At 43.9% G+C, this 144,179-nt stretch overlaps 3 long non-coding RNA genes across 7 annotated transcripts; all 3 read right to left on the bottom strand.

The window, feature by feature from the left end:
* Nucleotides 1–64,466: 64,466 nt before the first annotated feature.
* On the bottom strand, nt 64,467–94,109 carry LOC131402654 (uncharacterized). Its single transcript, XR_009218868.1, has 3 exons — nt 93,816–94,109; nt 92,144–92,467; nt 64,467–65,914 (listed from the first exon to the last, which is right to left on the bottom strand). It is a non-coding gene; the product is annotated as an uncharacterized LOC131402654 (long non-coding RNA).
* Nucleotides 94,110–96,220: 2,111 nt separating this feature from the next.
* On the bottom strand, nt 96,221–98,386 carry LOC131402659 (uncharacterized). Of its 2 annotated transcripts, XR_009218873.1 has the most exons (5): nt 98,348–98,386; nt 97,757–97,977; nt 96,702–96,823; nt 96,534–96,600; nt 96,221–96,374 (listed from the first exon to the last, which is right to left on the bottom strand). It is a non-coding gene; the product is annotated as an uncharacterized LOC131402659 (long non-coding RNA). The 2 variants fall into 2 exon arrangements; XR_009218874.1 differs by lacking the exon at nt 96,534–96,600.
* Nucleotides 98,387–100,934: 2,548 nt separating this feature from the next.
* LOC131402658 (uncharacterized) lies at nt 100,935–107,889 on the bottom strand. Of its 4 annotated transcripts, none has more exons than XR_009218872.1 (6): nt 107,456–107,889; nt 106,691–106,901; nt 105,780–106,547; nt 105,360–105,499; nt 103,991–104,094; nt 100,935–100,954 (listed from the first exon to the last, which is right to left on the bottom strand). It is a non-coding gene; the product is annotated as an uncharacterized LOC131402658 (long non-coding RNA). The 4 variants fall into 4 exon arrangements; XR_009218870.1 differs by having other exon boundaries at nt 105,360–105,866; nt 106,452–106,547; XR_009218869.1 differs by having other exon boundaries at nt 105,360–106,547.
* Between the last annotated feature and the right edge of the window lie 36,290 nt (nt 107,890–144,179).

Below are 144,179 nucleotides of genomic sequence, written 5' to 3'. Positions count from 1 at the left end.
CTCAAATTACAGAGAATTTTTGGGATAGGGATAAAGATTTGTGAGGCAGAAGAAAAAGGGAAGTAGTTGAAACTCAAGATGATCTTTAGATCTTCTGCAGCTATTTTTCTCTGTTTTTCTGCTTTTCATGTTGTTGATGACATTTAATTTTTGCCTACCAGTTTAAAGCATGATGTTAAAAGTTACAGAGAATGTCACTCACCTTTTGTATCTTTTGTGATACAATGCATTGATTCCATATTTAATTCTTCTATCTAAAGATTTTCTTTTGAAGAGTATTAACTGGTGCAGAAAAGGAAAGGGTAGTGGAGTATTGTGATGATGATTCTGATGGAAAGCTCCTGATTGGGTTCCTCTCATTCCTGGGCAGATTTTATACTTTGACTTTTAGTGTCTTCGTTTAGGAATATTTCTCATAATGGAGTTGAGAACATATTCATCACAATATTTGAAAGGCCTATTAAAAGATTGAAATTTCTAGGCCCCTTCCAGACCTACCATATTATAATATTATACGATATTGTAATACCTCAAACTAATATTTAAGAATCTGTGGCTTGATAATTGTGATTCTATTGAAGATAAGTATTGATGTAACCACCTTTGAAGCAGTTCTCAAACTTTAGTGTGTATATCAGTCACTTGAATGCTTGTTAAAAATACAGATTCGGCAGGTCTAGGAAAAGGTCAAGAGATTTGCATTTTTAATAAACACTCCATAGCTATGATCACCTGATTGCACTTGGAGAAATAATATCAAGTATTTGGCTATCTGAGGGTTTCCAGGATAGGTTTAGAACAGAGTTTCTTAACCTGAGATCCAAATACCCCAAGAAGCCCATGGATAAAATTTAGAGGGTCCGTGAAATTGGATGGGAAGAATAATACATCTTTATTTTCAGTAACTTCCAACTAAAACTTAGCAATTTAAAATTATAAATGTAGGCAACAAACCACAATAATAAGAGCAGTTCCTCTAACCTTATCACTAACAGAAAACACGGATATTTTTATATCACATTAGAGTTGTTGCAAATATCTTGAAATGTTGTTTACAACCATCACAACTTTGAAATTATGGTAGTTATTAGACTGCTATTGGATCTCATCTAATTTAATAAAGAAGCATACATATAATTCTGACTAAATTTTTAAAAACATTATGATAACTGTGCCTTAATAAAATTGGTTTCTTTCATAATCCTACATACTTTTTAATGTATTTAAAAAGCATTATGAGAAGAGGTCTGTGGCTTCACTGAAGTGTTAAAAATATCCATGACACGCAAAAGGTTAAGAACCTTAGTGTGGCGAAGAAGAGTCCGCATATTGAGACATCAGAGAGGTGTATTTCTTAATTCCATGAACAATAACAATGCACGAATACTTACACACCGAAAGAGGTTCTTGTCCCAGCCCCCACTCCTCATTCTTGACTAACTTTTCACTCTTTAGTATTTCTTTCCATGGACTATACATCCCCCTGATTTGTTTACTGCTCCTCAGTGGTTGAATGGCTCTGTTTTCCATAAGGATAACAGATTTAATCACAGATCTCAAGCCCATTATGAACATTAATTAATGTCTGACATCTCTTAATGAGGTAGGTAAAAACTATCATCATTTCACAGATGGAAAAATCAGGTCTAGGCAAGTTTGGTAACTTGTTCTTAGGCCACCCAAGAGATTGTGGCTCATTTCTAGAATCAATGCTTATTCTCCTCACATGCAAACTTTTTTGATTCACCATACACCAATCTGTTGGAAAAACAACCTGTTTTGCAAAACATTTCGTTGATGATAGATGTAGAAATAATCTTTCTTAGGGTAGAAACATCTGATGGTATCAATATTCATACTACTTCGGTACCAATAATTTATTTTCTGTTTTGTTCTCTGAAGAAGAATAGATGTCCTGGTTGGAGAGAAAAAGCCCCAAGCCAAAATAAACCATTAAAAACCACTATCCATTTTGAAATAAAGCAATTAGCTTCTTCTTTTATTTAGAAACTTTACCCGGTTAGAGAGTTGGAGAAAAACAAAATGAACATTGGTTGTCAAAATGCATTGATTTAACTTTGCCCCTAAGATACCACACACAGTCAGTGAGTAAGGACTTTTGTCTTTTTTTTTTGGTCAGTTTGTTTCTTATGGATTCATGTTGCTTTGATCAATGTTGTTTGTGTGTCTGATCTTAATCTAAGTTTTTTGTTGTTTGACTAGTCCATCTGGTTAGACAGGATAGTGCAAAAAATTTGAAAATACTTTGGGAGTTGTCTTTTTAAATGATATTTGTTTTTATCTATTGCTTTGCTAAATTCCTACTGGCCTGGCAAAGAAGGGAAACAGAGGGAACACACAAGCAAAAATGAAGGGCACAAATGAATGAATAAATAATTGAGAGAGAAGGGATAGCTTCTCCTTAGAGAAAAATTCCAACTAATATATATAGAGGAATGAGGAAAATTGAAAGTCTTCATTAGCCTCTTTTTTTTGTGGTGCCTCGGAGGTAGTCGGCTGCTTCAGGATGAAGCTGAACATCTCTCCCGGTCACTGGCTGCCAGAAACTCATGGAAGTGGACGATGAATGCCAACTTTGTACATTTTGTGAGAAGCGTATGACCACAGAAGTTGCTGCTGACGCTCTGGGTGAAGAGTGGAAGGGTTATGTGGTCCGAATCAGTGGTGGGAATGACAAGCAGGGTTTCCCCATCAAGCAGGGTGTCTTGACCCATGGCCGTGTCTGCCTGCTATTGAGTGAGGGGCATTCCTGTTACAGACGGAGGAGGACTGGAGAAAGAAAGCACAAATCTGTTGGGGGTTGCATTGTGGTTGCCAATCTGAGTGTTCTCAACTTGTTCATTGTGAAAAAAGGGGAGAAGGATATTTCTGGACTCGCTGATACTACTGTGACTCGTCGTGTGGGGCTCAAAAGAGCTAGCAGAATCTGCAAACTTTTCAATCTCTCTAAAGAGGATGATGTCCGCTAGAATGTTGTGAGAAAGCCCCTAGACAAAGAAGGTAAGAACCTAGGACCAAAGCACCCAAGATTCAGCATCTTGTTCCTCCACGTGTCCTGCAACACAAACGGCGGCCTATTGCTCTGAAGAAACAGTGTACTAAGAAAAACAAGGAAGAGGCTGCAGAATATGCTGAACTTTTGGCCAAGAGAGTGAAGGAGGCCAAAGAAAAACACCAGGAACAGATTGCCAAGAGACAGGGGCTGTCCCGAGAGCTTCTACCTCTAAGTCTGAGTCCAGTCAAAAATGAAATTTTCTAAGAGTAACAAATAAGATCAGATATCCAAAAAAAAAAAAAAAGAAGAAGAAGAAAGAAAATCTTCATTAGACAAACACCATAGTGATAATTATCAGAGGCAAAATATATTGAAGGATGCTAAAATTAGTGGGTAAAAGTTTGAGGAGAAGCAGGATATTTGTATAGTCTCAGTATTTCCCCTAAGATATTTATTAATGACAAGGGAAGGGGAATAATTACATGGAGAAACTTGGCAGAGACCACCATGTCTCCTGACTTTATGCTCTGAGAAGGGCACAATGCCATTTCTGTGGTGTTCTTGCCAAAAATGCATAACCTTCATCTAAACATGAGAAAGCATCAGACAAACCCAAATCGAGGGATATGCGACAAAATAACTCCACCAGTATCTCTGCCAAAGTGTCAAGGTCACGAAAGAGAGAGAAAGACCAAGGAACTATTTCAGATTGAAGGAGACTAAGGAGACTTGACAACTAAATGCAATGTGGGATCCTGGATTACATCCTGCATCAGAAAATGGACCTTAGTGGAAAAATGTTTCAAGTCTGTAGTTTAGTCACTAGTATTGTACCAATAATAATTTCCTGATTTTGATAACTGTACTGTGGTATGTAAAATGTTAACATTAGAGGATGCTGGATGAAAGGTATATGGAAACTACTATTTTTGCAACTTTTCTGTAATTCTGAAATTATTTCAAATTTGAAAAGTCAAGAGGGCATTTATAGCAGTTCCCTAAATAACTCTGCATAGGTGGTGGGAAAAGAAGATTTCGATGGCCTTGAAATATCTGGATAATATATCTTTCCAACTCAGTCCAATAACTCTTTACCTGGGCATATACAGTTTGAGAACTTTACCTCTTTTAAACGCATAGAAGATCATAGCCTTTTTCTATATGAAATACTCTATTTTTTCCTCATATGACATAGGCACTCAAAAAATATTTGTATAAAATGGAAATAATGATTGCTGTCCTGCTTTTCCCTGCTGAACTTACAGTGTGGTTATAAAGTGTAAAAAAGATAAAGGAAGTGGAAAGTATTTTGCAAGTTGTAAGCATTGTACTGGTGTAAGGTGTTATTTTGATTATTGATGGAAAATTGTCTAAGGTATTTTTGTAATTTAGATATACATCGAATCAGTTTCTCCTCTTACTTTCTCTTTACTCTAATCACATTTCCACATGTTTACCAGGCTTAAAATTTCAAAATTGCCCTTGAAAATAAGGACTGAAGGAGAGGGGATGGGTGTCAGTTACCAAAACTCTGGCTAGTCATCTTAAAACATGCCCTTCACCTTTGTCCTTCACTTTTATTCTCTTCTATGCCGTAAGAAATTATAGACAAAAAAAGGAAAAAATTTAGAGCAGGGTAGGGCCCTAGAGTAATCTAACTCAGTTCTCTTAAACATACCTGATTATAAGAATCACATAGTGAGGTCATTTCGAATATGAATTCCTGGAACCCTGCAATCAAAATCTATGGGAGGGAGCCTCAAATCTATATTTCAAAAATGAGTTTCGGCTGGTTATTATTGACAAGCAAATTTAAAAGCACTGTCATTTTATAGATAAAGAAATCGAGACAAAATGACCAAATTTATTTAAAAAATAGCATACACTATCTGGTAGATATTAATTTCTGGGATATAGTCTAGAACAGGAAACAATTTTGTAAACAACTCTAGTACGTACTTCACTAGGGGACCAAACAAAGCTGAATGCAACTAATCCTTCCTTGGGAGGAAGAGGATCAGGAAAGCCACCAGAGACTTTTGTAATACTGCACCTGCTGGGTAGACAGCAGAGGGTGAATATTCCAAGAAGAAAGGACAATATGCAGAGATACATACATGTGCATGGCATTCTCAGGGACTGGGAGTGGTCCAGTGGCCTGGACTGTGGTGTGCGGTGGTGTGGTGGTGAAGCTCAAAGAAGAAAGGCAGGCTGGGGTCAGAATTTGAAAGCCGGGAAGACCTTGCTAAAAGGTTTGTTCTTACATATCACCAGAAGCACAGGCAACAAAAGCAAAAATAGATAAGTGAGACTGCATCAAACTGAAAAGTTTCTGTGCAGCAAAGGAAACCATCAACAGAATGAAGAGGCAACCTACAGAATGGGAGAAAATATTTGCAAACCAGTTATCCAATAAAGGGTTAATATCTAAAATATATAAGAAACTCATAAAACTCAATAGCCGAAAAACTAACAACCAATTAAAAAGTGGGCTAAAAACTTGAATAGACATTTCTTCAAAGAAGACATACAGGGGTCTGCCCGGTGGCGCAGCGGTTAAGTGTGCGTGCTCCGCTTCGGCAGCCCGAGGGTTTCCAGGTTTGGATCCTGGTAGCACACCGACGCACAGCTTGTCAAGCCATGCTGTGGTGGTGTCCCATACAAAGTAGAGGAAGATGGACACAGATGTTATCCCAGGGCCAATCTTCCTCGGCAAAAAGAGGAGGGTTGGCATCCGATGTTAGGGTGCCATCCGATCAGGGCTGATCTTCCTCACACAAAAAAAAGACATACAAATGGCCAACAGGTATACGAAAAATGCTCAACATCACTAATTATCAGGGAGATGCAAATCAAAACCACAATGAGATATGACCTCACACCTGTTAGGATGTCCATTGTCAAAAAAACAGAAAATAACAAGTGTTGGTAAGGATGTTGAAAAATTGGAACACTTGTGCACTGTTGATGGTAATTAAAATGGTGCAGCCACTACAGAAAACAGTATGAGGTTCCTCAAAAAATTGAAAATAGAACTACCATATGATCCAGCCATCCTACTTTTGGATATTTATTTAAAAGAATTGAAAACAGAATCTCAAAGATATTTTGCGTTCCCATGTTCATTGCAGCATTATTTATAATAAGCAAGAGGTGGAAACAACTTACATGTTCATTAACAGATGAATGAATAAAGAGAATGCGGTACATACATACAATGGAATATTATTCAGCCTTAAAAAAGAAGAGAATGCTATCATATGCTACGATATGGATGAACCTTGAGGACATTATGCTAAGTGAAATAAGTCAGTCACAGAAGGACAAATACTGCTTGATTCCACTTATATAAGGTATCTAAAGTAGTCAAACTCATATAAACAGAAAGTAAAATGGTGGTTGCCAAGGGCTGATGGGGGGTGGGCTGGAAGTGGGGAGTTGCTGTTCAATCCTGTATTTTCTATTTCCATTTAAATCATAACAATTAGCTAGTTTCTTGAAGTTGAATTCTCAGAATAATCTTGGACCTCTCCCTCAAGATTTTCCTTTTCTTCCTTTGTGCCTTCCTTCTTTCTCTCCTTGTTTCCTTCCTTTCCATAGTTATTTGCCAGGCGCTATATTAGTCATTGATAGTACTAGTGAAAAAGCAGATGCACCCCCATTCCTCACGGAGCTTATAATGTAGTGGGGAATACAGATAATAAACATAATAAATGAATAAAATAATTACAGTTTGTGAGAGGTGCCATAAAGAAAATGTATAGGGTGATATGATAGAAATTTGCTAAGGTAAAGGAGCTGGAGGAGCCTAATTCAGGTAGGCCTCCTGAAACTGAGTCTTGAAGGATGAGAAAGCCAATGTCAAATGCTGCCAAAACATGAGCAATTATAAACATGAAAACTTTTTGTTCTGAAACAATCACTGTTAAGAGAAGGAAAAGATAAACCTACAGACTGAGAGAAAATATTTAGAAGTCTCATTTCTGACAAAAGACTTCATATTCATTGCATGTTCATTGCAGCATTATTTGCAGTGGCCAAGACATGGAAACAACCTAAGTGTCCACTGATGGATGAATGGATAAAGAAAATGTGGTGTATATATACACTGAAATATTATTCAGCCATAAAAAGGAATGAAATCTTGCCATTTATGACAACATGGATGGACCTTGAGGGCATTATGCTAAGTGAAATAAGTCAGACAGAGAAAGACAAATACTGTAGGATTTCACTTACGTGTGGGATCTAAAACAAACAAACAAAAAAACAAGCTCATGCCTACAGAGAACAGATTGCTGGTTGCCAAAGTTGAGGGGTGGGGGGGTGGGCAAAGTGAGTGAAGGAGATCAAAAGGTACAAATTTCCAGTTATAAAATAAATAAGTAGTGGGGATGTAATGTACAGCATAATAACTATAGTTAATACTGTACCGCATAGTTGAAAGTTGCTAAGAGAGTAAATCTTCAAAGTTCTCATCACAAGAAAAAATTTTGTAGCTATGCATGGTGACAGATGTTAACTAGACTTATTGTGGTGATCATTTCCCAATATATACAAATAGCAAATCATTATTTTATACACCTGAAACTAATATAATGTTATATATCAATTATACCTCAATAAAATAAGACTTTTATTCAGAATGTAAAGAATTCACAAAATTCAACAAGAAATAACTCAAAAGACAGAAACATAAGTTTTGAACTGACACTTTACTCAAAAAGACATATTGATGGTAAATAATCATATGAAAAGATGCCAATACTCATGATGGAAACACAAAGTAAAATCACAATGAAACACCACTATACGTCTATTAGAAGGTAAAAAAAAAAAATCCTGACACTACCAAGTGTTGACAAAGATGTGGAACAACTGGAATCCTCATGCTTTGCTGATAAGACTATAAAACAGTATGGCCACTTTGAAAAACTGTTTAATAGTTTTTTTAACAAAAAAATTTAAACATATACAGTGCTTATATGTTTACTTATTCTTATATGGGAGTAGCAGTCTTACTTCCAAATATTTACCCAAGAGAACTAAAAACTTATGTGCACACAAAAATCTGTACACGCATGTTTATTTCAGCTTTATTTTTAATTGTTAAAACTTGGAAACAACTCCAATGAGAATAAATGAATCAACAGTTTGTGGTATATCTATACACTGGAATACTACTTAGCAACACAAGGGAGAAAGTAACCCTGATGGATTCATGCAACAACATGTGTGAATCTCAAAGGTATTTTGTTAAGTGAAAGAAGCTAGAACCCAAAGGCATCATATTGTATGACTCCATTTATATGACATTCTGGGAAAGGCGAAACTATTGAGATAGAAGACAAATCTGAGGTTGCCAGGAGTGGGGTGTGGGGAGGGGTTGATCACAAAGAGGCAGCAAGCAGGAATTTTTGGGGTGATGAAACTTTTTGGATCATGACTGTGATGGTATACACAGTTCTATGCATTTGTCAAAATCCATAGAAATATACATCACAAAGAGTGAATTATGTAAATTTAAAACATGTAAAGTGTTATTATTGATTTCTAGTTTAATTCCATTGTGGTCTGAAAGCAGGCATTGTATGATTTCTATTTTTTTAAATTTGTTGAGGTGTTTTATGTCTCAGGATGTGGTCTATCTTGGTGAATGCTCCATGCAAGCTTGAGAAGAAAGTGTGATCTGCTATCATTGGATGAAGTGCTCTATAGATGTCAATTATATCTAGTTGATTGATGATGCTGTTGAGTTCAACTGTGTCCTTACTGATTTTCTGCCTGCTAGATCTGTCCATTTCTGAGAGAGGGGTGTTGAAGTCGCCAACTATTATAGTGGATTTGTCTATTTCTGCTTATAGTTCTATCAGTTTTTGCCTCACATAGTTTGACACTCTGTTGTTAGGCACATGCACGTTCAGAATTGTTATGTTTTCTTTGAGAATTGACCCCTTTATCATTATATAATGCTTTTATTTATCTCTGATAACTTTCCTTACTTTAAAGTCTGCTCTGTCTGAGATTACTATAGCTACTGTTGCTTTGTTTTGATTATTGTTAGCATGGTATATTTCTCTCTACCCATTTACTTTTAATCTATATGTGTCTTTGTATTGAAAGTGGGTTTCTGGTAGACAACCTATAGTTAGGTCGTGTTTTTTGATCCCTTCTGACGTTCTCTGTTTTTTAATTGGTACATTTAGATCATTACATTTAAAGTGTTTTTTGATATAGCTGACATATATTTGCTATATTCATTACTGTTTTCTATTTGTTTCTCTTGTGTGTTGTTTTTTTTTGTTTGTGAGGAGGACTAGCCCTGAGCTAACATCCGATGCCAATTCTCCTCTTTTTTCTTGAGGAAGACTGGCCCTGGGCTAACACCCGTGCCCATCCTCGTCTACTTTATATGGGACGCTGCCACAGCATGGCTTAGCAAGCGGTGCGTTGGTGCGCGCCCGGGATCCGAACCTGCGAACCCCAAGCTGCCGCAGCAGAGCACGCACAATTAACTGCTGCGCCACTGGGCCGGCCCCTGTTTCTTTTGTTTTTTGTTCCTGTTTTTGTCTTCCACTCTTTTTCTGCCTTTTCTGGTTTTAATTGAGCATTTTGTATGATTCCATTTTCTCTCCTTTCTTAGCATATCAGTTACAGTTTTTTAAAACTTTTTTAGTGGTTACCCTAGAGTGCAATATATATTTACAGCTAATCCAAGTCCATTTTCAAATAACACTATACTACTTCCTGGGTAGCATAAGTATTTTATAATAACAAAATAATCCTAATTCCTTACTCCCATCCCTTGTATCATTGCTGTTGTTCATTTCACTTATATGTAAGCACACATAAGCATACATATTCGTAAGCGTACATAATCAAATACATTGTTATTTTAAACAAACTGTTATCTGTTAGATAGATTAAGAATAAGAAAAATAAGAGTTTTTGGTTTACTTTCACTTATTCCTTCTTCAACTCTCATCCTTTCTTTATGTAGATCTGAATTTCTGACCTATATTATTTTCCTTCTCTCTAAAGAACCTCTTTTAACATTTCTTGCAGAGCAGGTCTATTGGCAACATAGTCCCTCAATTTTTGTTTGCCTGAGAAAGTCTTTATTTCTCCTTCACTTTTGAAGAATAATTTCATAGAGTATAGAATTCTAGGTTGGTGGGTTTTTTTCTCTGAACACTTTAAATATTTTACTCAACTTTCTACTTGCTTGCATGGTTTCTGAGAAGTTAGATGTAATTCTCATCTTTGTTCCTCTATAGGTAAGATGTTTTTATATTCTGGCTACTTTCAGGATTTTTTCTTTATTTTTGGTTATAATTTGAAGATATACCTAAGTGTAATTTTTGGGGGCTTTTATCTTGCTCAGTATTCTTTGAGCTTCCTGGATCTGTGGTTTGGTGTCTGACATTAATTTGGGAAAATTCTTGGTCATTATCTTTTCAAATATTTCTTCTGTTCCTTTCTCTCTTTTTTCTCCTTCTGGTAATCCCATTACACATGTGTTACATCTTTTGTAGTTGTCCCACAGTCCTTGGATATTCTGTTCTTTTTTTTTTTTCAGTCTTTGTTCTTTTTGCTCTACAGTTTTCAAGGATTCTATTGATATATCCTCTAGCTCAGAGATTCTTTCCTCAGCCATGTCTGGCCTACTAATAAGCTCCTCAAAGCCATTCTTCGTTTCTGTTACAGTGATTTTTATTGCTAGCATTTCTTTCTGAATCTTTCTTAGGGTTTCCATCTCTCTGCTTACATTACCCATCTGTTCTTGCATGCTGTTTACTTTATCCATTAGAGCTCTTAGCATATTAATCACAGTTGTTTTAAATTCCCAGTCTGATGATTCCAACATCCTTGCCATGTTTGATTTTGATACTTACTCTGTCTCTTCAAATTATGTTTTTTGTGTTTTGGTATATGCCTGGTAAATTTTCTTGATAGCTGTATGTGATGCACTGGGTAAAAGGAACTGCTGTAAATAGGCCTTTAGTGATGTGGCAGTGAGGTGTTGGGGAGGGGAAGCATTCTATAGTCCTAAGATTAGGTCTCAGTTTTTCAGTGAGCCTATGCCTCTGCACTGTGAACTTCATGACTGTTTCTCAGGTTTTTTTTTTGCCCCGTTAGGTAAGACAGGATGGCTAGAGTGGGCTGGAGTTGGGCATTTCCCCTCCCCCCAGGTCAGTTAGGCTCTGATAATACTCCAGTAGGTTAAGCTCTTGTTAAGCAGTTTTCCCTGAGGGTGGGCCTTGTTAAGAAGAACAGAGTGCTCTGGAGTATTTCAGAATGGCTCCTTTTCCCCTCCTGCCAGGAGCACAAGGGGATTTTTCTCAGATATTTACTGTGGGAACCTAGTCAAGTTCCTGGAGGTAATCTCACAATGTTCTGGGGGCCCCTCTATGGCTGGATCACCCCAGAGTTCTTCACTTTCAGAGTTGTCCACACTGAGCCTTCACCAATCTGTCCATTACAGTTCAGGTTTTCCTACCCTGGCGCTGGTTCTGGAGGTGGTTTCTGCGCGAGTCTCTGCTCTGGTGAGCTGCGGCTCTCTGTATTTGCCTGTCCATCTCTCCACTCTTGGGGGAGCAGTTTACCCTGTGTCCTCCCCTGTCTTATGGATCCAAGAATAGTTGTTTGTTGATTTTTCAGTCTGTTCAGCTTTTTGCTTGTTATCAGGATGGAGCGGTAACTTCCAAGCTCCTTACGAGCAGAACTGGAAACTGAAAGTGAAAACATATAAATTTTTTAAAAATCAAGCAAGATAAGGGTCAGGAAAAAACTTGTGGATTTTTAAAGTTGTGTGTGTCATCAGTGACTGAGCAGTTTTGATGAAGTGGAGCTCATTGAATCCAAATTGCTTTATGTTTAAGAGGAAGTGAGGTGAGTAAATGGAAACATGTAGTGTAGACAACTCTTTCAAGATGTTTGGCTATAAAGTGGAAAGGGAAATAGCTGGATGAGAATGTGAGTCCATAAAAGTTTTAAATTTTTTATGTGAGACCGATTAGGACTAAAACTAACAAAAATGTACTGACTTCTACTGGGAAAATTATAGAATTTAATAAAAGATATAAAATGGCCAAATAAGTAGATATATCATGTTCACTGACGGGATAACTTAATGTTATGAAAAATTTCTGTGTTCCCTGAATTAATTTATAAATCCAAACAATCTCAATAAAAATGCTAATAGAATTTTTGTGTGTGTGGATTTTGCCCAATGGATTCCAAAATTCATTAGGACTAGCAAATATATAAGAATGCCAACATATGGGGCCGGCCCAGTGGCATAGTGGTTAAGTTCTTGCACTCTGCTTCAACGACCTGGGGTTCGAGGATTCGGATCCTGGGCGCAGACCTACACACTGCTCATCGAGCCATGCCGTGGCAGCATCCCATACACAAAATAGAGGAACGTTGGCACAGATGTTAGCTCAGGGACAATCTTCCTCAAGAAAAAAGAGGAAGATTGGCAATAGATGATAGCTCAGGGCCAATCTTCCAAAAAAAAAAAAAAAAAGAATGCCAAAACAATCTTTGAATATATTAGGAATTGCCTTATCAATTTTCAAGACACATTATAAAGCTGTATTAATAGGAACAGTTTGGTACTGGTGCAGGAATAGATATTCGAAATTGAGATATGAGTGGGGTCCCTCTGAGGAAGAATGCTATAACCCTGCCAACATAGTATACTGTAAATCTTCCTCTTTGCCCTTCTGAAAGTGACCTGGGACCCTTTACCAAGGTATCTGTGCATGGGAAGAGGGAAATAGCCAGATTTTTTTGGAATGACTAAGATAGAATTGGAGTTGATGTTAATTCCTGGGGATCCCAAATGCTTTTTGGTCCAATAGTCAGAGTGGAGATTGATAGAGATTAGATGATAAATAGTTCTTTGGTCTGATTCCTTCTCACAGTGGGCCCAGTGGGTCCACACATACAACTCAATAGGAATTCTCTTTGTATCTAAATTTTACCTGAATTTATAGTTCTCAAGAACACATTTGCAAACTAGCAGACTCTTCACACTGGCTCCCTGCCTGTAGAACAATGGCTTATATAATAGGAAAGACCAACTGGAAACCACTGGAATTTCCCTGCTCAACCAAAATAATAAATCAAAAGCAATATTGCATCCCTGAGGAAGTCTGTGGAGAGTAATGGCACCATGCAAGTCTTGAGAGATGCAAGTGTGTTGACTTGGCCTGTATGCATGGTAGTGGGGTTTTGGAGAGTGGTAGCAGATTTTCATACACTTAATCAGGTGGTGATCCTAAATGCTGCTGCTTTTACAGATGTAGTCTCCTTACTGGAGCAAAACAGCACAGTCTCTAAAAACTGGTGTGCAACTATTGTTCTGGCAAATGCTTTATTCTCTCTACATAAACCAAGAAGTAATTTGCTTCCACATGATCGGGTCAACAAAACATTCACTGTTGCTTTCAGCTCTAGCCCTCTCTGTCATAATCGAGGCTAAATAATCCATGAAATCATGCTAATAGATTTGTTGGGCAGGAAGTAGCAAATACCCTGGAAGCTTTAGTAAGATATATGAGTGGGAGATAAACCCCATGAAGACTTGGTGGGTTTGTAGGGCTCTAGGGTTCTGGGGCATACTGAGATCCCTCCTTCAATGTGAAAGTTAAGTTGATGTATCTTCCACCTATTAACATTAAAAAAGATCCAATGCTTTGTAGGCCTCTTTGGGTTCTGGAGCCAATATGTGTCTCATTTGAGTGATTTACTTCGCATATTTACTGAGTTTCAAATGGGGCTCAGAGCAAAAGAAGTCTCTGAAGCTGGTCCAGTGTACAGTATAAGCTATTCTACCATTTAGGCCATATGAATCAGCAGGTCTTTGGCATTTAGGGCTGTTTTCGGGATCTTCTGGCAGCCCTCCACAAGAGAATGACAATGCATGCACCTAGGATTTTAAAGCAAAACCATGCAGATATCCATTTTCCTTTTGAGAAATGGCACCTTTCTTGCTACTTGGTGCTGGTTGGGACTAAATACGTAATTATGGGACAGTCTGAGATGACTGTTATGAACTGGGTATTATCTGATCCATAAAGCTCTAGAGTTGGGCGTGAACAGCAGCACTTCATCATAAAGTGACATGAAACAAGCAGGAAAAGGACTTCCAAGGGCATGGGCCAGGATCCCAGGAGGATTCCAGTCTAGGCGAAGGGTGAACAGGGAGCCCTAGAGGCGGCCTGATGGGGATGTCCTGTCGGCCCTTAGTCCATCTGCACCTGGTCTTCCTCTGTCCTTGTCTGTTCCACATGCAAAGTTTTACCTTTTTACATTTTTTCCTCATTTAGTGTTGATGCGAATCCAGACACTGATTAGAAAACGGCAAGTTCCAATATCTGATCCAAGAAACCTCAACAAGAGAAGCAAAAAACATTCCTTCTTCCTGGAAAGCTGTAGAAAGACAGCCGCTGTCCTGGGGAAGGACATGGTCCTGGTAAGTGCTATTTGAAAGACTCCCACATTTCAGTGGTTATTGCTCTGCCTGGGAAAGTCCTTCCAACCTCTACATCCAGGGAGATCTGAGGGGCTGTCTCTGCTCCTGGCCCAGGTGAACCACACTGAAATGCACCTGTCCTCTGAGGAAGGGGGACTTGAGGGTTTCATTCAGTAGCCAGGGAGGAGGCTGGCCCTCCTCCCTTCTCCCACATACAATAAGCTGTGACCATACACAAGTTCTTAATTCAAGGAGGAAAGTGAGATTCTGTGTCTCATTTACATGAGCATAAGAAGTGAAAGAACCACACCACAACACCCAGGCTGTGACAGAAACAGTATATAATGTAAGAGTCAAATCTACCATTTACTATTAAAGAAATAATATCACTCATCCACAATGGGTTAACAGTGGCTGGCGTGATGTCAGGGAGAGGGAGGGGGTGGTGCCCTCCCTCTGGGGCTTTAGGGGACACCAGGGAAAGTCTTAGGATGTCCTCATTCACTCAGGGTGGGAAGACCTGGTCCGGTGCACCCCGAGGGCGCCAGTGTCCCTGCTGGTCAGGAGGAGCTGCACTTGTGGTCTCCAGAGTGTGATGGCTCCTCGCCAAGGGCACAGTGGCTGAAGAGAAGAAACAGACTATTTTGGGGATCCTTCCTGAGATTCATGGCACAACTCCCTGTCCCCCTGCACTCTGATCCAAACCCTGTACCGAGTGCTCAGTCCATCAACAGCACCTCGTTTGTCCCTGATGCAGGAGGCATCATTTAGCATCACCCATTTCAGAGGATGCAACCGAGTCCCAGAGAGGAGAGGGGAGCGGCCTGTCCCAGGCCTGCTCAGCAGTGGAGCTGGGATCGAGGCCCATGCTTAGCCCGAAGCTGTACTGAGCCCCTGGATTCAGTCGCTCCTGGTCCCAACACTCACTCGGCCCTGAACTGGAGGATGTCCGGTTCCTCTTTCTCCTGAAGAGCCGCATTTTGCTCGCCTTCTGGTGTGCGGGCTCCAGCTGGCAGGAGACCCAGTAGCTACAGGACAGAGTGGCCTGTGAGCTACCAGGAGCCACACCTCAGGTGCCCCTCCCAGAGCCTGCCAGCAGCTGAGTCCTGGTGCCCCATGGGTCACCACGCTACGAGTTCTGTGGCTGATCAGCGAGCCAGGCCACAGGCTCTGGAGCTGGCCATCAGAGAGAGTCTGCCCTGCCCTCACCCAACTCCTGTCCCCCTCACCTGTCATGGAAGCTGATGGGCTCCATGGCCTGGAACCAGGCCCCAAATCGCTCGTCGGGCTCCAGGTCATACTGATTTGCAGCCTGCTGGAGCAGCTGGATCCTCCGGATGAGTGTGAATTTCTGGGAGGAAGGACAGGATGCAGACAGGGCTTGGGTGGGGAACGCTGTCAGGGACTTGTGCGGAGTGAGGATCTGGTCTGGGGTCTGTGCTCACTCGGGAACCCTCCTTCCTTCCCACTCCATTCAGGACTTGCCTGTCCTCACAGTTGGCTTGAATTAGTTCCTCATCCAGGAAGGTGTCCTTGATGCCAGCCCCTCCCGCACCCGCCAACGTGATGGGATGCCCAGCTTTGTGGATCTGACTCTCCCAATAAATGTAAGACCCAAGGGATGAGGCCAGAGAAAGTCTTGCCAGGGGAAGTCTGTGATTTCCACTTCCCCACCCTCCCCTTAGCTGCTCATGTCACACCATTTCTGAAAGTTGACCCGATTTCCCTGGAAGGGAGACAGCCAATGTCCATCAGAAACAGCCCCCTAAGCCCAGAACCAACCCCCATCCCAGCCCTTCTCAGGCTGCAGGAATGTCAGGGCCCAGCAGAGGGCAGACCTTCCACAAAGAGAACTTGACACTGGGCCAGGCTCTGGGCTCCAGAGCAGGAGGGACAGGGGAGCTGAGGCCAGAGACCTTATGTAGCACACCCTCTCTGATGACAGACGGGGAGACTGAGGCCTCAGGGAGGAAGGGACAGCTGGAACACAGAAGTGCTTCCTCACTTGCAGGGGCTGATGGCACTCCCCCAGGGGCAGGGCCCAAGGGGGAGGCTGACTCCATCTCAGACACAGCCTCCTGCAGCTCTGCAGGCAGGCAGCTATGAGCTTCACCAGCCCAGGTAGACTGGTGGGGGGCTTATGCGGAGCGTCTATTCACGCATTGCTAAGATGGGCCTGACTCCCCAGCTCCAGGGGTGGCCATGGGGCTCTCATGAGAGGAGGTTTGCCAGATACTGAGAGCTCAGGTCCCAGTGCAGGGCTCTCGCCTCCCAAACCTCAGGATCCTGCTCTCTGGCCCCACCTCCGGGCTCACTCACTTTCAGATCATCCTCCATCCCAATGTCCAGCAGCTTCAGGTGATAGAGGAACGTGCCCAGGAAGGGGACGACACCCTGTGAAATCAGGGTGGGAGTGGTGAGATGAGTCCCACCTCTCAGGTGCCCCCATGGACCCTCCCCCAAATCCCTTCACCCCAGCCTCCTGCCCACCACAGACTCCCACAGAGAACAGCCTAGGACCCTCAGCGGCCTCCCCCCAGTTGCCCCCTCCAGGACCACCGAACTTCCCCAGTCACCTCCCAGGGGCGGCTTTTGGCAAATCCCAGGGTATGTGGTCCCTGCCACTCCCCTCCCTAACACATCCTGGGCCCAGCCCTTCCAGGCCTCCTCCTGGTCACTTCCAGGGCAGGCATTTCAGGCTCTTGGGCTCCAGGAGCTGGGCTGGAGGAGGAGGGACCCCTCTCTTAGGGAGGCCTCCAGCCGTGAGGAGAGTGACCCCTCCTCTGACACCTGGACCCTCCCCCTTAGGCCACCTCACCTGCTGCTGCTGTCTCTCCTGGGCTCCCTGGGGGTCCATCTCCAGGGTGGCCCTCACAGATGTTACTTCCTGCAGGGTCAAGGACAGGCTCAGGGAGGCCATGTTCCCTTCCCCATGTCTCCCAGGCCCCTGATCTTGGACCCTGGACAGCTGGTATCTATGGCTGCTCCCATTCCAGGGTGCCCTGATGCTAGATCACTCCCAGCTCCAACACTCCCTCCTCTGTGCCCTCAGGCCTGCCCAGGCCCCTAAGCCTCTCTCCTTATCAGGAAAGTGTGAGGAGGACTCCCCATGCCTCCCAGGGTCCCCTGAGGACTCAGTGTCATCTGACTGTCACCAGTGCTGTCCCCTTCCCCCTCAAGGAGGAGGAGCACAAAGCTCCTGCACATTCCTCTCCCCCTTGTACCTCATCACCTCTGTGAGGCCTGCACCACAGATCATCTCCCTCCATTTCCCAGATGAGTGGACCGAGGCCCACAGAGGGGCAGTGACTTGCTCAGGGGACCACAGAGGAGACCGCTCCCCCTCACAGCCAGAGGCCCTGGCCCCTGGCCTTCACTCCTCCTCCAGACACACCTCGGACCAAGGTCCTGTCCTCTGGACTCTCGGGGTGTGTTGAGGCCCTCAGTCAACCTAAGCCATGGATGGAGAGGCACAAGGTGTCTCGGGGTCCCATGCAAATGGCTTCTGTGTTTTCCAGCCCCCTGGGATTCTCTGACACCAGGCTGGACCTGAGGCCATGCCAAAGGCCTCAGCTCCCTAGGATCCCCTCAGGATGGTTCCTGCACAGAATTCCTCCTTCATTCACTCAGGAAGGGGACCCCCTTGTGCCACATCGGAGTGACAGTGTAGGGGCTGACCACGGCACTGTGTAATGGTACGTTTGCATCCTTTTTCACTTGGAAACTTCTAATGTCCCTTCTCCTTTCTCAGCTCTCATGTTTGAAGTCTGTGGTCTGAGCCTTTGCACAATCCTTTGGCCCCTCCTGCCAGGGCCTCGATGGAGGCCATTAAGAATCTGTCAGGAAGGTCCGTTAAGAATCTGTAGGTTCCCCGATAATTCTCATTGCCATCTGGGGCGTATCCTTGTCGACAAGGCACTGGGGGTGACTCACTGGTTTGTCAGCAGTGACCACTATCGGGCTAGAGTGCACAGTCCCAGAGAGCACACAGTTCTGTCCCAGATCCACCATTTGGCCCAAGGCTGGGCAGCCCCTATGTCCACAAGGCCTGTGTGACCTCACAGTGCCCATCCCTGGGACAGGCAGAGTGCCCTCCCCTGCGAGGTGCAGTGAAGATAGAAGGAGCAGCAGGGGCCTGGCTTCCTGAGGACAGACTGGGCTGCTTTAGGAAGAAAGGAACCCCCACCCACTCCATCCACCCGCCAGCCTGGAGGATGATGAGGGCCAGCTGATGGGTCCGCATGGAAGCCAGACACCTGCTCATTCTGCCAGCTCCTCACCTCTTGGAACAGTCCAGGCGACACCACTGTATCCCGTGACCAAGGCCTCCTGCCCCAAACAGTCCCCACCTGCCCCTGCAGCTCACACCCCCCGCTTCCTGTCCAGCTGGACAAGACAGACCGTTATTTCTCGGGGAACCTTAAGTGAAAAACTTACCAAAGCACATCCTGCCTGGTCCCTCCCCACCTCACCTCCCGTCCTTCCAGATCTCCAGCCTCCACTCACCTCCTTGAGCAGCTTCCTGCTCTCCCGCTGGCATGTTTGGAAGATATTTCTAACTATTTTACAGTTCTTCCTGAGGAGGGAAAAAAGGAAAGAAACACTGTGGAGTGGTTTGAGGGTAAATCCCTTTTGTTTGAAAACCCAGAAGATCCAGACAGCCTGGATGAGCATTTTCACTGTGTCCTCTGAGCCCTGAGGTGTCTGGGACTGGGGAGGGGGCTCTCCTGTTGTCACCTGGGGCCTCCATTCTCTTATTTTCTCAGCAGATGTGTTTCAAACAGTCTTAATTTCACATGGACAGAGAGTTCTGTTGCTGCAAACACTTGAAAATCTTCAATTTGGTTCAAGCCATGATCTGTCACTTAGGGAAACTGATTCCTGAGGCAGAACCACTGGCCTAAGTTTTCAGAAAGACTTGAAGCCTGCCAAACAGGTCAGACCCTATCCCCAGGGTTTGCTGCCTCCCAGGAGGTCCCAACTGACTGAAGGGCAATGCCAGCCCTGTGGGGGGTGTCTGGTCCACCCAGGTGGTGCTCGCATGGAGAGAGGCCTACCCACCTGGACACCTGTCTCCACGTCTCTTTTAAACGTTGAATGGAGGGGCCCTCCAGAGCCCAGAAGATCGTATGGAGAGAGGAAAGGTTCCTCAGGCCTTGGCATTCCTGGGGAAGGGAAGAGAATGAGCTGTGAGGGGGAGCTGGAGCCCTGCTTCCTCTGGCTTCTGTCACCTCATTGACGTCTCCTGTCCTGGATGAGACAGCGGCTCAGGGAACCCGGAAAAGGCATAGCTGGAACCTGATGAGGAATACTTCCAGGGAGGAGGATTTGAGCTCAAGCCAAGAAAGGAGCCCAGGAAGGGGTGAGCTTCCTACCACTGGGACCAGGAGTCAGGTCATCGAGGCCTGGCAGGAGGGGCCTAAGGTTTTTGCAAAGGCTCAGACCACGGACTTCAAACGTGAGAGCTGATAAAGGAGAAGGGGCAGTTCCCCCGACTCCAGAGAGGGGCTCCCAGGGCTCCCACATCTTACCTTGGCCACCTGGATCCAGAGCTCCACCACCCTGGCCCTGTCCTGGGCCGTCATGCTCGGGTCCCCAATGCAGGTGGTGATGATACATTCGACCACTCTGTTAAAGTGGGTCATGGTGGCATGGATGGTCGGTGCCAGGTGCTCAATGCCCCTGTTGTCACCCTGGGACCAGATGGAGTCCAGGAAGTCGTGGGGCCTCACTGTCTTGAAGAGCTCCTGGGGAGGACAGGGAGTGTCACCCAGCCCTGTCACAGCCCAGGTCAGCTTCCGCAGCCCCCAGTCCCAGGCCGGGTCAGTGGTGAGAGCTGGAGCTCAGGAAGCTGAGAATGCGGCCTGAGGCTTGTGGGAGTCCCTGGGTCTTGCCTGTGTCCCCTGAGGGCACCCAGCACAGGATGACCCAGGAACCGATACTGTGGCGCAGGGAAGTGGCATTTGCTTGCCGCCCAGTCTCACTTCCTCCAAGCACCAGAACTTGGCTCCTGCTTGACCATCTCTAGGGGCATCTTCCACCCATTCTGACCATCCTGGGGTCTGACTCCTCTTTCAGATGCACATTCCCCCAAGGCAGCAACAACCAGGGGCTTTGTTTGTCTGCCTTGTAGTCATGTACACATGAGGTGCCTAATTAGTGCTGAGGCTGTTGAGGCCTCCTGGGCAAATGAGTGAACTACCCAAGGATGAGACAGCGCTTCAGTGTGCTCCGCTCCCCCACCAAAGCGCAGACTCTGCCCAACTTCCTCTCTGTTCCACCTCATCCACCTGCACAGCCACTCTGCACGGCAGCTGCTCTCAAAGTCCATCCCTACTGTCCACATGAGGACATCAAAGGCTTGGGAGTTAAGAAGGCTGCTCAGGTCACATGAGAGTGAGTGGGGAAGCAAGAGGTTGGACCGAGATCATGGGATTCTGGATAAGGAAATGGCAGGTCTGGGGCAGCTGATGGCACAGGGAAGGCCGGCCCCACCTGCCCTGAGAGCCCCGCTGCTCACCACATCCATCAGTGTCAACTGCTCTGCCACCAGCCGGGGAGGGAACTCCAAGAAGTCAGGCTTCTCCTCCCTCAGCAGGTTCTTGGTGGTCACGTCCCAGGAGCAGGCGGGCTCTGGGACTGGATCTGGCTCTGCTGTTATCTCTCCAGGTGGAGGGAGGATTCTCCCTGGAGCCAGTGGTCCAGCTGGCTCCAGCTCAGGAGCTGGCACTGGGGCTGGAGCTGAGGTTGGTGGTGGCTCTGACCCTGGAGGGACTGATGGAGGTGACACTGGCTCCAGCTCTAGCACAGGTGGTGGAACTAGAGCTGGAGCTGGATCTAGCCATGGAGCTGGCCCTTGCTCTGGCTCTGGAGCTGGAGGGAGCTCTGGAGATGGTACTGCAGCAGGAGAAAGAAACAGTTTCACTCAAGTAGCTGACTTCCCCTGTGCCTGTCAAAGCCAGGAAAGACCCCACTGCCTTGAAGTGAACCAAGCCTCTGAATACTCTGCAACTTGTCTTCCCAGACTGCCGTCGCCTCACCTTCCAGCTCTGCCTCAATGGGCCGTGGATACTCCAGCTGGACCTGGAGAAGGTAGGCGTGGCCCTGAAGCCCCGAGCCAGGCAAGCTGAGATGCAGAGAGGCCAGCTTCATGCTGAAGCAGGGATAGTGCAGGAGCTCCCAGAAATCCTGCCCTGGGTCCAGGCAGGTTTCCACCAGAGAAGCGATGGCACTGGGGGAGGCAATTGGGCAACAGAGTCAGAGGCCTGGGCTTTCCCTCCATGCTTCTCACCCAAGGCACCCTGGCTTGGGACTGGGCCCTATGCCTGCCCCTCTCCATCCAGGTGAGAGCCTGGGTCTCTCCCTGACCCCTGTGAGGCTGTCCTGGCAGTGGCAGGCCTGCTTATCCAGCAGGTTGACACAGAGTCTGTTGTGACTCTCTTCCCACTGACACTCTTCTCCTGAAGGTCTGGGACACAGCCCACCCCGGCCCTCCATGCACTTGTGCAACTGGATTGAGCACTGAGACAGATTTGTGACCAGGTTGCTCACACACCTCCTGTTCTGGGCCTGGAGGCGGTGGTCAGAAGAGGTAGATGTGGAGAAGGGGAGGCAGATTCAAATGGGTCTGTGGTGGGAATGGGTTTCTAGGGGAGAACTCAGCCCAGCCACCCCTCTGGTTTCCAGGGGTCCTGGCACCCATCCATAGCTCTTTGACTCCTGTCCTCCTGGACTGGAAGCCACCGGGACTCTGCCTTCCCATGGGAATCAAAAGATGCGTGAGATGCGGCTCTGATAGGCTCCCCTCAGCCACAGCCTCCATCTCTCCCCCCATAGCTTGTTCTTTAGAGACAGGAGGCCGTCCTTCTGCACCCAAAGACCACTCACTTTTTTAGGTGGTCCTGCGCTCTGCCCTCCTGGCTAGAATAAGAGGAGATGCCTCCAGATGTAAAGGAGGCTATGAGGGCATCCCTTGGGATGGACGGTGGATGACAAGACCTGCCAATGATGTCGAATGTCAATGTCTGACTCTCAGACGGAAATTGAGGCCACGCATTGTGTCTCCTTCATTCACTGAGTTTACTGTCTCCAAATGTCCTGCATGCAGTAGGTGCTTAATCTACATGGTTGAATGAATGTAGTCCACCCAGAACCATCCCAGACACCTGAGTGGGCCTAGGGCCTCTCTGCTGCCCCAGAGATCCTTGACTGGCTACCCCAAGGAAAAGGACCAGGACCAGCTGGATGGACTCTCCAACTCCTTGACAGGGTGGTTTCCATGTGCTTTTCCAAATTCAGAAAGGCCGCATCTCAGAGATGGGTGAGGCAGAGCACTTTTCACGGGGAAGAGAGAAATAAACACCATGAACAACCACAGCACGTCCACAGCCCTCTATGCAGAGCCAGGCACCAGGTAAGCACCCGCCATGGCTGATCCCATTAGTTCCTACAAGATCCCCATGAAATTTATCCTCTCCCAACCTACTTTTCAGAGGAGCAAACTGAGGCTCAGAGAGATTTGGTGACACTCCCAGGACACGCAGCTGGCAGGGGGCAGAGTCACCACTGTGCTGAGGAGGGAGTGGCCACTCACCTAGTAAACAGCTGGTCCAGGACCTGGTGGGATGGGTCTAAGGCCGAGTAGTTGACCATGAAGGTGGTGAAGCTAGAGATGTTCCTCCTCAGGAAAGCTGGTGCGATGGACTCTGTCAGCTTCTCCATCATGCCTGTCTGGAGGGCCCGCATCCTGCAGGCCTCATTTAAATTCACGGTGGACTCATCCTCACACTGAGGGAGAGGAGGAGGTACATACACTCAATGACATCATGGTGAACCACTGGAAGGATTGAGGTGACTTTCTACCCTCCTGTGTAGCTGGTGGGAAGGAGTGGAGGTCCAGATTCCTTTGGGAGTGGGACTGTGGAGCACTCTAATGAGAAAACCATGGGGGGTTCCAGGGGAGACTCAGATTTGAGTCTGCATTCTAGTAGTGCCTTGGTCATCTCAGAGTCCTGGGTATGAAGACGCCTATGCACCCACACTCACCTCAGACCAGCCCTCTTCATTGATGGACTGGTGCACCTGTGTCCTCTCCAGGGAGATGGCGAACTGGAAACCATCTACCAGCTCCTCAAACATCACTTGGGTGCCGCTCTGCAGTGACAGTGCCCAGAAGTCAGGCCAGGAGGCATCAGGGGCCTGCCTGGACTTTGCCACAGAGGGAAACCCCACCACAGTTCAGGCACAGAGGGGCATCTGCATAGTCTCCATCAGGGAAGGAATGTGATGACACCTCGATGGCCTGGGATTCACATGTGGGTAGAAGAGCTTGGTCCCCAGCACTCACCATCCTCTCCTGCAGCCAAATCTTCAGTATGAACATGACACACCACCAGATCTCCACCATTTAGCTACCTGCTCCTGCTCAGGGTGGTTCCTCCTCATACTACCTTCTCTAACCCCACCTCCCACATACATACACACACACACACACACACACACACACACAATGAGGGTCAAGGGGTGTGGGGCTGTCCATTTGGGATCACAGTTGTGGCCTGACCTAGAGTGGCCTGCCCTGGGCTACGCTGTTACCTGATGGTTCCTCCTGACAAAAGGCCACAGACATTCGAGGTGAGGGCTGAGCCAATGTCTAAAGCGACTTAACATGCTCTCATTCTTGGCTTTCCGGGGGCCAGAGCCTCGGAAAGTCACGGGACAACACGAGAACATCCTGCTGTGTCGAGTGTCTCCACTCAAATGAACTGGACAGGAGGCTGTGGTTACAGTGTGGGTGCCTGGTAACCAGAGTTCTAAGTTCTGTTGGGGGCTGTCACCAAGGAAGTGAGGTCACTTCTTCAAGGTTCTATTACTTGGCCCCTTCCTTCAATCAGACCCACCCAAAGACCCCGCTAGGCTGTTGGCTACTCTCCCTCCTTGCCCATGTCATCTGCATCACTGTACACAAATATCCATCACCACCCTCCCCACAGCTCCTTGGGAGCGGAACCAGTGGCCAACTTTGAGGAGACAGAGCTGAAGTCACACCTCTTTTATCCTACCAGTTCTGTGTCCTGGAAAAGCCACTGTGCCTCTCAAGATCTCCCCAGTCTCCCAACCTGCACAATGGGGATGGTGCTACAAACAGCTTTCTAGGAACATCGTCAGGTGTATATGAGGTAATACCTACAACACCTGTGGATTGGTGTCACATGTGTCTAATGCTGAACCTCCCATCTATGTCAGTTCCATCTGTGCAGCCTCCACAAACCCCCACTCCATACTTCTTGTCACACATCATTGGCCTGACTTTGGTCTGGTCACTCTTATCTGCAAGAGCAGTTAGGAATTTTATCTTTTAGTTTGTTGAATTGCCACCCAAAATAAAACTGATTCTCTGTTCTGAATATTAAGGGAGAAGGTGAACAGTGGAAACTACCCGTGCTCTCGCCCTACACTAACCTTCAAGTTGAAGGGGAGGAGATGAACTTTTCAGATGAATCAAGCATGTATTTACCTACCACAGGCTCTCTTTTCTTGTTGTTTATTCATCCACAGAGAACAAGAAGTCTTGCTTCCAAACCAGAATGTATGAGACGTCCACTGCCCTCTGTTCCCAGCAGAGTGACCAGAACCAATTTGTTGGCTTTTCTTTGCCTGGCCCTTGTAAGTAAATCTGAGAACATTCTTTGTATGTCCTTCATAGAGTGGGTCTGGGAGGGTCTGAGGTTGTAGAGAATTGTAGGCAAATAGCAGGCTCCTGAAAAACTGAGTCAAATTTGAATCTCTGTAATTTGAAGAAGGAAAGTGACATCAGCATCATCGTGGAATAAGACACCTCCTGTTTTTCTACTCCTGCACTAACAATGCTTTGGCATCCATCCATAGACAAAAGTGCCTTTGTGGGAGAAGTGGGATCCAGCACCATATGGCAAGGGACACAGAGGGAGTCTCACCCCCCCATGCATCTGGTAATAGGGACAGACCTCGGTCCCAGCTCTGGACCCTGCAGTGGCCCGTGAACCAGCTCAAGCTCCTTTCAGCTGCTGCATGGAAACCCCTGAAAACACTGTCTTAGATCATGACACACAGAGGAGAGGGCCTTTGTGGAAGTCCAGGTTTCAAGAAGAGAAGTTCCAGCCCTCTGTTGGAGCACAAAATTATGAGTGTGGATGGGTTGAAGAGTTTGGGGGCATTGGCAGCTAGGTACTCTTAGAGGGCTTTAAAGATGTGGATCCTGTAACTGCACTGAGCACTCCATCAAGAAGTCTCCCACGACTTGTGGGGTATGCCTCACCCATGCATCTCCCCAGCTGGCCCTTAGGCACCCCCAGTGCTCTGCGTGCCTCACATACACACGCCTCCACCCTAGGGCTTCTTCCTTGTGTATGCTCCCAACTGTAGTGGTTGGGATTGGCTTAGATTGCCAAATCTAAGCCAATTTGGCAAAAGTGAGCCCAAGAAACAGAACACAGGCAAGACAACCTATCGAAAATTCAGACGACTTAGTACCAGATGAAGGAAGACAGGAGGGTGGAGAAGGGTGGAAGCAATGGAGTGGACCACAGAGGGAACCTGCCGTCATGCATCCCCTTCCCCTTTTGTGGGGACTCCAAAGGTCAAAGGAGAGCTCCAGGACAATCCCTCTCATCTCGCTTTCTTTCCTCAGGGTTCACACCCCCAACTTCCGTCCCCATTACACCCACTTCTTTTTCATAATAACAAAGCAAGTAATAATTTTGGCAACAGCCAACATTTTTTAATGCTAGACATTGTACCAAGTGCCTTACACGTGCTTATTCATTTAGTCTTCGCCAAAGCAGTACATTGTGATGTAGGTAATGTTGCAGAAGAGGAAGCTCAGGCACGAAATGACTAGCCCTCCTGCCCTAAGTGGCACAGCTCCCGCAAGGCAGAAACAAAAGCTTCAACTAGTGCCAGCTCAAGACTGTATAGACAGTATACACTGAAGGCAGTACAGACAGAAGGGTCTTAGGGGTGAATACTGGAGGACAGGGTCCGAGGAACTTACACAAATCTGATTGCATAGCAATTTCAATAAAATTGAGATTATTTCAACTGCCTTTGTGAAAGGATAGAGCAGAGAGGGGAGGCTGAGGGGCATGTGGGGATGTGTAGAGCATCCCTAAACCCTCCCTGACACCATTGGGTCGACACAAATGTCTGACTCTTATTCTCACTTTCTCGAGCACTCTACTACCCTGCCTCACACTGTGGTCACAAACAAGGGAGGGGTCTTTACACTGAGGAAGCACGTGGAGGCCCACTCGAGGAGATTTCTATAAGACTGTCCTGTAAATGATGAGTCAAAGGGTCTGGCTCATTTTGAGAATTTTAGTACCTAGTTTAGTTGGCACAACTGGATGGGAAACAGATGCTGGGATAACGCATTTGGTTAAATTTAATTTCAGTATTGGATTTAGTATGACTTTCTTCTGCAAATGCTCCAAATGATTACATCATATCTAAATATACCTAACTCCTAGATATGTAGGTTACCAAAAATACATGACGTTGTTTACCCCCAAACATTAATAATTGACAGACACCAAGATAAGGCAGCAATTTGGAATATTTCTTAAAATTTCCATTTATTATAAATTGAACTTTATACTTATAAATGTGGAAACTGACATTTGTAAACTATCACAGTACAATAGACTCTATTTAGATGGAGTTTGAACAGTTTTTTAAAAAACTGCTCTGATCAGCCAAGTGATTTCTGATGGATCTCTGGTGTTTGTGTTAGATTTTGCAACAATCACCATCTTAAATCATCTCTGATATATATTTGTTGGTTTATGGCAGTGAATTAAAATACATGTTTTAAGGAAGGTGTATCTTTTTCTTTTTCATCTTTTTAAAGAGTTTTTGTGATGTATGTTGAGAAAATAGTACTTGCTAAATTGTCACTGAATGATGGATTAGTAATGTGTTAGTGCTGCAAAATGAGAGCGAGGGACCACACTCCATGCATGGCGTGGCCAAGCAGAGCATGTCCCTGAGGCTCCGCTGTGCTACAGACGAAGTGAACGTGCAGAGTCATAACTTGAAACCATGGTGGGAACTTGCACCTGGTCCATGCCTCTGTCTCTTTCTCTCTCCCATCTTCCTCTTTTTCTGTCAGCTCTTCTTGATATTAAAAAAAATCAGATCTTTATCCTCAAGTGGTTCTACCATGTTCTGGAGGCAAATATGGGATAGTTCATTTTTTTTTTTTTTTGGAGTTAATTTCTTTTTTCTTTTTGAGGAAGACTGGCCTTGCACTAATATCTGTTGACAATCTTCTTCTTTTTCTTTTTTCTCCCTAAAGCTCCAGTACATAGTTGTGTATCATAGTTGTAGAGTTGTAGCTCTTCTATATGAGACGCTGCCTCTGCATGGCTTGAGGAGTGGTGAATTGGTCCACGCCCAGGATCCGAACCGCAAACCCCAGGCCTCCGAAGCAGAACATGCGAACTTAACCGCTACACGACCGAGGGGGCCCCGGGATAGGTCTTACCTTGGGCAGTATTTAAACCTCTTATCTTTTCTATCAGAGAAGCATTAGTCTAGACAATACCTGGAGAGCCTCAACAGCTATTAAAAGCAGAGAATTAGCTTCCGTGATTCTTTATTTTCCTTCCGATAGTCTATAGGATCGTCCACAGAACCACTAAAATATTACTTGATGAGATGTAGTATTCCTTTTCACGGACCATGGAGACAAACCTTCTGAAAGAGAAACACGGTCTCAGTGTTTGGTTCATATTATTTGTCGTACAACACGCTTGCACCATGGTATTGAGATGTGTGTCTCCATCCCACGTCGTATGTGTTGACTTTTCTCTTAATCCAAGGTGGGGTTGGCTTATGGCTCCTTGAATTTGACATCTATTGCTGAGATGTGCTTTGCTCATTGTGCAGGAAAATGTGTCTCCCTGGGTTTCACCCTCTGCTCCCTTCCTGGACTGAACATCCAGCTCTTGTGTTAGTTTGACACTTTGCAGAGCCTTTATCAATTATAGTTTATAGGACCGGTATATTCTGCAGAACACGGCAAGTATCTCATAATAACAAAGCGAGTCGAGCTGGGCCACACCACAGCTGTGGGAACACATTCTCCCTGGCTGACTACCAGCAACTCAACCTGCCACCTGCTTTTCAAAGGTTCCATTCCAGGTGATGTGCATCTGGAGGGGTCGGTATCTTGTGAGTTCATTGATTCAGTGGTTCTGCGAGCCTGTGCGGCTAAACGCTGTCTGGCAGTGGTTTCCAGGGAGAACGGCACAGCAGTACTAGAGAGCGTGTTGGAGAGCAGAACTAGAGCCTTCCACACCTGATGCAAGGCTGAGGAGACCTGAGCACATGGGGGTTTCAGAGACAAAAGCACAAGGACTTAAAAGTGGTGTGCTTCTATTTAAGTCTCTGCGGAGATGATTTCGCTTCTAAATGCTCAGAAATACACATTAGGATCTACAGGGAAAATATTCAGGATGAGACATAATCTTCAAGAGCTCCCATTCAGCTGGGTAAATTTTCTCAGATGAAAAATTATTTAATTCCTACCAGAGACCTAACTTAAGAAATTTATTTCACACAGCGCATGAGTGAGCCATCACTCTCAATCTGTACCTTTCCTTCCAGACAAACCAAGCATCTTTTGTAAAGAGTGTTTCTGTGAAAATGTGCCCATGCAACACCTCGCTGGTAGGCAAGAACCTCTGGAAGGCACGAAGGTGGTTTCTGCTCCATCTGTGCAGCACCTGGCTGCCTTGAGGGGTAATTATTGACCAGCAGATGGGAAGGCGATGGTTTTGAAGTGCAAAGACCACTGTAAGTAGAAACTAAGAGATCCTAGAAATAGATTTTAGTATTTCCTGACTCCAATTGTTCTGGGAACAGTGCCAAATATTTGGCCCCTTCTCACAAATTTTAAAAAAGGAAAAAGATTCCAGAAGGAAAGCTTCCCACCAGGATAGTCCAGATCAGTGCTCAGCTTCTGTCCCTGGCGCCTGAAATGGCTCCTGACACATAGTCGGGCCAGGGTACCAGAGACTGGGGAAGGGATAACTGGGTGGATACATGGTGAATGAGGAAGACTTAGTGAAAGTAAGGAAAATGCAGACACATTGCTTCTCAAACCGCCAGCTCCTGCACCTCTGCCGCATGGAGAGTCCCACGTAGGGTGACCCACTGTCCCGGTCTGTCAGGGACTGAGAATTTCTGGAGCAGGGGACTTTGAGTGATAACAGCAGGGCAGTCCAGGGAAGGCTGGTCACCGCAAGGGAGGAGAGAATGCTTTCTCTTCGCCTCTCGGTAGTAGACTGAAAGGCAGCAAAACCTTTGCTTCTAATATTTATGCTAAAGAAATTGGAATTAAGGGCCCCTGGTCAAATTTCGCCCTTTGGGTTCTTAGGAAAACACTGCTTTTTTTTCTGCATTTTCCAACTCACTTGACTGAGTTATTGATGACTGCTAGAACTCAGCAGAGCCACTGAGTAAAATCACTTCTTTCCCTTTCCTTACTGTATTATTATTCATCATGCTCTTTATTCTGCACATTTCACTTGTTCTAAAGTCTGCTTTGTCTGGAATTAATATAGCTATTCCAGCTTCTTTTACATTAGTTTTAGTGTGGCCTATCTCTCTCCATCCCTTTAGTTTTAATTTACCTGTGTTTTTATATTTAAAGAGGGTTTCTTGTAGTTGAGTCTTTTGTTATTATTACTATTCATTCTGACAGTGTTTGTCTCCCAATTCGTGTATTTAGACCATTGATGTTTACAATGATTATTGATATGTTGAATTAATATCTACTATATTTATAACTCTTTTCTAGTCATTACATTTGTTCTTTGTTTCTTTTTCTTTCTTTTTCTGCCTTCTCTGGTTTTATTATTATTTTTTTTCTGTGAGGAAGATCAGCCCTGAGCTAACATCCATGCCAATCTTCCTCTTTTTTTTTCCACTGAGGAAGACTGGCCCTGAGCTAACATCCATGCTGATCTTCCTCCACTTTACATGGGACCCTGCCACAGCATGGCCTGACAAGCGGTGGTGCGTCAGTGCATGCCTGGGATCCGAACCTGGGCCGCCAGCAGCAGAGCGTGGGCACTTAACCGCTACGCCACAGGGCCGGCCCCTGCCTGCTCTAGTTTTAATTGAGCAGTTTATATGATTTCATTTTCTTTCCTTTCTTAGCATACCAATTATACTTCTCTAAAAAACATTTCTCATGCTTGTCCTAAAGTGTGCAGTATACATTTACAGCTAACCCAATTCCACGTCTCAGCATCACTGTACCGCTATACCAAGTACCACTTCACGAGTAGTGCAGAGAATTCCTTACTCCTCCCTCCCATCCCTGGTAACATTGCTTTCATGCATTTTGCTCATCCATGCTATAATCACCCCACCAATTGTTACTAATATTACTTGGGACAAACTGTTATATATTAGATAAAGAATATAAAATATTTATTTTACTGTCACTTACTGCTTCTCCGATGTTCTTCCTCTCTTTATGGAGATCTGAATTCTGACCTATATCATTTTCCTTCTCTCTGAAGAATTTTTTTTTAACATTTCTTGCAGAGCAGGTATACTGGCGATGAATTCCCTCAGTTTTTCTTCTTCTGAGAAAGTCTTTATTTCTCCTTCACTTTTGAAAGATAATTCCCTAGGAACTGAATTCTGGGTTGGTGGGTTTTTTTCTTTAAACATTTTACATATTACACTCCCCTTTCTTCTTGTTTGCATGGTTCTGAGGAAAAGCCCGATGTTATTTTCATCCATCCTTGCTCCTGTATACATTAGATGGGTTTTTTCTTCAGCTCTTTCAAGATTTCCTCTTCATCTTTGGTTTTCTGCACTTTGAATATGATGTGCCAAGGTGTAGAGATTTTAGTATTTATCTTGTTTGGTGTTCTCTGAACTTTCTGGATTTGTGCTTTGGTTTCTGTCATTAAATCTGGAAAATTCCCAGCTATAATTACTTCAAATATTCTGGTCTATTCTCTCCTTCTGTTATTCCCATTATACGTGTGTCACCCTTTTGTAATTGTCCTACACTACTTGCATAACCTGTTTTGGGTTTTTTTTTAGTTTCAATCTTTTTTCTCTTTGCTTTGCATTCTGGGATGTTCCACTGACACACCTTCAAGTTCACTGCCTCTTTCTTTGGCTGTTCCCAGTCTACCAAATCAAAGGCGCTCACCATTCCTCTCACGGGGTTTCTGATTTCTAGCTTTCATCTCAATCATTTCTTAGAGTTTCCCTCCCTCTGCTGACATCACTTACCTGTGTTTGCATGCTGCCTAGTTTTTCCAGTAGAGCCCTTGACATATCAATCATTGTTATTTTAAATTCCCTGTCTGATAATTCCAAAATCTGTGTTAAACCTAAGTCTGGTTCTGATGCTGGCTTGACCTTTTCATGCTGTGTTTCTCTTGCCATTTATCATGCCTTGAGATTTTTTGTTGAAAGCTGGACATGCTGTATTAGGAAATAGGAACTGAGGTAAATAGGCCTTTAGTGTGAGTTTTTATGTTGATATGGTGAGGAGCTGGGCCGTGTTTAATGCTTGCTGTAGCTGTGCTGTCAGTGGCTCCAGTGTGCTCCAGTGTCCTTGCTGTTGTCTCCAGGTTCTCCAATAACTCCATAGATCAAGTCTGTACAGTGTAGCTCTTCCAGCTGTAATCCACTGTCATTAACTGCACCCTGTATATGTGGTAACTTAATCATCTATAATCTGATGAGTAAATCTCTTTCCATTAGTGGACTTGTGTCCTTGAACTGTGACCTTCACAAGCATCTCAGCTTTTTCTTCACCCCCTTGGGCGAGACAGGAAGATAAGAGGGGGCTGCTGTTGGGTAATTTCTTTCCCCTCAAGTTGGGTAAGGTTCTGGTAAGTCTTTGTCCCGCAAGAGTTGCCTTTTTTTCTACATTCTTCTCTGCATCTAGTAAAGTTGCCAAGGCAGCAAACCTTTACCAGGTACTTTGGCTGATGTATTCCCCATGAGATACCCAAGAGGAACCATCATGCAGAACCACATGTGTGAGGAGGGACCATCATGGAGACACATACATGTAAGGAGGGATTGTCATACAGACACCACACACGTGAGGAGGGACCATCATAGATATCCACATGTGTGAGGGGGGACTGTCATACAGACACACACGTGTGAGGAGGGACCATCATGGAGACACATACATGTGAGGAGGGATTGTCTTACAGACACCACACACATGTGAGGAGGGGCCATTAGAGATATCTACGCATGTGAGGAGGGACTGTCATACAGACACACATATGTGTGAGGAGGGACCATCATAGAGATCCACACATGTGAGGGGGGATTGTTATACAGACACACACATGTGAGGAGGGACCATCAGAGAGACACACACACGTGAGGAGGGACCATCATACAAACACACACACACACGTGAGGAGGGACCATCATAGAGATCCACACGTGTGAGAGGGGACTGTGATACAGACACACATGTGTGAGGAGGGAGCATCATAGAGATACACACATGTGAGGAGGGACCCTCATACACATCTATATGTGTGTGACTATGTGCCACGGCTCCTCCAGGCTGGAAATGCATAGAAAGGGTCTCACTGAACCTGACACAACACATGTGTGTGAATTCAGGAGGAGCAGTCAAGATACGTTCTCAAAAACCACAAAAATGTTCAGAAAAGCATAGACATGTGGCCGTGATAAGATACTGGTAGAGATTGTGACTAGATGAATTCAGGCCCGGCTACGTGGTCTTCAGTTTCTTGGCTTCCTCAGATGCAATGCGGTACGCTCACTCCATCGGGCATTTTTACAGGTTGTTAATGGCAGAGGCTTTGCCCAGAGTCTGCACAGCCCCCTCCTCCTCTCCTTCAAGCCTCTGCTCAATTGTCACTTTCTCAATGAGACCAGGCCCCTCCCCAGCCCCAGGCCTGCCAGTCCTTCCTCCACCCGCCCGATGTGCTGGAGAAGCCCTCATTTGCTCCGTCCGTCCATGGTGCACCAGGACCCCAGGCGGGATGCCAGCTGCAGGAGGACGGGTCTGCAAGATTTTGCTCCAACGCATCTTAGGGTCTTCGCCTGACGCTGCTGACGCTCAACTGTTGCTATTAAAGAGCAACTAAATTTTAAATGTATTTAAAAGATTTTCAAGGACAATTTTAAAGATGAGAACCAATCTCCTTACATGCAGACTTTGGTACTTTATGAGTCCATCGCAGGTGGAGTTGTACATGCGCAGGTTTGTGGACACAGCCGCTGTAACTATATGCACATAGTCACATGTTAGTCAATCAATGCTCATTCCATAGCAATATTTATTTACTTCAATTTTTTCTGTCCTCATAGTTCCCTGTTTTATCTGTGGTTTAATAACCTATAAATGTGGAAAAGCAGAACTTAAAACTTGCAGAAGAAAATACCTTATTACCTCTATATTCAAGAATATTTTAAAATATGTTACAAAGAGTAGAACTCATGGGGAAAAAAATTTGACCACATCAAAGCTAAGAATGTGAGAATGACAAAGACACCATAGGCGCAGTGAGAAGATAAAAGACAGGACCACCTCTGAGATGTAATTTGAATACTACTGCCCTAATGTCAAGTGAAAACCACAGGGCACCCCACTGTGCATTTACCTTCACAAAGACCCCACACAAAGGGCAGGAGGGAGAGGGATGTGGGTAGCAGAGATGTTCCAGGATAGAGCTGTTGCTGAGGTGGACGCCGGGACAGCTCATCCGTTCCTGCTTAAACAGTACCCTCACCGAGCTTCCCCACGTCGTGGTCTATAATGACCCCAGGAAGCAACAGTGGTGCAGAAGGCCTGTGATCCCGCACCGTCCCCACCTGAGAGAGTCACCTCTTTTGAGAATTCCTTGGTCAAAAAACACACCAATGGGGCCGGCCCGGTGGCGCAAGCGGTTAAGTGCGCGCGCTCCGCTGCGGCGGCCCGGGGTTCGCTGGTTCGGATCCCGGGCGCGCACCGACGCACTGCTTGGTAAGCCATGCTGTGGCGGTGTCCCATATAAAGTGGAGGAAGATAGGCACAGATGTTAGCCCAGGGCCGTCTTCCTCAGCAAAAAAAGAGGAGAATTGGCGGATGTTAGCTCAGGGCTGATCTCCTCACAAAAAAAAAAAAAAAAAAAAAAACACCAATAACAATTCCAGTTCCCTAATAAACGCCAATCCAGATTTTGTCCCTCAAAATCCTGGCTGTTTCAGTCTTGAAGAAGTGTGACTGCCACCCCCACCCAACATGGAAGGTCCTTCTTTTTCATGAGGTGGGCTTTTGGGAAAGGCTAGGAAGAGGTGGGGGAGATTGTGTGTTCTCTGTCTCTGTGTCTCTCTCTCTGTCTCTGTCTCTCTCCCTCTCTCTCTGTATTTATATATCTCTGTCTGTCTCTCACTCTCTCTCTCTCTATATATATGTCTCTCTCTCTCACTTTCTCTTTTTTCCAAACCCAGCACATACACTTCTCTCCCTTGCAATCACCACAGTTGTCCTGATTTCTTCCTTCTCTCCCTGAAATGCCCCCTTTCTAAACTTTGCACATGTTGACCTTCACGCTGCTGCATTTGAATGGATCATCTGCAAGTTTTTAAAATCCATGAACACAGAGTAGATGAAAGATGGAGTGATTCGGGAGCAGGGACTCTGATGAACCCATCAGATTGACTCTTAGCTGTAGGCAAAGGAATCTTTCTTTTTTTTTTTAACAATCAATCAAGAGTGAATTTAAACAGAAAGTTTACCGAAGATGCTCATTATCTCCCTTCCTCAAAACACCCCTCCTGCCATCCAATTATTGCATATCTTTCTTTGCACCCTCCTGAGCTGATTGTGTAATCCATGCCGTGGGCCCACAGTGGGCAATTCACTTTTCCTCCCCTCTGGGGAGAGTGGTGATCACTGTTTCTTGGCATGGACCATGTGATCCTTCACATGGGCACAAACAAGAGCTGGAAATGCACCATAAGCGAGTCTCTTTTATATCAAATCCAAACATTCCTGCTAAGGCTGGGATTCGACTGCCATCTTGATGACAGGGGCTTGTCACTAATGCTGTGCCAGTCCACAGGCCAGGGACTCCCGAGGCCCTGGGAAGGGCTTGCAATTGCCCATTAGTTCTGTTGAAAATTTCAGAGACTCTCAGGCCCCGGAAGAAATGTTAACAGACACCTATCCAAGCCCCTTCATTTGCTAGAAGCAGCTGGTCAGTAGGCGGGAGGGGATTTGCAAATGTGTGCACCATATCTTGGAGGCGCTAGAGGCAGACGCCTGTTCTTCCCCCCAGTTCAAAGTTGATAAGAAATTTAACTTTCCTCTCATAAACACCATCTCATCATAATCACCCCTCTACTTGAATCACACAAGTTTTAGAGCTCAAGCGGGAAACATTTTAAATCTAACCCCCTCATTTTTCAATTGGGGGAACTGAGGCCTAAAGCTTTTAAAAGGCCTGCCCAAGGAGCCGCATCAGATCACTGCTTGAGCTGAAGCCCAGCCCTGGGCACGCTCACCTCTCTGAGCCGGGGTCTGCTTTGCAGTGTTGAAAAACCAGATGGCACAGAATCATGGTAGGTGACGCAGTGAGGAGGGGAGTGCTGCCCCTCCCTTCTCCACTGATGCTGTGACAGTGTCACGGCTGGTGTGACAGCTGGTGGTGTTCCCAGCAGACACAGTGAAGACAGAGGTAAGGAAGCCGATTGACAGATTTGAAACCAAAGCACGTCATTTTTGAAAGTTAGCATGATAACAATAGCTGCCTTTTTATTGAGTGTTAACTGTGCTAAAGCTGGCTAGGTTACCTATTTATCTCACTGAGGACTTTAAACAATCCCAAATTTGGGAGTTTTATCCCCCCTTTAGAGATGAGGCCTCTGAGATGTAAGACGCACAGGTCGGGTGCAGCAATCCTACACTCTCAGCCCCTGCATTGAAGGGGTGCCCTAAGGAAACCCCATACACTAGGGGGGTGGCCCTCAGGAGGGAGGCGGGGGCCAGTCACAGGGTGTGAAGCAGCGATCTCACAAATACGGAGATTTTCTCAGGAGCCTAGAGGCGCGCTCCTGCTCGAAGGAGCTGTGCAAGGGAGCAGCTTCCATCTATATTCTAATTTACAAACTATCACAGACCAATACTTGGGAAAAAGACAAGAAAAATGAATTACAAGAAAAATGAAAGATAACAAAAATAAAGATATTACAAAATATTCGCCTAATGTTTTAATCTCTGTATGTAGCCGACGGTCAGATGGCGGCACGAGCTCCCGGAGGCTGGTCCCGGCGTCCCGGCGGCTCCCGCGGGCGGAGCACAGACCCCGCGCGGCCCGCGCCGACCGCCAGCAGCGAGGGAGGCGTGTCGGAACACAGCGCCCTCTGCCTCACACAGCCCCGCTGTGGGAATTAGACAGAGAGCAGATACGGCTACTCTGAGAATCAGAAAGTAAAAGCAACACCTTAAACACGCTCTGCTCATCGCCCCTCAGTGCTGGAAGAGGATTCCCGGTTGAGCCGGGCTTTTGTTCAAGACAGCAGAGGAGCGTGTCAGCTCTCCCCCGCGGCGGCGTCCCTGTCCGTCTCCTCTCTCTCCTGACACGTGACGGGGATGTTTTCCCTCCAACAGAGGGCGCTCTGCTCTGCGCCGCTCTGCAGGCAGCCGGGGCGGCGCTGCGATCACAGGTCACAGGAAGCGGCCGACACCGCTCCCTCTGCGCGGGCGCCTGTGAGCGGACGGGAAGGGTCCTTTCGAAACGCCGGCCGCGTGCGTGAAGCCCACGCACACGACGTGGGGAGGGCCGCCGTCGAGGGTCCTCACGTCTGTCCTCGCGGAACACGGCGCGGGGCTGACGGCCGCGCGCGAGCCGCGAGCTTCGTCCTCGCGGAGGGAAGCGGAGAACTGCGGCGGCGGCGCTGCCGTGACCACGCTGAGAACACAACCCCTCTCGGGGGTCCCGGCTGAATCCTCGGGGGGCAGTTCATCACCCGCCACGACCCCTGACAGAGCCCATCAGATGCTCCGCGAAAGCTTTAACTGTCTGCGGTTTCGGGAACAATTTCTGTGTCCTTCCCGGGGTCTTGGTGCTCGACTGAAGAGCTGGGTTTCACGTTTTTGGTTTGCTAAGACAGCTGGGTTAAGAAAGCATCTATCCTTTGGTATGGCCCCTACGCCTGAATTTTAAAAGGCCGCTGTAGGTGAGAATCTTTAAAAACTAAGACACACCCAGCTATCGAGTATCATTGCATTCTGGTGAGAGCAGCGTAGCTCAGGAAGAGGCCTCTCAACGTCTCTAAAATTTAAAAAGTACACACATCATTTTTAAAAATCCAACGTTGATTAATTCCTGACACTCTAACATTGCTCCCACATGCGAGATTTGACTTATGGCAAGAGAGAGCCAGTTTGCACCAACGGTTTTTCTCTCGGGTCTGGCTGACTCCATTTCCAGGAGTGGTCCAGTCGCCTCCAGGCTGGTACCCAGGCTTCCACAGCAGGGATATGAGAACAAAACTCTGCTCTCAAAGAGGTCAGACTCCTCAGGGGAAAAGAGGTGCTTCTGAATAAGGCAATACTTGTCGGGAAAAGCAAATGCTTACCTGACATAAAGACACAGTGAGAGTGGGCGGTGAGTCCTGGACCCAGTGTCTGCGGCCACCAATGTCACAATTGTCATGTCACACTGCCAATCCTCAGGAGGCCCTACAGATAAGCCCCGATAAAGGAAGGTCCGGAAAATAAAGACAAATAGCAAGGACATTCATAAGAAGGAAATGGTCTTGACTATTTTTGCCCTTTTCCTGTGTGGGGGCTGGAAAGCTCATGACCCCCATCACGTCCTGCTGGACTGGCAGAGAGCAGTGCTGCCCACCTGCGGAATGCAGCCTTGTGCTCGGAGAGACGTGGAGATGGGAGTGCACATGCGCGTCCTTTCCCACGCAGTTTCTAGGAAGGCTGTGAGAGTCCGCAGGGATTCACAAATTCTCTTAAAGTAGTGAATGTTTCAAGATGCCCCAAGTCCTGAGCGTTGGGTTTGCATCATCTCACCGACAGGTGTAGCCAGTTCTTAGAGAAACAGTGGCCCTTGTGGCTTCTACACTGAATGGAAGACGCTGTTTTGAAGGATTTAAATAAACGAGCATTTCTTCGGATATTATATTCACACCTATATGCATATGTTTGCATATATTTACAGGTGTATGTATTTTATGTACATATATTCAAATTTATTTAGAAGTACATATATATTTACATCATCCTTATTCCTTATGGTTTTGTTTATTAAAAAATATACTTTCTCCATCTTAAGAGCGTTTGTCATTGTGTGGATCTCCCAATCCAATGTGGTCTACCTGGCAACTTTGTGATGAACTGAATGTGAAAATTCGAGAGAACCCCTTGAGAAAACAGTGCTTTTTAAACATTGCTCTACTTTCAGTTTTTTAATGCTGCACATTTTTCAAATGCACAAGCATTTCAGTAGCACAAGGAAAGTCTCTAAATATAAATGAGAAAACCTGAGAAACCATCCATTTTTTTGCTCACTTTCCTTTAAATTCTAAAAATACACACTCAGAAACATGAAAATTGATATTTGAGGTAACTGGACCAACTAATTGTGATTCTTTACTAATTCAAGTGACGACAACTTTAAGCAATCTTTCTTATTTATTAAAAATTATATCATACAAGTTCCTCTGACTTCATTTTGGAAAGGTTTATGAAGACACAAATTACAGAAAGAGGAGAGGTAGAGCCAAGAGCTCTGTTTCCGAAATCCTGGGACCTGGCCTTGTCACAGTGATCAGGGGATGAGCGAGGTGTGGGCACCGCACAGCACACAGCCCCAGGCCATCCTTCCCGTCAGCCACGCCTGGGCAGGGAGGGCAAGGAAGATGCTTCCAAGGAGCCCCCCAGGTGGAGCCACACTGGGGCACAGACAGTGGGGCTCCCCGAGACCACAGGTGGTCCTGAGAGGGATGTCAGGCACAGCTCCTGGGTGCGGACAGGTGAGGCACCTGGAGACACATGAGGCCCTGGAGGGTCCACGTATCTGACCCAAGGTCCAGCCCCAGGCCCTGGTCACGGGGTTCTGCAGACTGTTCTTGCTCAAAGGAAGACACTGGCTCAGCTTGCACTGTGCCCCTTCAGCTCACCTACATGTCTGCGCTCACCCGGGACGGGACGCCCGCTGCTCCGCGGCCGCGCTCACCCGGGACGGGACTCATCTGCTGCTCCCGCTCATACTGAAACCGCGGGGGTGTACAGGATGCTGACTGAAGCCCTGTTTCTGGACACGGCCTTAGTCGTCTATTCTCGAGTCCTGCACTGTCCCTGGAGCCTCCTCTGATGATGGAGGAGCCGTGGGCTGTCCTTTCATGAGACCCCCGCAACAGAATCTCGATGACTTACTGACCCTCCTTCCTGAGCTAGGGAGCCCGGGGCGGGGGGAACCCGCGGGATTTACGCTCTCCTTGACAACTTTCTGCCTTTCTCCTTGCCCCCAGCCTGATCGTCCCACCCTAGCCGGGAGCAGGAGTGGGGGAGCACGGTGCGCTGGGCAAGCTCACACCTCAGTGGAGGAGCACGGGGCCATCTCGCTCGCGGAGATGTAGCAGGTGTGGGGTTGAAGGGACAGGCCCGACGTGTGCTAGGAATGGGGTAAACGGAACCAGCAGAGCTCTCCCCACATCCGGAACGGTTAGAAAATGCTCCCCACGCATATTTGTGAAACTAATCCGCCCAAAGTGTGGCACACATCAGTGGCAAAGGCAAGTGTTAGGCCGACGAGAAGTGTTAATGATGTTAACACCCAGTGGCTCTGCACACGGCCCGGGTTGTGTCACCGTGGCCGAGGACGTCCCTTGGGACACAGACAAGTCTCCACCTCAGCTTGCTCACTCTCCGTCGTGACCCGACAATCATTGAGCCTTCTAAAGTCCAGCTCCTCCTCCGGGAGATGGCGATAGAAGCCGTCTCTTCCTTTGAGAGCTGTCGCGAAGACTGAGTAAGAAAATACACGGGACGCACGTGCTGTGCTTTCTGGCGAGCAGTGAGCACTCAGGAAATGCTCTCAGCCCCGCTGTGAGCTGTGCTTCTCCTGCAGGGCCAGGCCCTTCCGCTCCTGGGCCTCCCATTGCAGCAGGTGAGGCGCATGGCAGCACACTGTCCGGCTATGATGCTGGGCTGTTAGCCAGGGGAAGCAGACCTATCTGTTCCTAATCTCATTGGTGTGCACATTACAGTATACACCATGTGTGATGGTTAATTTTATGTGTCAGCTTGACTAGGCCACAGAACCCACTTATTTGGTCAAACATCAGTCTAGATGTTTTTCTCAATGTATTTTTTAGATGTGATTAACATTGGAATTGGTAGACTTTGAGTAAAGCAGACCCTCCATAATGTGGGTGGGCCTCATCCAATCAGTTGAAGACCTTAAGAGAAAACAACTGAGGTTCCCCAAGAAGAAGGAATTCTGCCTCCTGACAGCCTTTGGACTCGAGCTGCAGCATCAACTCTTCTTGGGTCTTGGATTGCCAGCACCATGATGGTGTGAGCCCACTCCTTAAATTCAATCTCTCTGTCTCTCCCTCCCTCCTACTGGTTCTGTTTCTCTGGAGAACTGACTAATACACCATATAAGTTAGTTTTGACCATATTACAATCTTCCGTTTTCTGCTACCATGCCATGCATGGGCCATTCAGTTGTTGCCTCAATGAGTATTTATCGAGAACCTCTTATTAGATGTCTACCTGCCAGATGCCAATGCTCCTTACAGGTCAGGGAAGATTAGCAGCGCAGTACACAGACCTCAGGCACACGAAAGCAGTCAAGAGTAACTGTTATCATTATATGAAACACGACGTGTAACACCCACCCCTCACAGTACAAATCATTAATTATTTTTCAGTGGATGGAACAATAGTATATAACTTCATTGGAATCTTGATTCTTTATCCAAATTGTGACAATACCTTAATTTTTTCAGTTCACCTGCTCTGGTAACAAGCTTCCTGACACACGTGATCGATTTCCGGTTTACGTTCTCCACGTGTTGCAGCTACTTAGGAAACTAGAGAAATCTGACAGTTTGCTCTAGATTTTGTCATCTCTCACTCACGCTCGGCACTGGAAGGAGCCCAGGCCTCCTCTCCCGTGTCTTGAGCTGCCATGGGGCATCCTCCTGACTCATCTGACAGGATGACGCCTCAGAAATTCACTCCAGAGTTTCCCAGTCTCCCTCTGGTCCAGCGATCCAGATCAGGGCCTGGAGGGTAAGCAGAAAAATAGAAATTAAGTGGTGCTTGGCATCATATCTTACACCTTGGCTTCTGGAGGCGAAGTTCCCACACAAAATAGTAGTCATTGCGTGAAAGTCTTAACACCGGCTGTTTGAACTGACACTTTCACGGAGTCATTTCAGACAATGCAAAAAGAAACCAACAAACACGCTTCCCTGTTGTTCCATTACTTGTCATGATGTCAATCAGCTTTCTAAATAAAACCCTCTGATCCCTAATTGGTGATGCCAAACTTTATTACAGGTGGCACCAGTGTGCCCGAGTGCTCTCATTCCTTGAGACCAGTAGCCAGTTGGTGACATTTTTCTTCCATTTAGTTAAATAGCACCACCCTTTACAGAAAGTCCGTATTGGGAGGCGTCTTAGGTCTTATCAGCAATTTCACAGGGCCACGGGTCATGATGATAGATATTTCCGTCATCACCACTGCATCCTCCTAAGAAAGGAATCTGAGGTGCACGCGAAACTCTGAATACTCTGGATCCATTCGCAATGATTTGCCATTCTACGGACATGTCAGAAGAAAGTGCAGAAATGTTGAGCTCAGAAACCACCTCCCCATGTTTGCACTCACTGTGCCTGGTTATGGCAGGTAATGAATTAATGTTCCTTGGATGAATGAATGAATGAGTGAATGAGTGAATAAATTGTTTCAGAGGTATAGATTGCCTTTAAATAGCTAGCAATGCACATTCAAATTATTTTTTAGGTAAGACTTTCTTTCCAAAATTTAAAAATTATATATGTACATAGATACATACAAATATATATTTACATATACAATACAAATATATATTCACACCCTGTAGGTAGCACAATCGGGAAATCAGTAATTCAGCTTCTATAACTGGAGGACAAAACTCCCCACTTCCCCACCATGTCTATGACAGGCATGTTAGTTGGCATCCTGAGAATGCAGTTGTGTATGTTGTTGCTTTAGTACATAAATTCTGAGAGAAGAGAAAGAGAGTCTATTCTATTCTGTACATTGTCCCTCACACTGTTTAAAGCATTCATGAAGAAAAGCAATGACGAATACCCCTGCCAAGTCATTCTTTAGGAAAATCCCTTGTTGCTGATCATGAAATCTTGAAATAATACCCACATAAGTGTTTCCATTCCAGAATAATGGGAGTCGGAAAAATTAACATCCTTTTCCACTAAGTTGGATTTGAATGTAATGTAATTTGTGATCACCAAGGAAGAAAACAAGACAAAGGTAATTAATTATATTATGTACGTGGAGAAAAAGTTTGAGGAGAAGTATTTACGATGATTTTCATGTGTATTGAAATATCAGAAGTAAACGAGAGCTGTTTGTGCTGACAGCTGTTTCACGTTAAATTAATTCCAACTCAGAATATTAAATTTTAAATCCTCTATAAAAGAACGTTATACACAAGAAGGTTATATACTCTGCATTATTCCATAGAGCATAATGGGACTGGAATTTGACCTAAGGCCCCCTGTGTCTGTAGACAGTCTGCTCAGCCACCCACGAGCGACACTAGCGTATCAGGCCGTCCCGTGGGGTCAGGGACAATGTATTCAATTTTTGCCAACATCCATCACTGTGTCAGATTCTGTGCCGTATTCTCTGTTGTGCTTGGGAAAGGAAGGTATTAGGGAATATTGACTACAGATATAGATGTGGCTGTGGGGTGAGGGGAGATGAGCAGTGATGATGACTGTGAATCTCTGGGCTCCTGAATAAAACACTGACTCTAGGTTATTTCACCCAGTGGTAGGTGAAGGCTTGGAATTAGGCTAACAGGCGTGATGGTGTGGATGTTTTTAAACTCCTTATCAATTAGAAGATAAATGTGATTTAACTTTATGGGATCCTGGGCTCTGGAACAATTCATTTTCCCTAATGATGACTGGACTGATTCATTTCCCATATTTGTTAATATCTAAATTTATATTCCTCTTCTGGATAAAGTTCACCTAAAAACCTCCTAAAGATTATACAATTAAGGCCAAGTAAGAACTAAAGCTGAGAGATTTAGAGAGAAATCTGTATTAAGGTCCCTTGAGAGAACCAATGCAAGTTAAAAATTAAGCAAATCGCCCAAGAGAAAGGTGTCGGATGGAAATATCATACTGTTCTTTTCATTTCAGATCACATTTTTAAATCCAAATTAGAATACATATCACCCAAAATTAATTGAAATAAACATATTGTGGCAGCAAATTAAATGCTGGTCCTTCATTATTTACATTTTTGACATATTACTCATGTAGGCTAGGTAGAGTGAAGGGTAATTTCAAGTTCCTGCCTGCCTCCGTCTGCCTTTCTCATTAGGAAAGGAAGCCCTGGGGAGGCCAGATGGTTGGGTCTGATTTCATCTCTCTGCTGTGCTTATCTAAGAGTGAGCTCTCTTGGACATCACGATACAGTCCACTCTTGTAATTTCACAGCTCCTTTGTGGATGTCACCATTACTATAATTTAGGGTTATGAAAACAGAACTTGTGCATCAAAGGTGGTTCCTCACACAGGGCCTTCCCAATTTGCATGAGAGAGTGGTCTCCTTAGTGTGGGGCTGGGGTAGAAATGCCTGTGTAGCTGACCCCACATGGAATGCCGGCTTCCCTTCAGTCCATGGGTCTTACAGTTAAATTTTAAGTAAAACATGTAGAGCATTTTACGGTGAAATTCAAGAACCAATGGAACCATGGGTTCTTGGCGACTGAATGGAAGTTGGGCGAGGACAAGTGGAGGACAGAAGCAAGCTGACTCCCAGATTTACATCCGAGCACAGAGGCGGATGCTGAAGACCCGCTGAGCTGGGAAATGATGGAGAAGGAACACAGCTGTTTAACAGTTTTGGGCTTGTTCTTTTTGAAGTCCTGCATCTCATCCAAAGGGAGCAGTATTGAGACCTTTGCAAATGAGTCTGGAACTCAGTAGAGAGTCTTGAGCTGAAGTTATGCAGGAGTTATCTGCATATGGACGGCCACTAAAGCAGTGAGATTCTCAGGGAGATGTGGACGGTGGAGGAGGAGGCCAAACACAGACCTCCTAGAGGATGGCAACATTTGATGGGCGGGCAGAGGAAACACATACATACACACAACACTCACATCCGCCAAGAAGCCTGGAAAAGAACAGGTAGAGAAGGAGGAAATCTCGGAGAGAACAGTAACTCCAACACCAAGAAGAAGATCCAGGTCGACTCCCAGACACTGCCCTGAGGTCCAGATGCTGACGCCGGAAAGACCCAGCGAACAGAGTTTCCAGAGCAACAGTGGCAGAAATAGTGATGCAGATTTGAGTGAGGGGTGAGAGGAGCTGAGAGGAGAGTAGATGACTCTTTCAAGCATTTGGGTTGTGAAAAGGATGGGGCAAAAGTAGTGTGAGAGGAATACAAAATAGAGGGAAGTTTTCTGTTTTCACAAAGATGGGGCTAGAAACGATTTTATGGGGTGATAAGTAGATATCAATAGAGATGGAGGAGCTGAACATGCGGGGAGAGGACACGAGCAATAGCCTCCAAGGACACGAGGGACTCGTCCTTCTGCACCTTTCCTCACGTGCCCTCACGCACAGGCATTCATCCAGTCGGCCAGCACTGACTGAGGGGCAGACACTGTTCTCAGGGAGGGCTCAGTAAAGCAGATCCACCTCACTTCACGCCTTCACGGAGCTGAACTACTGGGGGGGCGGGATTAGACGCACACAGAGGAGTAAACACGTCTCTCACTGGAGCCAGGAGGAGGGTCGGAAGGACAGATGGTTTGTTCCACTTGGCAGCGTGGAATCGTTAAAAATGGGGAAAGAGTAATGAATGTTTAGAGCACATACCAGCCGACTGAAGCAGATAAGACTCATGATTATATCACCTCTCGGGGAAAAGAGGGAACAGAGCAAGGACGGGTGACAGGTCTTGCAAGCAGCATCGGGGCTGGAGGGTCCCACCTGAAACAGTAGCATCATTTCTGACCAAGCTTCTCGTGCTTTTGAGCGTCCAGACCCTTCTCTTCAGGACCCAGCTGTCTTGTCTTGTGTGAGACATCAGGGGCAGTGCCAGAAGGACGAGGGCAGCCTCTCCATGTGTGTTTGTGGTCTGTCTGCAGAGCTGCCCTCTGGTAAGACCGTTTGACCTCCTGGCCAATGCAGAAGAGACGACTGAAGTTCCTGCACAGGCTCAGCTCTGTCTGTTTTCTCTTTGGTCTAGAAATAAGAAGCCCAAATTCAACACCCAGACACAGAAAGCCATGGAATTGGAAATGGCTTTTGTGGCAGAGTCTTGACCAGCCCCACATAGACTGAGGGGACATAAATGCTCCAATCCTGTCCTCGGCAACAGCCAGGGCATTTGGTTTTTTTCCCTCTGAGAAAATGGCCCCATGTAGATAAGAAAGGGAAGTTGATTTAGTGTCAATGTCAGGAGAAAGCAAAGGGCACAGGCAGAGCATCAGAAACGCTTTGGGAGTTCTCCTGGACAAGCTCCTGCCCTGTTCATGTTCAGCAGGACTGTGCTTTCCTTTCATTTTTCTGTTTCTAGAAGCCACAGAACAGTCGGTTACGGGGATGACATCCCCACAGTCATTTAGGATGCTCTTCTCGTGAAGAAACACTCAACCTGCACTTGGTGGGGATTAAGGTTATTTTAGAATGAAGATGATAGTGTTGCTTAGATTATAAAGAGATAATATTCAAAATCTAATTTAATTTTAATGGAAATTGTATAGTATAAATTATATTGGACAGTGCTATGAATCCATATGAGGCTACAAAGTTGTATCCTTAAATATTCAAGTATGTTTATCACAGCATATTTATCATTAATCTTAACTTTTAGAAAGCTTATTCTGCAATGGAATTTTGGAGGAAAATAGAGGATGGAAAGAAAAAGGAGAGTGAAATGTTCACTCAGAATTTCTAATTAGGTTTTGGAAGATGGTGGCAGAGCGGAACTCTCACGGTTCACTAACTTCACAGCCTTAGGAAAGTCACCAATGTTCCTGAACACCTGATGCTTCGTAAGAAAGAGGAAAACCAAACAGTGTCATAAATCACTTACTTCGTAAGTGGTCTTAGAAATTAGAAATCATGTGTAAAATCATCTAAGTCACTGCCCAGCACAGGGAGGGGTCCAGGACACGACATTGCTATAGTTATTGTTATACATTCTTCCTGAGAGTCATAGGTTGGAAGTGAGAAGGATTACCAGGACGCTAGGTAAGCGACTTAAGATGTACAAAAGGTCTGTGCACAGGGGATCTGTGCAGAGAGGAACCCGGTGGTAACAGTGAGCAGTGAGGCTGGCTGCGAAGGCGCTGTCTGATCAGCTTACATCATGTGGAAAAGGTGTTTGCACTTGACCCGCAGCCCTGTAATCTCCTCTGTTGTCCTGCGGGCCCCAGCACCTAATGATCCTGAGCACCAACTCTTCACCTCGGGCAGCAGGAGCTCTCATCTGATGAAAGGCCCCGTACCAGCCTCCTGTGCCCGCTGTTAGGAGTATTCTGTAGCTCTTAACAATGTGAATCTTTGACAGAGATCAGCAAACAGTAGTTACGCAAATCCTCTTAATGCACATTAGAGAAGCATTTCAAAAACCAAATAAACTGCACTAATCAGAAATCTCGTGTCAAAACCACGTGCAAGAAGCCTTCCAGAATACAAAATCTCGTAAAAATATCAGGAGCATCTTAAGAAACAAAACAGAATATAGATCTGGTTATTCCTCCAACTATAGCTAGAACACCATAATCTATTTTAAATGAAAATCTAAAAATAGAGGTTATTTCTCTCTGGGAATTCCACTCATTTACAATTAATCAAAGCAAAGCAAAAATGGTCAGATCATTATCCTCATTATCCTCTTTACAGCATGTATGCAGAATCAAATGCAAGCCCATGGGGGAATCTGTAAATATGATATTGGTTAGAAAGCTCTTGCCAAAATGCCCTACTTGAGAAACATGGCAGACTTACTTCCATTTGCCTAAACTCATTTGTAAATAATTAGAATAAAATAGCATTTTTCTTCTTAAAGCTCAGGGCCTAAAGTCTTAGATAAAAGTTCGCTGCCAGCTAATGTGGGGAAAAGGTTTCGGATGTTGACATCACACTTCCTTGGTGCTGGTTTGCGGGCACCTGGAGGCTGGAGGCTGCAGGTTGGAGACTGAGGCTGAAGGCTGGAGGCTGAGGCTAGGGGCTAGAGGCTGAGACTGGAGGCTGAGATTGCATGCTCAAGGCTGGAGGCAAGAGGCTGGGTACCGGATGTTGGAGGCTGAGGCCGAGTCTGGAGACTGAAGGCTGAGTCTGGAGGCTGAGGCTGGAGGCAGAGGGATGGAGGCTGAAGGTAGCATTGTGGCTCTGGAAAACACGAACACTGTGGAATATATTGTCCTGAGCCTCCACTTTCCTGATTGTAAAGGAGGACAACAGGCAGGAAAACCATCAGACACCTTTCAGGGGAGGCTGGCCGGGATGTAAATTAGGCCCTATAAATCTGGCAACATGTGGAGGAGTGAGGGCAAGCCTGATCCTGAGCAGATGAGTTGGTGGACACCATGCAAGGGGACTTGGCCCCTTTGCCTAGAGTCGCGCCCCCCCCCATGATATCTCAAGTTAAACCCAGCTGAGCTCTACTGAGTGCCCACAGGTGCTCCGTGCTGTGGGGCTGGGGCTCCTGGCTGAGCCTGAGATGGAACAAGGTGACACTGAATGTCACATGAGGTGGTTATGTTGAAAACAAGCTGTGGGATTCTAGAAATGCAGATGATGGAAAAGAACATTCTGCTCTGAGAAAGTGTCAGAAAGGTCGAGAGAAGGGATGGCATTTAAACAGGCTCTTAAAAAGTGCAGATATTTGCCAGGGGTCAGGTTGCTCCCTAGGCCTGGGAGTGCAGAGGAGCATTCCTGGCAGATGACACAGCACGAGAGGAGAGTGGGCTCTGTGTGCTGGGTGCACAGGAAACTACTCGGGGTGATTAGAACAAAGAGGGACCACGAGCAGCTCCGGAAGTGAAAGTGGAAACACGATCTGGTGGTCCATTTGGGGGGTCTGTGTGCTAAAGACTCTGACTTCTTTCTCCCTGTGAGTAATGGAAAGATGTCAGCATCTTTTAACCTGAGACTTGGCAGGAAGAGCCCCTTTCCTGGTCTCATTCACTAATCACTGGAGGCTGAGCCAGAACACACAGCCCTGCACCCTCTCTCGAGGACGCCCCTGAAAACATCCCTGAAGAAATGGAAGTAAAATGATCACCCATAAACAAAATGATCAGAAATAGTAAAATGATCACAAGCTGATGAGAAAATAAACGTCCACAACTTTCTACCAGTGCATCAGAAACACCCAGTTAAAATGTGGAAAAACTCTCTGGGGTTAACAACACAGATGAAATCCAGGAAAGAGGGGTCATCACACTAAACAGTGATAACAAACAGGCTGGTTAATTGGGAAGAAAGATTGCTACCCCATGACCCTCATCCAACTAACTAATTAGAAATGAATTTAAAAGATTCATCTAAAAAAGAAGTTAATAATGGAGTAATAGCACAACAGAAAAATGTAAGTGAATATTCTCAAGCTATGGAGTGTGGACCCTTGAGGTTACCTGAGACCCTTACGGGGGGATCCTAGAGAGCAAGCTATTTTCCTAATAACACTGAAACATATGTTATGGGTTGAATTGTGTCCCCGCAAGATTCATATCTTGAAGTCCTAATCCCCCGTACATCAGAATGTGCCCTTATTGAAACAGGGTCCTTGCAGATGTAAGGAATAAAGATGAAATCACTAGGGTGGCTCTAGTTGAATATGACCGGTGTCCTTCTAGAAGGGGGAGGTTTGGACACGGGCACACACACGGGGAGAACGCCACGTGAAGAAGAAAGCAGAGCTGGAGAGATCCAAGCCAAGGAATGTCAGAGACGCCACAAACCGCCAGAAGCAGGAGGGAGGACTGGGCAGATCTCCCTCATGGCCCCAGAAGGCACTGACCCTGCCCACACCTTGATCTCGGACTTCTGGCCTCCAGAACTCGAGGAGCCAATTTTCTGTTTTTTGAGCCGCCCGGGGTGGTGCTCTGTTAAAGCCGCCCTAGAAATGCCCACAATGGACTGCTCCTTGTCGCTCTGTTCTCTCACGAGTGTCCCGTGGAGTTGACCAGACGTCATGTGACACACGAGAACAGCATCTCTCTGAGACTAAGGGAATGCGCCCTTGTATATTCCTTGTGTTGTCTAGAATATTTTAGGTTTAGACTATAAATATGTACGCTTTCAAAAGTATACTCAGTTTTTTTTTCTCCTTCTACAGATGTGTTTGGACCCAGCGCCATCAAAGAAAATCTTTTGTGTAAATGCTTCACGACAAACAAAAGTGGTGCTGAAACACCCAAAGCGTTACGTAACTGTTGTGAATCTCATCATTTGTCCTGGAACTACAGTGCTGGGAATCCTACAGGCACCTGAGGATAAATCAGGATGATGGCCCCAAGCTTGCGGGTAGCCACTGCATTATTCCATCAGGAACTGGCAGCTGGACACAACGCCAGTCTGACTTCAGAATGTCTCTGATCAAGCAGTGAAACTATTAATTTTACCAAATCTCGACCTTTGAGTGTGCATCTTTTTAATATTTTCTTTGTCAAAATGGGAAGCAGGCAGGAAGTGCTTCTGTTGCATCCAGAAATATGAGGATAGTCTTGAAGAAAAGCATATGTGCCATCGGTGGAGTTGTCAGGAAGACCAGCTGCATCCTTGTCATGGGATCCCGCGCTTACTGGAGAGAGTGACTGACGGTCAGACTCTGATCCGTCAGTCTGGGGAACTGGGCAGACATCTCAGCAGTGAGCAGATGAACCTGTTCTTGCAAGGACCGCAACTGCCAGTTTTTGTTGCCATGATACAATCTGAGCGTCCATGTGAAAATAAGAATTTTGGAGATCTCGTATCTGCCGCTGTGAGCCCGCCAGCTGCCAGTCCACAGGAGTTTTCTGTTAGCAGTGGTGACGTTGACAAAAGTGATGCTTATGTATTGTTTAATGAAAAGCGTCAGCATTTGGAACACCTGTATATAACTCAAAGAAACCGACACTTTCCAAATGACAATGCATGATGCTATATAAAATGATGCAGAGGTGGGCCGGCCCCGTGGCTTAGCGGTTGGGTGTGCGCGCTCCGCTACTGGCAGCCCGGGTTCAGATCGCGGGCATGCAGCAACGCACCGCTTCTCCAGCCATGCTGAGGCCGCGTCCCACATACAGCAACTAGAAGGATGTGCAACTATGACACACAACTATCTACTGGGGCTTTGGGGGAAAGAAAAAGAGGAGGATTGGCAATAGATGTTAGCTCAGAGCCAGTGTTCCTCAGCAAAAAGAGGAGGATTAGCACGGATGTTAGCTCAGGGCTGATCTTCCTCACAAAAAAATAAATAAATAAAATGATGCAGAGGCAAAAGATCCATTTACAGGGTGCGATGGGTCAATGGATGCTGACGTCAAACAACACAAGGCTTCCACACATGTGGTATCAGAGTCCACATCGCAACTCCCCTTTAAGAAGCTACCACCGTGGCATAGTGTCAAAGAACTGCCACACTTCTCTGGAGAGGCTGTGAAAAGCCCTCTCTTTTCTAACTATGTATCTGACAACACTGGATCTGCTTTGTATACTGCAACCAAAACATCATATCAACACAGATTCAACCCGGGAGTAGCTAGCTGCCTTCCCTTAGGCCACACGTTAGATTTTCAAAAACGTAAAGTAACACCAACTCTTGTCAGTAAAAATTGTTTGGCTTGAAAATTATATTTATTTTTTTATTAAATGTTATTTATGCTAACATTTGATCAGTTTATTATTGTATATTTTTTAATTTTTTATTGAGGTAACGTTGGTTTATAACATTATATAAATTTCAGATGTACATCATATTTTGGTTTCTGCATAGAGTATATCATGTTCTCCACCCAAAGACTAGTTACCATCCATCACCATACACATGTACCCTGTCACCCGTTTCATGCTCCTCCCTCTCCTCTTCCCCGTTTTTACTGAATTAATAAAAATATTTTAAAATCTCTTCAGTTTTAATTTCTAATAGGGTTAATATCAATAGATGTAACCGACTTTATCAACTCATTTCATTTTCCTGCGACAGAGTAATTTATTCATATCTTCTTTTTCCCTCAACTTTTAAAAAGTACACCTTGAAAAGACCACAAAAATAAAAAATAAAAAGAAATATAGGCCTAGCCCTGGAGTTAATATTTTCAACCCCAGGATAAATTTTATTTTGTATTTAAATTAAACATACAAACTTAATATCAAATGATGTATCTTGAACCAAATTTCTGTATAAGTGAATTTCCCTGGGCTCCTGATATGGTGATCCGCTATTTTGCAACTTGACCACCACACGTGAGCAGGACGGTCCCAGGCCTGTCAAGGCCGGGTCAAAGCAGATGTCACTGCTGTATACTTTCACACCCAGGACGGGCATGGCTAATCAATGATGATTTTCCCCAAAATGAATTCCCATTCCCTGGAAGATTTGTTTTGTTTTTCTTTAGTTGAAATATTTTGTCACAACAACTGTTCTCATCCTGAAGAAATTATTCAAATTCTGTGTTCCATTTCAATTTTTAATAAAGTAAACTGAACAAAAGTTGACCACTGAAGAAACAAAACACATAGTTGTAAGATTAATAGATTCTTCTCATTCCTACTTCCCTCTCCTGGGACCCAAAATCAATCCCCGAACCCCAAAAGACAGACAAACCAACAAATAGCGTCTTTTTCTCTTAAGCTTCTCTCTCGCTCTTTCCCTCTGTCCCTCTCTCTCTCTCTCTCTCTCTCTCTCTCTCCACCCTCCTCGGTCTCTCTCTCTCTATTTCTCTCTCTCTGTCTATGACTCTGTCTCTCTCTTTCCCTAAACCCCCACCCATCTCCTCTCATTGTAAGAGAGTGTATTTATCTTCAACCAAAATTCCCAGACAACTTTACTCAGTTCTAAGAAACCCAGATATGGAAAACTTTCTCTTTCTTTCAGATGTAGAAAAGCAACTTTTATGAGATTTTCGGCTCCTTGGTACACCATTTCAAATTCTTGGCTTTTGTTCGTGGAAATTATAGGAAATATTTTCCCACATGTTGTAAATTATCATCAAAGATCTCAGTCAAATTTTATTTTTATCTTCATAATCAAACTAGAAAAAAAAAAAGAAATCCACAACCCCCTGTCAATCATAAAGCATTGCAGGTAAAATATTCCTTGGGGGCCTGGCCCATGCACCATCTAACCATGTTGGAAAAACCAGATCTGTCTTCTAGCCTACGTTTTACTCTCCATAATTTCCTGTCATGAAATTAACACAGCCCTTTCAATCCCCTTGGTGAAAAAATGTGTTTTTCCTGGCTAAGGGTCTGATTTAGAATGGCCGTAGGAAAGCCACCTTTGTCGTAGCCTTTCCTGGTCGGTAAGATTCTCAGTTAGTTCTCTAGCTGCCCCCAATTTTACATATGACAGAAACGTCAGCTCTTGACAGCATTTGCAATGGCCATTTTGTAAACCTTTACCGATAGTCAATTAAACAGCACAATTACTCTTTGCAGGCAGGCGTTTACGTCCTGAGGATGTTTTCTGTATGTTGCTTTGTTCTTTGATAGATTGCTGATTAGGTTTTAGTACATATGTTGTGATTAGTAAGAATGTAACAATATCGTAAACAAAGAAATTGGCATTTATTACAAATTCAGATCCCCAATGTGGGGTCCCTTCAGAGTAGAGAAATCCCTATGTCGGCAGTATGGACCCAGCCTTCCTTTTAAAACGAGGGGCTCTTCCTCTGAAGAGCGTTCCCTGCTGTTTACCCACCCACAGATCTGCCTAGAATATTGACAACCTAGTGCTTCCCGACCAGTGCCAGAAGTGGTCCTTTCATGAACCAGGTTCCCCCAAATGAAGGCCAGATGCTTTACAGGTGACTTGAGAGAATGCCACAATTCCCCGATTCCCATAAATAATAGGAGAGCTGTCAAGAAGAATAAGCAAAGATAGATCATTTTAAAGTCCCTCAAAATTTTTGCTTTTTTAACTCTTCGTCATCTAAAAAGCCTTATTTTCTTTGTACTGAAATAAAAGAAATGGTGGTAATGGATGACAATTTTTGGTAACTTTTTTTGTAGTGGAATAAATATGGCTTTAATCTTGGCATTAAGAATATACTAAGACCCCTTGTGGAGCACTGCTGTGGGGCAGACAGAATGTATTGGGAGGAACATGGGGATCTCTTGGTGCAGTGACCACCCAACTGGGTAAGGCCGCAATCTCTGTTTCCTGGTCTCCCCGACTGGGTCTGTTTCTCTGCAGAACCCTGACCAATACACAACCCTAGCCCCAGAAGCCATTGATCTGCTCTCTCTACACACTTGATTTTTCTCTAAATTTCCTGTAAATGATATCTTATGATCTGTAGTCTTTTGTGTCTGCCTTCTTGTTTCTGAATAGTGTTTTTGTGATTCATCCAGGTTGTTGAATACATCAGTAGTTTGTTCTTTCTTAATTGGTGAATAAAATCCCACAGCATGGCTACACCACCACAATTTGTTTATTCATTTATCTCTTGATGGACATTTAGGTTGTTTCTATTTTGGGCTATTATAAATAACGGAGCTGTGAACATTCAGGCGCAAGTCTTTGTGTGGACATATGCTTTTATTTATCTGGGGATATCTTCATAAGATTGAGTTGCTGGATCATATAGTAAATAGATGCTTATCTTTTTAAGAAACTGCCAAACTCTTTTCCAAAATGGCTGTACCATTTTACATCCCCACCAACAATGTATGACGGTCCTAGTTTCTTCGCCAACACTTGGTAATGTTACACTTTTGGGTTACAGCCGTTCCACGAGTGTGTGGTGGTATCTCATGTGGTTGGTGTTTGTTTTCAATGGATAGATTTGCTAGGTATAGAATTCTTGGCTGACAGATTTTTTTCTTTCAGCACTTATGCTGTCATTTCATTATCTTCTGGCTTCACAGTATTGGTCAAAAAGTCTGCTGCCGTTCTTTCATTTGTGTGCCCATATGTGATGGGCTACTTTTAAGATACTCTCTTTATCACCGGATTTCAGCAATTTGTTTGTTAATATGCCTTAGTAGACATTCTTTGTGTGTCTGTGTATTTGTGTATGTATTGTTTCTTCTGCTTAGGATTTATTGAGTTTCCTGGATCTGCTGATTTAGAGTTTTCGTCAAATTTAGAAATGTATTTGACCACTATTTTCTCAAATATTCTTGTCTCACTCTTTCGGAAATTCCAACTATAAGTGTCTTATACCCCTTGATATTATTCTACAGGTTGCTGAGACTATGAGTTTTTTCCCAGCTATTTTTCTCTGTTGCATCATTTGAGATATATTCTACTGCTATTTCTGTAAATTCACTAATCTGTTTTAGGAAAACATATGGTCAAACTCATTTGTATAGGGTTGGAGAATAGATAAAATTTTGCAGCTAAGTTCAGGACACCATAATAGTATTTAACTACAAAAGGTGTAGCAAAACATGCTCTTGGGCTGGCTGCCTGTTTTTTTTTTTTTTAATAAAAATTTATTGGAACACAGCCACACTCACTCATTTATGTGTTGTCTATGAATTCTTGTGAGCTACAGTGACAGAGCTGAGGAGCTGCAACAGAGGCCACATGTCCTGCAAAGCCTAAAATAATTGTCAACTGACTCTTTACAGAAAAAGTTGTAAGAACCATGATCCAGGGAATTCTGTAGGGGACATGCTGCAGTAGACAAGGATATGATACTTAGGGCGTTGTCTGCTTTTTCTCACACATAACACCATTCTTTCCCATTTTAATGTAAAATTTACCTTAAAACAGCTTGATGATATTTAATATGATATTTATTGGAATACATAAACTCGCATGTGATTTGTTTCCTTCACTGAATTGCAGTCATGAACAGTCATTGCCTAGTTTGACTCTGGTTCTCTGCTCCTCTATGAAAGAGACAGGCTTAAGTGTCCTTGTGAATTGCAGCTTTTAAGTGTTAAAAAGCCTCAAAATATACACACAATGCCCCACGTGCTTGAAGTTCAAGTGGCAATTTAGCCTCTTGGCTAAGACTGTCACCTTTGCAGGTTTACAGCTGCTGCAGAGTTCACATGCCTGGTAGGAGCTCTCCCTGAGCTGTGGTTGCCTCTACATGTGGCAGCCAGAGGCACAGCCCTCTCGAAGGGAAAGAGTGGAGCCTGGATTCTAGGACTGGCATTTGCCTCGCTTGAGCTGTTCTTAGAATGGGAAGCATTTAAACGCCTGCGTGAAACTTATTAGAAAGAGGTTATTACGTTGGTGACTGCCATTGAGCTCTCTGAAAGTTCCCTGGCAAACTCTTTGCGTAACAGGAAATCTGTTTTCTGCTATGATTTCAAATTGGAGGTGTGAGAGAGGAGTAGGAGACAAAGGAATTCCATAGCACAGAAGCTTATTAAAAGAACTGTTATTTCTCAACTAGAAGAAACACTTCCTTCATGCACATGCATGCATGCAAATGAATAACTAAAACTGACATGCTGCCCATTGTCTTTAGTATATTCTCTGGGAATTCAATCTGTTTTCTGTCGCTTTTCTAACACATAAAATGTCAGAACAGTGTTAAGCTTTATTAATGATGATGATAATAGCTAGCAACTTTTTCTATCTCTTGAAGTAATTTACATGTGTCATAGGAGGTAATCTTCACTGCTTTCCTGGGAGGTACGTGCTATCATTATTCCTATTTACAGACATGGAAATCAAAGCTTGGAGATGTTAAATGGATCCAGTCTATGATAGCATGTGCAGTATACCATTCTGTTGAATGAATATACAACTGTTTTCCTATGTCTGTGCACATATATTGAGAGCGGTAGGAGAGAATGTGTAGAAAAGATGATTTCTATGGAATTCCATAAATTATATCAAATAGATGACTTTATTTAGAATGCTGTTTCTCAAATATTTCATTTTTTCTTCTACAGCTTAATTTTTCAAAAAAATCTATCCTAAAAGGCAGAAATGTCATAATCACACTGTACATCCTTGGATTATGTCCATTGTGCCCTTACTCACAACACATGCATTTGTTTATTTAAACTTCCTGGGCTTCCCGTTCAGGGAATAGAGGTATGACAGGTGCTGCGGGAAATCCACCTGGTTTCCTTTGCAGAGATAGTGAGCATCGCTTCTCTCTCTTTACATGAGAAGAGTAGCTGTTCCGTTGCCTTGACTGCCACTTTGTGTAGTCTTGACCCAGACCATGTCCGGCCAGTGATGGTTGTCAGTACTCACACACTGAGAAACGGCCTCCCTGGCCTAGTGTGTTGACAGCCACATCAGCCTGCCATCAGCCTGGAACCCAATTTCCGCAGGCTGGGCAAGGATTTCAGGCTGTATATGATGGGGTGCTGAGACGTGGGCTTCTCTATCCCCTGAAAAGACCACTGGAATCTTACCAACTTCTGGGAAAATGATCCCATTTTTTTCAGATATGTAAGGATGCAATTTCATGCATGACAGTTCAATAAAGCATATTTAATATATTCATTTCTTCAAATTTAAACCAGATACCTGGCTTGAGTGAAATTTCCAATTAATTTCTATCCCTCCAAGCCTCTGACATTTGTAACTGTTCACGTTAACCCAAACCACTCACTCACTCACCTTAGTAAAAGCATATTTTGGGATTTTATGTGCTGGGATTGGACATCAAAGAATTGCTTTTATTATAGAGCTTTTACTAGCCAAGTCTGAATTCAGAACAGACCTTGCTCAGCAGCAAATGGATCTAGTGAGTAGTTATGCTTAGTAATAAAACAGGTGAGCTGTGATCCATAAGATTCTAAATTGAAATCTTCCCCCCACTTGGATCTTCTAGGAAGAATCCTTGAACATTTTGTAAATGAAATTTATCTTTCCTTCCCTCAGATTACTTTCACTTTCATTTTCTCTCTCAGAAGTGACCTTTCTGTAATCACACCAGCGTCAGAACTGCCCAATGAGAGTACCTAGAAGGTCTCAGATTTACAGTCTGTGAGCTGCACTGGAGGACTGTAGCTTTGGATCAGACAGAAATATATCAAATTCAAAGAACATTAAATGGAAAAATAGAACAAAGTCCCTCTTGAACTGTGAAGAAGAAAGTATCCTTTCTCTGCCCCATCCCACGGCCAGACCCTGCCCACTCTAAGGTGACGACCAGCTTTGTCCTGGCGGCATCATCTTAAGAAGTGAGCAACTGTCATTGCTCACATCCACCTGGGATGGAGCATCACTGAGACCCAAGGAGTGAGGTGGAAGACTACCCACAGAAATACAACCTTCAGCTTCATCCTTATTTTTCCAGTCCAGATCCCTAAAAACACCTCTGGAAATTAAAAAACCTGATTCCTCTGCTTAGATGGAGAAGGATTGCATATTCTTTCTCCTTCATCTCTTGGGACAGTCTCACAGCTGATGTCATTCTACAGTTGATAACACTCCCCACACCTCACCCTAGAAACAGTAACATTGGGGACATTGATTCTGATTCATCTCCTGTCTATAGGAAGGTAAATTCTAAGAGGAACAGCTACAGTCTTCCTCTAGGACAAAATGAAATATCTGTAAATCAAAGCCAAAGCTTTGAGGTTGTTTTTCCTGAAAATTCCAATAGGGCACTCAGTTGTAAATATTCCTCATGACTGAATAAGAAAGATTGTCCACATGTTCACACAGTTCTACAAATGTCTGTTATTAATCATCATCCTTCAACCGCCATCCCTTGCTAAGCAGCACTGTATGAACGGAAAGTGTGCTCCTGGCTCTCCAAAGGCAACAATGCTTCCAAAGATCTACTTGGGACAATCACTTTTTGTTCTTTTTTTCATACTGCTGTTTATAGTTAACTACGAAACAGACTCAGTAAAATGAGTTTAAATCTGTGCATAAAGGTGAAGGGATTGAGGTGGGGAGAAGAGAAGATTAGAGTCGGAATTAGCCTGTTGTTGTTTTTGACGATGGGAATGTTTTTGATAAAGACATGTTAAGAAGTAATTTTTCTATCCTCAAAGATTTAAAAAAAGAGGAAATTGACTTAAATCAAAACAAAAAGTAAAAGATCTCAGTTTCATGTAAGGGAAAACAACTGGAAAACAGAAACAAAAGTTGGCCCTTGAGGGTGCATGCACACCACGATGTGAGGGGCCTGTGGCCTCAGAGCCTGCTCTGTGGGGCCTTGGAGGCATCTCAAGAGAACAGAGGATGGGCAGCACATGCTGGTGGCCCAGGAAGCCTCAGATGCTCAGTGTTAACATATACAATTTGTCTGAAGTGATGTCAACGTGTTGAAGCAACAGGCTCCTTGGGTGAATCTTGGTAAGGGGCAAAGCAAGATCATGTCACCTCGAGAATGGGAGGAACCTGGGGCCCCTCATCCACTGCACTACCTCCTACATCTGGCAGGTGGAGGGGGAGGCAAGGGAAGCCTTTACTCCAAAGACTTTCCAAAAAGTGAAATGTAGCATTGCATGTGTGCTGTTCAGTCACTCGCCCAATTCCATAGAGGAGACCCAATTCTTGTATCTAATAAGATTTTTCAGGAAATGAACATTACATTTGCCACACTTGAACATGTTGGCTCAGGATAACAGATGAATCTGGGCACATTTACATGGCGGAGGCTCACTCCTATGTGGGAGCAGAAGCCCAAAGAATTGTGGAAACTTTATCTTATATCTGGCTTGTCTCAAGTTCTGTGTCAAAAAATGGAAACCTCGAAAGATCTTAGTGAAATTTCATTCTTATAAGCATTAATTTGAGAGATCCGCTCAAAACCCAGAACTTTCTTAGGATACATTATTTATCCCATTTTATGTACTTTGAAGAGGCAAACTGTACAGCGTCTGAGATGAATGAATGCTTGAAAGTCACATAGTTTAATGTTTCCAAATGTTGCCCAGCTATCTAAATACCTGAGAGCATTTGTTATAAATTAAGAATCCCTGGGCCTATTCGGAAGTCCTGAATCAGGTAGGTTTAACAATTATCCAAGGTAATTGGTAATTATACCAAGATCACTCATGTTTAGGCAGAACTGATGTGGTTCCACTGAGATCTGTGATGTAATCTCCTCCCTGTCCTCGCACCCAAATTGGCCAGCTCCCTGTCCGGTCAGTCGTCACGCTCTCTGTATCAGTGAAAGTACGCATATTTCTGGGCTCTATTCCCTCCAGAATTTCCAGTTCTGCCCTTGAAACAAAGGATATTTTCATTGAACCACTATGTTAATCAAGAGACAGGTACCTCTCACAAAAGATGTTTTCCTAAGCAAGCAGTTCTTCAATCCAGTGTTGGGTTAATGGGTAACGGCCATGGAGACCCCAGTCCTTTTACCCTTAAAAAGATATTTCTACATGAGAATCAAAGGTAACCTGTTGCATGAATTCCTTTGAACAATATGAAACCTAAATTTTTATTTTGAAAATTAAAAACCAGCCGTTGAAACATTCAAATAAAAAAGTAAATTCCGTGCTGTAAAAGACAGCTGTTTCTGAATAGGTCTGAAGACTGACAGCTGCAGGCAACTGCACCAGGTGTCGGTACATGGGGAATCCTGGGGAATCAATGAGGTTAGGAGCTCCCTGTCCACAGAAACAGCCTGTCCCGACCGGGCACCTGGAACAGACCAAGGGCGCTTTATTCTTGAATCTTCTTCCAGGGAAAATGTGCTGAGTTCACTCCATTGATCTACAAAGGCACGTGAGGTCGTTTGTCAAATGTGAAATCTCATATTTACAGAAGTCTAGAGAAATCGTTTCTTACCCAGTGTTTACTTCTGTTTGTCAGATTAAATAAAGTATAAGAAACAATAATCATCGTCACCGCCCCTCATTTCCATCTTTTGTTTCCAGACGTTTGTTCTTTGTCTTCTGAAAAAGTCTGTCTTTAAGAGTTTAGAGTTGGAAGGACACTTGAGGTAGTGATCTCTGAAACGTTCTTGATTAAGGCACCAGAAACAAAGTTCCCACACTCTTTACGGGACACCACTGGCTTTCAAGCTCTCTGCTGCACCCTGAGTAACCGAACAGAGTCTGGGACCTTCCAGGGAGAAAAGAGGAAGCTGAGAGCATGGTTTCTTCTACCACACCCCCACATGTCAGATTTACATATTAAATTTCCTGCAAAAGTGCATTTTAAAAATTAATTCCACTGGAGGGAGCCCACCATCCTGCACAACCCACCTTCTCAAATCCAAACTCTTGACATCCTAAATTTTAATCTCCTATGTAAATGCTAGGTCCCCATGGTTAGGACCCCCAATCACAGTGCAGTGTAAAGGGATCTTACCGTAGCGATTATTTATCAGTGCACCCATCTGTACTGAATCATCATGGACTCCTCGGTGTGAATTGAGATACTCTATGGTATGCAATGGCAGGTGTGCTTTTCACAATTGGGACTCTCCCTAAGGTGATCTCTCGTCTCCTGAAAGAATGAATCTAAAAGGTCTGCAGGTATCGTATCCGAGGAAGGAGGGGGAATGGGCCACTAGGCGTGATGTCTGCAGTAACATCTGTGTCGGATGCTCTGACCGGTCAGTCAACAGCGTTCCCTGCAAGGCAGTGCTGGCGGCATCATGCAGCACACTACAGCTGCAGATCCATTTTCTCTCCAGATCGACTATCAACTGGCAGACGCTGAATAGACCAGTTTTATCATTTCCCAGAGAAAGGCTCCTAAGTGGCTTCAATGATTCAGTCTGCCCTTTGTACCTCCTGCATGTGAAGGCAGACAATGTCCTGCTGGCTCAGATATAAATTGGTCCTCAGCTCTAAGGTGACATAAGTTTCTGAAAACTGAAACTGCAAAGATGTCCTTTGTCATCTGAGACCCTGTCTTCTTTCCGCCTGGAGTGCTAGCTGTGAGAGACGTGGGTCTGCCTCGGGTCTGCTTCCTGAGACTAAGCGTGTCTCACCCTCACATGCTTCTTTCCTGGCTCCACGTGGCCTGTGCTTTCTGCTGCTGGACTCATAAGATCATCAAGCTCTGCTTGATTTCACCTTTGTCTTTTAAAAGCATTTAAAAACAAAAAGGTAACAAGGTTCTTGTTTCTAGACTTGGTCTGGGCTGAGTTGAACGTTCTCTGAGGCAATGCTGACCACTTGAACAGCAGGCAGGGGACTCTCCCCTGGAGAAAACAGGGCAGCGCGTCACTGCTCTGCTGAAGGATGAGGGTCCGTGAGTTTCTTAAATACATCCGCCTTGTCCATGGGCCACCTCATTTAGACCTCACTCATCAAACCCCGAAAGCCCTTCAAACCCTGAGTTCTCACCTCTTGCATAGCTCTCTTGACAACATAAACAGATGCTGAGGTGTCCGAGGCCTCAACAATCATGACCTAGATTCTGCACATGCATGTCAGAAAAGAAAGATGGTGTCCTGGCAGACGAGATCCTAAAGGGGAGAGTTATCAGGGCTATGCTCCCTGCAATCTGTAGGATATCAAAAGCAATTGGAATAATGTTTCCTTTTCTAGTTCCACGCCTTATAAAATATCATCTTTAAGAAGTCCTGGATGCCATAGGCCATCAGTCCCACGATGCTCAGTCTCCCATAGTTTACCATCTCAGATGTTAGGATGATTTGGCAAACCCGGCATCCTATGGTGCTTGTCCAGGGACAGTTGTGAGAGGTGTCACCTCCACTGCATGGAGAAAATTGGGGGTCATCTCTGCAGGTGTGGCTGACCAAGGGCGACCTCTGGGTGTTTCAAGCAACAAACATGGAAAGGCCCATCTGAGAAAGGCATGTGGTCCCCCACCATTGCTTAAATGTACTCCATTCATGTCTGGGAGCTCAAGGAAGCCACAGCATCAAAACTTGCCGAGCGGTGTCAGCGGCTGGGAAAACACCGTGGCCGTGATTAGAGTCTCTTCTACGAAATGCTTTCACAGGCACTGTAGCCACAGTGGGCAGCCATGGTTAAGTGGAAAACATGGGCATTTGTGGCTCAGTCAAGCATGGTTGGAACAACTGTGCTCTGAATGTGAATATGTTTTATGATGCCTTCACCAGCTCACTTACACTGTCCTCTTCATGCTTTCCAAATAACGATGTATCATACTAGTCTTTGTCTAAATATATGGATTTACGTGGGTATAAGTAGAGATATTTCAATAAACACATTGAGGAACACTTTCAATATGTATAAAACATCTAAGTCATAAAAGGGTATTTTTTTAGTTTAATCGGCAGTGCATTTTCATAAATAATGGCGAGTCTTTGAACTGACGGCAAGTCAGTGAAACAGAGAGTCATTGAAATCCAGCACTGAAATGGGACCATCTAGTGCGATGGACACCCAGTCTCAGTCACTGGATGTCAGGCTTCGAGGCCCCACGTGGTGCGTCAGGTCCTGCGTCCCAGTTAGCATCTCTCACGGCAGCCTGGAACGACCCACAATCCAAATGAAACTCCCCGTTTGCTGGCACACCTTTGAGCCGGGTGTCATAAGCACCTCCTTCAATGAGATTGCCTCCTTCAACCCTCTTCTGTATAAAATCTCATGATCTCAGGAGGGTTTAAGCACGCCGAGCCTCATTTTCCCACCTATAAATTCACATAGCCATGCTGTCTTCACACTGTGCTTCTGTGGTGGTGTTGACACAAACTCAGGCCGACGTGCAGCAGGGACGCACGGGCTCCCATCTTGCCATCTACACACCAGGCTTCCCCAAGTCTCCTTGGATGGTTCCAGGCTCCCAGAGGCACCGACACGGCACATGGATTTGTGTATTGTTGTTGTTATTTTAATCAAAGTCCAGTCCACCAGAAAGCTGTAGATATTTCTACAGGAATGTCTGGAGTCTGGTTAATTCAGAGGTTCAAGGATTCTGTTTAGCGTTGTTTAATGCTGGTAAAATAAGTAAATATGCATCCAGCACTGACACGCTTTTCTGCAGATGAGTGTCAGCAGCTCAGGGGTCGGATGTGGTCACCTGCGGAGCAGCCGCCCAGCGTGTCCAGCCTTCATCCAACCTTCTCCCTTGATTGGGAGGAAACCCATCCCGTGCTTTCTCAATCCTTCAGACCTTCTCTACAATATGCATCTACGTCCTCTGTCCCAGCACCTCGCGGGTGGAAAGCACATGCTTCTTACAACAGCCGCCTAACTGAGCTCCCTGCTCTCAGCACTGGCTCCATCAATCTCTCCTTGATCCTTCTGACAAACTGGTTTTCTGACCGCCCAGCTAAGGGCTTTCCTGGGGCTCCCCCGACCCTTGAGGGGCTCGCTTTCCTCACCAGCTTCACGCCCTGCTGTCTCCCCTCCCCCAGGACGCCCCCACTTCTTCACATTCCCCTATCTCCACCCTCTTCTGTCTTCTCCTAAATTCTTCTCATCTCCCGGTCCTTGTGTGGGTGAGGCTGGCTCTGTGGGCTCCTCCTGCTACCTCCCGGCCTGCAGTGGAGGCCTGCCCTCCCCCCGCCTGGGCCTGCTGCCCGTGCCTCCCGGCAGGTCTGTCTCCCCTGCCAGCCCCTGTGAGGACCTGCGCCTGCGTCAGTTCAGTGTTTTCATCCAGATGCCACACAGCACCCGGCATGTTGTGCGTCCTCCAGAAACACATATTCACTCCCCAAAACCGATGAGATTGCACACTAACGCCCAGCCCCTGCAAGGACAGGCCTTAGCTTCTCCCTGTGCACGTCCTTCCAGGAGGAGGCCTCCTCTCCTCTTCTCTGGGGCCACCTGTTCGCTGAGCCTTGGAGTTCTGACTGCCATATCAGTGCTCACCCCTCTCTTCCTCCTGCCGCCTCCTGTCACACAGCCGGCACACATCTGGTGGGGCCTGGGCGTGACCTGGAAGCCTTTCTTCCCGTACATCAGGGCAGCAGTCACTAAGGCCTCGCCGTGCATCCCTTATTCCATCCTGCCCTTGACCTCTGCGCTCACCATTCCGTGGAGAGTGAGATCTCCGAGGAAGCCCCTAACGTTCTGACCCTATCAGGCCTCTGGGAAACGTGTGGCCCCACAGGGACCCTCCTTGCTCGGCTTCATGGTTCACCGCCCTTTCCTGACTCTGCTCTCCCCTCTCCAGCTCTCTCTTCTCATCTCTGAAACCGGCCCTCCTCTTGATGAGAATTGAGCACCTTCCAGCACTCTCAGGCCGGCTGACTTCTCCTCAGAACACCTGACAGGCCCAACCCCCTCACCCTGCCTGTGTCAGTGGCGACAGTGTCGTGCCCACTCTGGCTGTGCCGTGATCATGGACTCTGTTCTTAGGCTGTGTGTGTGTGAGAGACACGCCTTGGCGCATGTGTGTTGAGCACCATCACTGAACTTGTGTCATGTCTAAAATCAAGCTCCCCGTGCGTCTTCCCAGCCCTCAGAGAAGCCCAGCACGCATCTGTCCTCACCGTCCATGGAACACTCTTCTTCCTGGCCGGAAACCACTGCACATCTTCACCTCTCCTCCTCAGGATCTCTGCCTAATTGGTCCCATAAACCTTCCAGTTTGTTCTTGGAAATGACTCTGGGTCTGCTTCTTTCACCTCCAGTGGCCTTTCCACCACTGTGACACCACGACCTTGGTTCAGACTCAACATTCTCACCACTCGTGCCGCACGCTCTGACAGGTGACTTCCTGTCAGCGGTGTTCTCGTCCTGCGACTTCTCGTGGACGGACGTGGATTTCTATGCACTGCAGTCGGCAGAGTCTTCTGACCGAACAGAGTCTGCCACCTGCCCGGGTCACAAGCTCTCGGTGTCAGTCACCACGCGCTCCTCCATGCCTGCCTCCACGGGGCCTCCCCTCTGAACTGCCCCTCCTTCTGTAATCCTGCAATGACTGACTGTCAGATACTCCACGTGAATACACGGGGACGTCACTGGTGTTTCTTTCAACACCCAGCACGAGAGGCTCAATCCTCGATGAATGAAATGTTCCCCACTCCTGTGTCATGGACCCTTAGAGTCTAACATACTCCAGAGGAAGAGTGTGCTCTCAGTCCTCCCCAACACTCTAGTCCTTGTGACATCATGGGAACAGCAGGGTTAAAATGTTTTCCTGGAAAGAAAAGAGCCATATGTAAATAGTTCTTGCCTAAAAGCAGATCATTCTCCTTGAATGATCACGTTCAACAAATCGGGCAGTAGGAGGCCCTATCGTGTCTTGCAAAAAACATTAAAACATTGTTTTACGGCAGTGAATAAGAATTCATTTAACTGGTTCTTGAGATTTCAAATAAAGGTCTAATTAACATCGAGAATTTCATTTTACTTTACACTAAAATGAGCAATCATTGGTTTTTAGGGTTTTTTTTTGAATTTGACACAGATTTACTCTCACCATGTCTGAGTATATTGAAGAGGTGTTGGGGAGAAAGAGTAAGGATAATGGGCACATGCCTGATCTTTATTCCACTGAACAGGCATCCCCAGGCATCAGCTGCTTGTGAGGCAGCAGGGGGTGTGTTAAATCTGAGGCTGCATGTGTCTGTTCACAGGGCCCTCGCTGCACTGGGATGAAGTACATGAAACGGACTCTAGGAGAAGAGGAAACGTCTTGGACTTTTATAAACCTTAGAACACGTCTGTTTTGCTCCAAGGCATCTGAACATCTGGGCAGCCGTTTCTCAATGGATTAGTCTGGACAATGTCTTTCAAACACCCTGAGTGGCAGAGTTCTGCCTGAGGGGCAGACGGCAGCTGAAGGGCAGGTGCTCCACACACCCGTCACTCGAGCTAGGGGTATGTGAGAAAATGCATCCCCTTTCATGTGTGGATAAATAGTTCCATTCCTTTGATTTCTTTTGTACTCTCTGGGGCCTACGGCATTGTGATAGCGTGAACATTCAACTCTCGCTGACCAAGTCTCAAGATGATGTGCTCACTCCTGATCGTCATTTCGCCAAGCTCCACTCTGTTGCTAATGATCTCAGAGAGTTTTCTGAAGATGAACTGCATTTTCCTTCAGTGTAAGATTATGCAGTATAAATACAAAGACACAGACCATGCAGCATCAGAGTCTGCAAAAGTGTATGTGAAATGTGCTGGTTGAGATATTGAAAGTGCAGCTGAGAGATGAGAAACAGGAAAAGACACAGCTGTGGAGTGTGGGTGTCCATGTGGGTCAAGTATGTGAGTAAGAGAGTTGAGGTGGAAGACAACAGGGACTGATGTGGAATTAGTCACTATGGAAACTCATGACCTGTCTTAAGAGGCAGCCTCTACTTGCTTCCAGCCAGTTGGTCATTGTCACTATGGGACAAGAGTGTAAAATCTTCTGATTTCTAATAGGAGCATGAAATGTGTATTTTACATAAAAGACCTGATTTCCAAAACCTTATTTAGACAAAACAACCTATGATTCACCAAAGATGGCCCCCAGTGTGCCAGTTTGCAATTTCTTGTCTAGAGCACTTGTTTTTAAACATTTTTCAAAGGCAGAGTCTACTTTTCAAATGGAGTCATGCGTGAAACTCTAAAATAAAAACTGACAGAAATACTTTTCCATTGCTATAAAATTATTTTGTTTGTTTAACTTTCTCATATTTATTTGCTATAATTTAGAAAATGGTGGCTCTGTTTTGATAGACATTTAAAAGTTGAAATTCTGGAGAATAGATTGCTGTGGCTGTTTTACATAGCCTCAGGATCCAAGTTATCGCTATATTTTGTTTTGGTGACACTATAACAAAAAAGTTCTGATTTACACAGAATCAGAAATATAGTTGCAAATAGTGATTTTTAAAGCATGCCTTACAATCCTGGGATACGTCCAAATTAAACTAGATCTGGGGCTTTAAAGAGGGGTCATAGGAAATCCTCACTTCCAAGATAAATTGCATAGCAAAACGTAACCACTTCTTCTCTCCTTACCACAAAAATAAAAGTCAGCCAAGTAGAACCCAAAACTCACCATAAGCACCAAAACTATCTATATCCCAACCCTGTCATGACTCATGGTTTACGGCAGAAAGAACATGCATCTAGCTAACACAACTCTCTCTGGAAGTGAATAAGTCACCGTTACTGGGTATTCCCACTGAGCTACCTTCCTGGAGAAGATGTGCACAGACCTGGGTTCTTAGTAAATGAAGCTGCAGAGGTCTGATCTTCACAGTGAATGACATATTCACAGATATACAGGGATGAAAGGAAATTTTCATTTAGGTTGTGAACAAAACTGAGGTCATTTGCTCAGAAGCAAAATAACGTGCTAGCATATCACGAGGAGCTGGTTTTTTAAAAAAAAGGAAAAGAAAATGAAGATTTGGGCAGAGGGCGTGTCTGGATACTCAACAGTGATTCCACTAAGCCTCACTACTTCTCAGCTGGAGACGACTGTCAGTTACCGACCGCAATGGGAGTGTGAAGAGCGTATTGTTTGAGGGAGTTTGGCTCGTGATAGTCATGAAGAAGTGTCAAAAATCTCTATGCTTTTATGTATTTGGCCCATGACACAGATTTGAAAATAAAAAAAAATAAAATAGGCTAACCATTTTCATTTGTAGTCACATGTCGCTGTTTAAAGAAATGGCTACATGCTCTTCTTTAATCCAACAGAATGAGACCCATCAACAGTCCATTATTCCAGAGGAAAACCAAAGAATAAACTACCATCCATGTCGATATGGATCCAGTCTTGGGATATGACCCTGAAGAAGACAGTCAAGATTGGGCTGGATTTTAGCCATACCCTGTGGAAAGTGTGGGGAGTGGTTGAGAGCATTATGAGTGACCCATCCAAAGGGAGGAAAGTAGGTGCTCCACAGGGGCATGGTTTTTTAATTTGCATTTGGGTCCCACAGCCAGCAGGATGGCTTTCCTGCTGGGTGGACTCCTAGCTCTTCTCACCTATTGGGAGGACACTTGGGAAGAGTCAGCGGTAGAGCTGACATTGGCTGGTGATGGTCAATTGCCTCCTTGACGACCAGATGCTAGAATCAGCCAAGCGTTTTTTGAGGCCCCTTTTTCAAATCATGATAGAGACTGCTTTGTTCTGGGCAGGGGCAAATGTTTCCAGTCAGATTGAAGTCGTTTCAGGTTTATTTCAACTGCAAAGAGTATAGTTGGGGAAAGCTGACAAAGACGCCCCTGCACACCGGCCAACGTCAATACTTGATATGATACAATGTTTGAAAGAAAGAAGAAACTCGTCCTCTTAGGGTCTCCTGGTGAGGCTTCCTCGGAGGCAACAGTAAATTGATGGAGATGTTCTAGCCCTGCCCCTTCTGCTGTCTCCACCCAAATCCTCAAGGCTCCTCCTGCACAGCGCAGGCCCCTAACAAGGAAATGAGGTTGGGATTCCTGGGACTCTCGTGGTCAAGGCCGATGGCTATGTGGGACTGCTCACCCGAGACATCCACTCACTCTGTCCCTGTCAGTCTGGGTACCAGGTTTGCCTGTTGGTAAGAGCAGATCCTGGAAGCTGCTGGTCTCGCTTCCTCTCTTGTCCCAACAGCCATACCTGACACATGGTTACAATGGCGAGACAGAGCGAGAGAGAGGTGGTAAACCTAATCGTTATTCTGCGGGCTATGGATCCAGCAAACGTCTGGTGAAACGAGAAGAACTGAGGGACAAATAACAGTTTGTGACATAATGGTATCTTTTATTTGAATTCATATTGTAGTTTTTTATTTCCGTAAATATAGAAGTTTCTTCCTAAACTTTTTTCTTTTCTGTTTTTTCCCTATAACATTATTCGTCATTTAATCAGTAAACAACATAAACTTCTACATTCTTTACAAGGAAGAGATTATCTGGGTCACGACTTTGCGATGAGCCTGGCTTCCACTTTATTCCCTAGTTCTAGTATCTGAAATCTTCCATCTCTGTGACCACATTTTCTATTTTTTCGTCTCCTGCCTCGGTAACCTATTTAATCTCTGGTGCCCTGAGAACGATGATCAGCTGTGCTCTCATCAGCACAGAGGTTCCTTTTGTTAACATGTTGTTAAACTTACTACTTCTGTTTGCCAGCATGTTATAGCCTCATAAGGATGTTTCCACCATAGTCCTTCTGCCTTTCTACTCTTCCTCTTTTCCTTTCTTTCTCTTTCTGTCTCTTCGTTCAACATTTTTCTCCTTTCTTTTCTGCATTTTCTCTCTACTCTTTCTCATACTCTCTTAAAACTCTCTTCTACATTCTCTTCCTCAATTCATTCCATTTTTTTCTCCTTCCCTGTAATTTTAAGACAACATTGTAGTTAAAGTGTGAAGAACTTCATTTAGGGGCCAGTCCCCTGGCTTAGCGGTTAAGTTTCCGTGCTCCGCTACTGGCCGCCTGGGTTCGGATCCTAGGCGTGCACCAACGCACCGCTTGTCCGGCCATGGTGAGGCAGCGTCCCACATACAGCAACTAGAGGGATATGCAACTATGACGTATAACTATCTACTGGGGCTTTGGGGAGAAAAGGTGGGGGAAAAAAAAGGAGGAGGATTGGCAATAGATGTTATCTCAGGGCCAGTCTTGCTCAGCAAATAGAGGAGGATTGGCGTGGATGTTAGCTCAGGGCTGATCTTCCTCACACACACACACACAAAAGAACTTCATTTATAACAGCCTGCCTGACGTCTCCCAGGAGCTCTCACATCATCTATCAATCAACTGCCTGTGGATACAGATGTTCAGGCAACCAACTTTCCCTCTCCAATCTTCGACCCTTCCTTCCTCATGTTGGGCCCTCGGAGATCACAGCAGCTGGTATTAATGCCTCAGGGAAGAATACTTCCATTATGATCAGTCTAGCAACTCTACTCACAAAGGGACATTTAAGGATATTGTTAGACATAGCATGACCTACCTAGAAAACCTCTGTGTCACTTCATATCACTGTTGAATCAGTGACAAGGTCATGCTTTCAGAGTTTCCAGTTTCCATCTTGAATTCTTTTTCAATTAGAGGAACAAAACTAGCCCATTGCTATTTTCCTAGCCTCCCATATATGCTACATACTTCCTCAAACATTACTGATAATAGTTGTGAAATCATATTTTTAATTTCAATAAGTATTCTCAAACATGATTAGTGGCTCTGCAGATTTAACTCTCTTTAAACAACTATTTATGGCATATCTCTCCATTTATTTAGGTCTGTTTCAATTTCTCTCAACAAAGATTTTTAGTCTTCAGTTTATAAAACTGCATATTTTTTTGCTAGATTTTTACTAGGTACTTGAATTATATAGTGCCATGGTAATGTTTTGTTACAGTATATAGAAATGCAATTAATTTCTGCAAATTGGCCTTGTATTCTGCAACTTTGCTAAGTTCACTTACTAGTTCAATGTTTCTGTAGGATCCCGTGGGTTTAGGATGTATACCACACCATTAAATGTGATATTTTCTGTACAATATTTTCTAAATGCACTTTTTGAGATAGAGGAAATTCACTTCTATTTCTTGTTTGCTGAGGGTTTTTACTATGAATGGACATTAAATTTTGTCAAATGCTTTGTCTTCGTCTATTAAGATGATCATATGATGTTTTTCCTCAATTATGGGAAAATGTGGCAATTAACATTGCTTGCTTTCCAAATTTTAAACCAACTTAGCCATGTTGTTAATATATTGTTGAATTTGATTTGATAACTTGGTTAAGAATTTTTGCATCTATGTTCGTGAAGAATATTGGTCTTTTTTCTTTAGCTATCTTTCTTAGCTTTTGATATCAGGGATATGCTGGCTTCATAAAACAAATTGCATCCTGTTCTCTTCTCCTCTATTTTTCAAAAGAGTTTATGTTAAAATGGTGTTATTTCCCTCGTATATGTTTGACAGATTTCACTTAGTGAAGTCATCCAAACCTGGAGTTATATTCATGGAAAGGTTTTTGATTAAACATACAATATCTTTAGTAGATATGGCCTAATTAAATTGTATGCTTTTATGTCAATCTTGAAAACGTAGGTCTTTCAAGAAATGTATTCCTTTCCCTTAAGTTGTCAAATTTATGCTAACAAGTTCTTCACAATATCCCATTATTAACCTTTTATTTTCTGTAGTAATGCCTCCTCTTCTGTTACTGATATTAGTAGTTTGCAATTTCTCTTTTGTCTTGGCCAGTTTTACTAGGAGTTTATTAATTTTTCATACTTTTTGATTTTCCTATTATTTATACATTTTCTATTCTATTGAGTTATTCTCTTTATTTTATAATTTGCTTTCTTTTAAATATTCTGAATTTAATTTGTTCTTTTTTTTCCTAGCTTCTTAAGTTGAAGCAAAAATCAATGATATTACAACTTTCTTTTTCCCTAATATAATTATTTAAACCTATAAATTTCCCTCTATGTACTGCATTTGGTACATCCCACAAATTTCAATATCCTATGTTTTCATTACATTTTAATTAAAAATATATTCTAATATCTATTTTATTTTCTTCCTTGCCCATTTTTATTCTGAATAATTTTGTTTAATTTCTAAATATTTGAGAAATTTTGAGATATCTTATTTTTATTATTTCCTAATTTAATTCTGTTGTAGACAATTTTTTTTCTTAATTGTTTCAGTCTTTCAAATTTACTGAGATTTATTTTATGGTTAAAAATATAATTTATCCTTGTAAATTTTCATGTGCACCTGGAAGAAATATATTTTCTGCATTCGAGTCTAGTGTTCTAGAAATATAAGTAGTTTAAGTTGGTTCATGCTGTTGTTCCAACCTTTTATATATTTTCTAATATTTGAATTTATTTAAAATAGTGTTCATTTCCTGATATAAATTGGACTTAAGTCTCATACTATGTAATTTTCTTTATTTTTTCAGTAAATTATTGTTATGTATGATAAAAAAATAGAAGCATACTATAAGTTGAACAGATGCCTTCTCTATATTATTTATCATTTATTACCACAATAGTAATATTTAAAGGACTTCACTTCTGCAAATGTCATATTTCTTATCTGCCTCATCATTTTCACATTTTCTACTTGATCAGTGCATAAACACGCTTTACTGTCCCCCATTTTAAAGAAAGCAAACAAACAAACAAAAAAACTTCCCAACCCTTGTCCCCTCCAACAAGAACCCGAATTTTCTTCTCTCCTTCTCAGCACTCTTCCTTCAAGGAAAGGACTAAACTTGCCATGTCCCATTCTCATCTTCCATTCTCCTTTCAATTCATTCCAATTTACTTTCTTTCCAATAACCCACTAAAGAGCCATTATGAAGGCCATGTATTTTTTTTTTCATCTTTTTAATACAATTTTTAATAATCTGATTGATTGTGAAATGCAGTGTTCAATTCTACAAATAGTAGAAGAAATAGCAAGATACATGAGACTGTTATACATAAAAAGTTTTCTTACAAAACATATGCAAACAGCTTTGAAAAAAAGACTGAAGGCATCATCCTTGATAATTTTCTTCTATATTAAAAAAATCTCATAACTAATGTTATTTTTAATTTTTTTTTAAAAAATTAGATTTAGGTACAATTTGCTGATGTCTTTTCTATATACTTCTTTTACATGAACTTTTACTAGTATTTGATAATTTTGACCACTTGAAACATCTCTTCCTCTATGTTTTCAATATGCCACACTCTCCTAGTTTTTAACCTTCTCTTCTTAACTTCTAAATTTTTAGAATATAAAGTCTTGTCCTAGTTCCTTTTCGTTTTTACTAATTGATCCCAACTATTTCCATGGCTCTATATATCATCTCTATGCTTATAATTTTGGATTTGTATCTCCAGCCTGGCCTTTTCTCCTGAGCTTTAAAATGGAGTATCCAACTGCCTATTCCAAGAGTCCGTGTGTATCATAAGGGACAGCTCAACTTTAGCTAGGCCCAAACCAAAAATGTGATTCAACCTTTCTTAACACCTCATTCTTAAATCTACTCACTGTTCTTTCAAGCTTTCCTCACCTCAGTTACTTGGGACAAAAATTTGGAGCTCAATTTATTCCTTTTTTTCCTCATTTTCCTGCCGTCTGGTAGCCATACTGTCTTTCAAAATTACCAGTCTGATCATGTTACTCTCTGCTGAAAATTTTTTAGTGATTTCCCATTTCATGTGAGGTATAAACCATGTGTACCCTGGTCTCTAATGCTCTATGTGATGTGCTCTCCTTCTGCTCAGATTTCACCCCCTCCTCTCTTCCTCTTTATTCTCCAGGCTCCAGATGCACAGCCGTTCTTTATGTCCCCCAAATACTCTAAATGCAATCTCATCTCAGCACATTTGCAGGAGTTAATCTCTCTTCTTGGGATGATCTGCCTTCAGATCTTCTTAGAGCTGCCTCTTCATTGTTCGATTGTTTACACCAAAGTTACCTTCTCAGAGTCCCAGACTCACCCCATACCCCACCCTGGCTCTCTTCCACATCCCCTTTATTTATTTCCTTCATGGTACCTGAGTACCTGGCTTTACTGTCCATCTTCTTCCACTACAGTAAGTTGTTTCCTACTGATCACTCAGTTTAGATGTGTCTCTGACACTTAGAAAATTCTCAGATGATATTTTATCAATAGAACTTCCGCCTTCACAAAATGGAGAGAAATGAGCATGGCTTTTAGAGTTAGATAGTCTACCCGGAGCTTGACCTTAACTTACTGTGACCTGAGTGAGTGACAGAACCTCTAAGGCTAAGATTCTTCGTCTAATATAAGAATAATAGCATCTACTCAATATGGTCATTCTGAGGTTTAATGAAATAAAATGTGTGTTTCACTAGCAGGTAGTAATTATCCAAAAAAGTTAGCCAGAGAAACTATTTTTGTTGTTCTTAGTAGTATTTACAACACTAGGTTCAATATGGACTTTACTCTTTGTTTTATAAATTCATTTGACTAACACATAAGAGAGTATCTACTAATTTATCAAACATTATTTGGGGACCAAGATGTATGAAGATAAAGGATCTCACAGTCTTCTAAGTAAGACATGGGTAATATGAGTCATATATAAATATTCTACTAATACACACTCTATGATACACATTTGTGCATATATTATATATCTAGCCATATATAGACTATTTAATAGATTACACATACAAAATGTAACTGCAATACTAAATGGCAAGTCCTGTATAAGCACAATAGTAGCACAAGGCGAAAGTGATGTATTTCACTTAATGTCTTCCAGTAGCATAACAAGTGTACTTTTGTCATTGTTTTAGTCATCTCCCTTTTTTTAAGGAATGTATTTAGAATCTGAGCTCGTCAAAAAGATTCTGTAAAAGTGACATCAGCGTCATGGCGGAGCGAGCTTTCCCGTAAACTCTTCCCCTGATAAGATACAACAAAAGGAACAGTCACAGACCAACAACGGAATGCTAGACAGTGAAAAGCAGGATCGGGAAGATCCACACTGCCGCACATCTGAGAGTGGAACGTGCTGGGCCCCTGGAGGAAGTGGGGAGAGGTAAGGAGAACTTTTCTCCCTCCCCATCAGACCAGCGATCCTGGTCTGCTCAGCTCCCAGAGAGGGGGGAGGGGCGGCCCTCTGCAGGGAAACCATAGCTCTTTGGGCTCTCTCAGCCAGTGGCAAACTCCCACACAGAGGACTCAGAATTGCTACAGGGTACCATCAATATCTGAGCACCCCAGAGAGCGGATAACGAGGGGCGAATGAGAAGCCCCCCACGCCAGGGGCCCAGCGGGCAAAAGAGAGAGCACCCCCCTTCCCGCAAACCGGACCCTGCAGCTCAGCCGACCAAACCAGACCAAGTGACCTGTGGATCGAGGATGGCAGTGAACAGCCGGGGCAGAGGACAGGGGCCTCAGATTAAACAGCCCTTTACCCCCACACAGTGGCGGCGGGTGGAAATTACAACCAGAGATTTCCAGGATGAGGAAAAACAAAGCCAACGCAGGAACCGCAATGCAAAGATACATGAAATCCCCAGACCAGAAGGAAAATGACAAGCACCCAGAAACCAATCCTGAAGACAGAGAAATCCATAACCTAAATGACAGAGATTTCAAAATAGCTATCATAAAAACACTCAACAAAATACGAGACAACACAGACAAACAATTCAATGAGATTAGGAGTTTCTTCACAAAAGAGATTGAAATCATAAACAAAAACCAATCAGTGCTGATGGAGATGAAGAACACAATGGAGGAGATAAAGGAGAATCTGGAGTCTTTAAAGAACAGAGCTGACAATATGGAGGAAAGAATTAGCATTTTAGAGGATAGCAATACAGATATGCTCCAGATAGAAGAGGAGAGAGAACTAAGACTAAAAAGAAATGAAGAAAGTCTCCGAGAAATATCTGACTCTATTAGGAAATGTAACATAAGAATTATAGGTATTCCTGAGGGAGAAGAGAGGGAAAGAGGAAGAGAGAGCCTAGTCAAGGAAATAATAGCTGAGAATTTCCCAAATCTGGGGAAGGAGCAGGAAATACCAGTAAGCGAAGCCAACAGGTCACCTAAACATGTCAACAGGCAAAGGCCCACACTATAACACCTAGTGGTAAGGCTAGCCAGAGTCAATGACAAAGAAACAATATTAAGGGCAGCTAGAGAAAAACAAAAAATAACATACAAAGGAACTCCCATCAGGGTCTCAGCGGATTTCTCAACAGAAATTTTACAGGCTAGGAGAGACGGGAATGATATAGTCAAAATACTGAAAGACAAAAACTTTCAGCCAAGAATACTCTATCCAGCAAAAATATCCTTCAAATATGATGAAGAAGTAGTAACTCTCCCAGATAAACATAAACAAAAGCTAAGGTAGTTCATGGCCATGAGACCCCCACTACAAGAAATACTCAAGAAGGCCCTCTGGCCTGAAAAAAAGAAGAGAAAGGGAATACAAAGCTTGGAGCAAGGAGAAAAATAGGTAGATAAACTCAGAAAAATAGTAGATCTTTACCAGAATAGGTTAGCAACCACTTAAATACCAAAATCAATGATCAAAGGAAGTTATTCAACAAAAATAAATTTAACCTCATCACTGAAAATACATAGCCACAACACAAGATAGAATAAGGTATAACAAGAACGACTTAGAAGGGGAAGAGGAAAGTGATTGAATTGACTTAGTATAAGGAAATAGAAGGCCATCAGATAATGGACTATCTCATACACAACATTTTTTACACAAACCTCAAGGTAACCACTAAACAATAATAAAAACAAAATCACATATGATAATCAAAGAGAAAACTAGAAGAGACATGAGACAGAACAACCAAACTGAATTGGCAGTCCAAAACAAATGGGACAAGAAACAAAGGAAATGCAAAAGAACCAGAAAATAAGTGACAAAACAGTAACATTAAGCTCTCATATATCAATAATTACCATAATGTAAAGGATTGAACTCTCCAATCAAAAGATACAGAGTGGCAGGATGGATTAAAAAGCAGGACCCAACAATATGCTGCCTCCAGGAAACACATCTCAGCTCTAAAGACAAGCACAGGCTCAGAGTGAAAGAATGGAAGACAATACTCCAAGCTAATGGCAAACAAAAGAAAGCAGGTGTTGCCATACTCATATCAGACAAAGTAGACTTCAAGATAAAACAGGTGAAGAAAGACAAACAGGGAAATATATAATGATAAAAGGGACACCCCACCAAGAAGACATATCACTTTTAAATATATATGCACCCAACATAGGAGCACCAATGCACATAAAGCAACTATTAACAAACCTAAAAGGAGACATTAATAACAACACAATAATAGTAGGGGATCTTAATACCCCACTTACATCAATGGATAGATCATCCAGACAAAAAGTCAATAAAGAAATAGTAGAATTAAATGAAAAACTGGACAAGATGGACCTAGTAGACATACAGAGCACTCCATCCAAGAACAGCTGACTACACATTCTTCTCAAGCGCACATCGAACATTCTCAAGGATAGACCATATGTTGGGAAACAAAGCAAGCCTCAATTAATTTAAGAAGATTGAAATCATAACAAACATCTTTTCAGACCATAATGCTATGAAACTGGAAATGAACCATGAAAAAAAAAACTGGGAAAGTGACAAAAATGTGGAGATTAAACAACATGCTACTGAACAACTAATGGATCATTGATTAAATTAAAGGAGAAATCAAAAACTATCTGGAAACAAACGAAAATGAAAATATGCCATACCAAACCATATGGGATGCAGCAAAAGCAGTCCTGAGAGGGAAACTCATAGCGATACAAGCCCACCTTAACAAACAAGAAAAAGCCCAAATAAGCAACCTTAAATTACACCTAACAGAACTAGAAAAAGAAGCCCAAAGTCAGCAGAATGAGAGAAATACTAAAAATCAGAGCAGAAATAAAGGAAATTGAGACCAAAAAACAGTAGAAAGGATTAATGAAACAAAGAGTTGGTTCTTTGAGAAGATAAACAAAATCGACAAACCCTTAGCCAGGCTTACTGAGAAAAAAGGAGAAAAGGCTCAAGTAAATAAAATTAGAAATGAAAGAGGAGAAATTACAACGGATACCACGGAAATACAGAGGATTATAAGAGAATACTATGAGAAATTATATGCCAACAAATTGGAAAATCTAGAAGAAATGGATAAATTCTTAGACTTATACAATCTCCCAAAACTGAACCAAGAAGAAATGGAGAATCTGAATAGACCAATCACAAGTAAAGAGATTGAAATAGTAATCAAAAACCTCCCAAAAAATAAAAGTCCAGGACCAGATGGCTTCTCCGGTGAAGTTTACCAAACATTCAAGGAAAATTTAATACCCATCCTTCTCAAACTATTCCAAAAAATAGAGGAAGGTGGAACACTTCCTAAATCATTCTATGAGGCCAACATCACCCTGATACCAAAGCCAGACAAAGACAATACAAAGAAAGAAAATTACAGGCCAATATCGCTGATGAACATAGATGCAAAAATCCTCAACAAAATATTGGCAAACCGAATACAGCAATACATTAAAAAGATCATGCACCATGATCAAGTGGGATTTATACCAGGGACGCAGGGATGGTTCAACATCCACAAATCAATCAACGTGATACATCACATCAACAAAACAAAGAATAAAAACCACATGGTCATCTAATAGACGCAGAGAAGGCATTTGACAAGACACAACATCCATTTGTGATAAAAACTCTCAACAAAATGAGAATAGAAGGAAAGTACCTCAACATAATAAAGGTTATTTATGACAAACCCACAGCCAACATCATGGTCAACGGGGAAAGACTGAAAGTCATTCCTCGGAGAACAAGAACGAGGCAGGGCTGCCAACTCTCACCACTCCTGTTCAACATAGTACTGGAGGTTTTGGCCAGAGCAATTAGGCAAGAAAAAGGAATTCAAACAGGTAATGAAGAAGTGAAATTCTTCACTATTTGCAGATGACATGATTTTATATATAGACAACCCTAAAGAATCCATTGGAAAACTATTAGAAATAATCAACAACTACAGCAAAGTTGCAGGGTACAAAAATCAATCTACAAAAATCAGTTGCATTTCTGTATGCTAATAATGAACCAACAGAAAGAGAGCTCAAAAAGATAATACCATTTACAATTGCATCAAAAAGAATAAAATACTTAGGAATAAATCTTACCAAGGAGATGAATGACCTATACAATGAGAACTACAAGACATTATTGAAAGAAATCGATGATGACATAAAGAAACGGAAAGATATCTCATGCATGTGGATTAGAAGAATAAACATAATTAAAATATCTGTATTACCTAAAGCAATCTACAGATTCAATGCAATCCCAATCAGAATCCCAATGAGATTCTTCACAGAAATAGAAAAAAGAATACTAAAATTTATATGGGGCAACAAAAGACCCCGAATAGCTAAAGAAATCCTAAGAAAAAAGAACAAAGCAGGAGGCATCACAATCCCTGACTTCAAAACATACTACAGAGCAATAGTAATCAAAACAGCATGGTGCTGGTACAAAAACAGACACACAGATCAATGGAACAGAATTGAAAGCCCAGAAATAAAACCACACATATATGGACAGCTAATTTTTGACAAAGGAGCTAAGAACATACAATGGAGAAAGGAAAGTCTCTTCAATAAAAGGTGTTGGGAAAACTGGACAGCCACATGCAAAAGAATGAAAGTGGACCATCTGCTATCGCCATTCAAAAAATTAACTCAAAATGGATCAACGACCTGAAGGTGAGACCCGAAACTATAAAACTCATAGAAGAAAATATAGGCAACACACTATTTGACATTGGTCCTAAAGGAATCTTTTCGGATGACATGCCTACCCAGACTAGGGAAACTAAGGAAAAAATAAACAAGCGGGACTTTATCAGATTAAAGAGCTTCTACAAGACAAACGAAACCAGAATCAAGATGAACAGACAACCCACCAGCTGGGAGAGAATATTTGCAAAACATACATCTGACAAGGGGTTGATCTCCATAATATATAAAGAACTCACACAACTGAACAACAAAAAGGCAAACAACACGATCAAAGAACAGGCAGAGGAAATGAACAGACACTTCTCCAAAGAAGATATACATATGGTCAATAGGCACATGAAAAGATGTTCAACATCATTAATCATCAGGGAAATGCAAATCAAAACAACCCTAAGATATCACCTCACGCCCGTTAGAATGGCTATAATCACCAAGACAAAAAACAACAAATGTTGGAGAGGATGTGGAGCAACAGGAACCCTCATACACAGCTGGTCGGAATGCAAACTGGTGCAGCCTCTATGGAAAACGGTATGCATATTCTTCAAAGAATTAAAAATAGAGATGCCCTATGACCCAGCCATCCCATTACTGGGAATCTATTCAACAAACCTGAAATCAACAATTCAAAGAGGCTTATGCACCCCTATGTTCATTGCAGCATTATTCACCATAGCCAAGAAGTGGAAGCAACCTAAGTGTCCCTCGACTGATGACTGGATCAAGAAGATGTGGTATACTACTCAGCCATAAAAAAAGACAAAATCGTCCCATTTGCAACAACATGGATGGGCCTGGAGAGTATTATGTTAAGTGAAGTAAGCCAGAAGGAGAAAGACAAACACCGTATGATCTCACTCATATGTGGAATATAAACCAACACATGGACAGAGAAAACTGTATTGTGGTTACCAGGGGCTATGGGGGTGGGGGGTGGGCACAAGGGGTGAAGGACAAACAAAAATGTACAACTCATTTCACAGTGTTAAAAACCATTAAAAAAAAAGATTCTGGAAAGCATACATGGCAAACCAAAACCTGTATAAGCCCTTCCTTCTGCATCCTCAGAAAGAAACCCGATTATATAAAATTACAAAGATGTGGCTAAATTAGTCAGATGTCTACTGTAGTAATCAATTTATTAATTTTGATGTACATACTAATTTAAAATAACACCTCATGAAAAATAATATATTTATTATTTAGAGATACCTTTTTTTACTCTTCCATTTCACAAAGTAAGTTTATTCAAACTTGTCACAGGTATTCTTCGAAATCAGTAACACTGTAATCATCAGAGCCACTTTCTTCCAGAGCATATTATCTTCTAAGTTGTTGGATCTGAAGCAATTGTTAAAAGCATGTAAGATGCCATCACTGGAAAATTTATGCCAAGTTGCAAGTACTATTTCCATAACATATAAGTAGCTTGTTTTTATTTTCCTTTTTTCTTTGTACTATATTTTCTTGAAATTCATAATATAACTCTTTCTAAATAGTTTTTTAGAGTGTTCTTTAAATGCATATGTACAACTGTATCCAATATTTGAGACCATAATCCCAGGAATAATTACTAAGTCTATGTTAAGATTCTTTGCATTTTTAAAAACTGATTTCATCAGTGACCTCTCTAAGCTTCCAAAATTAGCATCAGTTGACATCATTTCAGGTAAATATGTCTCTCTCAGACACTAGTTTGTCATCAAAATAATTAAGGAACGCTGTAATAAAAATGGCTAATATTCATTGGGTGCTCACTAAATGCTAGACACTGTTCCATAGCCTTACATGCACTAACTCATCTAGTTCTCTCAGTGACCATATGGGGTGCTATTTTTCTCTTTATTTTTATGGATGAGAAAACTGAAGAATGGAGAGGTAAAGTAACTCACTAAGCTCGCACTGCTGGTCCAGACTGCAGCCAGATTCGGCAGGAGCAGCCAAGCTCTGAGTCTTACTCTGAACTACCATCCAACACATCCCCCCGGGTCATGAGGGCACAACACGAAATAGTGTAGAAGGATGCAAACCAAATTACCTGATGGATAACTTAGGGAGGAAACACATTCATCCCCTTATCTTCAAGTGTATATTGTAACTGATCTCATTGATGTAAAACTTCTTCCAGGTCTGTCCATAGGCACATCTGTAAACTTTGACCGTCTACCCTGGTGGCTCTACTGTCCCTCGCAGGCCCCCAGTTCTCTAGGTGTCTACCTTCCTTTGCACATCAGGTCCATACTTCTCTCTGAGAAGGGTTTCCTTCTTGACAGTTCTGCAACGGACTGAACGTTTGTGTCCCGCCAAAATTCATATGTTGAATCCTAACTTCCAATGTGCTGGTGTTAGAAAGTGATTAGGCCATGACAGTGGAGCCCTTGTGAATGGGACTAGTGCCCTTCTAGAAAGAGGTCAGAGATACTAGCTTGCTCTCTTTCAGCCACGTGAAGACACAGCAAGAAGATGTTCATCTGCAACATGGAAGTGGGCTCTCACCAGGACCAGACCACGCTGGCACCCTGATGTCCGACTTCCAGCCTGCAGAACTGTGAGAAATAAATGTCTGTTGTTTATAGGCCACCCAGTCTGTGGTATTGTGTCATAGCAGCCCAAACAGACTAGGACGAGTCCCTAGTTCAAATTCTAAATGATGGGAAATAAATGCCCAGTTCTTGTGTCCTTTGCATACTGCTGGTGTTGGAAGCTGGACGGCCTTGAAGGGGCTTCCTTTCTGGTGAGAACCTCAGGGTGATAGTCGAGTCCCCTAGCTAGAAGGGAGACGGGTGGAGCAGTTTCCTTTGGAGGAGGAAGTGGGGGAGCAGGCACCAGCTGTCACACCCAGTACCTTGCCCACTTGCCAGAACCAAGTAAAGCGAGGAAAAGTCCATGTGAAAGTAGTCACACTGCCAAGATGAGGTGTTACAAAAATCTCAAAAGCCAAAAGTGCTTTCAAGGTTTTCTTTGTGCCATTTTAAGGATTGCTCTGAACGACAGATAGCACTCTGCAGGGCATGCTGGTGAATTGCTCTCTTTTTGCTTGTATACATAGTTCTCAAACCACTGTCTGTGGACTACTTTTGGACTGCGTGTGTCCGAATACATAGACAGCTCCTTAAAAATTCAGATCCTGGGAATTTACCATGAGCAATTTTGCTTCAGCAAGTATAGACTTGGGCCTAAGAGTCTAGATTTTTAAAACCTCCTCTGGGGTAATTCTGACAAGCAATCAGGTTTAGAACCACTGATATGGTGCCAGATATAAGTATACATTATTTCTGTTCAGAACAATGAGTCTAATTCCATTCTCTTTTTCTTCTTGTTCTCTCAACTGCACTGCACTCTCTTTATTGGTAGAACTTGCTTCATACAACAGAGAACCTAACACAGTTGCTCAGCCTACTTCTCATGCTCAACTTTAGCTTTGTGGAACAAAAGCCTCGAGAGGGCTGTATTCAAAACACTCGGGAGAAACGCAAAAACCCAGTCTATGCGCTGGCTTCGCAGAAGACAGAGGGCTCGGCGCACCTTAAACCTCACCTTAAACTTTTTTGATCTTTCATCTTGTTTCAACCTCAAACTAACTCACATGAACTCAGGATTGCATCTCACAATCCATGCTTCTAATTCTAAAACTTAACCAAAAGGAATGAAACACTGGGTTTTCAGATAAAAAAAAAAAACAGCTTATGACAGGAAGGTGGCCCGGGAAGGTTAGCAAAACTTTAAAGGAACCACCACAGCATTGCTTAAATAAATAAATAGCATTGGCTTTTATGAAAAGACAGAAAAAGAAATGTTTAACACTTAACAGCTTTTCTCCACCGCAAGGAGAACTCCTACAAGTGATATATGACAACCCTTCTGGAACTCTTTAAACCTCTCCAGCCTCAGTTTAAACTTGAAATATTTCTTTTCCAGTGTATACACGTTGACTTTTGAACCCTTGGGCCCAGCTGACTAATCTGAGCTTCAGAGAATGAAGCAGAAAAGGGGAACCTGAGACTGCCAGGCCTTCAGTGGGGGAGGATTATGGAGGAACCGAGAGGGTTGTGATGGCTACACAGAGTCAAGGGGAGGGATGTTCCAAAGTTTCCTAAGAAGGGAAACCTTGCACTGAAGTGGGAATTCGATTTTACATGATGGCAATGTCTGTGCTGGTTTCACCAATTCTGGTGTCCCTGAGGGATGAACTGGTGTGACACCACAGGACAGAAGTTTCAGTCACTTTCAGGACTTAAGGAAGGTGAAACCTTTCAGCTTAGGCCCCTGTGAGCCAGTCAGGGCCCAAGTCTAGAAAGGCTCGGAGCCTGAATCCATCCAATGTGGTTGCGTTCTGTTCCAGCCAAGCTCCTCTGGACCCCAGCTGGGAAAAGGGGACCTCAGATCTAGTCAGATCTAGTCATCGCAGCTTCCATAGGTCGCCATGAGGCAGGTAATAGCCCAGGCGCCGTCACTGGACCTCATAGTTGCCCTCCTTCTTTCGCTGGCAGACAGTGACTTGTGAGGTGAGGAGAGTGCATCAGAATGGTCCAGTCAGTTGCCCAGTATGGGAGACTCCAGGGGAAGGAGATGCCAAAGCCACAGAGACCCGATGCCTCCTGTGTCTCCTTCTTCCTTTTGTCCATTTAATTTTCACCCTCAGTCCTTCTTTTCCTTCCCTTTTCCCTCTTTTGGCTCTCTCTCCCTCTCTTTCCCCTACATGTTCTAGCTTAATTGAGGTATTAATGACATACTGTAAACTGAATACATTTAAAGTGAACAATTTGATACATTTTGATTATAACTTATTCAACCAACACCACAATCAAGAAAAGGAATGCCCATCCTCCCCAAATTTCCTCATGCTCATTTTAATTCCTCCTTCCCTGCCGTTTGCAAACATATTCTCAGTCCCAGGCAACCAGTGATCCGGTATATGTCCCTATAGATTTTCCTGTATTTTCCAAGAACTTTTATAAATGGGATCATATACTATGTACTCATTTTTTACTGGCTTCTTTCACTCAGCATTATTATTCTGAGATTTATGCTTGTCATTGCATGTACTATGAATTCATTCCTATCCCCAACCCTTCCATGGCAGCACTGTGCACACACCCGAGCGCTTCCCAGGTTGGCGTGAGAGCCAATAGTACTGCTGCATCCCCAAAAGCAGGAATGCACCTTGGTGCAACTCTGGGAGGTGTTGGCAGCAGCCCTGGACCCGCACATGAATGCTTTCCTGGATGGCTGGAAAGCCCACCATGCCACTGGAGTCCCAATGATCGGCCAATGCTCAGACCCGTGAAGAAGCCCCACCCACCAAGCACAGAGGCTGCCATGAGCATGAGAAAAGGCAGCAGCAGATACGCGCACATGCAGATGCTTTCCCAGATGCACACACACCCATAGTAGTGCTGCGCTCTCACAAGTGGGTACGTGCCTCCGTGTGGCGGGAGCTCTGAGCCCAGTGTGAATGCTTTCTCAGCGGGTGGGAACACCCACTGTACCCACACAACTTCCAGCATATGGGGGGGATCAGAAACACAGCTCATGCTTCCCCCACAGCAGTAGCAGGTGGAATCTGTGAGCTGATACTACCACAAATACAGAGGCAAAAGATTAGTTCATCAAACAACATAAGAAACTACAGTAAAAATTCAGAGCAGAAGGAAATGACAAGTCTCCAGAAACCAACCTTGAAGTCACAGAAATTTACAATCTAAATGACAGAGAATTCAAAATAACTGTCATAAAGAAACTCACCAAGTTTCAGGAATAGTCAGACAGTTCGATGAACTCAGAAATAAAATTAATGAGGAAAAGGAATACTTCATCAAAGAGACTAAAACTATTAAAAAAAAACAGTAATTCTGGATATGAAGAACATAATTAGTGAGATAAAAAAGAATCTAGAATCCTTAAAAAATAGATCTGATATTATGGATGAAAGAATTAGTGATTTAGAGGACAGAAATATAGAAATGCTTGCAGTGGACGAGGAGAGAGAAGTCAGATTTTTAAAAAATGAAGGAATTCTTGGAGAAATATATGACTCAATTATAAAAGCAACATAAGAATTATACTTATTCTGGAGGGAGAAAAGAGGGAGAAAGGAGCAGAGAGCTTGTTCAAAGAAATAATAGCTGAGAACTTCCCAAACCTGGGGAAGAACCAGACTTACAAATACATGAAGCCAACAGAATGCCTAATTACATCAATGCTAAAAGACCTTCTCCAAGGCATATAATAGTAAAATCGGCAAAAGCCAATGACAAAGAAAAAATATGAAGGGAAGCAAGACAGAAGAAAATAACCTACAAAGGAACCCCTATCAGGCTTTCAGCATATTTCTTGGCAGAAACTTTACAGGCAAGGAAAGAATGGAATGATATATTAAAAATACTGAAAGACAAAAACTTTCAGTCTAGAATACTCTATCCAGTGAAACGATCCTTATGATACAATGGAGAAATAAAAGTTTTCCCAGATAAACAAAGTCTGAGGGAGTTCATTGCCACTAGATCTCCCCTACAAGCAATGATGAAGAATGCCCTCATACCTGAAACAAAAAGAAGGCAAATGTCTACAAAGCTTTGAGCAAAGAGATAAATAGACAGACAAAATCAGAAAGGTACAGCTCTGTTTCACAACAGGGTAGCAAATACTTAATTATAACTTAAAAGAAGAAGGGAAGGAAAGCATCAAAAGTAACTATAAACACTTCAGCTTAGTCACAAATGCACAACACAAAAATGAATAACTTGTGACAACAATAACTCAGAAAGAGAAGAGGAAGGGGATGGAACCTGCTTAGATTAATGGAGATAAGAGGTTATCAGAAGATGGACTATCTCATCTATGAGATCTTCATACAAACCTCACAGTAACCACCAAACAAAAAATCAGAGCAGAGCCATAGATCATAAAAAAAGAGAAAACCTCCACAGAAAACCCCCAAAATGAAATGGTAGTCAGAAACAGAAGGGAAGAGAAACAATGGAAATATAGATTAGGTGGGATTAAGTCCTCATGTATCAATAATCAGTCTAAATGTAAATCGACTGAATTCTCCAAACAGACACAGAGTGGTGGGGTGGATTAGAAAAGAAGACCCAACAATATGCTGCCACCAGGAAACACAAATCAGCTCTAAAAACAAACAGGCTCAGAATGAAGGGATGGGAGACAATACTCCAAGCAAATGGCAAATAAAAGAAAGTATGTGTTGCCATACTTATATCAGACAAAGCCGACTTCAAGATAAAAAAGACTATGAGATACAAAGAGGGGGGATATATAATGATAAAGGGGACTTTCCACCAAGAGGACATAACACTTATAAAGATATATGCACCTAACACAGCAGCACAAAAGAATATAAAGCAACTATTAATAGACCTAAAGGGAGAAATTAACAGCAACACAATAATAGCAGGGGACCTGAACAATCCACTTACATCCATGGATAAATCATGCAGAGAAAGACAACAAGTAAATAGTGGAATTAAATGAAACATATGATCAGATGAACTTAATCGATATATATAAAGCATACCCTCCCCAAACAGCAGAATACACATTCTTCTTAAGTGCACATGGAACATTCTCAAAGATAGACCATACGTTGTGAAACAAGGCAAGCCTGAATAAATTTAAGATGGAAATCATATCAAGCTTCTTTTCTGACCACAATGCTATGACACTAGAAATCAACTACAAGAACAAAGATGGGGAAGTCACAAATATGTGGAGACTAAAGAACACACGATTGAAGAACCATTGGATCAATGAACAAATCAAAGGAGAAATCAAAAAATACCTGAAGACAGGGGCCGGCCTGGTGGCGCAAGCGGTTAAGTGCGCGCGCTCCGCTGCGGCGGCCCGGGGTTCGCTGGTTCGGATCCCGGGCGCGCACCGACGCACTGCTTGGTGAGCCATGCTGTGGCGGCGTCCCATATAAAGTGGAGGAAGATAGGCACAGATGTTAGCCCAGGGCCGTCTTCCTCAGCGAAAAAAGAGGAGGATTGGCGGATGTTAGCTCAGGGCGGATCTCCTCACAAAAAAAAAAAAAAAAAAAAATACCTGAAGACAAATGACAATGAAAAGACAACAAAACAACTCTTATGGGATGCAGCAAAAGCAGTTCTAAGAAGGAAATTCATAGCAATACAAGCGCACCTCAACAAACAAGAAAAATACCAAATAAGTAACCTTAAACTACACCTAATAGAACCAGAAAATGAAGAACAAATGAAGCCCAAAGTCAGCAGAATGAGGGAAATAATAAAAATTAGAGCAGAAATAAATGAAATAGCGACTAAAAAAACAGTAGAAAGGATCAATGAAACAAAGAGCTGGTTCTTTGAGAAGATTGAAACAAAATTGACAGACCCTTAGCCAGACTCACTAAGAAAAAAAGAGAGAAGGCTCAAAGACATAAAATTAGAAATGAAAGAGGAGAAATTACAACAGATACCACAGAAATCAAAAGGACAATCAGAGAATACACTGAACAACTTACATGCCACCAATTTCAATAACCTAAAAGAAATAGATAAATTCTTAGATTCATACAACCTCCCAAAACTGAATCAAGAAGAAATAGAGAAAATGAACAGACCAATCACAAGTAAAGAGATCAAAATGGTCATCAAAAACCTCCCAAAAAACAAAAGTCCAGGACCAGATGGCTTCTCTGGAGAATTCTACCAAATATTCAAACAAGATTTAATACCTATGCTTCTCAAACTATTCCAAACAGTTGAAGAAGATGGAACACTTCCTAATTCATTCTATGAGGCCAACATCACCCTGACAGCAAAAGCAGATAAGGACAGCACAAAGAAGGAATATTACAGGCCAAAATCACTGATGAACACAGATGCAAAAATCCTCAACTAAATATCAGCAAATCGAACACAGCAATATATTAAAGGGATCATATACCATGATCAAGTGGAAATTATACCAGGGATGCCGGGATGGTTCAACATCCACAAATCAATCAATGTGATACACCACATTAAGAAAATGAGGAATAAAAGTCACATGATCCTCTCCACAGATGCAGAGAAAGGATTTGACAAGATCCAACATCCATTTATGATAAAAACTCTCAATAAAATGGGTATAGAAGGAACGTACCTCAACACAGTAAAGACCATATATTACAAACCCACAGCCAACATCATACTTAATGGTGAAAAAATTAAAGCCATTCCTCTGAGAACAGGAAGAAGACAAAGGTGCCCACTCTCGCCACTCCCATTCAACATAGTACTGGAGGTTTTGGCCAGAGCAATTAGGCTGGAAAAAGAAATAAAAGGAATCCAAATTGGAAAGGAAGAAATGAAACTCTTGCTGTTTGCAGATGACATAATTGTAAATATAGAAAACCCTAAAGAATCCATCAGAAAACTATTAGAAATAATCAACAACTACAGCAAAGTTGCAGCGTACAAAATCAACTCACCCCAGTCAGTTGCAATTCTATACTCTAATAATGAACTAACAGATAGAGAACTCAAGAATACAGTCCCATTTACAACTGCAACAAAAGGAAAAAAGTGTCTAGGGATAAATTTAACCAAAGAGGTTAAAGACCTATACAGTGAAAACTATAAGACATTATTAAAAGAAATCAATGATGACCTGAAGTAATGGGAAGATATTCCATGCACATGGATTGGAAGAATAAACACAGTTAAAATGTCCATATTACCTAAAGTAATCTACAGATTCAATGCAATCCCAATCAGAATCCCAGTGACATTCTTCATAGAAATAGAACACAGAATCCTAAAATATGTATGGAATAACAAAAGATCTCGAATAGCCAAAGCAATCCTGAGAAGAAAGAACAAAGCTGGAGGCATCACAATCCTAACTTGAAAATATATTACATAGCTATAGTAATCAAAATGGCATGGTACTGGCACACAAGCAGACTCATAGATCAATGGAACAGAACTGAAAGCCCAGAAAGACAACCACACATCTGTGGTCAGTTAATCTCTGCCAAAGGAGCCAAGATCATACAATGGAGAAAGGAAAGTCTCTTCAATAAATGCTGTTGGGAAAACTGGACAGCCACATGCAAAAGAATAAAAGTAGATCATTATCTTCATCCATACACCAAAATTAAAACGAACTGGATAAAAGACTTGAATCTAACACTTGAAACATAAAACTCCTAGAAGAAAATATACGCAGTACAGGCTTTGACATCGGTCTTAGCAGCAGCTTTTCCAATACCATGTCTACTCTGGCAAGGGAAAGAAAAGAAAAAATATACAAATGGGACTACATGAGACTAAAAGACTTCTGCAAGGCAAAGGAAACGATGAACAAAACGAAAAGATAGGGCCGGCCCAGTGGCTTAGTGATTAAGCGCGCGCGCTCTGCTACTGGCGGCCCAGGTTCGGTTCCCGGACGCGCATAGACGCACCTCTTGTCCAGCCATGCTGAGGCTGCGTCCCACATACAGCAACTAGAAGGATCTGCAACTATGATATACAACCACCAACTGGGACTTTGGGGAAAAGAAAAAGGAGGAGGATTGGCAATAGATGTTAGCTCAGAGCCGGTCTTCCTCAGAAAAAAAGAGGAGGATTAGCACAGATGTTAGCTCAGGGCTGATCTTCCTCACAAAAAAAAAAAAATGAAAAGACAACCCACCAACTGGGAGAAAATATTTGCAAATCATATAGCTGACAAGGGGTTAATCTCCAAAATATATAAACAACTCAAACAACCCAACAACAAAAAAACAGATAATCCAATCTAAAAATGGGCAGAGGATATGAACAGACATTTTTCCAAAGAAGATATACAGAAGGCCAGACACATGAAAAGATGTATAACATCACTAATTATTAGGGATATTCAAATCAAATCTACAATGAGAGATCACCTTACACCTGTCAGAATGGCTATAATTCCCAAGACAAAAAATAACAAATGTTGGAGAGGATAAGGAGAAAAGGGCACCCTCACACACTGCTGGTGGGGATGCAAACTGGTGCAGCCACCAGGGAAAACAGTATGGAGATTTCTCAAAAAATTAAAAATAGAAATACCATACCTTTCAGCTATCCGACTACTGGGTATTTATCCAGAGAAATTGAAATCAACAATTCAAAGAGATTTATGCACCCCTGTGTTCACTGCGGCATTATTCACAATAGCCAAGACATGGAAGCAACCCAAATGCCCTGCTACAGATGAATGGATAAAGAAGATGTGCTATGTATTATATACAATGGAGTACTACTAAGCCAGAAACAAAAGACAAGATCATTCTGTTTGCAACAACCTGGATGGACCTTGAGGGTATGATGTTAAATGAAATAAGCCAGACAAAGACAAATATGCATGATTTCACTCATATGTAGTAGATAAACATACACAGGGATAAAGAGAACAGATTAGTGGTTACCAGAGGGGATGGGGGCTGGGGGTTGAGTGAAAGAGTTAAAGGGGCACATATGCATGGTGATGGATAAAATTTAGACTACTTGTGGTGAGCACGATGCAGTCTATACAAAAATTCACAAATAATAATGAACACCCGAAATTACACAATGTTAACACGCTTTAGAATTTCAATAAAATAATGAAAAAAAAATAATTCATTCTTTTTTATGGTTGAATAGTATTCTACTGTGGGGATAGACCACACTTTGTGTATCCGTTCACCTGTAGATGGACATTTGGGTTGTTTTCCGTTTTTGTCTACTATAAATTGGTTGTTATCAACATGTGTGTACAAGTCTGTGTATAGACATACGGGTTTATTTCCCTTGGATGGATTCCTAGGGGAGGAATGGCTGGGTAGACGTATGTAATAACTAAAGACACATCCAAGCTATTTTTCACCAGCACTCGATGAGAGTTTCAGTGAATTGACATCTTCAACAACACTTGCTATAGTCAGTCTTTTTAATTTTAGCCATTCTCAAGTATGGTGGAATCTCAGGATGACTGTCACTTACATTTCCCCAATGACTCATGTTGTGAAGGAGAAGGCAAGCCACACACAGACTGGGAGAAAACATCTGCAAAACATATCCCTAGAAAAGGACTTGTATTTATAATATATAAAGAGCTCTTACAACCCAATAGTAAGAAGACAAGCAACACGTCATGCCTTACCAGGAGACAGCAGATGAGGCCTGTGATGAGCACCAGGATTCCCGCCAAGCAGATGAGGATGAGAGCCCAGACGGGGTGGTCTGCGGAGACAAGTGCTGGGATGAGCCACCTCCTGTCATTGCCCCAGGGCTCCTGCTGACCCCACTGTGCCTCAACCATCCTTGACAAGGGTTGGCCAACTTTCCTCATCATCCAAGACCCTGTGCGCATGGTTCTCTTCGATGAGGCACAGCATCAAGATACTCGCCCCCTACCGTGGGCTGGGGCTTCCTGCAGGTTTACCAGGCTTCTCAGTCAAGGTGTCATCTCTGTTGGGAGAATATTCTGGAAGTGAATGAAATGGAGAATGCATGTGAGTGTGTTTCACTCTTTTTAATAAAACTTTTTAGACACAGAAAAATAAAGGGAGAGTCTCATAAACATCCATCATCTAATTTAACCATGTATATTCCATTCAATTAAAACAATATTTCATCAATGTATAAATTATTAACACTTGCCACCCTTGATTCATCCCATGTTTTCAATGAAATATTAAAGTCAAGTAGACATCATCATGTTTCACACCATTTTAGTTTCCATCTCTAAAAAGTGAGCACACTTTGCTACAAAATCCAAGACCATTATCACAGAACAAAAGTTTAATAAATTAAACCAAATTCATACCTCTGGGCACAGAGGACTGAATTTGAGATGGACTTTCTTAGGACGGCTTGGGGGAGAATGTGTCATCACAGTTGGCAAGCCTATGGGATCTCTCTAAATTTGTAAATTCCCACTCAAAAGTGTTCTTCCTTGCCTAGAAACACATTCATCCCCTTCTCCTTTATCTATTTGCTTAATATTCATTTTCTAGGATTAACCTACAATGTAATATCCTGCAGGAAGTCTTCTCTGATTTCCACCTGCAAGTATGAGTTTGTTCACATCAAATAATTGATAATTTTCAATTCTCTATTCTTGTTATTGCCAGCTACAACATAAACTCCAGGAGGGTAGGAAACGCAGCACCCAATGGGCATGGGGGGAAGGGTGCAGGTCCCCCTACTTGTACCTCTACCCAGACAACCTCTTAGAGGAGTGCTGTCTGATATGGAGCAGCAACAAGTCTCTTTTTGAATTAAAATTAATTTTAGTTAAACAAAATAAAAATTCTAACCTCAGTAACATTAAAAATCAGTAACAATAAAGACCAGTCACAATACCATCCTTCAAGCACTCAACAGCCACATGCGGCTATGCACTGGACAGCACAGATAGAGCATTCCACCACTGCAGAAAGTTCTAGCGCATTGGTGCTCATCTAGAGCGGGACTTGGCAAACTATAGCCTGTGGACCAGGAACCACAACCACCCCCAAACCTGTAAGTCTGCTTCACACACAGCTGGAGGCCCTCACTGACCATCTGGCCCAGTGGCTCTCAGTGCAGAGATAAGGAAACAAAAGTCCAGAGAGGGGAGGTGACTAGCTTGAGGTCACAGAGCTGTCTCGGAGAAGGTGAGGGCCTCCCATACTACACTGGTGTCCTTTTCTCTCTCTCAACGGTGGGTAAAGACTGGGGGACTATGCCACCTCCTGCCAGCCTGAGAAAGTTCAATGCTCTCTCAGCCCTAGGCCTCCAGAGTCCCCAGAATGGCCTCACTTCCTTTCCCAATGACCAGGGAGCCTTACCATCCCCAAGGACACTCTTCCTGTCCAGGGTCAAGTTCTGCAGCTGGGTACCATTCTGGGTCAGCCACAGGAATTCCTCATAGATGGCAACTCTGTCCAGTCTCTGTGCCAAGGCGGCAAGGTACACAGTGAGTCCACTCCAGTGTGGTTACTGTGGGGGACAGACCTGGAAGGACCCAAAGGATGATCAAGGGTGTCTGGAATTCTACCCTGATTCTAGATTCCCTGCTTCTGGGTCCTGTCCAAGAGAACTTTCTGCAATAATGTAAACATTTGTCTGCATTACCAAATACACTCATTATTAGCCCCATGTTGTTATCGAGCACTTAAAATGTGGCTAGTGTGTGTGAGTGAGGAACTGAATTTCTCATGTAATTTCATTTCAAGTAATTAATTTATAAATAAATAACTACAGGGAGAACATTTTTCAAACTTTGGAGTAAGGACTTCTGCAAATGCATAAAAACAATGAGAACACTGGTAAAAATGGTCGAAATCATCTTTTCAGAAGTCTAGAAATTAATCAAAGGCTTGTAAGAATCTGAGGAGGGTTTAGTGAAGACACACAGTGGAATCTTGATAAAGGGAGGAAACTTTGTGGCACTATAACTTGCACTATTCCCATCCTGCTCTCACAACATCCTCCATAACTGTGAAAACCGTCAGTCTCAGAACCATGGTGGCTGAGACAACCCGCAGCACAGCAGCCATAATGGGTGTGGAGCTCTGAAAAGACCCCTCCCCACCCAACTGCAACTAGCTGACCTGCCTGGCAGCTCCCCGAAAACGCCCCATGTTCAGGGCTTGTCGTTACTAGACTCAGAGCTTGCCCAAGGTGGAAAGTCTGTCCACAAGGCACTAGCTAAAAACAATCAGCGCTAATTGTTTTCTATTGTAGTTGCCTGAGGGAGTGACACCAGGAGAGGCAGGCAAGAGGTGAGCCGACAACTTAGAAGAAAAATTGGGGGAATGAGATCTCCACAGGGGGCTTTGAAAAGCTCCAGTGTATTTGTAGGCATCTGGAAGGCCACAAGGGCTCAGGGATGTGGCACGCCCAGAAAAGACTTGAAAACGTCTGAATCTCTCACCTCTAGTTGGAGCGGTGGCTTAATATCTGAAAACTAATTATGTAATACACCATATTAATAGAATAACGGCCAATACCACATAATCTCGACCATATACATAGAAAAGAATTTCACAAAATACAACGCCCTTCATGTCTAAAAAAGAAAACACTCAACAAATTAGGAATATAAAAAACTTTCCCAACCTATAAATAGCTTCAATGAAAAACCCACAGCTAACACCATATTCAATGCTGAAAGACTAAAAATTTCCCCCTAAGACCAGGGACAAGACCATGATGTCTTCCCTCATCTGATATGTTAATCACAGGTACTAGAGTTTCTAATGAGGGCAATTAGGCAAGAAAAAGGAATAAAAGAAACCCAGATTGGAACAGAAGAGGTAAAACTATTTGTTTTGCACAGGAGAAGATATTGTATATAGAAAAACCTAAAAAATACAGCCCCCACACACACACAATATGTGAATCGTATCCCACCAGGTGTATAAAAAATTTCAATTGCCCCATGTGGTTAGCGGCTCCACTAGTGGAGAGCACAGTTAGACTGCTGATATTTGTTGAAAGTCTCCAGAAGTGGAGGAGGAGGATGATGCTGGAGGTTGGTGGCCCCAAATGTTAATGCTTTTCTCAACTCCCGAAAAACCTATGGAAGGAGATGGTAAGATTAGCTGATAGGGATGTGGGGGAGAATGGGCACCATGTCAGTGACTTCCAGATCAAGGATGTGTCACGGGAGCTCAGAGCCATCAGTCACCAGCTCAGCCAATGCTTCCAATCTCCTCAACCTACATCAAGTCGGTGACCAGGCAGGAGTGGAATATATCTCATAGCTGGCTGCCTCTGTAGAGCTTGGTGACCTAGAACAAACGGGAGGGAGAGTGGGAGAGATGGAGGTCTCCTGGGGATGCGGGGCCCCACTGGAGCCAGTGAAAGATCACAGACCTTGGGGCAAGGGAGACCTGACTTCAAATCCTGGCTCTGCCCCTAACTCATTGTGTGACCTTAGACACAATACTCCCCTTTCTGAGCTTCAGTTTACCCACGTGAGAAATGGGGAAGGCAGCTAGGATATCACCTCTGGAAACTGAGAGAACCCAGACACGCAGGGAATGTGAAGGATTGAAACAACCATGTAACAGATGTAAGTCAGGCAGAGGAATGAGGGTGCCTTCAGGGCAAGGAGAGACGGGACAGGGGAGACCCCACCTGGTCCTGGGTGACTCTCAGCAGGGCGGTATACTCCGAGGATGTGGGCTCCGGGTTGCTGTGGTTCCAGCTGATGCTGCGGAAATGCAGCTGGTATTCTCTCCGCATGCATAAACTCCAGGGTGCAGAGCCTGGAGCCACCGAGAGGAAGAGCAGACAGGTGGAGACTCTCAGCTCCCAGCACAGAGGCATGGTGGCCCACGAGGTCACGGTGGTGGGTGCAGACAGCGTCCACACAGGTGGCTCCCCCATCCTTCACAGGCCTGGGGAGAGAGGTACATGGGGAATCTAGAGAGAGGTCCTGAAACCTCTGGGGTGGGGGCCAGAACAGGAAGGAGGAAATGGGAGGTCAGAGGGGAGACTGAGAGAGGGGTGGTCACAAAAGTAGTCATTAGTTGCAAATACTGAGGGGAGGGTCTCACCTGAGGGAGACCAGTCTGCAACTCAAGGAGAAGAGGCCCAGGCTGCTCTTCTTGAACAAGGATCCAGCTGGGGAGGAAGGAGGAGGAGGAGGAGCAGGAGGGACAGGGATTGGGGGAGGGGCTGGGTGGGATTTAACCCAACAGGAGCTGCTGGGACCAGGGTCTCACCAGGCTCTGCAGGACCCTCTCAGTGGAGTGGAACGTGGCTGAGCCATTGCTCCTGTCTGATGAATACCGGAGGGTGGAGATGGGGAAGGTGACTGTGAGGGTCTTCAGGTTGTGCCCCAAAGCTGCAAGATGAGAGGGAGAGCGATGGCCATCACTGAGAGCTGGCCTGAGACCAGACCAGAGTCCTGCACTCATTATCATCTATCGTCTTCTCTCTCAGGGGCACCACCACCCACGCGTGTGGTCACCCAAGTCAGAACTAGCATATCTGCTCAGCTCCTCCTCCCTCCCAGTAATACCCATTCACCTTGAACACTGGTCCTCACATACACTCCCTCTCCATCCCTGTCCCAGCTCAGGGGACTTAACTTCCTTCACCCGGACCAACACCCCAGCAGGCTCACTGGATGCTCTGTCTAAAGGATGTTCTACATGGACCACTAGAAGAATCTTTCTGAAATTAATACCTCACTAGGGCCACCACTGCTCTAGTACCACCCATGGCTCCCTATGGCCTTCAGTGTCTAGTTCAACCTTCTTGACCTGGCACTCAAGGCTCTACTCAATCTGGCTCCTGCTGACCTTTCAGTCTCATTTTATCCATGTACCGCGGGTTAAACTTCATGCTTCACGCAACCCAAATTCGTTTCAATTCTCCCCATACGGCATGTTGTTTCTGGCGCAAGCCTTTGCTCATGGAATCCTCTCTGCCAGAAAAACTCTTCATCCTCTACCTGCCTGGGTCCCTCCTGCTCATTCTTAAAGACTCTATTCAGGTGCAACTTTCTCTAGCAAGCTCTTCCTCTGCAAACTATGCCAGTGCCTCTTCCCAAAACCTCCCACACAGTGTTATATTGGTGTGTTAATTTCACGAGGCTAGGGGCTCTCTGAGGGCTGGCCTCAGACTGAATCATTGGTATAATCTTTGTGATCAGCACCATTTCCTCAAAACCAGAATCTCACACTGTGGCTGCCCAGCTCCTGGATCACAACTGGCTGGTGGAGGTGTGGGGCTGGAGAGCTTCTCTTGGGAAGGAAAAGGGGCCCCCAGACACCTGTGGTGGCTTCTGGTGGCACAGTTGATGATCAAGTATGCAGGGACGTGGTGGCCGGCTCGGCAGCTGTGGCGAGGGCTGTCTCAGGGAGGGACAGAGTGGGAGGAGCCCCCAGGCTCACCCGGGCTCCAGCAGTGGCTTTCCCAGGACCACCATTCACAGGTGAAGCATAAATGAGAGTGAGGGGAGGGGTGACTGTGTGAGTAGAGGGATGAGCAAGCCTGTGGATGAGAGGAGCCCAAGAGAGTGAGATATGTGAACAAGAGAGACTGAACCCAGAGGAGAGACACATGGACGGGCAGAACACTGGACAGACATACGGGATACCTGGAAAAGGAGGACCAAGGGCGGGGCTTCAGGAGAATTAAAGTGAAAACCACGTGGGGTCAGAATGTGGTGGAGAACACGTCTGTCACTAAGGCTTTCTCACCCTGGGCTGGAACTCTCCACCAGAACAAGGGAGAGAGAGAAGGGATGAGTTAGGGCCCTTCCAGGTCCTTCTCTCACCAAGGACAGTGGATGCAGGAGAACCACTGCTCCCCAACCCCAAATGGGGATGGAACCCAGGAGATGAGGGCCAGGAATACTGACTGGTAGTAGTCAGGGCCACAGGTCCATAGGTGTCAGCTGTGGAGAGAAGGTGAGAGGAGCTGAGCAAGAGTTGGGGTGAACATAAAGGATTAAGGGAGAGGGAGGATGTAGGGACCTTTGTGGGAAAGCTTAGGGAAAAGCAGAGGGGAAGAGTGGAGGGGTGTTCAGGGGGGAGGAAATGAGATGGAAGGTGGCTGGCCCCAGTCATCACCCCAGAAGACTGCACCCCGACCAGAAGGAGACAGAGATGGATCACAGCTCACTTTAGAGCAATGGAGGCAACACAGAACTATGATAGGGACAGAAAGCACGGCTGTAGCCCAGCCCCTCAACACTGACGTAGACGCTGTCCCCATCCAGGATGAAGGAGCCCAGGTGGGGGACGCCCTGGCTCTCATGGCTCAGCTCCCAGTAGAGTTGCTCTCTGTCCAGCCCAGGACCTGCGGGGGTCAGAGTGGAAGGTACAGACAATGTCCACCCCACTGGCTGCCCACCCTTCTCAAGCCTGAGGGAGGAAGAACATGGGGACGTGGAATATTGAGCAGGGGTCCTTCTGAGGGTGGAAAGCGAGAGAGTGGAGGGGGAGGAGCCTGAGGGAGAGGCTGAAGGGGCTGCTCTGATGCCTGGAGGGGCTCTCCTCGGTGTCTCCCGTCTGCGACAACCCCCTCACAAGTAAGGCCTGACTTCCTTTAAGATGTGGAGGGAGGCCTGTGAGTGGCTAAGTGGGGTGAACACACAGACCTGGGTGAGGGGGCGCCTGCAGGTCTGCACGGACAGCAGCGAGGAGCACAGTCACTACCCTGTGCCATCTGACACATCCAGGCAAGAAAGTACCGTTACCTTCTCGCGGTTCTACACTCCAAGGTCTTCTCTTTCTACTTCTTTCCTACTCCACAGCCATCATCCAGGCCTAGGGAACAATCACCTTATTCGTAACCTTCTTCCCAACACCTCCTATCTGCCTCTTAAGTCTACATTCTTAACCATGAAGTCCATTTTAACCCACATGCTTAGACCAAACGCCAATCACATCACCCATCTGCTCGCACCTCTCCACTGTCTTCCCACTGGTCTTAGAACAGAGTCCAAAGTCACGTCTGACCTGCTGCAGCCTGTTCCCCTCGCTGGTCTGGCTCACACCCCTCCCCCTGTGTTGACTCGGCTCAGCCATCCCTCTTCTCAGTTCATGGACACACCAGGCTCTCTGCTTCAGGGGTGTCCTCCTGCGGGTCCCTCTGCCTGAAACGCTCTCTTGAACACACTCCCACACCCTCACTCCAGTCTAACCCTCCAACCACCTAAATCCAGTCCCAACTCTAGCTCTCAAGCTAAATATCAGTCCTTCTCAAGAGGGCTTCCCTGCCCCCTCAGGTTTAGTCCCCTTGTGCCAAACTCCCAAATCACTCTCATCATTAACTGTCTAAAATCCAAATTCCCTAACAGAATATAAATCCCATGGAGGTGGGACAAGGTCTGTTTGGTTCTCCAGGTCCCCACGCATCTGGCCCAGGGCCTGGCTCATCAGATGAGGAACCATCCTGGTTTGAACGCTAAATGTCCTGTGTCCTGGAAAACCCCTCTGTTCTGAATAAATGAGGATGGTGGGTCACCATAAATTGTGCACTCAAAGAATATCTATTGCATGACAAGCACACATTCCCTCAAGAACGTCCCAGGAATGCTAGAATGAAAAAGGCACACAGACATACACACACAATTAGGAGAGGCCAACAATTATATATAAAATTACTTAACAAGATTGTCTTCAACGTGAATCACCAGACTGTTATTTCAGAAAGGATTCAAGAAGCAAAGTTAATTCCCTTTAGAATGTGAGGTGGAGAGGACAATCTTTTTGGAGACTAGTGCCCTACCCTTCTATCTAAAAGGTGTTACTTAATATTCCTCCAAATGATTTGAAATCTCATAAACAACAATATGCTGAAAATAAATCCGGCTGCTGGTCAATTTAACTTTCCATTTCTGTTACTAACATAAAGAAGTTCAAATCATATTTTTCTCCAGGCGTCTGTAAGATTTTGAATCTTTGTGGAGCATTTATAGGTCTTTAGAAGTCAAATTGAATAGGCCTGAGGAATGTTGCTGAGCATCCCTGCTAATATTTAATGAGATGTCTTGTAATACTACATATACACGTAAAACATTTATATATTTATATTTATAGATGAAATCCTGACTTTTGAGAATTCGGAATGCAGGTAAGTCTATATTTCTTTACTGTTACACATATTTACACTTATTTACATATATTTGTTTAATGTGTTTTTCTTTGCAAATAACTGTATTTTCTGAATTATTTACACACAGAGCCTCACACACCTTACCATCTTTCCCTTGAATATAATCCATCAAACATAAATAATTTTTCTCATGATACCCTCACTCTCAGTGAGTCCTTGTGCTGACAACCTGAGCCCAGGAAAGCCCACTGGCAGGTCTTCTGCACAGCGGAGGCTGCTGGCACCTGTTGTTACCAGGTCCACAGGGTACTCACCTGGTCACACAGAAATCCACGGATCAGCGAGGACAGGTGGACCCTGAGCCTGGTTCCAACTCAAACTTGAGCTCCACAGACACTTTTCTTTTCTAACGGAAAAAAAAAGCAAAGATTGCTTTTGAGGCCTTTTACAGGGAGTAATACAGGTGATGGAAGGAAAGCCCACCCCACTTACTTTTCTTTTTCGTATTTACTGATTTAACTGTAACTGTTGGCTGAGACTGGATTTTCCCGATTCCTCTCCAGCCACCTGCTCCCCAAGATGGGAGAAGCAGCTCCGTGCTGTGTGCACTTGACTCGCTCAACTCACTTGGCTGGACAGAGACTTTTTGGTGACTCTGGACCCTTTAAACAAGCCTGTCATTTATGACCCCTGTAAGTGGCTCGCTGACTGGTAAACATTTCCCACACTTCATTCAGGGCTCGGGAGATTTTCAGGCCCTGGAGCAGGTTTCCCAACCTCGGCACCACTGACATCTGGGGCCGGATGATTCTCTGTCGGGCCGTCCTGGGCCCTGGAGGACGCTGAGCAGCATCCCTGCCTCCCCCTCTAGATGCCAGGAGCGCCCCCATTAGTAACAACCCAAACACCGCCTCCAGACGCGGATAAGCCCCCTGGGGACAAAATCACACGGAGGACGGTGACGGGGACTCTGAGGAGGGGCCGGCGGCGCCCGGAGCCGGGAGGAACAGCAGCCTCGGGCGCCCTGAGCGAACAGCCCGGGGAAACGGCGCTCCGGGGGGACGGGGGGACGCCGGGCCGTGACGGGGCTGCCCGCGGCCCAGGCCCCTCCCTGGACCGCGACCGGAGCCGGGACCGCCCACTGCTCACCGCGCTGCGCCCCTGAGGCCGAAGGTCCACGGGAATCCCGTCCGCGCCGAGAAGACTGGACACACCGCGCAGACCTCCCGCTCCATCCACCGCGCCGCCCGCGCTTCCGCTTCCGGTCTCGGGCGGGCGTTCGGGGAGGACGGACGTTTGGGGGCTCAGGGTTGAGGCGGCGGGCGGGGCGGGGCCGCGCACTCCAGCCTCGGGGGAGGTCTCCAGTGTCTAGAGTGAGTGCGAAGCTGGGACGCGGGCTGGGTCAGCACCAGGGACAGGGACGAAATCTAGGGGCGGAAACCAGTTCTAGGGGCGGGCTGTGGGCGGGCACAAGGGTGTGAGTGACACCAGGCCCGGGGGCGGGGGGGACAAGGGTGCGGGCGGGGCAATGAGCCGGGACCAGGCTGCGGGCGGAACCAGGCCAGGAGGTTGTCCGCGGAGACCAGTTCCAGGGGCGGGAAGAGGCGGGGGTGGGGCTGGAATAAGTCTGGCCGACTTCACAGTGGGAGGAAATCAGCTCCAGGGGCGGGGCTGGAGGCGATGCTTTCCGTGCACCCCTAGACTGTACAGGTAGCTGGATGTTGAATAGCTTTTCTTCATTCCTTTCCCTAAACCTGGAGTCATTCTATCATGGCCTTTTTTTTAATTCTTTCACTATTTTTTTGTAAAAAGTGATATCTATGACATCATTCATCAAGTAAATAACAAATGGAATGAAACCTATTTCCTTCTCCATCTTTATAATGCAACAATTGTGCTTTTATTTTTTCTGGCACAAAGAATCATCGTAGTAAATTACTCTGGTCTTTTTTATGGGATATAATAAATATTTTTTAAAAGACACTTTTAGATTTTTTTCTTTTTAATTTATAGCCAGATGCATTCTAACAACAAACATAATTTGTAAACATGCTCTCTCCTCCAGCCCATTATTATTTCTGTAATATGTTATTTCATGAATTATCTTACTGGACAGAACATTTAGCAATGTAGAGACAACTTTGGTAATAAGTATATATGAATTGTTTGCTGTTTTGTTTGGTAAGACTGGAATATTGTACTTTAAATATGATGGGATTTTTTTTCATTATTTACCTATTCCATCATCATCCATGATCAGTCTTTTATCATCTCATTCCAGTCATATTAGTCATATTCTGAATGTCTGAATATGCCACATGAAAACATTTAAAAAAACTTTATTGAGGTATGACTGACATACAAAAAGCTGTACATATTTAATGTATACAACTTAATGTGTTCGGAGATAATATACACCCGTGAAACCATCACTACTCAAGTCCTTAACCTATTCATCACCCCCAAATGTTTCCTCCTGTCCTCTTTAATTTTTTTATTTAACTTCCTTTTTTAAAATACTTTTTTTCTTTTGAGGTAGGAATACTTAACATAAATCTACCCTCCTAGTAAATTTTTAAGTCTACAGTACAGTATTGTGAACTATCGGCCCATGTTGGATGGTAGGTCTCCAGAACTTATTAATCTTGCATAACTTTTGTTGCTCAAACATCTGTTGCCAAGAGGCCCTCTTCATCTTTAACTGAAAAATCCCCCCATATTTTTAAAAGCTCAACTCAAACATAAGCTTTCCATGAAGAATTATCTGATTTATCCAAGTAACACTATCTACTCTTGTTGACTCTGCTAACCTCTAACTACCTTTATTTTGGCACTTTTCAAATTGCCCTGCTATTCTTTTTCACATGTACCTCACTATGATTTCTTGGAAAGCAGAGCCTTTATCTTATCAAGTTTGCATGCTCAGTTCATTGTTTATGTCTTCTACTAGAGTAATAATAATATAATATGTCCATTCATTTATTGAATCTTTAGTTCTGGTTTTTGCACACCTACTATGTGTAAGGCATAGTGCTCGCCACCTTGGGTGTAAAGATATGAATAGGAGGCATGTGCTAAAGACACCCACGCTTACTTCCATCATAATTCCATGTGTGTTATTCTGTGATCCAGATGAGTATACGGTGCTACGGAATCTCTAAGTGTTTGCCTAACACATCATGTGGTTTAAGGGTTGTATTCCCTTGAGAAGAGCTGCTTCAGCAGAACCTAACAATGTGAGTATAAGGAAGCCAGATCAAGGTAACTCCCAACATGGAAACGATGTATTGATTTCCTAAATGAATGTATTGAATGAGTGAATGAAATAATAGAAAATAATGAAGAAATGTGATGCTATTGGTTACTCTCAGATCCTTTACATTTTATTTGGAGACAAAGAAGAGGTGAGAGAAAGTGATTGTGTAATTTTGCCAGTTCATACCTGTCTGATTACATATTTCTCTCTCTGGGCACAATACACAGACAAAGCAGCAGGTAGCTCTCTCTTCCTGAGGGATGTTCCTGAATCCTGGCTGACAGAACGTCCTACACCCAGAGTGGGGAGTTTGAAAGAAGAGAATTATTGATGATACTGAACAATACTATATAATTGGATAATATTTTTTTATTTAATAATATTGAATAATTGATAATATTGTTTAAATTATCTCAAAACTTATCTTAGAGATCACCTATAAGATTTGACATGATTGATGCACCCAGGGAAAGCAAATTAAAATCAAGGTCAATCTGCAGAAAAGAGTTCCCAACACGAAAATACGTACTGATTTAAAAAATTTTCCATCTCAATGACTAGGACACTTGTTTGTTTTATGGAATGGGGCATCTGGCAATAACAAATGTGATTCTGAATATGGTATTCCAGGATTACTTTTTTGAACTATAAGCAGATTTTACCTTAATAAAAAATAATATTTTAATTCATACAATGCATTTATATGAGAATTGTTTGATTAGTACAAATTGTAATTATTGAATTTATTTAGTAATGTATTTAATGTCAGGTAGATTATACACCAAAGACACAGGGACAGGCTTGAATGATATAATATAGCATCTTGAGGGATGGCTTACAAGACTGAGTTCTAAAGGGAAATCTGAAGAAGAGGAAGAATGCAGTTCCTTGGGAGCCAAAAGAATCTTTTTTTCTGATGGTGAATTTTTCTACAAGAATGTATAAAGTTGGGATGAAGAGATGGAAATATAAGGAAAATTAATAAAATATTGAAATATTAAAAAAAACCCTCAATGTCAATTCTTTTGATTTTCGTTAAAGAGAATAAAATTTGTTTTCTGGAAGAAAAGCATATGGCAAAAGACAATTTGAATTGTATCTTTAAATCATCAAAAGTCTAGGTCGTCAGCATCTGTTATATCTTCAGGGCACAATGCATGCAGAGCAATAAATTTGCAAGCACGTGAGATTGACACTTTTTCAGCTTAAATGGGAATTCAATCAATTTTTTATCAGCTCATCCTATTAAATTGGTAGCCTCACTGTCCTGCTGTAATGTATAAAGCATTTCAAAATTCCGGAATATCTCTTTAATTACAAGTGTCCTTTCAATATCTCTTGGACAGTAAGAAAAATTATATCAACAAATGAGAATTTTGTTATGAGTTAAATGATTTCACCATTATTTTCATATATGCTCTCTATCTTGTGATGTAGATGATTAATCCAAGATTGACTTGTCTGCAACCTTTTTGAATCCCATGGCCCAGTCTATCATCTCCTCATGTATGATGAAACCTTGACCACGTGGTTCCTGGGGAACAAACTCCCTTACTTTCACCTGAAGTCCAAGACCTTTAGGAAAATCATATAGTTCAGAATTACATGCTGTGACACAGAGTTTCTTTTCTCATCCAGTGACACGTGAGCTCCAGTGCTTTTTTTAAATTGGGTGTTTCTTAGGAATGGGTGGAGCTAAAAGGGAGACATAATTGGGAAATGAAATGAGCATGGAAATTGAAGGCAGAAAACCCAGATTCGAACTGGTGGGGATACTGAGTTGCCCAGCAATTAGATTTTTTCCCCTCTATATTAGTCATCCTCTGAATAAGTTCAATTTGGGGAGTGTTTACTATTCTGCACGCTTAAGGAAGCAGGCATTCTTGTCTGCCCTCAGAGAGCACATGGTGAGGTTTAAACCATTCCTGAAGATTCCACGTCCAGGGAGTGCTGTGGGGCTAAACCTGAGCTGCACCTTGAGCAATGAGGTTTGCTTTAGGGGTGCTAGGGAGTTTCCTCGAGCTCAAGAAGAGACAAAGAAAGACAGCCTGCTTCTTCCTACCTTTGAACAAAATATTTTATTAAATGAGAGAGAAGAGATGAAAGCTCCTAGTACAGAATCTTCACGCATTAATTGATATAATTTCTATATAAATGTACAACTGATATTTGTATAATACATAACTATATATATGGTTGTATATATACATGAACAAATATATATTCACAACAAATGTGTGTATTTAGATCTGACATGACATTCACTTCCTCATACCTGAAAGCAAGAGTTTCATGACACATTATTCATAGGTTTTGGATTTATATAAGTCTAGGTTCATGTACAAATTCATCTAAGTAGAATTGATAAGGACTTGGGGAATTAAAATATATTTCATAGTATTGGGGTTCTGATCTGTAAAAAGGGGATCAAACTCCTTGCTTCCAAAAGTCATTTTAAATTTCAATGGGGAAATATTTATTTAGCTATCAGTAGCCTTTCTAGAAAAATGCAGGAAGTTCAAATAAATTGTCCTTTCCCCAGAAGCATTTAAGATATCAAGGGATAGGGCCAGAACTAGATTTTGGAAATCCCTGAATTTTTTAATTCCCTGGGATGAATTGTCATTGTTTTCTCTTGAACACTTACCTCTCACAGTGAAAGTTTTTAATCAATTATTTCTAGTTAAAAGAGTTGACACTGTTGCTAATTAGACCCTACAATCATTAGAGGTTTACTTGCAACCTGTAAGAAAGAACAGTAATTCATTATGCACAAGTCACTGCTGATCTGTGACAATGTGACAATCACAATTCGATACCCAAATAAAATAACTCTCGGATCCTAAAAGAACAATAATGAGAATCCTATTTAAGGGAGAATTTTACCTGCTAAGGGAGAAACATGAGCTGGCCTGCATTCATTATGGACCCCTGTTCTGCTTTTATAAAAAGTATTTCATGGAGGGCTCAGGCCACCACATCCACAGCATCATAGATGTAGTAGCTGGATCCAGACAGAGTCGTGTCTAATGTTTCCTTTGGCAGAGACTCCAGGGAGGCATTGAATGGACACTCCAAAAATTTCCACATTCAGTTCCTGCAAATGAGCAGTTGAAATGTTCAAGGCATCATTTGGTAAAGAAAAAGTCTTCTTGGTATTTAGAGGGGCTAACTGTCCATAGAGAGTGTTTAAATCCAGATATGTAAAAGTTCTGGTGCGCAAAGGAAAGACTCCCATGGTAGGTATCGAAAAAGTGATGACATGGAATAAAAGAAGCATCCCACTGTGGTGTAGTGATCCACACCTTCTGAGTGGTTAAATAATGTTTTCCTGCAATGCCCACATTTATTAATCTACTTGTGTCACCATAAATGATAAACACGTTGGCTGATGAGTCTGTGCTTCTGGCTATGCATGTCCAATCTTTTGAAGTGTACGTCCTCTTGCTCACAGGTATCTTAGTCACAGGCAGGCACCGTTCATAGTCATCTCTCTTCTAAGTTCCCAGAGGAACTGCTCACCTTTTTTATCAACTGATACTAAGATTCCTACCCAGGTCCAGCCAAAATGTGTCAACAATGAGACCATTCTGAAGACTAGAGATGTGTCCTTGTGAGCTATCTGATAGAGAGAGGAAAACTAGTCCTTACCTTTCAGTACAGGATCAAAATCTCCATAGGTTGTCTGAATCAAAAGAGAAAAAGTGTTCCATATTGAGTTCTCTGGAAGAAAAATCAACAGAATTTCAACAAAATTCATATGATCAGTTAGCTAAACTTACATTCTTGGTGCTAACACTGTGAGTATGAAGCAATATTATCTGATGGTAGAAGTGATTGAGGGGAAGCTTGGCGTTGAAGCCAGACTGCCTGGGTTCAAATCCTGACTCTAATGTGACTAGCTTAACGCACTTGAGAAGGTTAAATAACCTCTATCCATCTTAGTTTCTATATCTCTAAAAAGTCCCATAATAACGTTACCTATTCATTGTCTTATATTAGGATTAAATTTGTGACTATTTGTAAAGCATTTGAAGAGTGTAAAGTGGTTTTAAGTACATGTTTACATATAAAATTTTATTAACTATTTGATAAATAACTAGGGTATGATTATTTCAGAATATCTAGTTTCCACTCCTTTGAGAGAATTTGGGCAACCACACTTCCAGAAGCTCCTGTGGTCTGCTTTAGACAGTGATGCTAGCCTCAGGCTACTTCATCCCTCTCTCAGATTCACACACCAAAATAATGAATCCACCATTTCAAGAACTATCTGTGGTAGGTTTTTTCCTTAGGGAGACATGCAAAACCACTTTCTTCTTTTCCACATGAGTGGCCACAGAATTTCACCAAGGAGGAAAACTTCAGTCCCTCCAGATCCATCCCTCCACCACGCTCATATCTGTGGTATTTTGTAGAGCTCCAACAGTGTCCCAATGTGGGCAGAGAATGCTGGTGTGGTTCCTGCAGTGACAGCCACATTCTTGTTCTGTGCCTGGCAGGTGTAATTAGGGATCATCTGACCCCATCCCGATAACCACCTCAGGGTGCTCACCAAGGTGCTGACATCACTGTGGAAGGAATTGTAGACATGGAAACCCAGAGACAGGGTGGGGAGCAGCTGGGGGCTCCTGTTGATCTCCTCGATGGCAAAAACAAAGACCAGGACATAATGATAGTTTTTGAAGTTCAACCTGTACCAAGCCATAGTATTAAAAATAAAGATCAAGTCATGCACTTCAGGCATAACTCATGTGGGGAAAAAAAAGAGTAAAGGGTGGCATTTTGACTTAAGCAACTTGTTCATTCCAGAGCAATGGCTGTCTCTTCATGACTTTGGAATCTGGAGCACACGCACAAGATGTTCCCAAAGCCTTGGAAGATCAAGCCCTACAACTCTGGACTCAAAAGAGATAGATCAATATCCTAAAATGAATTAGTGGAAAGAAGAGGCGCAAAGGATGCTTAAGGGGAAAGAACCCATTTGCATATTTGTTTACAAGTCAAACACTATTTCATACAGTGGCACCAACATGAGGTTGGTCATGGGCATGTGCAGGTATAGTGAGATGAAGCAAAAGTTTATAATCCATTAAAGAAACTAGGTAGGACAGGGAAGTGCATAAGAAAAACTTGAAGGAAGGGCAAGTCGAGTACAGAATGGTATCATCAAAACTTCTGCAATATACCTTTCTAAAACTGCCTGCCTCACAGACTTAGGAAACACATACTACCAGAAGCAGGGAAATTGTACCATAATAAATAAGGAGATAGTCTTAGGGAGAAAATAAAGAGGAAGAAGCAATTTATGACTCTATGTTTTTCTAAAAGAGTAAAAACAATTCAGAGTCCGAGGAGCAGTGTAAACTTGCAGCTTTTCATCTATTTCTTTACAGATTAGAAAACCATCATAAGCAGTGGGCTTTACAGCTTATCTTTGGGTTGATTCCTCTCTTACACATCTAAGTTCAGTCTAACGTTAATTTTCAAACAATTTAATTGACAAGGTACAACATGCAATTCCAGAAGATTGCACAGCAGAACATAGGCTTTTGGTGCTCTAACATTAAAATATTATTTTCATTGGTGAATACAGCTTTAAAAACCAAAATGTTGGGATGCTGTAATTCTGAGTCACACAGAAACACTCAGATTGGATTACAAATAAGACTTGTATTCATTTCCTATTGCTACTCTGAGAAACTACCACAGATTTAGAGGCCTAAAATAACACAAAATTTATTATCTTATACTTTGGGAGGAGAGAAATCTAAAATGAGTCTCACTGGCTAAAATACAGGTGTCAGCAGGAATGCATTCCTTCTGGAGGCTCTAGAGAAGAGTCCATTTCCTTGCATTTTCTAGCTTCTAGAGGCTGCTCACATTCCTAGGTAACAGCCTCATATCACTTCAATCTCTGTTTCCATTGTCATAACTCCTTCTCTGACTCTGACTCTTGACTTATTCATTCACTTGTAAGGACCCTTGTGATTATATTGGACACATCCAGATAATTCAGGATTATCTCCTCATCTCAAGATCCTTGACTTCTTCACACTTGCAAAGTCTCCTTTCTATGTGAGGTAACATATTCACAGATTCGAAGGATTAGGAATTGGTCACCTTTGGGGGCACATTCCACCTACCACAGGACCCAACTACATGCTTTCCAATACTTGAAGCAAAACACAGAAGAGGTTAAAATAGGTAGAAATGATATTCCATTTAAATATGAACCAAAAGAAAGCATGGGTATCCTTGTTAATATCTGATAAAATCCGAGTTCAAAGCAAAAATCATGTGAAATATCAAAGGTGGTGACCATATGTCATATGTGACATATGTGGTGACCATATGTGGTGAAAGGAAGAGAAGATTGAGTACTAACAGTCATTATATATATCCCCCCAAAGTGAAAAAAAGCTATTATTTATAGACCCATGTGCATAAGTACATATATGAACAACCAGATTTGGAGATTTAACATATCCTCTTAGAAATGGTCAAATTAAAGACAAAAAAAATATGCAAAGTTATGGAAGACTTAAGCTTAACAGATATTTACATATAAATGTAAATAAGGCTGGTATATTATGAACCCCAAAGAATATACATACATTTGACCAGACACTGGGCCATCAAGTAAGCCTTTGAACATTGAAATTATACACAATGCATTCTCTGACCACAGTATCATTAGGCTAGCAATTAATAAAAAGATCTAGAAAATTCCATTTTATATATATATGTATATATATGTTAAACACTTGATCTTTGATCCAGTACTAGGGATCAAATGTACAACACGACTATAGTTAACACCGCTGTATGATACATATGAATGTTAAGATACTAAATCCTGAGTTCTCATCAAGAGGAAAAAAATATTCTTTTCTTTTTTCGCTTTTTCTGTTTTATTATATTTATATGAGATGATAGATGCTAACTAAATTTATTGTGGTAATCATTTTACCAAATATATAAGTCAAACCATTATGCAGTACACCTTAAATTTATACAGTGATGAGCATCAATAATATCTCAATAAAACTGGAAAAAAAACACATCTTTTTCAGAGAATACACCACATTATTTTAGACCATAAAGGATACTGAGTAAATGCATTTTGAAGAAAAATAAATATCATCTCAATAAGTAGTTCGTTTTTGAATAATCTATACATTATGATGAGACTTTCTCTTAGTACTAACTTCTAGCCAAGGTATGGTTTGCCCAAAGATTCCCTCCCCTCCCACAATATGGGTCAGGAGCAGGGTGGCTTGTGGATCACTGCAGTAGGATCTTGGTGTTTTTTCCCTACAATTGGCATCCTTTAGGCTTTCAGAAAATAATCACTAATGGAGATTATTCCAAGGCAGGGGAAAATAAAAGATGCTTATTTCTGTCTTCTGTTTGGAAGGAAAATATTCCAGAAGGGAAAAAGAAAGGAAGCCACAAATAATTATTGAAGGAAAAGAAAGGAGCTGATGATTCATAGTTTACGGGAGAATCTCAACACAGCTTTTATATTCAACTTTCATAACTGTCAGAGGGATTCACACACACACAGGAACTTACACGCAAAATGTGACATCTTTGCTTGGACAAGTCACAAAGAAATTTCCATTGCATTTCTGAATCCTGGGTCAATATATAGAAGGGGGAAAACCCACTGACCACCAAGTTCCCTTCCTTGTAGACACTGGGCCTTATGTAATCAAGGCCGCTCGAATAACTCATCAGGCACATGGAATGTGGAAATTTACCAAGGAGGGGCAGAAGCAGCAGAAAGAACATCTCAGCTGACTTAACAGTTTGAGGCAAGGCCTCTAGTCAGTGGTGACTGAGGGAGCAGAGATGGAAACAGACCTGCAGTGTAGCCTTCTGCAGGGAAATTTTACTCCTGTGCATGGTACACGTGTCTAAAAGTGCTCTGCCATTCAAGACCATGGAAAGAAGATTTGTTATTAATCAGAACTAGGGCATTTTCAAGCGCAATATATACTGGCTCAGATCTTCCCTCAATGTCACTGTGGGTCAGAGTTGCTTCCGGTGTCCTCTTTCTGTCACTCCCCCAGTCCAGGCCTAACTGCTCACTGCTCTCAGTAAGGAGCTCTGGGGTCCTCCCTGCCCTGGGGCTCTGCACCTGGCACGCTGTGCCCTGGTAAAGACAAAGGTGAAAAATACGTTTGGGCAACATCTTCCACTGAAGGTGCCAGAGATTTCATCAGGGATGGGGGTCAGCAAGGCTCTGGGAACTACCCCATTCTGAGATTGGATTTTTTCTTTCCCAGGCAAACATTCTGTTTCTTGCAATTGACTGAGTGGTGTTGCAACCATCAAAACACAACATCAGAAAGGGCTGGTATTGCAATCGGCAAAAATAGCCCAGCATGATTCCTGTGATACCCAAGGATGAGGTCATTGACCATGCCTTGGGTAAGCCTCAATGGTAATTTACAGCCTATATCACCAACCTCACCCTTAGGTCTATCTGACCAATGTCTGAAGAACTGGTCTCATGCACAGTTCAGGAAATGGATATCCATTATCCAGTTCATATCAGTTTCCCATGAAATGAAGTCTAAATTCACATATATTTACACCTAACCTCTTCCTTAGACCTATGTCCTGTGCTAGGACTCCAGTACTTAGTTACTACATGTTCCAGTACATTCCATTTAAAGTCTGTCTCTCCTAAACCCAAAGTCTCTCTCAACAACTCTTTTGCCATTTCTCTGCTAATCTTCAAGGCAAACATTTGCAAGTGTTGTTAGTATTCAAATATTCCTCTTCCTCAATTCCCATTCTTTTCAACCCACTTCAATCAGGTCTGTCCACGTATGTCACTCAATCTGTTCTCGTCAAGAACATCAGCAGCTTCTACGAGGCCCAATCCAGTGGTCATTCTTTACTCTTTTTTTTACTTCAGCACGCAGCATCATTTGACCCGGCTGACTGCTCTATCCTTAGGACACTACTTTCTCATAAACTCAAGCTAATTTTCTTTTTGAATATAGTATTACATTCAGATTATTTTCTCAAACTTATCTAGTGATAGAGGTGTACTGAAGTCTTCTACTACGGTTATAGAGAAACAGATTCTTATTTGTTATTCTGTCATTTTTTCGTTATATATTTGGGTGTAATGTAAATAAGTACATACAGGATTAGGTCTTTTCTTGTGAATTGTTCCTTTTCATGAAGGGGTCTTATTTTTTCATAGCGAAGTATTTCACTACATTAATAAATGATCAAACATTTTTTCTGATAGACCACTCTTCTAAATGCCTTATGAATATTAACTTACAGAGTACTAAATATAAACTTAAGAAGTGTCCAGTACTATCATTCCCACTTCAGATGTGAGAAAACTGGCATGTTACTTGCCTGAGCTCTTTGGCTAGAAAATGGTAGAGCCTGAATTTGAGCCCAGACAGTAGACACTCTTAACCACCAGCATATTCCTTGAGTACATTCTATATGTCTAGCACTTTTGGAGACACTGGTGTCTGTAGCAATGAATGAAATTCCACTTTTGCTATTGGAGCGCTTAGGTTCTAATTGGGGAAAGACAGACTATAGAGAAATCAAGAAAACATGTTATTATAAGTGTCATGTAGAAAATGTAGAAAGCATTTTAAGATAGTTAAGAGGGATTGAGATCTTGCTTATTTGCATAGAATAGGAAGGGATAAACTCTTAGTTAAGGAGCACTTGAACAGATAGCATAACAAGTTAGGACAGTGAGTCATACGAATTTGTGTGACTAAAGCAATATATTCATGCAAAGGTCTGGAAGACAGAGGCCAGTGTGACTGGAGTAGATCAAGTTGGGGACAGTGAGGGAGTGGTAGAAGGTGATGTGGTCAGAGACTTGGTCGGTCCTGATGTTGTTGGGTTTTATGGTTCACTATTAGGTCTTTTCCTTCTGCTATCAATGAGTTGACATATCAGTTGGAATCTCAGCAGGAAACAAAGGACACACTGAGACTAGGATGATTCAAGTAGAGTTTTCATAAAGGGGCTTCTCGGAGTTGCAGACAGGATGTAAGAAGACCACAAAAGGTGGTTGGTACCCAGTGAGATGGTAAGTGTAGGGCTCTACTAACACCCCTAAGCCTGAAGGGGTAAGGATAGTGAAAAATTATCAATTCTAGAAACAAGAGATGAGGTAATGCATTCCAGAAGCTGAAAGGAGGTCAGGGGTAGCATCCAGCCCCAGGTTCTCCTGCAAGAAATAGCCAGGAACAGATGTCACTCTCTTTCATCCTTCTGATTTCATATCTAGGCTCCCCATTGACCAAACCCAGCCAAAAGCCATAAAGCAAGAAAGCCCGCTGACGTAGTTCATCTTCACTAACCTTCCTGGGTACAGCAAGATAGAGAAGGTGGATCTACTGGGGCAAATGGAAGATATTCTGAACTGTGCAGCCCTTTTTTGCCTGAGAATGTACTCTTGTCAATCACCTGGGTGGGAAGTTCATACCCCTGCCCAGGAATCCCATCAGCTACTGTCCTGTCCTAGGTGCAATCCAAGCATTGATATTCCCATGTGTAGTCTAAAATAGTTGCCATTGCAGGTGTTCTTCATGTAAGATGGGTTATGAGGTTCTTGGGAAGAATTGCAAACCATAATTAACCAACAGGTCCTGGTTCCCAGAGGTGGACACTTCTACCAGGAGACAAAGTCAGAGTCCCATTGAACTTTACTACTGCTTATGACGCCAACAGAATGAAAGAAGTCACTATGGCCTCTGGCACAAGTAATTCATCCAGAGGACAAGGGGCTTCTGTTATACAGTGAGGGCAAAGAATACATTTGGCCTTCAAGTAATCCATTGGGATGTCTTTTGATATTCTTTCCCCAATAATTAAGTGTAGGAGCTCTATCCTGTGAAGGATGTGGTTATCAGGTGTTCAGATGACTCAGGGATGAGGATCTGGATCCTCTCTCCAGGTAAGCCACCCAGACCACCAGAGGTGCATGTCAAGGGTGAGGGGAATCTAAATGGGACAGTAGGAGAAGTGGGATTGTAAGTATCAATTGTAGCATGAATAAAAGGTGCAGTCAAGAGCTGTCTGTAATTTGTCCCACTGATCTTCCTGTTCTAAGTTTCCCCAGTCAAGAAGACCAACCAGAATCCTAGTGCACTGACTGTAAGAAGCAAGTGCATCTGAGTGGCATAAGTGGTGGACCATAATGGAGGCAGTGGTATATTTTCTAGATTCTTATTTCAGGACTAAGTCACTCGCTCTTGTAGCTGCAGAAATTATTCTAAGGGCTCATACTGCCAACCTCTCTGGGAATTTCCTTGGGCCAAAGGAAAGTGCCACACCTAAGATTGTGACCACTCCGAATAGCAGCCCGCTTCCAATCACTGGTTCATGGGGGGAGAGGGGTGGATACAAAGGCCCAATTCCTTTGCCTCAATTTGAGAGACTCCAGAAGGGCCACCTCAGCTCCAGTGCTCCCACTGGGATCAACTGTGGTCTCCATTTTTAACTTATCACAGTTCAATTTCTTCTGCCTAATCTCAGTTCTCTTCTTTAGAGATGGTTACCTCAAGCAAGTAACAAACTTTTTATGCCAAAGTTTCTTCATCTGTATAATGAGAACAATGAGATTGACTACTTCACAGACTTGTATTAAGGATTCAATCAGCTAATATATGTAAAACATTTATGAGACTCCCAGTATATAGGAAACATTATATATTTCATCTTTTATTGTGAATTAATTAAAATCCATTGCAGGATTATACTGAGCAAAATGAGCCACACACAAAAAAGAGTAAATATTGTATGATTCTATTTGTATGAATTCCAAGAACAGTCAAAAAATAATCTGTGGTAGGAAAAATAATCAGAACAGTGGTTGCATCTAACCTCCGATTGTGGAGAAGGGGTGAGGCAGGAGCAAGGATTGACTGAGAAAGGACATGGAGGAACTTTATGGGTTGAGGAGAATGTTCTATATCTTGAAAGGAGTATAGGTTATATAGGTGTATGCATTTGTCAAAATGCATTCAGTTCTACACCTAAGATCTATGCTTTGTGCTATGTGTAACATATGCCTCCATTAAAATCAGATTCATTTTCCTAAGTGAAAGAAGCCAGAGATGAAAAGCCATTTATTGTAAATTCCATTGTACGCCATTTGGGGAAAGGCAAAACTGTAGGGAAGGACAAGAAATCAATGGTTTGTGGGGCAAAGAGTAAGAGAGGGGGATGACTACAAAGGGACAGCACAAAGGAATTTGGGAGTGATGGAACTGTCCTATCAAGACTGTTCATGTGTGTATCATGTTAGATCATGACTGTGTTGACGGATACACAACTCTATGCATTTGCCAAGACCCATAGAACAGTACATCCCAGAGTGGATATTACTGTAGGTTAAAAAAATTAATGCACCAGCTAGTGAAGGGAACATAAAATGGAAAACAAGCTATAACAAATGAATCTAAATGTATTGCAAATGAATAACATAGCCACAATGAAGGCTATGAAAAGGAAACCAAAATTACTTTGGAAACTTATGTTTTACCAGATGCTGTAAGCCTGGATCAAAAGAACTGACCAGAAATCCTGCAGTCTAGTTCATAAAAAATGTTTCTCAGAAGGATATCAGTTAGCAATTCTGAAACTAATTTATGCATACACTAGACATGAACAACTAAGTAAATATATTGTAGATGATGAGAGCCAGTGTATCACAGTCAAAGAAAGATGTTATAAACAAGGAAAGAGAGAAGGCTGGCTCTTATTCCAATCCAACTGAGGTGTTGGATTGGAATAAGAGCTACCATTATCAGTTCATGCTTTTCACGGATGGATGGGTAGATAGATAGATAGATAGATACATAGATAGATAATAGATAGATACATAGATACATAGATAGATAGAGAGATAGATAGTTAATGTGTGTATGTAGAGGACAGTATAGATTCATATTTTTCCAAGGCCTCACAGCTCAGAAGGCCTAGAAGAACGATACACCAGTAATAATGAGAATACCTATCAACCACCCAGAAATTGGTTACTAAGATACTATTCTAAAGAAAAAGGAAGGAACCAGGGCTCTCTTGAGGAATACTGGATTGCAGGGCTATGGTAGAGGAAACACAACCTGACCCTGAAATATCTCTGAAGGATATTCTAGTGTAAAATAAAGATTCACAAAAGGAAACCCCCAAAATCTGACTAAAAATCCCCCTTCAGGTCCTTGAATAACACCTAACTTGCGCACGTGCAGGGAACGAATCTAGGAGACTTAGAAGAGAAAAGCCACTGAAAACGGAATATTGTGCAGAAATTTCGGAGATCACACATGTCAGGAGTGGGAGGTTGGCTTTTGGATTCATCTGGAGTGGAATGACCTTGATAAAAGAAAAAAAAGCCCTAGCTTTCAATTATGACCCTAGAAATGTCACAGCCTGAGAGTCAGTGGCACACACTAAGAGTAAGGACTACATCTTGGGAGTCAGTGCAAAACTGAAATATATATGTCCTTTTAGGGTCTAAAACCTAGGCTTCAGAGGCTCAGGGTGATCCATTCGTACTAGAAACCTAATCATTAGAGGAAGGCAACATGATTAAGACCTTCTACGAGGTATTGTTCACAAGATCCAGCACACAATAAAAGCTTAATAGACATGCAGAGCAGCAGGAAAATGCTCTCAATTATGAATATATAAATCAGTAGAAGCAGACCCAGAGACAATCCAGATACCTGAGTTAGCAGACAAGGTCTTCAAAATAACTATGAATAAAAGGAAAGAAACATGAACAATTGTAGAAAATGAAAGACAAACTAGAAATCTTTACAGCAACCAAAGAAAAAGGACATGTTTCTTTCAAAAGAGCAATAGTAAGTCTGGAAACTTTTCAAAAGAAACTTTGGAAGCAGAAGCCATGAATGACATCTGACAGCTAAAGGGTTGAATGGGAGGGGGGAAAAAGCTGCCAATTTAAAATTCTCTGACTTAAGTAAAATATTCTTCAAAAATGCAGACAAATTAAAGATATTTTTCAAATGGGGTTTAAAAAAAACAAGCTAGAACAATTAAACAGCAGCAGAACTGAAATTCAAGAAACTCTAAAGAGAATTTTCAGGCTGAAGGAAAAGAATTCCACACAAAGACACATAATGTTAGGAATGATCATCAGCAGGAAGGAAATGTATGTAAATATAATGAATATTGACTGAATAAAATAACCCTGTATACTTTTACAACTTTTATGTAAGTTTAAACATTTTCAAAATATAATGCTTTTAAAAACATGTTGAACTGATACCCGAAAAATAGCGATGATGGAAGCACCTCCAAGAAAATCTTCACTCCACCTCCCAAGACTAGAGATTATGAAGCCCCAGCAAATGGTGCTCACAATCTGCATCCAACAGCAGATGTGACAGAAGCCCTAGAGAGACATCACCAGTTCCTTCCAAAATTAGAGGCAACCAGACCTCAGATAACAACTGTCATCCACAAACACAAATGCTGGGGTCTGAGCATCAAGACCTCCATTCCCCCAAAACTAGAAATTATGGGACTCCAGCAAGCACCCCCTAGTCACTTCCAATTCTAGAAATGACAGCAGTCCCATAAGTAACACCCTTAGCTGCTCCTCAACACTAGACAATGGGAAGGCTCAGCCCAGTGACCCACCCAGTCTATGCCAACAGTACAGACAAGGGCAGACCCGGAAAGTAGACTTCCGATCTCCCCCAACACTAGAAAAAAGTTCTATAAAGACCTCTCCAGAGCCCCCTGACTAAAGATACATGGAATCTCATGCAATTAACCCAATCCTCTCCCTGAATTAGAGACAATGGCCCTCCATGAAGTGACCCCTCCCTGTCACCCCAACACTTGAAAGGTGGGATCCTCGTACAAGCAGTGGTCCTCCAGTCTCCAAGCACCAGATACAACAGGAACCTCAGTCTCATGCCTCCCAGTTATCCCCAAAATAACGAGGGCTCCATCAAATGACAGAAGCTTCAGCAAGTGCTCCCTCATATTCCTGCAAGATTAGAGATGTTGGAAACCCCAAAAACCAACTTACAACCCCCTCTACACCAAGAAGAAAGGAGCCCCAACCAATACCACACCATTTTCACCCAACACAAAGCCCAGCTCGCCTCTTGACTACTAAGACTAGATATGAGTATACCCAGCAAGGAGTAACCCAGTCTCCCCCCAGAAAAGCAATGACCAGAGTCTCACTAGGCAACACACCAGGTTCTCCAGTGTAAGTGTCAAACAGATCCTCAGAAAACTCCCTCTCTTCCCATTATCAAAAGATAAGAGTCTATAGAAGCATCAGCAAGCAGTACTCAACACAAATGAGAGGAGACCACAATGCAAGTCCCTCAAGTCCCTCCCAACAGGAGATGACTGCCCCTGTGGGGAATCCTCCCTAATCCCAAACACAAGGAACATTCTGAGCCCCAGCTGGCAACTCGTCAGCTTCCTCTTGCTGTGTAGATGTCTCTGTCCCCAACTGTAGTGGATAGATAGAGCCCCATTCAACCTAAAATCCCCTGCCCTGGGGAATGTGGAGGACCCAGTCTCAGAATAAGAAACACAGTAGTTGTCCTGACAAGCCACCAACAACCCCCAAGCTCCCCTTCTACAGAAGGTGACAGGAGCCCAGGAAACAAACTTTCCCCCAACATTTCCTGCTCCACCAAACCCCTCTTATCTGTTGCACATCCTGCTGACCTTCAGAATAACTTCTACTGCTAAAAGAGTCACTAGGAGCCAAGAAAGGCTGGAGCTGGGGGAGAGGCTGAGAAGGATAGAGAGGGGAGAGGAGTAAGAGTAAAGGGAAAGATGAGACCTTCCATGTTGTCCCAAACACAGCCATGAATTCCAGAGGCCCCAAACAGCTCCAATCAAACCAGGTTCTCAGGGGTGAGCAGGAGCAGAAGAAAAGGAATTCTGGGCTTATGAGGAGAGGCGGTCTGGAGGAAAGGGGGGTGTGTAGGCTAGCAGCCAAGATAGCCACCAATGGTAACTTCCACCTGTGTTTATGCCCTGTGCAGCCCCCTCCTACATTTGATTAGCCGTGAATTGTCATGAACACAAGTGGTCAATACAGTGCTGCAGAAATGACAATGTCTGACATCTGAGGCTACATCATAAACCACACTGAAGCTGCCTCCTTGGTCTCTTAGATTGCTCCCTCTCTAGGGGAAGCCATCCACCATGCCATGAGGATGCTCCAGTAGCCCTGTGGAGAGGTCCACGTGGAGAGGAACCAACTTGCCAGCACCAAGTGCTCACCATTCAGTGAGCCACCTGGGAAGATCTTCCAGTCTCAGCCAAATTTTGAACTTTAATGACTATGTATGCTAACATGTTTAGGAGTGAAGTCTACTGTTGTTTGCAACGTACTTCAAAATGCATTAAACAGAGATGGATTCTTGGGTGATAAATGGATGGAGGTGGCAAAGTAAACATAGTAAATTGTAACTGATGGAATCTAGGTGGTGGACTGTCTTCATTAGGCTGCTGTAGTAAAGTACCACAGACAGGGTGGCTTAAACAGCAGAAATTTACTTTCTCATAATTCTGGAGGCTGGAAGTCCAAGATCAAGGTGCCTGCAGGATTGGTTTCCCCTAAGTCCTCTCTCTTTGGCTTCCAGATGACCATCGTCTAGCTGCCTCTTCACGTTGTCATCCCTCTGTGCATGCGTGCCCCTGGCGTCTCTTGGTCTGTGTGTCCTAATCTCATCTTATAAGGACACTGGTCAAATTGGATTAGGGTCCACCCTAATGGCCCTATTTTATCTCAGTTACTTTCTTTAAGTCACAAACTCCAAATAAAGTTACAATAAGAGGTACTAGGGATTTGGGCTTCAACACATGACTGTTGAGGGGACAGAATTCTGTCCATAACGTGACTGTTCACTGCAAAACTCTTTCAAATTATCTCCCTGCCTGAACATTTTTCCTAATAAAGTGGGTGCAGGTGGTGTGCTAAGGCAGGAAAGAAAAAATGAATTGTTAACAAAAAAATCATGTTGGAACCCCCAGTTGTTCTGTGGAATAAGGATTATCATAGATTTAAAGGTACAGATTAAAGCTGTGAAAGTCCTATAAAAAACCAAAGGATAAGTATTTTATATATAATCTCAGAGAAGAGATGGTCTTTTAAAACTATAACAAAACAAGAACCGAAATTAACACGTTTGATTTCCTTTCAAAAAATCTGCATGGCAGCAACAACTAGAGGCAAAAACAAAAAAAGGAAAAGAGGAGGATGTTGGCAACTCATCACAAAAAGCTAATTTTTTAATATTAAGGAACTCTTACCAACCAAAAAAGACCAAGAATCCGTTGGAGAAATGGACAAATGGCGAAGAACAGTTCACAGAAAATAGAGAATGCTCTCAGTATAAGAGATGATTCTCAACTTCGCCCACCAAAGGAAAGATAAGTAAAACACCAAAATTTTTGTTTTTATTTATCAGATTAGGAACACTTACTGTTTGTTTAATATGTTGATCTATTAGGATGTAGAGAAAGTGACACTCCGACAGCACAGTGAAGAGGGGGTGAACTTGAACAACCAGCGAAGCCCGGGACTTGGCGGGGAGAGACGGAAAGAGCCGAACTGTGGCAGTGAAATCGGAGAAAGCCGAAACCAGACGGAGAGAGACGAACCCGAACCACTGAGCCGAGGAGCGGCGGGGACAGGCGGAGGGAGCCGAAACCAGGCGGAGAGAGACGAAGATAAACGGAAGGAGTCGAAGATGTGAAGACACAGCGGAGGCCAGGCGGAAGGGCCCGACGCCTGGTTAGAGGAGCCGAGCCCAGCCGAAAAGCGGCGAGAGGCGGCGGAGAGAGCCGAGCCCCGGGGCCGCTGGGAAGAGCTGTCAGGTCGTGGGCGGTGAAGCGAGAACAGGCGGTTGGCGCCTCAGAAGGAAGCGGAGGCGAGGACGGCGGAGAATGAAGGCGACCGCGCTGGATGGGGCCGTGGACGTGGAGCCCGGAGCCTTCCACGCGCCCGAGCCGCCCCGAGCGCCCCCCCGGAGGGTCGTGGACCCGGTCCCCGCTGCCCTCCTCCCCGCTCCTCCGGCCCTGCCGCTGCCCACGGCGCGGGGCGCTCTGGCCGGACAGCGGCGTGTCCTCCGCCCACGACGAGGACGCGCGTGTCCCCGCGGCTGCATCGTCCGGACGTGATGGCCGCGTGGAGTCTGGCGCCGGTGTCCGCGCGGGGACTGACCCCGGGGGTGCAGCCTCTGACCCGCGCTGAGCCGGCGGACCCAGCCTGTGGGGAAGCCGCTGGGGGGCAGTGACCAGGCCGGATGACCGGGGGTCTGGGAAGAGGCCCCCATCCTAGACGGAGGCTGGAATGCGAACTGTGGGCCCCTCCTGACCGTCTCCCCACTTCCAACACAAATGCCAAGACATTGATGTTGGGCCACTGAAGGTGAGAGTGGGACCAGCAAAAGCTGGACCAGAGCAACCCAAATATCCATCATCTGATGAATGTATAAACACAATGTGATCCGTGTTTCTGTACATTGCATGTTCTTCAGCCATAAAGATATGAAGGACACGTGCTAGACCACGGATGCACCTTGAAGACCTTCTGCGAAGTGAAAGCATCTAGTCAAAGAAGACTACTTATTATATGATTCCATTTACATGGAATGTCAAATACAGGCAAGTAAATTCGTGGTTGTTTAAGGTTGGAGGTGGGAGAAGTGCAGGGGTAATACTCAATTATTTCTATTTGGCTCTTTTTACAATTTCTATCTCTTTATTGATATTCTCTCTGAATTGAGACATCATTCTTTTCATTTTCCTTGGTCCTTTATCCCTACTTTCCTTTAGCCCTTTGAGCATATATAAGAGAGTTGTTTTAAAGTCCTTGTCTCATGAGCCCGATGCCTGGGCTTCCTCAGGAAAAACTTCTGTCAAATTCCTTCTATTCCATATGAACCGGCTATACTTTCCTGTAGCTTCATATCATTTGTAATTTTGGAGTGGTAACTGGACATTTTCCGTATTACAGTGTTGTCGTTGTGAGAATCAGATTCTCCTCGCTCTCCAGGTTTTGCTGTTGTGGCTTTTTATGAGCTGCAGTCATCCTTTTGTTTAGTGACTTTTCAAACTATTTTTACAAAAACTATGTTTTTTGATGTGTGTGGTCACTGAAATCTCTTTTCAGTTATCTTAACAATCAGCAAGTGAACTGACAGAGATGTCTTTAAATGCAAGTATCCAAAAGAACACATTTTAAAAAAAGAAAAAATTAAAATTTCTCCAGTGTTTGCAGCTGGTCCCCTGTAGCTCTACCTTAGACTTCACCCCCTACCTGCATGGAGCCCACAAATCTGCCAGAGGTGCAACCCCAGGTCTTCTCAGGTCTTGTCTGAGCACACGTCCAATCCTGGGCGTGCACATTGCACTCCAGCTTCCCTGGTAGATGCAGTGGCCCTTCTAAGCTTTCATTCCCCAAAAAACTTCCTCCTCAGATGCCTCCTTTCCCGATTTTTATGTCTGTCTCCTCCCCCAGCCATTGGCGCAGGCATCTACCGGTAGCATAGACCTTTAAGTCTTTCATCAGACAATGACAACACTTGGAAAGTCCCTCCACCCTGAGGGGGAGAAATACCTGTCAACTTCTGTGCTGGTCCCTCAGGGACCCAAAAGACAGATCACTACCACCCAGTCACAGAATCACCCTATTTGAAGAAGCAGGTTAGTATTTGTCTCCTGGCATGAGGGAGCCGTGCAAGGATTCTGGCTCCCATCTTCACATCCTCCGCTGTCCCAGAGAATGTCAGCGGGTAGGCATTAACCAAAAACACCACAGTGCTTTCTTACCCAAATTCAGCCCCATTTTCCTTCATTAATCACTCCTCTGGATGCTGTAAGTTTTTTATTATATTTCCGATTTCTGAAACACTTGATTCTGTCAAGTTTTGTTCAACTGAATGGTTGCTTCAGTGGAGAGACTGGTTCTGTGAGTACGTTAATTTGCTGATTTTCTTAACGGAACTGGGGAAATGTTTTGATATGTCACTTTGTCCTTTTTCTCAATCTTGTTTATTTTGTTTGGTGGTTGGTTCTCAAAAATTCTTCTTTCATTTTGTAAACTTTCTCTTGCATATGATTTAAGAATCACCATCACGATTTCAAATAATTATGATTTTTAAGTTTATTACATTGAATCAAGTACTTTTGAGGAAAACAACTCCAATATTGTTGGTGAAAACAACTCCTTTAATATTGTTAATGTTCAGATCTGCCTGAGCCAGCTCCCAACCTCAACTTGAGGGTAGGTGATGTAGTCGGTTGAATAATGTCTCCCAAAGATTCAAGTTCACCCAGAACCTTAGAAAGTGACCTTATTTGGAAACAGCGTCTTTGCAGATGTGATTAAATATCCGCAGATGAACTCATCCTGGATTTAGGGGGGGCCCTCAATTCAACGACTGGTGTCTTTAATAAGAAGAAGAGAGGACACAGAGACATGGAGGGAAGAAGATTACGTGAAAAACGTAGGCAGAGATTGGAGATCTGCTGCCACCAGACAGGGAAGCAGGAACCCCCAGGAGCTGGAAGAGGTGAGGGAGGATTCTCTGCTGTTGATAAACTGAAGCAATTGTAGGGCTCCCCTTTGTTCTCACTCAAACCATCAAAACCTAATGGTACCTTGTCTTAAAAATTCTGATTGTCACATGGCTCATATGGATGTCCTGAAGATCATGGACCACACCCGATGCCATCATTTAAATTTCTCAGGTCTGCAATTATCACATGTGAACACCTTCATTTTTCAATGTAACTCACTGAAATCATGGTCTACATCTACGAATTTGTCAGGAATAATTTAAAGATATTGGAGCAAAAACCCAACTGACGTTAACCTAAAACAATTTAACAGGATGTACGAGGGAAGAAAAGATGCAATGAGGGAAGAAATCAGCTCATGTTAATGAGACTTGAGGAGTAGATTGTGACCAAGCATGGTCACATGGTCACATACAAATGAGGGGGCAGGTCTTGTCCTGACCATCCCCCTCAGCCACTCTTACTCTGTTCTCCTCCCAGGTGGACTCAGACCCTGTCAGCGACTCCTACGCTGTGACCTCACTCAGCTCCACTCCCCATAACTCCAGGTCTGGCAAGTAAGAACCCCGTGTATACCCGGATCCTCTTCCTGTTCCATAAAGGGTCCTGTGCCTGGATCCTGTAGGGTCAGAGAGGGCCATTTGACACTCCCTGTCCTAGGACATCGGGGGTTTTGAATATGCAGAGTAGCTCACACTGAGGAATTAGAACACCCTAGTCCTAGTGAGGAGTCAGCCCCACACCAAGCTGTGGGCTCTGGGAGGGAGACATCACTGTGTTAAATCCAGAGGCCATTGTCAGGAGGCACAAGGCACAGCTGTCCACCTCCACTCCCTCTCTGCCCTTCTGTTTCTCAGTCACTCTTTGACCCTCTGAAATAGGCTTCCTTCCCCATGACTGCTAAGACTGCTCTATCAAAGGTCTTCAAGAAAGTCCAGAAAATTCCAGATCCTTCCAAAACCACATCAGTCCTTTCCCCTCCTGACCCAGTAAGAGTCCTACCATCTGACTACTGTAACTTGACCCTTTTTTCCACCAAATATTGTTCATCACATATTTGTTGAATAATTACGATGTGCCCGACTCTGTGGGCAGATGGACAAGCTTCGTTGACTCAGGACCTAGTGTCAAGGCGAAGGCAGCAAGCCTGCTGCCAAGATTCTCTCAGCGCTGAATGCTCCCACACAGCATTGTCCTTGTTAGGAATCTAAGGTGAACTCTATTTTAAAAAATCACCGAGGTAATTTTAGGTAACAGATAAGGCTGTAACAGGTAGTCTAAGGACTACTTAAATTATGTAAAAATGTCTTATATTTGAGTTAGTATTTGGAAATAAAAGGATAGAACTTATGTTAGAATGAGATATAAAATCAAGCTTAGTAATGTAAGACTTTTATGGAATCAAATTAATTTAATGTTAAAAAATAAGCTCTTTACAGTAGGTATCCTCTTTTCCTGAGTACAAGTATTCTAAACAAATATAACTAAAAACACTAAATGATCCCTTAGGCCAAATTACCTTTAATATAGAAGTGAATAAAAATCATGGTAAGCAGAAATTGCAGTAAACCAGGACAAGTAAAGATCTTCTTTCCTGTCACATGAAACACGATCTCTCACCCACACAACAGTCTACTCTTCACATTTATGTCTCTCAAAAGAGTTTAATGAAGTACAATTATAAAATGACAAAGCATCACAGTCCAGAGCAAGAAGTGGGGTTGACATTAAATGAGGCGAGTGAAACTGGGGGCTGTTCATGGGGAACCACTTCCCCAGGGCCACACTTCTTGGCTTCTTCCACATGACCTTCTCCTATTTTCCATCAGGTCTCAGAACATCATTCTTGGCTCCTTGCTCTCTCTGCCTCCCTGGCAAACCTGTCTGCCCTCAGGGCCTCAGCCAGTCTCTCCCTTGCTTTTTTCACTTTCTGACTCTGTCTGCGGATGTCTCCATAAGTTACGGGCTGTCTGTAGAGTGGGTGGGAGAGACCGAGACCCACTCCTGGTATCGTCTCTGCCCAGTCTGAAGACTGTGTGGCTGTTGGCTTGAGGCTGGGGTCTAGAGACCCAGCACCAACACAGCCCAGGGATTCACCTGGACCACCTGGTGCAATTATATTTAAGGTATTTGTGATATCAAAAGTACTTAAAAGTTCTCCTTCACTGCTGCAGGCCTGGAGTCCCTGCAGTCTCCTGTATGCACAGATTTGCTGGGGCTTCTGCAAGGTCTGCTCCCGTTGACTGTACCTGACCTCATTGCCAGGGTGGGAAGTCATCCTTGTAACTGGCCTCTTGAAAATGCAGCTGGTGAGTCTTATAGGAAGTGCAGACCTTTCCCGATGTCTCCGCTTGGTCTTGGCTAAATGAACCTGTCTTTTCTTCTCTGCTGTCTGGGGAATCATATTTCTTTTGAGCTTTCCCTTTGAAAACAAAATGAAATGTGAAATTTGAATAAAATGTGGGATGCAGACTGCCAGTCATGAATTTTCTCACCTCATTTGGGTCTTCCACCCTCCTGTATCCTGGAGAAATATCTCTCAAACTGCCCTGTGCATCACAATCATCTGGAGGGTTGTTAAAACACAGATTGCTGGACCTCAACCCAAGTAGGCCTGCGGAGGGCCAAGAATTTGCACTTCTAAGTGTTCCCGCATGATACTGATGCTGCCGGCACAGGCACCACACACTGAGATGTAGATTCTGGGACGCCAAACTGATGAGTCACGGACAGAAAGGACTATTTTTAGATGATTGTGTGCCCAGAGCATAGTAATTTAGTTCCTCATCTCTAATGAAATCGTGTTTCTCTCAACAATTTCATGCTCACTTCACTTGCACACCCATGTCCCATCTTCACTCAAATATTCTCCTGTACATACGTAAATAACTCACACACGCCATATTCCCATCACATAGTTCTATCCACTGTAAATAACCATTTTTCCTCCCCTGACTCTTCCTCTCTCCTCCTACTCCTCCCTGTTAATCTGGTCTCCACCATCGGACTTAACACAATTGATGCTTCTTAGAAGTCAATCCTGCTCTCACATTTGTTACACATCCACACCCTCTTCTAGGCCAGCCCATCAATTTCCCTGGCTTCACATACCATTAATGAACTCGAAATGCCCATAGAATCAGACAGATCTGGCTTGAACCCTGAGACCCAAATACCCATCTGCCCACTCACCACATCAGTGATAACTCGATGACCAGCTTGCAATGAGCAGGTACCAAGTTGATCCAACCAGTTCTCCAAATAATCACCCATATCTCAGGGTCCCCTAATCTCACTTGTTGGTGTTAATATCCTGTCTACACCTGAGTGTCATTCTGGACACCCTGCCACCCAACACTCGTACATCAATGAACCATCCATCCACCCTCCTAAATCCAGCTAAATATTCTCCGCTTTTGAATAATTCCTGAGCACCTTTCAGATTCCTACAAAATACATTTCCACAGAGTGACCTTTCCTGATCCAGCCATCAAAATTAATGTCACATTTTCTCTGTGTTAATTTTTAAAATTTTTAATTGTATGTGTATTATCATCTATTTCTCTCATAGTGTTTTTCTCACTAAATTGGATACTCCATGAACTGAAGACTAATGTGGACTGTAATGTGTTACACTGCCGTATTCACTCATTGCTTTGCCCTTGAAAGGTGCTCAATATATTTATCGAAAGAAATTATTCAAACTCCAAAAGATACTTTCTAAAGTTTTCAAATAAATTCCCTCAACTACAATTATACAAGCATATAATCTCTTTTGTGATATACTGCAATAAATTATCACTACGATTGCAAATCCTTTCTCTCTGTAATCCATTATAAAACTCTAGTCACAATAATCTATTTGAAATGTAAACCTAATCAGTACACCTTTCCTTTACAATCACTCATTTCTGTCTTCAGATACTTTTTAAAAGTGAAGTCATAAATCTCACTTCATTCCTATTGTCCTGCCATAATTATTAATACCATCCCTTTCACTATCCAACATGTCCCAGTTTGGAGGAAAAATTATTTGATCCTCCCATTTATAGAGCACCTATTATAAGCCAAGTTATGTACTAAAACCCATGATCCAGAATTTAACTTAAAAACATGACTGCCTCTGTTTATTTTAATCTTGGTGAGAGGAATGAGTTAATAAAGAGACTAATGAATGTCTAATACAGTGTTAGGTATAATTAGATCCTGTGATAAACAGGAAGGGCTACGCAGAGATAGAGAGACAGGGAGAGATGGAGGAAGAACAGTAAGGAGGGATAAAGGGGAAGGAAATTATCTACAATTATTTTATTTATTTTTTTGTGAGGAAGATCAGCCCTGAGCTAAGATCTATGCCAATCCTTCTCTCTCTCTCTCTTTTTTTTTTTTTTGCTGAGGAGGACTAGCCCTGTGCCATCATCTGTGCCCATCTTCCTCAACTTTATATGGGACACCGCCACAGCATGGCCTGGCAAGTGGGGCCTTGGTGCGCGCCCGGGATCCAAACCCAGACCACCAGCAGCAGAGTGCTCGAACTTAACCCCTACACCACGGGCCCGGCCCACCTACAATTATTGATGATGAAGAGTTTAGGGAAGGACTAACTGATGAGGTGATATTTGAGCACAGAACTGAATATTTTTTAAAAAAGACCAATCACATTGTGGGTAAAAATTTTTCCAGAGAAGGGAACAATGTAAACAGTGCAGAGCCGAATACTACTTCCACTTCCCAGTGATGTTGTTGGGTAAAAACAAAACAAAAAAAAGGTCTGGCCTATTATCCCAAGAAAGCTCTCTATACAAATAAGTGCAATACCTTGAACATTACTTAACAAACATTGACACCTGGGAAACAACTTTCAATAAGGTATCTTCTTGTTTTAACAGCTACTGCCTGCTCACTTAAAGAGGTTTCACAGAAGGACCAAGTGTACAAATGGACACTCTTGCTGTCCGTATGGATTCCACACTCACCAGAACAGGCTGGCTTGGAAAATAGGCCGATGCAGGTTCCTCCATGGCTGCAGAGTTGTCCTGCTGACCCCACTCCTGATGTGCAGACAGCCCGTGGATTGCTGGAAAATGAGTGACTTCTGCCTCTGATTCCCCTTTTATGGAGGGAGGGAGTGGATAATCCAATCAGTGGATAATCCAGAGGAGACTTCCTGTCTCTTATCAATGGGATTTGAGCGATTCCTAAAGCTTTATACATAAACAGAGAAATGTGGGGTTATTGACACTGTCAGATACTGTTGGTAGATGAAAAAATTTAATACAGTTGTGTGGGGAGGTGGTATTTGCAGTTTCTATCAACATTTTAATATTTCCTTTGTCTTCCACTATTGATATTTTCTGTAAAAATAGGAATGAAAGTTTATATGTACAAAAATGTCCATACAACATATGTTTTAATAGGAAAAAATAGAGAATGTGTAAACATTTATCAATAAAAGAATGTCCAAAATATTTATTAATAAGTCTCTAGAATAGATCACACAGCCATTAAAAATAAATTAGTACTTTGTGCATTTACATCTCAGGTAATTACCAGTAAACTTGTAATTATTTCAACCATCTTACTCTTTCCCTTCCCTTTGACCTGAATAATTAACGTTCCTTTACTCTCTTTACTTCACTGATGTTGACTTAACTCTTTTATTATTCCGTTATTTTGTCTATAAACTTATTAGTTGAAATCATATAGAAATCTTTGTTTAATTGCACTAATGGCTAAATCCTGAATCCTTAATACAGTCTAATGAGAATAATTACTTTTACCACCTCCCTCAAATGCTACTAACTTAAACACTTTCAATTCTATTTTTAACCTTCCTGACATTTGTATTACTGTTCTCATGCATTTTATTCTACATATATTTTAATCTCCATGAGAGATTTCTAGAATTACTTCACAAAATAAAATTCATTTATATTTATCTATAAATTATCCTTTCCTTTCCTCTTCAGTCCTTCCTCCGTTCCTGGTTTTCTACCTGAGATTATATTCCTTTGGGTGTGATAACTCACTCCAGTATTTTGTCTAATTCAAGGCTGCTGACAATCAAAAGTTTCACTTTAAGTTTTTCTAGGACATCTTTATTTGGGGCACTGTTGCTGCTGGGTGTAGAATTCTGGTTTGACATGAGATTTCGTTTAGCATTTAAAAAATACTGCTCTGTTGATGTCTATCTTATTTTATTTATGGTTAGAAATCACCAGTTGGCCTTTTTCTTGCTTATTTGGCATCTATAGTCCCTAAAATCCTTTACGTTAACTTTGGTTTTTAGACCATAGTTCAGTTCATTAATATTTCCTGTGTAGTCACTCTGCTTAGGGAATGTTGAATTAATTGAATCTGTAGATTGATGTCTTTCATCAACTTGGAACATGCTTGTGTATTTTCACTTCTGATATCAATTCCTCTCCACATTCTCACTACTCCCCTTTTAATCACATCCCATGTGTATTCTAATTCTACCCTGAATTTTCCAATGTCATTGACCCAGTGGTTTTCTTGGAAGATTTGCTCTTGAACAGTCTGCTGTTTTAATAAACCAGCCTTTTGCTGGAATCAAATCCTTCTTAATTACTTAATTTTTTAATTTCATTTCTAACATAAACACAATATACAGCTTTAATTTTTTAAAAAAGAGATAGCGGAGCAGTTTGACAATAAGGAGAAAATGATTTCCTTTTGATACAATAAAGCTAAAATAGGTAGGAGAAAATTATAAATTGGATCATATTAAGTTATATGAGGAGCCAGTATTCATTGAAATTCAACAGTAAGACAGAGGGAGCATAAAACCTGAGTATCTTGTTCTTTGTACTGATGTGGACTACCTTTTGAAATGATAATATTTAGATTTCTTGCGTTAAATAAAAATGTTATAAAATCCAGTTTCATCTGTTTGTATTTACTTTCTTTAACATGTGTTCTGGAAAATTGAAATGACATAGGTCACATTGTGATATCTCTGTTGGTCTTGGTTGGATAAAGCCATGATGTGATGATTAATTTTAGGTGTCAGCTTGACTGGCTGCAGGGGTGCCCAGCTGGACTGTGAAGCATTATTTCTGGGTGTGTCTGTGAGGAGGTTTCTGGAAGAGATTAGCATTTGATTCCATGGTCTACATAAACAAACCCACCCTCACTAGTGTGGGTGGGCATCATCTAATCTGTTGAGGGCTCAATAGAACAAAAAGCAAAGAAAGGCTGAGTCCACTGTCTCTTCCTGACGTGGGATATCCATCTTTTCCTGCACTTGGACATCAAATGTCTTGGCTGTCAGGCCTTCAGACTTTGACTGAATTATATCACTGGTTTTTCCTGTTCTCCAGCTTGCAGATGGCAGATTGTGGGACTTCTCAACTCCATAACCTTGTGAGCCAATTCCTACAATAAATCTCCACTTCTATATATTTATATATATTCTATGGTTCTATTTCTCTAGAGAATCCTGACTAATACACATGGATAACAAAGTGCATATTAAGTGCACATGGACGACATTTCCTAAGGCATAGGAGGCTCCTCCAACCCCGCAGGAGGAAGCAACTCTTCCCATCCAGGCAACACACATGAGCGCTCACACACACACACACAAACACAAGTAATTTGAAAATGTGCTCAAGCTCAAACTTTCACTCTCTGCCTTATTGTTCATCACAGCAGTGATTTCTACATGGCATGTTATACATCCTTTGCCATTTATTATCTCTTTCCTCCCACTAAGACTAAATCAAACAGAGGCAGTCTCTCTGTTTAGTTATTTTGTAGATCACAGGTTTCATACCAGAGCTTTGCATGTAGTAAGTGCTCTAAAAATAGAATGACCAAATAGTTTTCCCTCCAAACTGGAACATATCAGGGAATGAAAAGGGTAGTATTAATAATTATGATAAGACAACAGGAGAAATATGTGCTGAAGACAGAAATGGGGGATTTAAAAGTTAAGATGAACTGATCACTTTTGCATTTTAAACAGATCACTGTGACTAGAATCTCATGATTTTATTACGAGGAGAAAGGATTTGGAATCTTAAACTATTCTTGCTAATTTACTGCAGTGTACCACTCTAAAGGTGGTGTCTTTGCATAAGAGTAGTTAAGTGGATGGATTTAAAATATTTCAGGAAGTGAATTTTTAATGTTTCAATTTTATATGTATATAAATATAAAATATATATTGTACACATAATATATGTGAGCCCTTTATGTGTGCAAAGCCATATGTGAACACTATTGTGGGAAAATTTGGAAAATCCATATTGGTCTTGTCTTCATGGAGTATCCAGTTTAGTGAGAAAGAACTAAATCTTGAAAGAAATAGATAATAATGCACATATAACTAAAATAGAAAAAAAAATCAACAAAGAGGGAAAATGGAGTTTTATAAATTGGCTTACTAGAGTAGGAGAGTTCACTGTGTGGAAATGATATTTTGTATGAGATCTGAAAGATGATTAGAAATAATTCAAAAGTGGAAAACCTGTAGGTAGATTCAGGAGGGTGGATGGGTGGTTTATTGATATCTGAGTGTGGGGTACCAGGGTGTCCAGAGTGACACCCAGGGCTAGACGCATTATTAGCACAAACAAGTGAGTTTGGGAACACTGAGAGAGAAGCAAATTATTTTGGGGAAGTGGTTTGCTCAACTTGGGACCTGGTCATTGTGAGTTGAGTCATCACTGATGCCGTGAGTGTGCAGGTAGATAAATGGGTCTGGGGGTCAGAGTTAGGTCTCTGCTGATTCTTTGGACATATTTGGCTCATTAGTGGTATTTGAAGCAAGGGAAATGTATGGTGTTGCCCCAGGAGGGTGCAGATGGGCAACAGGTGTCTGAGCAGGGCTGACTTCCGGGAAGGATCAGTCATTGTGGGGTGGTCATAAAGAGAAGCCAAAAAGTGCCTCAGGAAGTTCAGATAGGCAAGAGCAGGACACTGTAGGGTGGTGGATCCCAAGGACAAATAGGCTTTTAAAATGACATTGAAGTCCACAAGGTCACATGCTACTGCAGAGCATGTCAGACAAATCATGAAAAGTCCCCAGTGGATTGGTAAGAGACATGGCTTGTGAGGTTAGCAAGAGAAAAATCCACAGAATGAGGATGGGCTTGAGTGTGCACTGTGCAAACAGAGGCATTTGGATATATGTGAACTTTTCACAGCGGATCCCTGGCAGGAGGACAAGAGGAGGGGCATGGGGGGTGAGGACTGTTAGGAATGCTGGATGAGGGATTGGTTTGTAGATGGTAGAGATTTGTGCATATTTGAAATGTGAGGGATGATTGCAGTAGGGAAGTGATGGAAAGTGCAACAAATGTGGAGGGCATAATGTCATTGAAATTGAAGAATGAGATAAAAATCAGAGTGGTTTCCACAAGAAAGAAATTTCTTTGGATATAGCAACAGAAAAGGTGTGATAAATCAATTCCTTATGAGGAATATTTGTAGATCTGATGACTAGAGAGTCAAATAGTTCTTGTTTGATGGTTAACAATTTATCTGTGAAAAATGGAGGAGGTCGGAATAGAGATTTATGGAACTCAAGAAATGGAAAGAAATGAGCAGAGCGTTAGGGAGCATTAGAGAAATGCATATAGGTCCATTGGTTGCTGTGATTTTCTGTTGGGATCCATAGGCTCCTGGTGCATTCTCTCTTCAGTGCAAGTGTCAACATGGCATGGCAGGTATTTGAAATCATCTGAAGTGGGCGGCTTGCAAGGCAGATATAATGGCAATAAGGAATCTGCGAGTATGGTCAGTGGGTGATTGAAATGATGGACTGTGGAATGCAGGATTAATAGAGAGGAGTAGGAGAAGAGAAGCAAAATGGTTGTGAAGATCTGCTTACTGGAGTAATATACTTTCTCGAAGAATGGTTACTTAGAGGGGAGTTCTTTGTGCCAAAAGTAGAAATGTGGAAATTTGTGGTGGGAATATGGTGTTTCTGAGTTACTGATTTGGGAGCAGGAGAATTTTGGGTGAAGATCGGATCAGGGTGTGGAAGTGAATGACTAAGGATGGAATAGTGAATAATTTCATTAGAGATGAGGCCGTAAAGGAGCTGTGGAGTCCTTGGAACTCTGTGTCCCAATAACAGTGGGCTGTGGGGCACCAGCATGTGTGTATTTGACCATGACAGAGAGAGGAGGAGAGGAAAGTCCTGAAGCAAGATGGCGGAGGGAAGTTGGTCTGGATTTGACACTGGATAATGACCTTGAGCTTTCTGTCCTTGTCTCACATCAGTTGATGGTGTCACTGAAGCCTGTTCTCCACATGTGGTCCCTGTACCAGCAACATCAACATCACCTCTTAGAAATGAAAATTCTCCATTTCTTCCCCAGACCTACTTGGGTTGAGGTCCAGCACTCTGAGTTTTAAAAACCCTCCAATGATTGTGATGCACAGTGCGATTTGAGACACTTGTGTCCAGGGAGAGAAGGAGGGTGGAATATCCACGTGAGCTGAGGATGTTTTCCGTGGATGGTAGTCTTCATCATCCATTTTGTTCAAATTTCACATTTTATTTTGTTCTGAAAGAGAAAGCTCAAAAAATATGCCCAGGCTTCATAGTGGAAACAGTAAGACCATGAAACTAAACCCAATCAGAAAACTGAAGTTCTACGCACCCTGAATCCTAAGTAGCTGCATATTCCAGAGGCCAGTTACTGGACTAACTGCCCATCCTGGCGGTGAGGTCAGATGCAGTCAGTGGGAGGAGAACTTGGAGAAGCCCCAGCAAGTCTGTGGATACAGTCGACTGCAGGGACTCCAGGCCTGCAGCAGTGAAGGAGAACTCTTAAGTTCTTTGGAGTCGCAAATACCTTTGAAACAGTCGCACAGGCTGGTCCATGTGAATCTCTGGACCATGCTGGGGCCGAGGGATCTGCACACCAGCCCTGAGCCCACCCGGGCCACTGTCCATATCGGGCAGAGATGAGTCCAGGAATGGGTCTGGGCCACTCACAGCCCCTCTGCAGGCAACGGGCATCTTCTAGAGATATCAGGAGACAGACACAGAAAGTGAAGAAAAGCATGGGAGAGACTGACTGTGGCCTCGAGGACAGACGAGATTGCCGGGGAGCCAGAGAGAGCAAGAAGCCAAGAAAGGCATCCTGAAAACACAGTGAGGAAGGCAACATTGGTGCTGAAGAAAAGGAGAGTGGTGCCATTGAGAGATTCCCCATGAGACAGGCTTGACTCTCACAGCATCTCTTTGTAACATCCATCGTGATCTTGACATTTCATGTTAAACCTCAATTTTTATTTACCACGAGTTTTCTCCTTTTTATATTAAAATTGATAGGATAATTGTAGCTGAGGAATTAGTGTTTTGAACTTAGATTTGTTTTTTCTAGAACTGACACTCAATGAAGAGATGATACCTACTTGAATGAGATTTGTCTTTTAATGTATATTAAATCTGATGCCATAAATGTTTATTACGATTTTGCATCTAATTTGGTTTTTTTCTTTTTTGCTGAGAAAGATTCACCGTGAGCTAACATCTGTTGCCAGTCTTCCTCTACCTTGTGTGTGGGTCACCGTCACGGCATGGCTGCTAATGAGTATTGTAGGTCCGTGCCTGGTAACTGAACCTGGGCCACCAAAGCAGAACATGCCAAACTAACCACTCAGCCAGGGGCCATCACTATGAATTTGCATCTAATTATAACATAAAATGCATCAATCTTTCTCTTCACTGCCACATGTTAATTCAGACATAGGTGATTTCTATATCATGAATTAAGTAACTCTTATCTGTTACCTGGCAAACTTGTGTAGCTTTGATTTTGGAATCTCCAGAATGAGCACACCCCCTGGGGGCATTATTCTCCCCGTAGAGAACCTTGGCAGCAGGCTCATTGCCTTCCTTCCCACACTAGATCCAGAGTCGTGGAAATGGGTTCGCCTTGCACACAGCACAGAGCACATAGGAATTACTCCACAAACATGTGATAAGTGAATAATTGGTGGCATCATCAGGTCATTCACAGAAGCCAGACTGAGAGAGAGCTTCCTTAGGTCAGGAAGGAGAAGCATTCCTTTATATTTGTGAGGTTTTAATTTGTAACATTGTAATGTGAACAGCAAGTATACTATTTTTATCAAAATTGTGTTCTGAAGGTTTTCAAAAATCTCTAAATCTCAGAGTAGAGAAAAATCAATCTCTGTGAATCTGTTACTTGCTTCAAAGATTGTCAACTCGTATACCATCTGGCTTTGTTTATCCTCACACCAAGTCCCCAAGAATTAACCGGCTGAGATGGCTGAGAGCACATCATTTCAGCTGTAAATATTTCCGTTTCTCTTACAGATGAGGGAATTTTGGAACACAAACAAAATAACATGATCACACACAAAAATAAAAATGTCATTCGGATAATCAACTATCTAGTCAGTATCCAAAGTCTCCCAGTTTTCTCAAGGTTATTTCCTGGTTTTACATTTTCTTTGAGTCAGGATCTTAATGAAACCCTTCTTTTGCAATTGGTTGATCTGTTTCTGAAGTCACTTTTAATCTCTTGTTGGTTCATGCATCTTGGGATTTGGGTGGAATATGAGTGTGTGTGTTTGTGTGTCTACACCGATGTGTGAATTCTTTCTTTCCTGGATGGGAGTGCCCTGAAAGGAAGGACCTGGGCTGTGGGAACCAGGATTTCTACTCTGCTTCTGGCTGAACTGAAAAGGCCTCCCTGGGTGACACTTGCAGCCTTCAGAAAGGAGGGGGAAGAAGTACCAAGGAATTCAAGACAATGGCCCTTGTCTTACAGGGTGTTTCCAGGGCATGATGTTCAAAATGCCGGGTGCTAACCCTTTAGGTCCAGGTCGTCGGGTGGGTTCTCGGCATGAGCTCTGAGCAGTGTCTGTTAACCACCCACGTGGGGAGCATTTCAGTATTTTAATTGGTAAGGTTGTGTCTGTTGTGTCTGTGGTGTCTAAGATTGGTGGCATTCCCCTGCTGGACCCACTTCTATACCTGCCCCTCTCCTGCCTCATCTTTCAAAACTCCCAACAGGAAAGTTTCACATCCCTGTAACACAAATCCATATAACCACAGCACAGACTGGGGAAGAGAACACAGCCGTCCCAGGGGCTACGTGCTCTATGCGCTCAGGCCAAGCTGCCCCTTTGGGACAAGTCAGTAACAACACGACTGAGTGTGTAAACTAGTGATTGTCTGAGACCATGGACCTGAGAACCTCATGGGCCCAGATGTCACCCAGGGCAGCAAGGGCTGGTGTGGGTCATTCCGTGGACAAGATTAAGGTCTATTGTCCTGGCAAACCAGAGCTCACCCCTGATCCATCAGGCCCAACTGGGGAGGAATGGCCACGATGTACCTGACAGAGAGGCTGGGGGCCTTCTAGGGAATTTCTACCCTAAAAGAATCCTACAGTGAAGTGCAGGGATGCTGGAACTCCTAATTCACAGGGAGCAGTGACGTTTATAGAACAAAGTCTTGTTGTAGGTTTAAAAGCTGCATCATGAGTCTTTCCCTCTAGACATGAAATAAGCGGGAAAAGGACTTCCATGGCATGGGCCAGGATCCCAGGAGGATTCCAGTCTAGGCGAAGGGTGAACAGGGAGCCCTAGAGGCGGCCTGATGGGGATGTCCTGTTGGCCCTTAGTCCATCTGCACATGGTCTTCCTCTGTCCTTGTCCGTTCCACATGCAAACTTTTATCTTTTTACATTTTTTCCTCATTTAGTGTTGATGCGAATCCAGACACTGATTAGAAAACGGCAAGTTCCAATATCTGATCAAAGAAACCTCAACAAGAGAAGCAAAAAACATTCCTTCTTCCTGGAAAGCTGTAGAAAGACAGCCGCTGTCCTGGGGAAGGACATGGTCCTGGTAAGTGCTATTTGAAAGACACCCACATTTCAGTGGTTATTGCTCTGCCTGGGAAAGTCCCTCCAACCTCTGCATCCAGGGAGATCTGAGGGGCTGTCTCTGCTCCTGGCCCAGGTGAACCACACTGAAATGCACCTGTCCTCTGAGGAAGGGGGACTTGAGGGTTACATTCAGTAGCCAGGGAGGAGGCTGGCCCTCCTCCCTTCTCCCACATACAATAAGCTGTGACCATACACAAGTTAATTCAAGGAGGAAAGTGAGATTCTGTGTCTCATTTACATGAGCATAAGAAGTGAAAGAACCACACCACAACACCCAGGCTGTGAAAGAAACAGGATATAACGTAAGAGTCAAATCTACCATTTACTATTAAAGAAATAATATCACTCCTCCCCAATGGGTTAACAGTGGCTGGCATGGAGATATCAGGGAGTTGGAGGGGGTGGTGCCCTCCCTCTGGGGCTTTAGGGGAAACCAGGGAAAGTCTTAGGATGTCCTCGTTCACTCAGGGTGGCAAGAGCTGGCCCGGTGCACCCCGAGGGTTCCAGTGTCCCTGCTGGTCAGGAGGAGCTGCACTTGTGGTCTCCAGAGTGTGACGGCTCATCACCAAGGGCATGGTGGCTGAAGAGAAGAAACAGACTATTTTGGGGAACCTTCCTGAGATTCATGGCACAACTCCCTGCCCCACTGCACTCTGATTCAAACCCTGTACCGAGTGCTCAGTCCATCAACAGCACCCCGTTTGTCCCTGATGCAGGAGGCATCATTTAGCATCACCCATTTCAGTGGATGCAACTGAATCCCAGAGAGGAGAGGGGAGCGGCCTGTCCCAGGCCTGCTCAGCAGTGGAGCTGGGATCGAGGCCCATGCTTAGCCCGAAGCTGTACTGAGCCCCTGGATTCAGTTGCTCCTGGTCCCAACACTCACTCGGCCCTGAACTGGAGGATGTCCGGTTCCTCTTTCTCCTGAAGAGCCGCATTTTGCTCGCCTTCTGGTGTGTGGGCTCCAGCTGGCAGGAGACCCAGTAGCTACAGGACAGAGTGGACCTGTGAGCTACCAGGAGCCACACCTCAGGTGCCCCTCCCAGAGCCTGCCAGCAGCTGAGTCCTGGTGCCCCATGGGTCACCACGCTACGAGTTCTGAGGCTGATCAGCGAGCCAGGCCACAGGCTCTGGAGCTGGCCATCAGAGATAGTCTGTCCTGCCCTCACCCAACTCCTGTCCCCCTCACCTCTCATGGACACTGATGGGCTCCATGGCCTGGAACCAGGCCCCAAATCGCTCGTCGGGCTCCAGGTCATATGCATTTGCAGCCTGCTGGAGCAGCTGGATCCTCCGGATGAGTTTGAATTTCTGGGAGGAAGGACAGGATGCAGACAGGGCTTGGGTGGGGAACGCTGCCAGGGACTTGTGCGGAGTGAGGATCTGGTCTGGGGTCTGTGCTCACTCGGGAACCCTCCTTCCTTCCCACTCCATTCAGGACTTGCCTGTCCTCACAGTTGGCTTGGCTTGAATTACTTCCTCATCCAGGAAGGTGTCCTTGATGCCAGCCCCTCCCACACCCGCCAACGTGATGGGATCCCCAGCTTTGTGGATCTGACTCTCCCAATAAATGTTAGACCCAAGGGATGAGGCCAGAGAAAGTCTTGCCAGGGGAGGTCTCTGATTTCCACATCCCCACCCTCCCCGTAGCTGCTCACGTCACACCATTTCTGAAAGTTGACCCGATTTCCCTGGAAGGGAGACAGCCAATGTCCATCAGAAACAGCCCCCTTAGCCCAGAACCAACCCCCATCCCAGCCCTTCTCAGGCTGCAGGAATGTGAGGGCCCAGCAGAGGGCAGACCTTCCACAAAGAGAACTTGACACTGGGCCAGGCTCTGGGCTCCAGAGCAGGAGGGACAGGGGAGCTGAGGCCAGAGACCTTATGTAGCACACCCTCTCTGATGACAGACGGGGAGACTGAGGCCTCAGGGAGGAAGGGACAGCTGGAACACAGAAGTGCTTCCTCACTTGCAGGGGCTGATGGCACTCCCCCAGGGGCAGGGCCTGAGGGGGAGGCTGAATCCATCTCAGACACAGCCTCCTGCAGCTCTGCAGGCAGGCAGCTATGAGCTTCCCCAGCCCAGGTAGACTGGTGGGGGGCTTATGCGGAGCGTCTATTGACACATTGCTAAGATGGGTCTGACTGCCCAACTCCCAGGGGTGGCCATGGGGCTCTCATGAGAGGAGGTTTGCCAGGTACTGAGAACTCAGGTCCCAGTGCAGGGCTCTCGCCTCCCAAACCTCAGGATCCTGCTCCCTGGCCCCACCTCCAGGCTCACTCACTTCCAGATCATCCTCCATCCCAATGTCCAGCAGCTTCAGGTGATAGAGGAACATGCCCAGGAAGGGGATGACACCCTGTGAAATCAGGGTGGGAGTGGTGAGATGAGTCCCTCCTCTCAGGTGCCCCCATGGACCCTCCCCCAAATCCCTTCACCCCAGCCTCTTGCCCACCACAGACTCCCACAGAGAACAGCCTAGGACCCTCAGCGGCCTCCCCCCAGTTGCCCCCTCCAGGGCCACCCAACTTCCCCAGTCACCTCCCAGGGGCGGCTTTTGGCAAATCCCAGGGTATGTGGTCCCTGCCCCTCCCCACCCTAACCCATCCTGGGCCCAGCCCTTCCAGGCCTCCTCCTGGTCACTTCCAGGGCAGGCCTTTCAGGCTCTTGGGCTCCTGGAGCTGGGCTGGAGGAGGAGGGACCCCTCTCTTAGGGAGGCCTCCAGCCGTGAGGTGAGTGACCTCTCCTCTGACACCTAAGACCCTCCCCCTCAGGCCACCTCACCTGCTGCTGCTGTCTCTCCTGGGCTCCCTGGGGGTCCATCTGCAGGGTGGCCCTCACAGATATCACCTCCTGCAGGGTCAAGGACAGGCTCAGGGAGGCCATGTTCCCTTCCCCATGTCTCCCAGGCCCCTGATCTTGGACCCTGGCCATCTGGTGTCTATGGCTGCTCCCATTCCAGGGTGCCCTGATGCTAGATCACTCCCAGCTCCAACACTCCCTTCTCTGTGCCCTCAGGCCTGCCCATGCCGCTAAGCCTCTCTCCTCATCAGGAAAGTGTGAGGAGGACTCCCCATGCATCCCAGGGTCCCCTGAGGACTCAGTATCATCTGACTGTCACCAGTGCTGTCCCCTCCCCCATCGAGGAGGAGGAGCACAAAGCTCCTGCACGTTCCTCTCCCCCTTGTACCTCATCACCCCTGTGAGGCCTGCACCACAGATCATCTCCCTCCATTTCCCAGATGAGGAGACCGAGGCCCACAGAGGGGCAGTGACTTGCTCAGGGGCCCACAGAAGAGACCGCTCCCCCTCCCAGCCAGAGGCCCTGGCCCCCGGCCTTCACTCTTCCTCCAGACACACCTTGGACCAAGGTCCTTTCCTCTGGACTCTCGGGGTTTGTTGAGGCCCTCAGTCAACCTGAGCCATGGATGGAGAGGCACAAGGTGTCTCGGGGTCCCATGCAAGTGGCTTCTGTGTTTTCCAGCCCCCTGGGATTCTCTGAGACCAGGCTGGCCCTGAGGCCATGCCAAAGTCCTTAGCTCCCTAGGATCCCCTCAGGATTGTCCCTGCACAGAACTCCTCCTTCACTCACTCAGGAAGGGGAGCCCCGTGTGCCACATCTGAGTGACAGTGTAGGAGTTGACCACGGCACTGGGTAATGGTGACATTTGCATCCTTTTTCACTTGGAAACTTCTAATGTCCCTTCTTCTTTCTCAGCTCTCATGTTTGAAGTCTGTGGTCTGAGCCTTTGTACAATCCTTAGGCCCCTCCTGCCAGGGCCTCGATGGAGGCCATTAAGAATCTGTCAGGAAGGTCCGTTAAGAATCTGTAGGTTCCCTGATAATTCTCATTGCCATCTGGGGCGTATCCTTGTCGACAAGGCACCGGGGGAGACTCACTGGTTTGTCAGCAGTGACCACTATCGGGCTAGAGTGCACAGTCCCAGAGAGCACACAGTTCTGTCCCAGATCCACCATTTGGCCCAAGGCTGTGCAGCCCCTCTGTCGACAAGGCCTGAGTGCCCTCCCCTGCGAGCTGCAGTGAAGACAGAAGGAGCAGCAGGGGCCTGGCTTCCTGAGGACAGACTGGGCTGCTTTAGGAAGAAAGGAACCCCCACCCACTCCATCCACCCGCCAGCCTGAAGGATGGTGAGGGCCAGCTGATGGGTCTGCATGGAAGCCAGACACCTGCTCATTCTGCCACCTCCTCACCTCTTGCAACAGTCCAGGCGACACCACTGTATCCCGTGACCAAGGCCTCCTGCCCCAAACAGTCCCCACCTGCCCTGCAGCTCACACCCCCGCTTCCTGTCCAGCTGGACAAGACAGACCATTATTTCTCGGGGAACCTTAAGTGAAAAACTTACCAAAGCACATCCTGCCTGGTCCCTCCCCACCTCACCTCCCATCCTTCCAGATCTCCAGACTCCACTCACCTCCTTGAGAAGCTTCCTGCTCTCCCGGTGGCATGTTTGGAAGATCTTTTTAACTATTTGACAGTTCTTCCTGAGGAGGGAAAAAAGGAAAGAAACACTGTGGAGTGGTTTGAGGGTAAATCCCTTTTGTTTGAAAACCCAGAAGATCCAGACAGCCTGGATGAGCATTTTCACTGTGTCGTCTGAGCCCTGAGGTGTCTGGGACTGAGGAGGGGGCTCTTCTATTGTCACCTGGGGCCTCCATTCTCTTATTTTCTCAGCAGATGTGTTTTAAACAGTCTTAATTTCACGTGGACAGAGAGTTCTGTTGCTGCAAACACTTGAAAATCTTCAATTTGGTTCAAGCCATGATCTGTCACTTAGGGAAACTGATTCCTGAGGCAGAACGACTGGCCTAAGTTTTCAGAAAGACTTGAAGCCTGCCAACCAGGTCAGACCCTATCCCCAGGGTTTGCTGTCTGCCAGGAGGTCCCAACTGACTGAAGGGCAATGCCAGCCCTGTGGGGGGTGTCTGGTCCACCCAGGTGGTGCTCGCATGGAGAGAGGCCTACCCACCTGGACACCTGTCTCCACGTCTCTTTTAAACGTTTAATGGAGGGGCCCTCCAGAGCCCACAAGATCGCATGGAGAGAGGAAAGGTTCCTCAGGCCTTGGCATTCCTGGGGAAGGAAAGAGAATGAGCTGTGAGGGGGAGCTGGAGCCCTGCTTCCTCTGGCTTCTGTCGCCTCATTGACGTCTCCTGTTCTGGATGAGACAGTGGCTCAGGGAACCCGGGAAAGGCACAGCTGGAACCTGATGAGGAATACTTCCAGGGAGGAGGATTTCAGCTCAAGCCAAGAAAGGAGCCCAGGAAGGGGTGAGCTTCCCACCACTGGGACCAGGAGTCAGGTCATCGAGGCCTGGCAGGAGGGGCCTAAGGATTGTGCAAAGGCTCAGACAACAGACTTCAAACATGAGAGCTGAGAAAGGAGAAGGGGCAGTTCCCCCGACTCCAGAGAGGGGCTCCCAGGGCCTCCCACATCTTACCTTGGCCACCTGGATCCAGAGCTCCCCCACCCTGGCCCTGTCCTGGGCCGTCATGCTCGGGTCCCCAATGCAGGTGGTGATGACACATTCTACCACTCTGTTAAAGTGGGTCATGGTGGCATGGATGGTCGGTGCCAGGTGCTCATTGCCCCTGTTGTCACCCTGGGACCAGATGGAGTCCAGGAATTCGTGGGGCCTCACTGTCTTGAAGAGCTCCTGGGGAGGACAGGGAGTGTCACCCAGCCCTGCCACAGCCCAGCTGAGCATCTGCAGCCCCCAGTCCCAGGCCGGGTCAGTGGTGAGAGCTGGAGCTCAGGAAACTGAGAATGCGGCCAGAGGCTTGTGGGAGTCCCTGGGTGCTGCCTGTGTCCCCTGAGGGCACCCAGCACAGGATGACCCAGGAA

The sequence above is a fragment of the Diceros bicornis genome, unplaced genomic scaffold (genome assembly GCF_020826845.1).
Source record: "Diceros bicornis minor isolate mBicDic1 unplaced genomic scaffold, mDicBic1.mat.cur scaffold_202_ctg1, whole genome shotgun sequence".
Lineage (NCBI taxonomy): Eukaryota > Metazoa > Chordata > Mammalia > Perissodactyla > Rhinocerotidae > Diceros > Diceros bicornis.
This window is presented reverse-complemented; position numbering and strand designations above follow the sequence as displayed.